Below are 142,620 nucleotides of genomic sequence, written 5' to 3'. Positions count from 1 at the left end.
TTTTGCATGGATGAATTTCTGGGATCAGGGCTCGCGCTAAGCAGTGCTTGCTGTGTGAACCCTGACCCCTACCATCCGATTGCGCAGTTCCAAGTCGATGGCAGAATTTTGTGGCGAAAGTTTAGCGTGCCATAATGGTTGGCGCGGTCCGTCCCGCCCTCTAACGTCACTTGACCTTTGACGCTGGCGCTGCCGCTGATCGCAGGTCATACCTGTTAAGGCCAAATAACGACTCAAAGCGACCCTAAAGCGACCCAAGCCCCATTCGGCCGCGGGTGGGTAGATCGAAGGCAGGCGACTGAGCCAACCTGAGCCATCGGGACGGACAGGCAATGAACAGAAAGCGCACGCAGCATTGCGGGCCTGTACTTGTTTGGCTGCTAAAGCTTTGCGAAAACGTAGCGGCAGAAGTGGTGATACAAACTGGACGTTATTGACGGGGCGCGCGAAAATTACAGTGGTACCTGGGAAATTGAGGATATTGCATTTCAGCGGGTGCCCTACAATTTAAAGCTAGCTTTCATCTTAAACTTTTAAAACGTGTTCACTATTTATTGACTGCACGCACGTGATTGTCCAATGACCTCCCAATCCGCTCCTGATCTCCAGGTTCAGAAAACATTGAATATGCTTGGGCAGTATGGGGGAATATCACCGAGCGGTCTGTTGAAGCCCTAGTAACACTGTACTAGCTAATGAAATATTATTTTTGTATTTATTTCATTGTAGCACGTTCACTGTGATCTGATGTATGTTTTTACGTCTCCCTTTAAAGCATGCCTAATATCCATAAGATGCAGGCACATGACCTGCTCACCTCCTAGTCCGACTTTGATCACTAGGCATGGAAGCCATTGAGTGTGCTCGGCTATTAAAGAGGAACATCGCCGAGCGGCCTTTTGGAGGTCTAGCAGGATCGCACTAGATTTCTGGCAATGTAATCCTACCGATGTGAGGTAACTTCATTGTGGTAAACATTGGAATATGAGACCATGCGTGAAAATATTTGTGAAGAATGTTTTTTGCCCTGCGAGAAGGTCGATGGGACAGGGGGATTGTCCCCAAATCTGACGATAAAGCGGAACGCCCCCCACTTAAGGCCGCCCCCGTTTATCACTGAGGCACAAGTCCCTGAAGCAGACAGTGATCAAATAGGACAAAAAGCGTCACTGTTTAGGACAATGGGGACATCGAGCTCGACCACGCGTGTCGTGCGCAGCCATGTCAATGCGTGGTTACGACTGTCCCCCAAATATGCACCAAAATTGGATATGTCGTGTACAACGTACTTGGTGTGTCCTTGCCACGAAAAAAAGAAAAAGTTGATGCTCTCACATTTGTGAGAGCATTCTCACAAATGTTCTCACAACAAAAAATAAATCTCACATTCTCACAACAAAAAATAAAAATGTTATTGCTGAAATGTGTATGACCTGTCCACGCGCTTGGGCACGACAAATGACAATCTCAAGCATGGCTTCATGGCACACATCGTAACTGCAATGTACGCCCTATCGAATGATGACGTATGGAGACGATGGGAGAGGTAAGTTCTGAGATATGATCTGCCTGCAAGCAAGAGCTTTGAAATTTGTGAAAGTTGATGCCTTTTCATTGATTTAGGGCCAACAATTATTTGACTGCAGGTGGCAGTCAGGTACGGCGCATCCAAAAGTGAAGGTTTCGCAGCGATCGGTCCCGTGGGTCCTTAGAAATGAGTTGTTTGCAAGCAATAACTTTGGAATTGGTGAAATCTGATGACTCTTGACTTGATCTAGAATCACCCGATTTTCACCTGCAAGAGCATATCAGGTTTATTGCATCCGATAGTGAAGTTTTCAAAGGATCGTTGTAATAGGTTTGGCAGTGCGTGTACACCCTCCAGAACAGCTGGCAGTTACGCACCGGGCTTATGCACCCTCCAAAACGGAGGGTGGTTACGCACCGGGCTTATACACCCTCTAGAACAGAGGGCGGTTACGCACCGGGCTTATACACCCTCTATGACAGAGGGCGGCTGCGCGCCGGGCTTATACACCCTCCAAAAATATTTCAGATGGTTGCACGTGTCAAGCATACGCGGATTGACAGCCATGGAAGCAAGGAAAAGCAAAAATGCAGAATCCCGTGCAAAAAGTCGGTTCTAAGCGTGATAGACATCAAACGACCACTGTGGTATTGTAGCGCAGCGAATTACGGCAGTGTTTCAACATGTTTCGCTGCGCCGTTTGGAAATATAACCAACTCACGAGTCGACTGCGACGCGCCAAGCGACGTGTATCGCGTTGCGCCTGAAATCCTGCCCAGCGAATAAACTCCTATCGTTCTGCACTGAGCGTGTATGCAGCTAGATTGGCGACGAGGATATTAATTTTGATATGCTGTTTTCACGCTCAATTGCCCGCCAAAGATGTTAAATCCCGCCTGAAAAGTGATGGCATTGCCGACGCTGGAACTGCCGCAGTTTGATGTGACGCACCCCGATCATTGGCCTAAATGGCTCTCTCGGGGTGCCGGTAGTGTAGTGGTTAGCGCGTCTGCGTTAACCACTGCGAGTCTGGAAAACCAGAGGTACGGGGTTCGATTCCCCGCGGTGCCCGCCCTTCCTGCCAGGGTGAGAGGTAGGCGACACCATATAGCCTCAGCAGCTGAGTGCGTCGTAGAGTCCCAATTACACACACGTCTAAATGGCTCCGTCGACTGGAAAACATGTGTCTGGCGATGGGAGTAGAAGATCCTGCCCGGAAAAAGCCTACTTGCTCCATTTTGCTGGCCCTGGAGTGTTTGATCTGCGAGAAACGCTGCCACAGCCCCGCCTGTCGCGTGAGAGGATGCAGATGGTGTCTACAAAAAGATGTGCAGGCAGCTCGGGTCATATTTTGTTGACCAGAAAAATAATGACGAGTGCGATGTGCCCCACCAGACAATGCAAATGGAAGGTGAGTTCACTGACGCGTTTGTGACTCGCCTCAGGCACCTCGCCAGCACTTGTGATTTCACCGATTCCGCCCGGGAAATCCGCCAACAGATGACCATGGGAGTCAGAGATCCCAGGGTGAGGGAAAAGGCCCTGCAACAGAAAATGACACTCGAGGAATTGCACTCGTTTGCAAGGGGCTTGCAGCAAGCCAGAGCCCAAGCCAGTGTCATTGAAGCGCGCCACTCAAACAGATTTGTCTCCAGGCACGAAGCGTAGTGCAAAAACAAAAGCCCGCCCCAAACATGGTGCAGAAGAAAATGCACCAAAGCAACCAGCCCAGTCACAGAATGTCAAACACATAAAGATAAACAAGATGCAACAGCCCGAAACATGGCCAGTGGGAGTGCCCCTTTAAAAAGCAGGACTGCTTTCACTGTGTAAAATGGGGTCACGCTTAAACAGCATGCCGCAACAAAGGCCAGCATGGTTAACCAGAGTAAAACAGATGGACCAAGCACACAATCTGCAAGCTCAGCATGAAAGCCCACCTGGGGAGTACCTCCTGAGGATAAACAAGTCTACACAGGAGACAACAGCAAGTGAGAACCATCTGATCAAGACAACAGTGCAAGTGGATGGAAAGCCAGTGCAGTGGGAAGTCGATACTGGTTTTAGCAGTGTCAGTGATTTCGGAACAGCTCTTCCGCAAGCTGTGGCCAAACAGGAAATTGGAGGAATCCAGACAGAGACTGAAAACCTACTCAGGTGAGCCCATCTCTGTAGCGGGGGAAGTCAATGTGATTGTGCACGAAAGAGGCACAAGAGTCCAGCTACCCCTGGTCATAGTGCATGGATCCAGCAAGTCCCTACTGGGTATACATTGGCTCTCCAGGGGAAACACAACTGGCATGCAATCTTCCACGTGATGGCCTCACTGGAGGAAACAGCACAAGAGATGCTGAAAAAGTTCCCAAATCTGACGAAACACGAGTTGGGGAAAGCCAACACTGAAGCCCACCTGGAGATAAATCCGAACGTCAAACCGGTGTTCTGCAAACCGCGATCAGTGCCCCTGGCTCCGCGACCACTGGTGGAAGAGGAGCTGGGTCGTCAAATTGTAGCTGGAATCCTGATCCCTGCAAGTCAGGACAGTGGGCTGCACCCTTGGTGACAGTGTTGAAGCCGGATGGCACAGTGAGACTCTGCGGTAGCTACAACCTAACCGTAAACAGCGCCAGTCACTTGGACCAATGTACACTGCCCAAAGTGGAGGAGCTTCTCACCCAACTTGCTGGGGTCACAAGTTCACCACAATCGGCCTGGAACAGGGGTACTTGCATATTCCGTTGTCTGAGTCAAGCCAAGACTACACAGTGGTCAACACGCACAAAGGTCTTTCTAAAGCGACCAGGCTGATGTATGGAGTTAGTAGCGGTCCTGCTGTCTTCCAGCGCCGCATCGAAACCCGGCTAGCTGGCATCTCAAACAGCATGGTGTTTCTTGATGATATTTGTGTCACAGGCCCGAGCGACGCTGTACATCTCGCTAACTTGGAGGAAGCACTGAGGCGACTGGATCAGGAGAACCTGAGAATTAACCAAAGAGAGTGCCGGTGGTTCCTGCCAGAGGTCTCCTACCTCGGGCTGCGGATCGACAAGGAATGTCTGCACCCAACAGAACAAAAGGTGGCAGCTGTGCGAGACGCCCCAGATCCTGAAAACGTCGGACAACTGAGGACGTATCTCGGCATGCTGAACCACTACAACCGCTTCTGCCCGAAGCTGAGTGCGGTTGCTGCACCGTTGTATACACTCCTGAGGAAGGACGTGGAGTGGCGATGGGGCGCAGAGCAGCGGGACGCCTTCAGGGCAACGGAGGTTCTTTTCTCAGAGGCTCCCTGTCTCGCACACTTCGACAGTAATGCACCAGTCATCGTGTCAGCAGATGCCAACTCCTATGGCCTAAGAGCTGTGTTGTCTCAGATGACACCAGAAGGAGGACGCCCAATCGCCTTTGCCTCCCGCACTCTGAACCAAGCTGAAAAGAACTAAAGTCAGATTGACCGTGAAGGTCGAAGGACTGGCTCTGGTCTTCGCCGTCAAGCGGTTCCACAGCTTCGTGTATGGAAGACCTTTCACGCTCAGAACTGACCACAAGCCGCTCCTGGGGCTCCTCGCGAAAACCAAGAACCTGCCAGAAGTCGTCCCACCACGCATGATGAGATGGAAGGTCACGCTGGACGCCTACCAACACCACCTGGTACACGTCCCCGGCACTGCAGGGCAGCATGCAGCAGCAGACGCCCTCAGCCGCCTGCCAACCTCGGAAACGGTGGCAGAGGCTGCAGTAGCTCCGCTCATGGAAGTCATCCGGATGCATGAAGCTGTTGATGGACTGGTAACTGTGGACGCTGTTCGAGAATGGACCAGAAGAGATGCCGTTCTCTTTGAAGTTCTGCACCACACCCGGTACTGATGGCCCAAGTCATCAGAGGTGTCGCCAGCTCTCCTGCCGTACCAGTGCCGAAATGCCGAACTGAGTATCCAGGACGGTTGCTTGCTCTGGGGATGCCGAGTGGTGATGCCACCACGGTGCCGCCAAAAGGCACTCGAAGCTCCTTCGTGAAGGGCATCCCGGCATTTGCTCCAGGAAACGTCGTGCCCGCAGTCAGATCTGGTGGCCTGGGATGGACTCAGACATTGCCGAGCTCACCAAAGTTTGTGATGCGTGCGAGCTACACCAGAAAGCAGCGTCTAAAGTGCCCTCTCAACCATGGAGATACCCAGACGCTCCGTAGGACAGAGCACATGTTGACTTCGCTGGCCCTGTAGAAGGCGAGATGCTTCTGATTGTGGCGAATGCGTACAGCAAGTGGCCAGACGTCTGGACAACCAACTACGTCAGCACGAGATCAACCGTAAACCACCTACGGGTTGCCTTCGCCACGCATGGAATCCCCACAGTGATCGTGAGCGACGACAGTGGCTGCTTCACTAGTAAAGAGTTGAGCGACTCCACAAGCGCCAACGGCATCCGCCATGTCTTAACCCCTCCGCTTCACCCTGAGTCTAATGGTCAAGCGGAAAACATGGTGAAGCTCGTGAAAACCGGAATCAAGAAGCAACACCCCGCTCCTCTGCTCACGAAGCTTCGGAGCTGGTTGTTCCAGTACAGGAATGCGCCACATGCAGCAACAGGGAAAGCCCGAGCAGAGATGCTGTTCAAACGCGCTCCAGAAACGCACCTGACGCTGCTCCACCCGTCGGAGGAGAGGCAGTACCGCAGCAGCACAGCGAGTGGTTCTGTCAACAGATCGTTCCGTACGGGAGACCCAGCCTTCATCACAGAAGTGACTGGCTCGGCCTATAAGTGGCTCCCAGGAACCGTGCTGGATGTCTGCGGACCGTCTTGCCAGGTTCTGTTGCAAGATGGCCGTCAGTTCCGTCGTCACTTCGATCACATCCGTCCCCGTTATACGTCTGGAGAGGATGGACTGCTCGAAACAGAGAAGCACTTCGCGCCTGGTAGCCTAACTTCGCAGCCGTTCGTGCCTGTGCCCAGGAACGTGACGGCACCACAGCAGACTGACAGCAAGCCAGCGACGTTCGCTCCGTCCGCGGAAGCTGTCAACCAGCCAGCGACGTCCGCTCATCCGCGGAAGCTGAAACAAGCCTCCCGCAGCCCAGTGGCGCGCGAACGACGGAAACAGCCGATCAGGTTCCGCCGCCTGCTCGTCCGGTACGCAACCAGCGCTCGCCAAGGCGCATGGACTTATACAATGTACCGCTAAGCTAGTTTTTGCCAAGAAGGGAGGAGTTGTGGTACTTTGGCGCAGCGAAGTACGGCAGTGTTTCAGCATCTTTCGCTGCGCTGTTTGGAAATATAACGAACTCACGAGTGGATTGTGATGCGCCAAGCCACGTGTACTGCATTGTGCCTAAAAGCCTGTCCAGCCAATAAACTCCCATCGTTCTGCACTGAGCGTATATACAACAATCACGAAATCCATCTTCTCACTCCGAACCATTTCGATCCTAATCATAAACTTTCGGCCGCCGGGCTCGCATCTCCAGTGGATGTATGGTTAGCGTGCTGGTCTCTCACGCGGTAAGCCCGGGTTCCAATGTTCATGACGCCCGCTGTTAAGTGGGCGGCTTCATTGTCTATCGGCGTGACATAAGGATACCAACTCGTTCCACTTCTAAGCGGAATGAATTCTAGATAGGACTTCACACCAGACAGCGCCGTAGTTTCTAATGCTAGGGCGAGGGAGTCCACACCCAACAGAGATATTGAGGATCTCGTGAAGGTTGGCCGTAAATTTAACTGAGTGTGACACACTGAACAGTCAGTGGAAATGACGCATACGACGGCGGAGGCATGAATAATTACGTTCGGCCGTTGCGCGTAAAAATTCATCGGCGCGTATTCGACTGCTGTTCAAAGGCGAAGGCACCAAGGCCAATGGGAACCTAAGCGGTCATGGGTGCCGCAGGAGACCAACACAGTGGCTCCCGTCAACAAGTATAGGGTCCTCAGAGCGAGCAAAAAGAACTCAAGACCAACGTGGTGGGCCCCTAAACGATCGATGGTGCCTCGACAGGCTGACCTATGAAGCCCCGGTCAGAGCAAAGGACCCTCCGAACAAAGAGAAATTATTCAAGTCTATAAATTAATACACCTGTGCAATCAAGAGAACACGGGCAGGTTAACAACACGAGTCTCGATGGGAGTAAAAAGTCAGCCGCAAATAAGACCAAAGGGAGAGAGCCCTCGATCAAAGTAGAGGGCCCCTGACCATCGAGCGTCTCCGTGCCTTACCGTGCAAGAGCCCTAGCAACGGCATAAGGCCCTTCAAGCAAGTAGAAAGTACCTGAGATTTATATGAAGGACCTCTGAGCATCTGAATGTACTCTGGAGTATGCGGCCCCGGAAAATTGTACGTAGCCTTTCGGGCGAATGGGAAGAATCCGTGGAGGAAAACCTGATTGATCAACAGTGCTCAAGAATGAAGGCAGATAGCGTCCCAACAGCATATTGGGCGCTACGAAAAGAATGGGAAGAGATCAAGGGTAGCGTGAAAAGCTCCTTAGCGATCAAATTGACGCAGCAAGTGGACATATGGGGACCAACATATAGGCAACAACAACAAGTGGACATATAGGCAACCAGCAGCGTAATACCTCTAGACAGCGTAATGAGCCCCAAAATTTCCCCTAATCAACACTCTTTCAATCAGCGAAGAATGAACTTTGTTTACTTATGAACTTGGTACTTTTGCTAGCGATGGTTCTTGGTCATCTGTAGGCCCAAATGGATTCAATTTTGTTGTGCGTTTGTTGTAAGGAAACTGCGTCCGTCCAGCCGGTTATGGGCCCCTTCGGAGCCTTTAGGTTCCCTCGGCATGGTCCATGGGACATGGTCCTGTGCTTCCCCCCCCCCCCCTCACCCTCTGCATCGGCCACCGTCCCGAGCAGCTGAATAAATGGGGCCCGCTAAAACATACGGCCATCCACTCAAATAAGAAATGCTCACGACGCAATGTGTAGGGTTTTGAACGATCGAGTACGCCAGAACAGGTTAACATATAGGGCCCCCGTCAGGAGCTTGTGGTCCTCCATTCAAATAGGAATTATTCAATACCCAATGTAGAGGGCCTCCGAATGATCGAGTGTGCCCGAGCAGGTTAACAAATAGGGCTTCCAACAAGAGCGTAAGGCCCTCCATTTGAATGGGAAGCGCTGAAGATCCTGAGTAAATGACTCCAGAATGATGTGATGTGCCCAAGTAGCGTATCAGAAGGGGCCCGACAAGATCTTAGAGCCCTCCATCCAAATAAGAAGTACTCAAAACCCAGTGCGGAGAGCCCCCGAAAGATGGAGTATACCCGAGCAGATTATCAGATGACCCAGACAGGAGTGTAGGGCCCTAAATTCAAACACCAAGACCCAATATATAGGGCCCGGAACAATCCAATGTGGCCGAAGCGGCGAACAGATGGGGTCCCCGACAAATGTGTAGGTCTCTCCATTCAGATAGGAAGTACCCAAGAAACAATGTGAAGGGCCCCCGGATATTCGAGTGCGCCGCAGTTGGCTAACAGACGGGGCTCCGCCAGGAGTGTAGGGTCTTCCGTTGAAATGTGAATTACCCACGGCACGATGTAGAAGGCCCCGAATAACCGAGTGCGCCAGAGAATGTTAAGAGATAGGGCCCCCGAAAGAGCGGAGGACACTCCTTTAAAGAAAGAAGTACCCAAAACCAGACGTGGAGGTCCCCCACGATCGAATGGGCCCAAGCATCTTATCAGATGGGGCCCCGACAGGAGCTTAAGGCCTTCCATTCAAATAATATTTATATAAAACCCCATGCAGAAGGCCCCGAAAGATGGAGTGTACCTAAACAGGTTATCAGATGACCCCAATACGGGCAGAGGGCCCTAAATTCAAACACTGAGAACCAATGTGCAGGGCCCGCCAGCAATCCAGCGTGGGCGAGGAGGCGAACAGAGCGGGCCCCAGACAAGTGCGTAGGGTCCCATTCAAACAGCACGTGTCTAAGGCCCAATATAGAGGGCTCCCCGGACGATCGAATGTGCCCGATCAGGTTATCACATAGCCCCCCCCCCCCGCGCACAGAAGCGTAGACTCCCCATTCAGAAAAGAAGTACCAAAACCTAATGTAGACGGTCCCCGAACGGCTGAGTGTGCCCAAGCAGGCCATTAGATGGGCCCTCGACAAGAGTGTAGGGCCCTAAGCAAGTGACAGAGAACTGGAAACGCCCTACGTAGAGGCCCATGGACATATCGCAAGTGTGTCGGTAGGTTCACCGATACCCCCGTAAAGGGCCCCTGAGCAGCCGAGAGTACCCCGGCAGATTAAGGCATGGGACTCTGGCTACCGCTCACAGAGCCTTTCTGGCGAATGGAGATAACCCGTGGAAGGGCCCGTGATTGACAAAAGTTCCTCGGCACGCTAACAGAAAGGGCCCCAACAACAGCTCAGGGCCCTCTGAGCAAATGCAAAGAAATAAGGGACAACGTGGGATGCTCCTAAACGACCGAAATGAACCTACAAGGGACATATAGGTCCCCTGGAAACAGCATGGGCCCCTAGACGGTGTAATGGGGCTTAAAATTTCCAGTTCACAACTTTTCCAATTATTGAAAAAATTGAGTAATTTTTGGGACTTCTCATAGGCCCATCACTTTCACTTGCAGCTGTTCTTGATGGCCTTAAAGTCCAATATACCCAGTTTTGTTGCGTTTTGTGTTTTAAAAAAACTGCATCTGTTCGGCCGGCTACCGGCCCCCCGGAGCAAGTGGGTCCCTTCGGAGTCCAAGGGGGGGGGGGGGTGCACGCCCCGTGGCCCCCTCTCTAGATCCGCCCCTGCTTGTTACCGTACGTTTTGAGGATACTTTTGTTATTTTCCACTTGTTTGCCCCTCCCCCGAACTCAGTTTGCCCTTGACGTCGGACTGCCGAGAGGAGAGAGCGATTGATTCTAAGCCTGAAGTGTCATTCATGTGACCACGACGAAATCTCAAATGGGAGCACCGTAAATCCGATATGAGACCCGAAGGACTGGCTAAAGATCATTGAGGGCGCGCGCGTCGGACCCTCAAATACCAGCCAGAGGGCCCGTTGCTCCGATTGGGCCCCGACCTGGGCCTGGTAACCCATTTCCCAAGCAGGGACAAGGTCAGGACCCGCGATTTGCATTGGTCAGTGCACCCCGAGCCAATGAGGGGCCCCTGTGTCGGCCAGGGGCACACAGCTCCTAGCGGGAGGTCCGGTGTTGACAAGGGCCTCCGAGTTGGTCAGGGAGTGTACGAGGGTGCCTGAAGGTGGACCGATGTGCCCTTCAAGACTTACGATAAACGGGCCGATGGGAAGGCTGAATGGCCGTAAGGGTCGAAAGGCTGCAGGTCATCCAGGCCCGTATGGCTGTGATCTCAAATGTCAGCCAATATGTCTCTTTCGCCAAGTTTAGACCCCTGGGACAGTGCGGGCACCTATTTCGGCCGGAGATTACTATACCGAATAGTTGGCTGGGTGTTGTTCTGAGCCCTGGCGCCCTATTTCTCTAGCAGGAACGAGACCGAGGCCCGCGATTTGCGTTGGTCGGAGTCCCTACAACAGTGAGTGGTCTTTTGACGGTCAGGCTTCCAGAGTGTTCAACAGCGGGTCCTGTGACGGAAGAAGTCCCTGAGTCGGCCAGAGGTGACCCGGGGCCCTTGTGGGGCCCTTCACCCCGTTTTAGGCAAGGGTCTGTTGGCCAAACATGGGTCTCTGTGCCAGTAATTGGATCACCTGCGGTTATCAGAGATCTTGTTGCCCCAGTGAGGGCTCTTGCGCCTATTCCGGGTAAAATGCCCCGGCCAGAAGCCGCCAAAGGGCCTTTTGCGCCAGGGAGAGCATCAATGCAGGATGTACATCTGTGAGGGCCTCCGGAAGAATCCATCAGGCGAACCCGCATCCACGTCGCCAGAATGGCAGCTGGTAGACAACCCGGGCTGGGACGGAATGACCTTTAAGCGATTGCCCGGAAGGGTCGTGAGCACCTAACTTTTCACTAATGCTTGCGCATTTTACATATTACCTTACACATCATGTATACACATTACACGTTTTCAATTAATGTTTACTCAAGTTGCTGGCTTCATTTAGACTTACGGTCAACCTTCACGGCATGCTCAATACCTCTGTAGGGTGTGGACTCCCTCTCGTAGAGGAAGGGAGTCCTCTTGATATTTAACCCTCCCTCTTGCATTAGAAACTGCGCTGCTGTCCGGTATGAAAAGCCCAAATGAGAATTCACTCCGCCTAGAATTGAAGCAAATTGGCATCATCAAGCTACACCGATAGACCATGAAGCCACCCACTTAACATCGGCCGTCGTCGAGATTCGAGCCTGAGCTTACCGCGTGCGAGACCAGCACGCTGAGCATCCATCCACTTGAAATGCGGGCGCAGCCGCCGAAAATTCGCCATCAAAATTTGCCATTAACATATTTCGTGATCGTTTGATGCCTATCACGCGTAGAGCCGACTTTTCGCACGGGATTCTGCATATTTGCACTTGCTTCCCTCTAAGACTGGCGATCCGCGTATGCTTGACACGCACAACCATCTGAAATATTTTTTGATGGTGTATAAGCCCGGTGCGTAGCCACCCTCCATTTTGGAGGGTGTATAAGCCCGGTGCGTAACCGCCCTCCGTTTTGGAGGGTGTATACGCGCAGTCAATAGGTTTCCATATCTTAGCTGTTTGCTTTTGTATGTAAAATTTGCCCTTTGCGTTTTTGGAGTGCTTGACGCAAGGTCAGGTCTCAATACTGCCAACCTCTCACTTACAATTGTGCTGAATCCATTGGCGTACGTTTCAACGCAATCGAAATGCAAATTTTGGAGAACGAGCGCGTCTGCTTCATTGGCTGTTTTTTAGACCATGCGCCGTTTCTGGCGCTCTGCCGACGAGGGGCCAGTTCATTGCTCTCCACGTATCCCTCACGCACTGTCGCGATCTGTGCGTGTTGTATATCATGCGCGGCTGTGCTGTTAATGCGATTCATTTCAGAGGTTGAATATTAGTTGGGTATGGGAGGCCATTTCCGCTATACAAAGTGGGACCCTGTGCTGATAATAAGTCAAATTGTTTGCTTGCAAGCATTGTATTATGTTACGTTGGGCGTCTGCCTTGTTTTCCTTAACATGCTTACTGGCGGCTTACTTTCCCTTGACAGCATTTTCAACTTTGAGGTGAGTCATCAACACATAACCCCATTGTCAAAATTGGCTATGTTTGGTTTTCAAACTTGTTGCCCATCCATGTGCATAACATGTCCTGGAGTTGTGTGTTTTTTTCAGTTTTAGGGATGCTCCAGTGTTACTTGTAAAGCTGATTAATCAAAGTTTCACCATGCATAATTGAAAGCTTGAACCTACCATATCAGTCATAGCTAGAGTGAAGGGTTGAAATTGCATAAAATAGAAACAACTTGGTCAAATCTATTCCAATTGTGCATTTGAGTCTATGAGAAAGTTGTGTGATGCAAGGTTTTGTTACAGTGATTGATACAATGGTTTTGCATCTAATTTTATGATTCTTGGGTAGTGTCAGTAGGTAGTGTTAGCAGGTACTTAAGATTTGTTAACATTCAACCAGCAGTTTTTTATTTGAGTGCTCATAGACCCTGACAATTTGGTTGGATACTTAATGTTCTAAGTCTGAATGGTGTGTCTAACCGTTGCACCATAATCTTACCATTTAATATAACGATGTCCATTTTTTATAGATTAAGTGACTTCAGTCAGTCTTTTTGTCAGTGAAACTTGTGGTAAAATGTGTTTTGGATAATTGTGATTTGACCTCTGCAGCATGATGCCTGCCAGAGCAGCATAGTTTATAAAAGTGTAAGCAGAATAACTACATATGTGCATTAGCAGCTATCTAGGTTGCATATTACATTAATAAGCTGACAATATTCTGGCAAATGGCTCCTGTGTCCTCTCAGTTTATGAGGATTAGTTTGGATAATGATATTTTGTCAAAGTTATTATGTGTTCAAGCTTATACTGTTATGATGTTAAGTCTAGATTCCAAGCTTCACAAGTTGCATGAAATGATGCTGTGTGTGTTGATTCTGTAGATATCTACAAAAAATAGAATAGCCTTTGTATTAGTGTAGCAGTGCACCTTGCAGCTTTCAAGCCTACTATCTCAGGATCAAAAACAATAAGCCTGGCTTTTGAGTAGAGGATTTTAGCCTTTGAAATCCTCATGTGGCTACTAAGCATGCTCCCAAGCATGTATTCTGGCTCAACCAGAGGCTATCTCCCAGGTGGTGTGTTGCATCATCATAATAATATGTTTGTGTTCAGCTGTTGCTACTTAGCAGCATTTAGTGGTTCTTGATAAGTGAAATCACTGCCATTTTTGCATGCTCACCAGGTGTTCCTGTGTTCCCAGGTTCTGAATCTATCTGAGGGCCATGGCAGGGTGGTTGCCATTGCATTTGTGCTGAATGCAGGATTCAGGTAATATTTCACTTAGTTTTGTTACTAGTTTTGCTTCCAACCTGTATATCATCATTTATATATGCTATGCTAATGGCCTATCTCTGCCAAGATGATTGATTACCTCTGCTGTGATAATATCTTATTTCTGCTATGGTGATGGCTTATTTCTTCCATGATAATGGCTCATCTCTGTCATGCTGGCAGTTTGTTTCTGCCATTAATGTCGGACAGTATATGTGATGTGTGGTTTGAAGGGCATATCATGCTTTTGTGGGTGCCAGAGTCATTGCCATGAGACCATATGTGATAATTATAACAATTGTGGCGGGTGTAATAATTGCAGTTGAACTGTGGTATTCCTTGATTCATAGCTGCAAACCAGCAGGACCCCTCGCACAATGGGGGACAAGCAGGGTGATAACAAATACAGATGTTGTCAGAGGTTAGCATGTAGATAGTGCCCAAAACCAAGTGATGGAGTCTCATTCCCTTTGGCAACCAGTACCAATGTCTTGAATCAGTGCATTGGAAAGTTCACCTTCTTCGAAAAAGGACAGGTGCAGGTTCATTGACATAGTATTTGCCTGCCAATGCACAAACAACATCTTGACAAACAGCTGACTGCAAACAAGTCTGCTTAGGCTTGGCCCTCGTAGTTTGCAATGTGGGTTAATTTAACGATGTAAAATTTTCCAACTGCAGCGAAAGTATTTTGAAAACCGCACTTTGGATGTTGATAAAAAGAAACGGGTCTTTGTGCCTGTGTAGTGGTTATGGACCAATATCTCAGCTGTGGCGCGGAGTTTGGTTTTCGAGGTCGGTTGCAGCATTGTTTGATTTTCGAGGTCGGCTTCGGCTAACGTGCTACTGGCTGCCTTACGATCGATTACTGGTATACTCAAGGGAGAGGTAGTTTTTTACCCTTTAGTGAGTTATAAATGGGACGTTCGTCTACGTCGTGCAATTAGTCTCTATCTGCTCTGGTTGCTGAGGTTTGACATCAGTCCTCACCAACGTTCCTAAACGGCGAATCAGTGGTTTGCGTGCGAGTGCGCGTGATGACTACATTGATCGACTGTGGTCAACGTGATGATCCTTCGCCCTCGCTCCGTCAGAATCTGTTAGTCTCGCGCTTCTTCTGGAATCTGTTAGTCGTAGTCCAGTGCCGCTCACTGCCACCATTCTATGCATTCGTTTAGACACTTGCGTGCAACGCAGCTATCCGATCATTCTGCGCCTCACTGCCGCTTAGAAATTGACGCGTGGCGTTGTGTATGCTGTGATCATCCGGCGTTGGCACAGCTCTGCTGACCTGACCCCGTGCCGTGCCGACAGCGCGCTGTCGCTCTGGTGGGTGGTGCAGCGGACCAAGCTGTGCCTCGACTTCTCATGCACCACGCTGGGCTACCACCTGCTCTTCTGCTGGCTGCACGGCGGCCGGGCGCCGAGCAGCGCCGCCTGGTGGCTGGTGCAGCTGGCCTGTCTCAGCCTGGCCTGTGTGTGCGGCGAGTTCCTCTGCATGCGCACCGAGCTGGCCGCCATCCCCGTGAACCTGGGCGGCCGCGCCGACTTGTGACGCCGGGCCCACTGAGCGCGCCGACCGACGGCGACTATCCTGGCGGCGGCGGCGGCCGAGTCCGCCAACGGCGCCGCGGAGCTCGGTGGCGCCCCCTGCTGACTCGGGAGGGGGGAGGGGGGGGGGGGGGGCGCTCTGCCGACGGAGCGGCGCCGACGGCCGCCCCTGGGGTCGGGCTTTGGCTCTGGTACCGCCGTCCTCCGCCGCTGCGGCCGGCGGAGGCCGCGCCATTGGCTGGTGTCGAGACGACCGGACGAGTCGACTCGTGGCAGGGGGAAGGGACTCTGTGACGCTGAGCCCCCTGTTTCGGCGTTGGACTGTCGCCACCGTCAGCGGTGGCCTCCCGCCACTGGGGGCCGGCCTGACTACTTCCCTCGTGTGGATCTTGGCTGCTTCCACGTGATGGTTGACGGCGGGACTTATGAACGGCGTCGATGACTGTGGCCAGCGCTTAAAGACGCGGGTCCTATCGCACGTGCTCGCCACGAGGGATCGGCTCCGGTGGCCGACTACGCTGAAATGTGCTTTATGTTGTGTACCTGATAAGATGAGGCGTGGATGTTCTTCGTCCTGGTTTCTCGCCGCGTAATGCGCGTGTATCGTCATGGCTCGATCACGGATGCCGGCGATGCGTTGAACAATATTTTGACTTCGCGTTGCAAGCCTACTTCGGTTTCACAGATCTGACGCGCCCTTTATTTTGATGGCAGTGAGTCCATTGCACGAATTCATTTTCAACGCTCCTGTGCCGGCAGATTATCTGGTTGTTTGTATAATACGATGCGATTTTTGCCGGTGGCCACTGGCCAGGACATGTTCGGTGCTCCCAAAGTTTGAAATTTTTGAAGTAGGGTTCAGATGACGCCTAGCTATCTGCTTCCGTCACAAGCAGTCAGATTCCCGTGAATGCAAACGGAGACGAACCAAAGCGCATTACAGATCATCCCGGGCGCTGGACATAGGTCGGCAGCAGCGGTCTCTACTTCACATCAGTGGTGCGATCACGAGTCTGCCGCGGCTCACCCCGTGCGTCCGCACGCGCCGGGCCCTTCTGTCACGCGCGTGCGTCGCGTCCCTTACGTCACGTACGGCGACTGGGACAGTTTTAGACCGCGTGGTCGCTCGCTTCTCGCTGACGTAGTATTCATGTATTTATGGACTGTTCTGCATAATCATGCGTTAGTGACGGGTGCCACGTGCTTCGCGTCAGGCAGTGCGAAATGTGCGAGCGTGTGGGGCGCCGCTGGCCGCGGTCGCCTCCCCGCCACGCCTCGCGCAGAGGCGGGCGCGTGGTTCACGGACGCCGCCATCGGCGCTCAGGGCCCACGTCGGGGAGGGGGGATGACGGCTGGTCAGCTCACAACTGACCCCAGCGCCACTCCGACCGGACCCATGAGCGATTTGTATCAGTGCAATCTGTCGTTGAACGGCCCACACCCGCAGGGCTCCCGCGTGGGAAGTCCAGTTTGTAACGCTCGGCCGCCGTTTCTCTGCGTCTTGCATGTCGTACCGAATACACGGATTTGGTTAAGGTCTTGGTACCGCGCCACAGCTGTGGGACGGTCTCGTGTCATGCAGGTGCTTCGGCGCCCTTTGCCTTGGGATTCGCCCGAAAGTGTGGGTTTCCGAGCATGCTGGCGATCCAATCTCATTCACGGATAAGACTTCAGTCGCGGTGTTGCTGCCCACTGCTGTTCCATTCTCGAGGAACAAACATTGGCTTAGTGTGGGGAACTTTGGTTGGGCGCTTTAAAGTGGCCAGCTATGCAGGGCAAGCTACGACTATGCTCACAGGGCCGTCGAGAGCCTGTACAGCGCTTAAAAAGCTCCGTTCTCCTCGCCTGGTCCCGTTTCCACCGCGCCGGATTGGGAGACAAACTCACAGTCTTAAACGGTGCCGACGTGCTCCCGTCTTCGTTCGTCCGACGCTGCCGGACCGCACTCCGGCATAGCGAGTGCAGCCTGACAGTGGTATGGCTAAGGGCATGTTTTCGGAATCATGCCCCCAACCCCAATGAGGTAACGGAGATCTCGAGCCCGAAGGCCTCAGTATATTTTGGTCCTCTACGACGGCTGTAGAAATTCTACCAGCCATCGAGGTATCAAGATGGGGTATCGTGCTCGCAAAGGCCGCGCGAGTAGAGAAGCAGGGCCCCTTTAGAACGACGGGATGGGGGGGGGGGCCTCACGTGAAAGGAGTCCCGTCGCCTCGATTAGGCATTCTGGGCAAAATTCAGGCTACACCACTGGTAGTGGCAACAACCACGTATACACTCAGTAGAATCATATTTCTACGACGTGCACTTAACACGCGCTCGGGTGGGGATCAGATTGACCCCCCAAAGATTTTTCCAAAATGGTTTCCAAACGGCGCGCCGCAGCCGCGCCAAATTTTGCATAGCTGTAGACAATGGAATAGCAGATCGTTTAACATCAAACATTTAGATTTACCTTGCAACGTCGCTGACCTATGGCAGGTCAAAGTCAGGCCATGGTTTCAGCGAAGTCTATTTCCTGGGAATCGTTCAATCTAATGCAACAGCGGAGTGCTAGGCGAAGTGAAGTGCTTTCTTAGGCAACAAAAATATTGAATGAGCAATTAGCGTTGACCTGAGGTTAGGTATAAATATCAGGCCAAGGTCAAAAACCAACTTGTTATTTCTGTAGAGCTTGCTGTATGGGATGGACCCTGGTGCCCATGACCTGATCCTGGTCAACTTGACCCTTCTACCCGAGCGAAGGGTGCCTAGCCGGCCACCCGCGCGAGTGTTAACTAAAATGCCTTCGCACAGCTTTGCTGTGCACACTGAGTACCCCAATTTTCTTCGCACGTGATGTTGATTAGAAAGCAACTCTTAGTAACAGTATAATGTATCGATCCGCATATTGATCACTGACGGCCATTCTGATCTTAATCTGGGTCCGGCTGTCAACCCTTCCGAAGCGGGCCGCTGCTGGTGTCTTCACGTGTTTGCGGTCCACTCGGTAGATGGTCTTACAGTTGCTATAATGCCTTGTAGATGGCAGCAGTGCCGCGGGAGCTGGAGCGGCTGGACGCGCTATCGTGGCGACGACGGATGAGCGTCGAGCGTCATGCGACGGATGAGCGTCGCGAATCTCGGCTCCGCCTACGAGGAGAAGGCGGATGCTGCCTTCCCGCGGGCGCACACCACTGGCTCAGAGCATTTGTGTCGTGCTGCAAGCAGCGACCTGCTGGTTTCCTCACCTTGTTGTCCACGCGCTGGGACAACGGCCTTAACACAATGGCAGTTGATCATTTAAGTGATTCCTGTCATCGCCGAAGCCACATTCTGCTATTGTGATTCGCGGCCATCAAGCAGACGCTTTTTAAACGATTAATTGCCTGCATATGCACTGTATATACCGCACTGCAAGTTAATTTCAATCTTACTTCCCTTGAGGTTGAGTGTCGGTTGAGTAGGTGCCTAAAACACTTCACACTCGAACAAAGGATCCTGCGGCTGTGCAAACTGGCGTGTTTGTATTTGTTCTTCGAATCGAGTGCAGTTCAACATCTATGGCCTGTGTCATGGAAACCTGCTGTTTGCATGAGCAATAACAATTAGAAACAATCATACGGACAAAAAACGGGAAGTCGTAACTGCAAGTGATCGTTTTCAACAATTTAAAACCAGGCACATGAGTGAAGTTCCCGGCTCGAAGCTGGCCGGCGACACGCTATTGGAAACCTCCCAGTAATGCCTCCGAACCATGGCTGCTAAGGGGCGCCGCTCACCGCCCTGGTCATTCACCGGTAACGACGCGGACTTAGACCAACGGTGCCCAACGAACGGACCCCGCCGGGCTCCGGGAATCAGCTGATGGAGGTGGCTGTTGTTCCGCTGGGTCCAGGGTGGGCGCCGGCCCACGCTAGGCCGATGCGAAGCGACGGCGACGGATATTGCAGCTTTTGTGGCCGACCATTTAGGTATCGGGCTTCAGAAGAGACTCACAGACTGCTGCTGCTGCTCACAGACAGACTGCTGCTGCTGCGCTGTTTCGCAATCACTCCTGTGTCATGTGTCGCTGTTTGTGTTGCGTAAGTTCTCAAACTCTCCCAAAGATGCCACGGCCGCCTTGACCTTCGGCAGGTCGCATGACCCGCCCCGCCACTGATATGGGCCGCTGTCTGTAACGCCGGCCCACCGAGCCGCCGCCGCAGCACGGAGGTGACGGACCGCCCGTCACCAGTCGTGACGCCGGCGATTGCGGCGTGTGACGGGATTCGTGACAGTCGCCGGCGGCGGCCGTGACGCGCAGACGGCGGCCGTGACGCGCAGGCGGCGGTCGTGACGGACGCCCAACGACACCCCACACTATGAGACGAGATGCTTTCTGGGAAGCGTGGATGTAGCCCGGCGCTGCATGGTGGTGCACCCCAGGGCGTACAGCCGGGCTTTCTGGTTTCTGCCGCAGATTTGTGATGCAAAATTGCAAGTGATTTTTGTGAGTGCTCTAGATGGGCATCAGTTGGTTATGCGTTTTGGCATGCCTTTTTAGAATAGGAAATGCGAATGCGACGCGCGTCGCCGTGCACCTTTTCATGGAGGGCCAGCGACGACAGACGCCATGCTAACGTTGAGGGGGCATAGCTCTACCGGGGTGCAAATCAGGAGGAACCATAACCCCCTCAATCATCTCTCTCTCTCTCTCTCTCCTCTCTCTCTCTCCTCTCTCTCTCTCTCTCTCTCTCTCTCTCTCTCTCTCTCTCTCTCTCTCTCTCTCTCTCTCTCTCTCTCTCTCTCTCTCTCTCTCTCTCCTCTCTCTCTCTCTCTCTCTCTCTCTCCTCTCTCTCTCTCTCTCTCTCTCTCTCTCTCTCTCTCTCTCTCTCTCTCTCTCTCTCTCTCTCTCTCTCTCTCTCCTCTCTCTCTCTCTCTCTCTCTCTCTCTCTCTCTCTCTCTCTCTCTCTCTCTCTCTCTCTCTCTCTCTCTCTTTCGAAGAAATCGCTGGAGAAGCGACCCACATTTGCGGGTCGTGCATGACCGAGTCGTTTACTGGAATAGCAAACAACGGCGCACTTACGATGCCTTCCTGAGGCATTTCATGTACTGCAGGGAAGCTGTCAGAGACAGCGCTCCCTACTCTCACCCGAAAATACCGATTACGCAAGAATTTACACATAAACCAATTCATGTGGCGCCGTACACCATACCTGCGCAACTTCATGAGAATGCCACAGTGCAGGTGGAGTCAAAACCGTCTATGTCAAAGACGACCGGTAAAGCATGTTGACCGCTTTTACATAAGTTGCTGATCGCAGTGTCTGGCACAACTAAGTGATCTAGTGTACTTCCATTTTTTAAAACCACAATGGGAGTTAGAAAGCAAGTTGTCAGTCTCTAAAAAATGACCCTACGCCTCAGTACCCAACACCTATGTCCGGTATTTATCAGCTTATCAAAGAGTTTGCAAGGGTAGGAATTCAGCGAAATGGCACGGTAGTTGAGGATAACTATACCATCTTTGCCAGCCTTCAGAATAGCCACGACTACCGTTTCCCTCCATTGGACCAGAAGCGTATCAGTCTCCCATATAATTAAATAGCAAGTACCCAGCGAGGCACAGCTGGGGCGCCTCAGCATCTAACTTACGATACCATCTGGTCCTGATGCAACACTCCATGTGCTAGTGCAACACTGCTCTCAACTCTTCCATCACAAATTTGGCACTATATGGCTCGTGGTTTCCCGAGCCAAAGTCCACCGGACGGTACTAACACTGCTCCTTACGCCGGAGAAGCCTTAGATCATGGGGGCCCAGACCCCTCCCCCCCCCCCCCACTCTGACAACGCCCGGCCATTCTCGTCAGCCGCTTGTATTGTGTAGGTAACTGGGGAGCTGCCTATGGTTAGTCACGGGTATAGGAGTGGTTGGGCGTTTCCAAGAGTTGCTTTAGACGCGTCTCCATACCTGCGTCCATTGCTTAAAACGGCTGATACTTGTCGCGTAGTCGCGTCATAAACAGCGCTTAGCCTCGCGTCCAATCCGCATCGACCGAGCTCGAGCTTGCTTGAAAAGAATCGGGTTCTCCGCGGTAGACGATAATTCAACACGTCTAAATGCTTTCTTCCTGCTTGAAATGCCTGTCCCACACTGTTTTAACCACCGAGGCACTGGCATGTGCCGTGGTTTTGAAAACGTCATGAAGATCACCACTATAAGAGTCGTAGATTATATTTATCTGCATTTTTATAACAGACGCGTAATGCGATATCCTCAGCACACCAATTTGCGAAAATGCTTATGCGATGAATAACAAGAGAACCTGAAGCCCTCTACTTAGGGAAAAAGATACCCGAATATGAAACAATTCTCACATAAATTTAACGAACTGTTACGCTGTGGCTTTGATCTTTCCCTATAGCTTTAAACACAGCGATTCTGTTCAAAGGGTACTTTGGCTTTGGAAAACATTGTCTTCGTTGACGCCCATTTCGTGCCAATTTGCGTTTATGAAGCAGGTATACACCAGTGACATATCACCTAATCTGGTGACGCGCGTGTTTCGCCAATGCCCTGGGCCAAATATATTCATTTCTCTGAATCTCTGAATGTTTCCTCCGCGCGCTGTACAAAAGAGGACTCCTTCTTATATCATTCATACCACACCAACATGCAAATGGAATATGCATGTTGGTGTGGTTAGCTCCGCAATCATATCAGGTGGAAGCACTATGCAATATAACGAAACATATTTGGCTCTACTATGCCACGAAATATTTCCGTCCTGAGCAAGTCAGCTTTACCTCACATTAACTCACTACCTAATTTGCCAGATCACCATGAACTCACTCCTGCTATCGTGGCAAGCTTTGAAATGGTTTGCTCACTTAAGTAAACTGATTATTTTGCTATGCTGTCCATTCTGTTTTGTAGGTACACAGTGCCAGCATGGCTCATTGCACCAAAAATAGCGCTGGACGATTACAAATACAATTGAGCCACGTGTGGGGAAATTGGAAATTGTGTAATGGATTTACTAAGATGTTCACGATGTTGCACTCAACATACGATGACTGGTTTGCTCAACTGCGGCGTGATAATTACGATAGGCTCAATCAGCTGGTCAAAGGCAACAGCCATAGGTCGTTTTCTAAAGGGAAAGTCTTATATTTGAAGATATTTAGGCATGCATCAGATGGCATGAAATAAGCTTATTTGTAACCGTTGGTACGCTTTAAAATGCAAGAACGGCTCAAGACAGCACAGTTTCACCATTGGGGAAGCGTGCTTGTCAATACATCGTTATTTCATCGCGTAATAGATTATTTGCATAACGTCATAGAGGGGCTGCTAGACTGGTTGTGCGAAATTCCGATCGCAGCGGAAAGACCAATTTACTTGTACTTCTTCAGCTCCTCGAGAGGTGTCGTGGTATAGGTGCGTTATTGGCAGAACCCAAGTATCGCTATGTACGCGTCTTTTGGCCCTTTCTCGTGGGGCTATTGCATATTTATCCGGATTTTGTGTTGTTTACTTGCATTTACATGTTCGGCTATGACGGCATTCTTAAGTAATTTGATTCCCAGCCTTGCCTCCGTCATGAATGGCATCAGCGTCCAACTTCCCGTACTGTGTAGCGCAAAACGTCCTTCGATTGTAAAACTTGCGCTGCATGCATAACATGGCTTAATTGTCAAATAAACTTCGGGGGTGCCAGAAATCGTGCTAATCTACGCCAGGCACGAATAACTCAACGATTGTGTTCATATTGGTCCTGAGCACCACGTGGCGGATGAGATGGCAGTATTTCCGTGACGTCTGTATGGCATCATGCATGCCTGGGTGATTTTGGGATGGCCTGCACGAAATAGTTAGTAGAGCGGTCCAGCACACTATTTTTAGGTGTGCCATGATGGCCAAAGCACAGCATAATGTTACCTCCATGGTGCAGAATGTCTGCTTTTGTTGATTTTGCAGTTGAACCTGTCCAGTTCTGTCATTTTTTTTTTGCCTGCAGAATTTCACAAAACCGCCAGCAGACTTAATGAAAATAGATATTTGATTGGTACCAGTGAGGTATAAGACGTTAAAAACATATTTTTTATTTAGTTATTTAGTAGCATTAGTTTGCTGTTTGAATGCTATCATTGTTTGATGTTGATGTCGAATAACAAGTTTCGAACAGCTGTTTTTTTCCAACTGTTTCAACATGGGGTGCAGATGTTCCGCTAGTGGTATGCAAGATTTTGTTTAAGTAGTGATCACATGTTAATTGGGACATTGTGAAAATATTATTGAATATCCTACGCGATTTCCAGTCTCTGTAAGCATGACTGAAGGGCAGTGGCAATCACGCACCACAATTTTTAGTGTAATGAGTCATACGACATACTGGACTGGCAAAGAAAAGTGGTTAGAGGGGCAAAATGAGTTCCTTTACTCAATTCAGTAAACTGTTTTTAGGTGTGCCATGATGGCAAGAGCATAGCCTAGTGATGTTTTGAATTGCAACACTCATGTCGCTGAATGTATGCTGTTCGTAATGATTTCACCCGGACCTCCCCAATTTTTCACCTGCAGAGTTTAACAAAAACACAGGGCAGAAGTAAGCATTTCGCATTTTATTGGCGCCAATGGGACTTAAGACTTAAAAAACAAAATATGGTATTAATTTACTGCCTGGAGGCCAATAATGGTTCATGTTGATGTTGAATGACAACCTCTGATTGCTGTATTTGATCGGCCGTTCCAACGTCGAGTACAGATGTTGTTCTGCAACTGCTGTGCAATATTTGAAAAACCAGCCACCGCATTTTGAGTGAAACATTGTGAACATCTTGGTAAACATCTGACACAGTTTCCAGCATCCACATTCGTCTCAAGTGCAAGTGCATCAACCAGCACAACTATTGGTGCATTTAGCCATATTCATCCACTGCCTTACAAAGCAAGGTAGATGAAAGGCAACATCAGTGCACATAATTCAATCCAGCAATCCATGTTTTGCTCTGCTATGATGGTCGCGGCACAACATAATGCTCTTTTAAATTCATATACTCATGTTTTACAGCTTCGGCCGCTTATCGTTGCAGCTGCATTTAGCCTGTTTTTCTCTTCCGTAGTTTGTTTTTTTAATAATGGTGCTTTTGACACCTTTTATTGGTGCCAGTGAGGCACAAAGGGCTTAAAATAAAACATCGCATCTCTTCACTCTGTGCGTGCCATGAATGATTGACAAGGGCGTAGTTTTGCAAAATGAGCTCGCTTTTTAGTATACTTACTTACGAACCTGACATATTGTTACGCGGGGGCGCATACAGGATTTCACAGTTGAGCGGGGGGGGGGGGGGGGGGCACAATCAACAAATGACGACCAACTTAAGCGTACCGCAAGCCGATTTTTCGTCTTTGACATTGATAACATGACGTGAGAAGTGACGTCCCTGTAGTGGGGCGTGAATGATCGACGCGCAAAGTTTGACAACGCCGTCAGCTGCAACAGCAACTGCTGAATTTCCGCAGGAGCTAAACAACGCGCCTGATTGCTGTTTACGCAGTACGGGGACTGCAGTCCATAGCAAAAGGATGGATGCAGGCGGCCCCGGACTTGCACAAACACGATTGGTTGCATAAGTGGTCGAGGGGTTCCTGGCCAGTGGCCTTATCGCTGTCGCAGAAGGCTTTTTCCTGCTCCCATGTCCCTGCAAATAAGTGCTGCGTCGCCAAAGAAGGAAACTCAGCCCGGGGTTCCCCGTCTTTATCAATTCGCAAAGCGCGCTGCCGCCCCACCAATCAGCGGGTGGTCCGGTGGCCGGGCACCAATCAGCGCGCTTGCTCGGCCCCGGCCACCGCACGCCAGCGCTGCTCACTCGCTGCCAGGCGCTGGGTGGTGGTGCGGGGTCGCTCTCGCGCTGCGTGTGAGTGGTGCTCCTGCCGCCGAGACGCGGCGACCGGCGCGCCTCGCTGTCGATGGTGACCGCTGCTCGGACCGACGACCATGGCCGGCCCGCAGGCGGTTGACCTCTGTTGGCTGGTGATCATCTCTGTGACCCTGAATGTGACCGGCGCGTGCAGCTGGCTGCTGGAGGCGGTCAGGGACCGCGCCGACCGCTGCAGGTCCGGGGAGACCGCCGAAGCGGCGCCCCCCGCGCGCGACAGGATCAAGATGTACAGGTAAGGTCACGGCGCCGTACCCGGCAGGCGGATCAGCTGGTATTGAAACAGAGCCGCAACACAGCTCAGGCATCGACGAAAGTAATGACGGTCCTCAGTGTCCATGACAAACCCCGAAGTATTTCCCAAACCAATGATATCACAGCGGCGAGATGCACAGGATGATGAGGGATGACATTTGTGGACAGCTTTCAAGCAATTTTATACTCAACTTTTCCCATTCTCTAGAAGAAACGAGAGAAAAAAACGGGATTCGCCACCGGCGCCAGCGCCGCGCGCCGCCGCGTGCTGGGAGCTATCTGCTGTTCACGATCGTGGACAGCCAATGGCTGCAGCGGATGATGGCATCGGCCTGGACATACGGACATACGCCAGCATAGTGGCCCGTAGCAGATCGGCCGTGTGATAAGCCTCAGGACGCGGACGCGATGCATCTGAGCCTGTCGTGAAGGCGCGCGGACCGGCTGCTGCCGTGGCGTCTGCCGGGCTAAGCTGGGGGGCGGGCCCGGACCAGAGGGCTCAGGGACGGGAGGTGTGGAGCCCGGCGGAGCCAGCCTCCGCCCTCGAGCCGCCGCTGCACTGCCGCAAACAGACGGATCGTGTCGGGTGGGTGTGTTCGATTCTCACTTGTGGATTAGCGCTTTGCTGATGCATGCAAATGTCACGTCCCATCAGGATATGGATGCGGCTTGCTTAATTCTTGGAACATGTTAGGCAGTTGCAAGCTTTTCCTAAGAAGGAGCCGAGCCGCCGACCGAGTGGCCTTAATTGAACTTCGGGAAATCCCTACATCAGCGGGTTTGCATGGACCTAGCGTGACAATGCGAAGCTCCTTTTGGGCTGCTATGTTTGTGATTACAGGTATCACCTCAATTTTCTACTCAACGTGAACCATCACCGTCCTTGAAATATACAGCGCTTTCGTTTTGATCCCGAACCCAATGCTCTTTTTACTCGCGTCTCGAGCGAGGATGGTCAGAAAAGTAAGCACTGTTCAGCAATTTCGCTTCTAAATGACATATACCTGCGAAAGAAGAGCAAACGAATGGCTAAGTGCCCATGAAATATTATGATTATAAATATTAAGCCTCAGCTAGTCAGACCAACCAATGGTCTTCCGAGACAGGCACTCCGCAACGCGCTTGACATTACGAAGTACGCTAATACATGTTCCTGCTGTAGAAATCCTTTTGCGGCAAATTGGATACGCATCCCTGGGACGCAATTCAGCATACCACGCTGTCTGGAAACACGATGCGCATACAAACGGATGCGTGGAGGTTCCGCAAATGCAGGGCCCGGGCGTCAGACGAAAAATTGCCAGAACGGCAAGGAGCACCTAATTTCATGTTGTTTACAACGGCACATTATGACGAAACACCATCGCGTTCCAAGGGAAAGTATAGAGCAATGATTAATGGTTTATAATGCCTGCTAGTCCTGCATGCGTGCATTTGCGCTAGAAGCAAACAGAAGCTTTCGAGCTGCATATTTCATCAAGTGAGCGTGTACACAGCGACTGCAGGCGAACAATTGAGAACGGCCTACAAGTAATGTCTCCATTTGACCCTAAATCACCCGGCAAGTCAGACGAAACAGTGTCTGATCCGAGTTACCCGATATATCCCGATACAAAATCTCGGGCAGTGGAGGGTTGCCAACTGCATCAGATTTGGCGGCGCTCCTATTTTCAGTCTTACCAGCTGTTTCCGAGACCAGACGCGGACGCCGGCAGTGTGGCCGCCCTCGTCCCGTCGGTGTGAGTGACGCTGTTACGGATGGCCGGCCCCCTGTTGTGCAAATAAATAACCATCCAAACACCTTCGGCAGGTTTTTATCTGTATACCCATAACTCTCAAAGTGGGAAATTGGATATCTGGCGTCGACGTCGGCAAACAGCTATTTTGACAGAAAGGTTTCCAGTTCCGTCGTCTTACGTGCCTTAAGTACCGATTGTTTTTAATACCCATGTATGGGTTTCTGTGCATAATAGTATGCGCAAATTGTAAATAAGCCAAAGGCGCCAACCCGGTTGAAAATGGTGAGGTACAGTAACAATTTTCAACCACCTTGTGCCTATGGGGGCATAGCGAGTGAGCCACACTTCTACCTTGCCATCAGCTGAGATGTTTCACCGACGACATCTGCCTGCTGGCATCTGCCAACTCCTCGCTGTCGCAAAATCAAGCCATAGGATCGAAAAAAATGCAGCGGCAACCAATGGCAAGGGCCATTTTTCCTAATTCTACGTCATGTTAACCTCTTGTCTCGTGACCGATGACATCCTGGGGTTGTCAAAATCCTGAGAATCAGAAAGCGACGATGGGGCTATGTGGCATGGAAAATTCCGGGACCTCTAGAGGCACACTGAGGCTCGAAGTCGGTGTTCTGCTCCTATTGTTGGACCCAGTGCTGCCGGTGATGGCTTACCCAGTTGCAATCTCTCCAGTTCTGAAGGGGGAGAGATGAGGTGAGAACAGATATGACGAGATTTGCACGCCGGATGACGAATGGGTTGCCGACCACAGAGACGTAGAGGCTCCAAACAGACAGCGATGGTTGCGAACGTTATGGTGTGTCAGATCAAGCTGCTGCGTTCATTATGAACGGACTCCAAGCTGATATTGACCGAGCTATAGTGGCTGAAAAGAGTGAGGTCCTGGAAGATTACAAGATTCGGCGAGCCAGGGATCGCACGAGAACAGAAATAGCGCGGGAGAACGCTGCAGACATCCTACAGGCTTGTGAGTCAGGTCTCACGAGTCTGTGCTTCGATGGGAGAAATGATAAGGCTTGTACCGCTCGCAATGCGGACACAAAGATTGATGAACAGGTGGTTGTAACCTCTTAACCAGGCGACGCCATATGACACGTGTCATCTCTCGGTCAGGCCGAGCCCTGGACCTACTGAACGAGCACGACTGGGCTGGACTGCGATGGGATGGTGATAACGCTGGGGCCAATGGCTGAGTTTGCCGTTTGCCCGAACTTGTCTCCGAAAATGTTGTCCACTGGTGGATTTGCCAGTTTCATGGTGACAAGCTCAATCTTCGACATGTGTTTTCAAACACGTAGTGGGGGCACCTTCGAGGCACACACGTAGGTGAAACGTCGCAAAAAGCATTAAGGGTCGAAATCCATATCTGGTAAGGGTGGGGGGGGGGGGGGGGGGAGCGAGCGGAGCCACGATCAGGCATTCTCTACAGGCTGACTTGGACCGTGTAGAGCGATTCTCTCGCTCCCCGGACCGCTTACATACGGGTGGGCACGCTCCACCACGCCAGGCAAGCGAAATAATGATCGCTGATCAACTTATATGGAACATATTGTAGAAATGGTAACGCTTGTTGAAAAAGGAGCGCGACGCTATCATCACGCTCACTTTTACGAAGCGCCAGCAGCGCTCAGGGTCATGGTACAGCCGGGATTCGAACCCAGGCCCCCACGTGGAAGTTGAAGGCGCTTACCACTCGGCCTCCACGTCTCCAATAGCCAATGGAAGTGCTACAGATGCGCTTATATTCGTACCTACTTTTGCGATTTATAACACAGCTATCGTTTTTACATAGTTCTAAACCTAGTTTGAAACCATCCTGCAGCGAATGTTACCGACTACACCGGTCCCCTGACACTCGATCCTGGTTTGATCATCCTTGATTCCGTACCTCATATGAAATGTGACGCGCACCTACCGTGCGCTCGCTGCTCAGCGAGCTTCGGCCCGCCGCGTGGACGTGACGTGTGTTGGTGCCCGTCTCGCCCGAGCTCAGTGCCGGCTCCAAGCAGCCGCGGACACCTCCTCAGGATGACTGCCGCGTTCGCGCTGGCTGCTGCGAGCATCAGCTCCCATGTTGACTGCGATTGCTGGGAGCTCACCCCTTCTCGAAACGTGTGATCGTTGCGTGGTGTGTTTGGCCGGTTGGATGCCGCCTCTCGACCGGCTGGATGACGCCTCTCGGGCGGTTGGGCGCCGCCTCTCGACCGGCTGGATGACGCCTCTCGGGCGGTGGACGCCGCCTCTCGGCCGGTTGGATGCCGCCTCTCGGCCAGCAGCGATGTCCGCCGATCGCCGAGCTGCCTGGCTGCCTGCCTGCTGCTTGGCTGCTGCCTGCTGCCTGCTGCCTGGCTGCTGCCTGGCCGGGGCCGCTCCGGTGTACTGACTCACGTGCCGGTGTGGCGGGTCGGCTCTGGCAGCCGCGGCCGGGGCGGCGCGCGATATCGCACTATATCGCGCGGGTTCTCGGGGAAAGCCATGGTGTTCCTTTGAGGAGCAGTAGCTCGAGATCCGCGCGGTCCATGCACTGTGCAGACGTGACATTTGTTGAAAAGGTCGGATAAACTTTCCACATGCACGACTCCATTCGTATGTGAAGGAATGAGATGATTGTTGGTCGTTGCTGGAGTCGTGGGCGAAGCCGTTTCTATGAAGATGGGCATTTCACCTGGTGTGCCTTCTTATAATACATCGATTTTGTGCGAAACATAAGCATGAACAAGATTCGCTGCATTGATAGACACCTGTTCATTGATGGGCATTGATAAGCACCTCTACACAAAGGGGCTTCCGTTACATGGTCACAAGACAAAAGTCGAAATCGGTCACATGCGTCGCTTTCTCCATCTCGTCACTGGTGAAAGGCGCATGTAGTCTTCTCAGTACAAACATACAGCTGAGCTTGACTCAGCACTTCCTGCAACTGTAAACGCGAACTTCTCATAACACATCGTTCATCAGGTGCAGTGCTCCTTTCTTCTGCTGGCAGAGTGGCTTTCGTGATGCCTGGAATCCTCTATAAAATAGCACATCTGCATACCCTGGCTACCGCAGGCTGCATCTATGTTCATTGTGTCTGTGCACCGTAAAAAATCCTTCTCATTCTTGCTGCGAAGCAAATGTCCTGATCCAATCTCCTGCAGCATTCACTTCTCAGAAGTCATGGCTTTTAGCCACAGGCTCGTTCGCCTGCAAATTTCGGACCATCGTACAACCATATTGCATTTTTAGTCCAAACTCCAGCAGTGCTCGCCGTCACCCAGCAGCCTCCAGGATGTCTGTGTCAATAACGACAGCCTTGGCTTTCAATATTTTTGTTCGGGACATCCCGGCACGTCGTGAGAGCCCGAACGCGGCAGCAACACAGGCAATTAGCGGCCTTCTGCCACGACGTGCCGCGGGTATATTGCTCTTTCGGCTGGGAGGGCACGTCAGTGATGTTGTCCGCGGCACCTGGAAAAGATCGCTGCTGTTCGATCTGGCTTTGTCTGCCGTGTCGTCTGCGGGATCATCGCCTGCCGCTGGCTGGACTGCGTGCGTGCGGATCTCCTGGGAATGTGGCTGCACTGCTGGTCTGTGATCTACCGGGGATGGGGCTGCACTGCTGGTCTGTGTTCCACCGGGGATGGGGCTGCACTGCTGGTCTGTGATCGCCTGGGGATGGGGCTGCACTGCTGGTCTGTGATCGCCTGGGAGCGTGGCTGCACTGCTGGACCCTGACCTACTGGCCCCGCATGTCAGGTTACGGATTTGTGCGCCTGGGCGGCGTCACTGTGTGGCCGTCCTGTCTGCTGGTCTGTTACTGGTAGAGATGGTAGAATTGTACGCTATTACGGCGGCATGCATTGCTCGGATTGTGATGCTGTTGGCTAAATATATATATATATATATATATATATATATATATATATATATATATATATATATATGTATGCATATATATATGTATGTATATATATATATATATATATATATATATATATATATATATAGCAGTGGGATAGTTGTCGCAGCTATCATTGGCAGACTGAAAGCATTGGTGCGAGGGTAAGAGGAGAGGGAATCATGCAATACACAAGTGCACACAAGCAAATACACATACAACAGGTATCAGCGAACTCAGCCCGAGCGTGCACTGAATCCACCAGCCGTGCTCACAGTACTCGACGTTTCTGTTCGGTAAATGTTAATTAAATTATTTTCGTGGCGTTGAAGGGGGTGAGCCAGTCTTTACCAAACTCTTGTTTGCTGTGTAAGTTGTGTAGGAGTGACGGCTGTGTGACCGTTAGGTCGTGTGAGTGTGGTGTGTATGGTGAGGTATTGTTGGCAAAGAACAATGTGTCATTGTCAGTCTTGTCGGCTAGGTCGTTGAACATAAGGAGCGGCAGCAGAATCGACTTCTGCGGGCATCCAGTGCGCATTGTCCCAGGGGTGCTCAAATTGCTGCGCACCTTAACCATGTGCTTGCGCGCTGAGAGATAAGATTCAACCAATTTGGGAGGGGCCCCGACAAGCCCCAGCAGTTCTTGCACTTGAGGAGGGGTCCTTATGTCATATGTTGCCAAAGTATTTACTGATGTCCAAGTAGATGACTGCAAATTCATTGCCTGGGCTTAAAGGTGCATAAAGATCGCTAATTAAATATGCAAGCTGGATCTGTGTGTTTTGTGGCGGACTACATCCACATTGTTTCTCAGAAAGCGACCCATTCTCAATTAGGTGTTGGTACATACTGTTAAAGAGAATTCTTTCAAGAGTTTTTGGCACACAAGGAAGTAAAGTGACTGGTCTGTAGGCAGAATCCGAGCTTGACCCTTTTTTAGAAATGAGATAAACCTTTTGCTTCTTTCCAGGTGGAAGGAAAAACGCCTTGGCTTAGTGGTATGGTTAAGTTTTTAGTGGGTAAGGTATCAAAATTTACGGTCATTTTCAATATTTTCATGCGAGATATCCATGGGTGCATGAAATGTTTGGATTAAAAGAGTTGAGTGCGTTCAGCACTTCGTCCCCTGCAATGTTAATGCCATCTAACGTGGGTGGTGGATCCGCGAGGCTGTCTCGGGGACAGGTAGGTCGTCAGTTACGAGATGTCTGGCAAAAAAGTCCTCTGGTAGGATAGCTTTATCTAAGTCTTTTGTCAATGGTATTGCATCTGGTCCTACGAGCGGCGGCACTGTCTTCGATTGTATCCGTCTTATTATTTGCCTAAAAACGCAATGGTACTCGTGTGGGCTTAGCTTTGCATGCAAGAGGGTGTTTACTTGATGTTACGAGTGGTTGTTCTCAAGCCGTTTGTTCATGTGTGTGGTCCGATTTCTGTGTTGTCTTCAGCGGTCCCAGTGGTCATCCATCATCAGTCTTATATCTCTGAGCCAGTCTAAAAAGTCTGTAACTTGTCCTCATCTCTTTCTTCAGTGCAGCATTGATCCAAGGTTTGTCACAGTCTTTCATCATGATGATCTTGGCAGGAACGGCTTTAGCAGCAGCTGCAAGCATGGTCTGAGTGATTGTCAAGTGGGAGGAAATATCTGCGGCAGGACAACAATGAGATTTGTCGATCGAATGGAGGAAAGGTACTTTTGCACGCTTACCGCACCTGCCCTACTTATCGTAACTACCCTTCCCCCCCCCCCTCCCCCTCCTCCTCCTACCCCGTTTCCCCGACATAGACTACCACCGATATTTCTTGCGTCATATGACATAAATAACGCTGCAGGACTTGCAGCTTAGCAGGATGACTCGTTCCGCTCACAACTCGCAGCAAAGGGATGCCATTCCTGAAAACTTTTAGGTTGACTTGCACCTGGCCTGATCTGAGCTGGTCCGGAACCATGTGTCTGCGCCGATTTTTTGCTATGCTGCCGCTCTGGTATACGCTAATAACTACGCCTTAAACCGGTTTTTTACTTTGCTCGTCATGTCTTTCTAGACGTTTTTGTAAGTGGAGGTGTCATTCAAATCTTATTTTAGTTTTTTCTCGTATAATGCCTTTTATCTATGACAACGACACCAGATCCTTTGTCTTCGGGTGCACTATTGATCCTGTGCAGCATGTAGCAGAACAGCTTGTTAATGAAGCTGCTATTACTTCGATAAAGGCATGTTGCCGAAACATCAACCCATCTACAACTGCACTCTCCTGGTTTTCTCCGAGTGATAAGGCTATTACCACTGTCTTATCTATGTGAACAATATTCCTCGCAAATGCGCTGAGCAACTTACGTAAAGTTGCCATGCTCTTAATTTGGGCTTGGCTTGACGATTGGTCTGCAGCAAAAGTCACGTCACGTTAATTAGTGACGCTAATTTGGGCTTGGCTTGACGAGTGGTCTACACCAAAAAACTGAACGCGCATACCAGCAGTGCCGAGCATGAAATGCCACAACGTTAGCTAGGGACTGGAGAATCATGTAACTTGAATGGCCATTATTCTGTTGATAAAAATCTTCTCATTCCATGCAACGAATACAGCGATCGCTGGTGCTTAGTAACACTCTGAAACATAATTCACGTTTTTGTTGTAATGGTAAGAGAATGATAATAAGGACATCCCGCTTGTACGTCGGGCACCGGCCAGTCTAGGTGTTGCCAATGCTTTGTTAATGCCGCGGTAAAAACCCTGCAGTAATAGTTATGGATGTTAGAGACTGCAATATTTCGCATCATACATACATGATGTATGATGATGGTATATTGCACGCATACACATAAATGCATAGAACACACTTTTCTCGCGATGTCCGTATGTGCACACCTGTGCTTCCCCGTACGAGACTCGAATGCAAGTCCGACATCAGACGGGTGCACATTTTCCCACGGTGCCCTTTCTCCATCAGTGCAAGGTCTTGGAAGGAATGCCCTCCCTGCTCTGCATTGCCATCACCGAGGTTCGATGGAGAAAAAACCAGATGCAAGTGCATGATATAAATCTTGAGAGACACGTGTCAGCCAAGTAGGTGGAGGTCGTCAAGCAGCTCTTGGATCGGGGACTAGGTGGTGCGGTTAACGCAGATGCGTTAACCACTGCACGTCTGGGAAACCAGAGGTACGGGGCTCGACTCCCCACGGCGCCCGCCCTTCCTGCCAGGGTGGCAGGCAGGCGACGCCATATAGCCTCAGCAGCTGAGTGCGTCGTAAAGCCCCAATGACACACACACGCACACAGCTCTTGGATCGTATTCGCATAGCCATCACCATGATGGCTGATGGCTACCCAGGAAGTTCTTGCATGTTCTCTTGAGTAAGACCCACACCCTCAGCTCATCAGGTTTAAAAGATGCAAAAAGATGAGTGCCATGCAGCAGCTGACGAAGCTGAGGGCCAATGAAAATTCCATCCTTTAGTCTAACGTCGCTGACTTTGGGAGACGTTTTCTTCAGGTGGGCGAAACCCGCCCCATCCATGCGCATAACCTTGACAAAGTTGTCATTGGGCCCAGCTTGATGTGCAAAGGCGGTAGGAAAATGCCGTTTGGTGATTTTGTGGAGCATTGTGAACATGATTTACACCAGTATCATATGAGTCACGGACGGGCTACTCGTGCTAAATGCAATGGCTGTACATATCAGCTGTTGGCCATTGGCAGACGAAACAACAGTATTTGATAGAACCACCTTGTAACACGACCAGCAGATGCTACCTCCAAATCGACCATATCTTTCGCCGAAATTTCCCGTGTGGGTGTACGATCTGGTGGACGGATCGTGCGTTTATTTCATTTCAGCAGTTAAAATTAGAGGCACGCTTGGCAGGGCATGGCCATTATGGAGTAGAGCTGCCGTCAGTCCTGATGTGCCAGAACCAGGGAGGAGCCTCCACTCATCGGCGTCATGCTCCTTTCCTAGCGCACCAAGGAATCGTTCAATGTCACTGAAACCGGGAGGGGAGCCCTATGCTTTGAAATATGCTGCCAAGGAGCCTAGTCGTTCGCCGCCACCGTCACATTGGTGCCTGGGAACAGCCGATTCCACTCACGTAGCTCGAAGCCAAGCAGCTTAGATTGTCTTGAGAATATTGAGGTCACGCGCGAGGTCATTAAAATCATCCTGGGTCAACAACTGTAGCTCCTTAGCTTCAGGTCGTGGCATTCGTATCCTCCATCAGTAGCAGTAGCTGTCTGTTTTGTCTCGTGTCCACTTTAGTCATCATCATCTGAACGCAGAACACCTTTGCATGCTGGTGGGGTTGGGACAGGTACGTGCTTTGTGTGACCCACAGGTCTGATTACGGGTGGAACATCTGGATGCCGCATGCTTGCTTTAATTTTGGACATGAAATCCGTCACGTTTTCATGCAGAAAAAGCAATCTCAAGTGTGGGGGTCCGTTCGGGTCCATGTGGTGGTCCGTTGGCTCCATTGATCTACACCACTGGAGCCGCCAACGGTATCCGTGCTTTCTTGCCTGCAAACCCTTTCAAGATAAATTCGAGCATGTCCTACAGCCTTTGTGAGGCGTCCATTGCTTGTCCTGTGTGCCTTCTTTCGACCCGAAAAGTGAAAAATGTAGTTTTCACCAGCACCAATACGTTGCGTCCCTGCCGTTCTGTAGTTAAACGTTCGCATGTATAGGAAAACAAGTCAGGGTCGTTTATGCAACCACTCGGCATCGTCCCGACCGCCCCGACACAGGACTGCCGCCAAACACATCCAGTTTTCAGAAAAATGAGGCCGACAGGTAGAGGTGCGGTGAGATTGGAATCGGCACCACGGAATTGCCCCAAACCGCCTAACAAAATCTCCAAACGATGGCTATCGTTGCACGAATATTCTCTAGCGGACATCCCTAACATCAAAAGTGCGCAGATGCGTCGTAACTGGCGCCTCAACCAGGAGCTAAAAAGGCTTGTCTGACCAATCCAACAGCCCAGTACTCACCCTGTTAAGCTGTTCAAATCTCTAAGAACTCCTTTACTTGAACATCGCTTGTGCCAATCTGATGATCCCTGACATTGTTCAGGCTCAACGTTTTCCGCGTACCGACGTGATCACCAGCACGTCTACGTTTAAGTTTAGTTTTTAACAAAAAGGGCTCGGCTGAAGTGGCGTTAACATGCGAGTATGCGCGTCTCCTTTGTATTTGCGGTTTTTGCACATTCGTGGCCGTTTTATGTGTACATTTGCTCAGTAATAAGACTTTCCAGAAGTTCATGGCTCGATTACATCATTGCGTGACGGCTGATCACCTTGGTAAGGCATGCCAGCATCATTAAGAGAAGGTTCGCTGACGGGTATGGCCGCTTACGCTTACTTGCGACTATATCTACATGAGTGTTGAGCGCCGCTTCATTTGGAAGCAGCCCGCTGTGTCTGGCCATATGATTCGCTTAAGCATGTTGCCATTCACACTTTCCTAGCGGTATGTAAAATCAGATCCAGCTGATTACGTCAGCCTGAACGAGGAGCCACTGCCTGGTACTGCCGTCAGCAGAGCTGTTCTGGAATTCACGCGCTCTCGCACAACGCCCAGGAGAACCAACCAGGCGCCGTGCCGGTCTCCGAGAACAATTTAGCCGTCGACTTCGGCGGGTCAGCCGACAGCCTTGTATTCTCAGCTGTGGTGGGCATATCCAGCGCGGATTGAGGCAGCCTGGCCTACGGCAGCTCGACAGCGTGACCATTGGCACAGATATCCAGCGATGTCGCGCATATTCACTCACTCAGATGGGCTTGTTCGGCCCCCGTCCTCTCAATTCTTGAGAGAGAGCGGAGAGAGGCGTTCCTCTCTTCTTGCTGACCTGGACCTTTCTTGGGAGAGAGAGCGGAGATCTCGAGAGGAGAGAGAGAGAGAGAGGAGAGAGAGAGAAGAGAGAGCAGCGGAGAGAGAGAGAGAGAGCGCGAGAGAGCGAGAGAGAACTCTCTCTCTTCTCTCTCTCTTAGAATCTAGATCCTCTCCTTCCTCTCTTCTCCTCCTCGAGATCTCTGCGAGAGATCTCTCTCTACCTCCTCTATCTCTTCTCTATCTCTCTCCTCCTCTCTCTCTGTCCTCTCTCTCTCATCCTCGCTCTCTCGCTCTCGTCTCTCTCTCTCCTCTCTCTCTGCTCTTCTCTCTCATCTCTCTCTCTCTTCTCTCCTCTCTCTCTCTCTCTCTCTCTCTCTCTCTCTCTCTCTCTCTATCTCTCTCTCCTCTCTCTCTCTCTCTCTCTCTCTCTCTCTCTCTCTCTTCTCTCTCTCTCTCTCTCTTTCAGCCGGCTTTCTCCACGCGACCATGCGGAGGCTGCGAACAGCCCAGGTCACGTATGCCACGTGGCCACGTGCATTTATCGGGTGCGGACGTGGGACGAGGCGATGCAGGCTCGCGCCCCTGCACCGCGTTTGTCGCAAATGCTCGGCGAGTGTCGTGCTTCCCCGAACTGGCATTTCGCGCCGGGGTGGAAAACTGGGTTTTACCGCCCTAGGTTCGCAAGATAGCGATTTTATGGTGCTCCTTGTCAGTAGTGGCCGCTGGATTTCGGACGACGGACGACTGGCGTCGTGCGTCACGCTCGGACGCTCTGATGTTACGACACCTGATAGCACTCGGAGTGCAGGACGGGAGCAGGGGCAGTTGATACATCCATTATTTTATCCCCCATTATTACATCATGACATCTTTGCGCCTCCAGGGCACTGATATTAATCTATATCTGTCTAATCTATTCAATATGTCTAGCATTTCACATCTTACATGAATTGTGCGTTAATGCATAACAACAGCACTACGAATTCATTTGGCTTGTGACGTTTGTTCAGTGTGGCAAGGGGCAAATTTGTGCATTCCCAAAGCGAACATTACACGCGGGCGTAATGCTTCATGCACCGCATCTCTTGATGATTATTTGGAAAAGCAGATGTCCTCTGGAATGCTATCGTGAATTCGTTAGACCGTACGATAACATCTTGACCGCCATCCCGCCCGCCGCTCGCCCACCGAAAAACAACCGATGCTCTCCGTTCCCGTCCCGCCCCGGCCGCTGTGGAGAGCGTGGTTGACACGAGCTTAGCTGAGATTGCTTACTCTTCAACGTGCCAAGTGTTTGAATTGTCAACGACTGATACCGTCTGGCTATGTTGCCGCGATAGTACTTGATTGACGCGCAGCACCATTCGACCCAGCCCGGCGGGGGTTCCCGCTGCCGCACTTGTGAAGCACCGGCCGGCGTCCTCGGGCATACCGGGCGCGGCACGGGGTCCCACGTGCGCTGCGATGTCCTGCGCCTGCGCTCTGCCCTGCACATTACACAAAGCGCAGTACACCACTGTGCGGTGCATGCCTCGTCTGTTCAGGTCCAACGATCTGGGGCATGGCTCCAGCAGACCAACGCGCTACGAGCAGCATGGCCGGCTCAAACGCCGGGATAGTGCGTCGCTTTGTGCGTCATTGACGCCTTCGTCGGACGGGGTCACGAATTCAGAACTATGTTGCGAGTTGGTCGATCTGATCTAGAGGCAGTTGTCGTGAATTGACACCGGTAGTGAAGACATCGGCTGCGATTTCACTCTACGGTTTACAGTTTTCCGAGTCGTGGGCGTCGGGTGATAGTTGTCCGCTCCAGGCCGCGTGTTGTCTGCACTGTCACATACATCCACCCATTTCTGTGAAGTCTGCTATCTTCCGCCAACGTGCTGTTTGCTCCGACTCAGCCCCGCCTGCCCTGGCACGGGTGTCTGCTGCAGCCCCGCCTGTCCTGGCGCGGATGTCTGCCGCGGCCCGCCTGTCCTGGTGCGGATGTCTGCCGCAGCCTCGCCTGCCTTGGCGCGGATGTCTGCCGCAGCCTCGCTTGCCTTGGCGCGGATGTCTGCCGCAGCCCGCCTGCCTTGGCGCGGATGTCTGCCGCAGCCCGCCTGTCCTGGTGTGGACCGGCGGCTGACCCCACCGGCTGCGCGGGTTCGCTGGACTCGACGCCCAGCAGACGGCTCCCCTCAGGCCGGCCCGCCTCTCTCACCACCGGCAGGCATTCTTCAGCAGGCGCCCGATGTTCCCATGACAATTATAGGTGCCGGCCGTAATTACAGGTGCAGCCCGAGCCGGCCGGGCCGCCGGTCGTGCTCGTGAGACGGCACAGTCTGCACTGATCAGGCCTCGGCGCCCCCCCCAGGCCTCCGCGGCGGCCCCACGGGCGGCGGCGGCGGCGGCGAGCCCCGGACTCACGCGCTGCTGTCACGGACGCGAGCTCAGGCTTGCTCACGGCCACCGGCGTGGACAATGTTGCTGTCACAGGCGCCGTCCCGGCAACCTGCACGGCCACTGCATGGTCGCGGTTACGATCACAGCGATCACGATCACGATCACGGTTACGGTCCCAGTCACGGTCACGGTCACACTCAGCCACAAAGGTGGTCACAGTCGCGGTCATGACTACAATGGCAGCCAGCACCGCTATTCGATGGTGGTCACCGGTCAGCACGATCCAGACTCCGGTCGTAGCTCTGGTCACGGTGACGGGCGCAGTCACGGTCGTGGGCGCTGCGAACAATCACAAATGCTGTCGTCGTGACCGTCATTGCGGTCTCAACTATGGTCACGATGACAGTTACAGTCTCGGTCAGTCATGGCCACCGACGCGGTCCCAGTCATGGATAAAGTGACAATCACACTTACAGTCGGGCTTACGATCAGTCGCAACCGCGGTCACTGCTGCTGATCACCGTCATGGCTCCAGTCATGACCACGCTTATAGCCATGATCACGGGCCGGATCGTTCATTTTTTGTGTTAAACGTCACACACGTGTCCTCTGTTACAGTCAGTCTCAGTGTCGCGATGCGGTCACGGTCACGGACGGAGTCACATTCCCAGGTGCGGTCCGCACCCAGGTTACAGGTGCGGGCGCGGTCACGTCGCAGCTACGTCCCAGTCATAGCCACGGTCACATTCGCAGCCAAAAGTCACCGGCCAGAGTCAGAAACGGGGTTGTTATCATTTACATTCAGCTGCTGAGGCTATGTGGCGTTGCCTGCCTTTCACCCCGGCAGGAAGGGCGGGCACCGCGGGGAATCGAACCCGGTACCTCTGATTTCCCAGACGCGCGGTGGTTAACGCAGGGCAACAGGTTCGGCACAGATTCAGCGTCAGGGTGAGGTTGCGATTGTGAGTTGAAGTTCGTGCTAACAAACCCGTGAGATCATTTTGCCTGGACGCCCAGCCACGTCATGTCGCTGCTGGCCTCTAGGTCTTATGATGGATGCATGTGTCTTGGTGAGAAATGTGCTCGGCACGGACAATGGCAGGTGACAGACAGGTGGTAGGCGAGCGGTGTCGAACCATCGTGCACATTAAGAGAGTTGACGTGACGCTCACCGAAATAACGCAATGTGTTTGGTGGGTCAAGCTATTTTGCCTAGGTCATGCATCTTGATAAGGCTAATTTAGTGTGCTGAGTAGTGAATTGACGCGTGCAGCATGCCTGTGTTTCAATTTACCTATCAGGTTTGTTGCTTTCAGGGTACCTGTTCATGTGTTATCCTGTAGTAAATTATCTTTGATCACGTCCAAATTAGATGCGCACAAAACCTGTTCTACCAAATGAATGGTTCCATGTTTGCATCGTCGCTCGCAAAACAAGCCGGTGTTACGGCAGCGCCTTGACTCGCTCCAACGTCAAACCGAACGTGACTGCACCAGTCAGCCGGATGATAAACATGGCTATCGAATAGGTCGACACCCTGGTCTCTTTGTTTGATCAATGTTTTGGAAAAATGTAACCATCACTGGTAGGCTAATGATCATGTTTTGTTACCTGACAGCCCATTTGCGGCTGAGCGCTGGGCCCATTGTTGTAGTAATTCAAAAGGAAGTGGGAAATTCCTGGCAAAGATACCAAGCCCTATGTTGCTGCGAATCACGACAGAGCCTTGCAAGTTTATCACCGTAATTGACCCAATATAGGACACGGTATCTGGATGCTTGTGGTGGGGTGCTGAGGAAGTGAACGGTAGTTGTGGAGTCCTCGAGGCAAAATGCCTCCATGAGTCGTTATTCGCAGCCACATTAAGGAATATTCTGCGCTGCGGTAAAATTCTCATGATTTGTATAGTCCCATGGACGGGACGCGGCCGGCTTGACTGGGTGTTAAGCATCGCACGCCGCGCTCAGTTAGTCGAGCTATCTCCTTCAGTCGTCGCAATCGGAGATTTTGTCTTCAAGTGGTGCAGCTGTCGTGCTTTCAAGTAAGGTCGTAGGACTGGCATATTTCATTAACCCAATTTAAACACTGCCCTTTGATTAATCAACCACATTAACAGGGATATGAATCTTTGAAGAAATATCTGACTCTTTTTCACGACTTTCCTTATGCTGACTTAGACATTTTGTCGCGAGTTCTTCTTTTTATCGATATATCACTAAGTGTTATCGTGCTTGTACATGGCCGCATTACATTGTTTGCCGGGCCGATGCAGGCGGTCTGCGCCAGGCCCGTGCGGACGTGCGCTCTGGAATCTCGTTAGGCACTCCCTTGCAGCCGTCTCGGCCAGGTTGCCGGGCGGGGCTGCCCCCCCCCCCCCCCTGCGGTATCCGGGACCCCCGCACTCTGGGAGAGCGGCCTCTTGACGCCCGCGGCGGCGCCTGGCGGCATCGGTTTTCATGGTAATAAGTCATTGGGCCCGGACGACTGCACGTGAAGCCAGTCACATGATTTCAATTTACCGGCACAAAGGCAGATGGCAACCGCATTAAGTAACCTCAGACATCCAAGCCGGTCATTTCGAGCGGCCCGCTGGGCCGTGCGGCGCGCGGCGCGTCCAGGCGCCACGCCCGGGGGGCGCGGCCGGCGGCGGCCGCGGCCTGGGCTCGACCGGAGCCGGACACGGCCGCATAGTGCCGCGGCCATGCGAGCCGGCCGAGGGCGGACCGAGGCCGCTGCAGGGGCGCGTCCAGCGGGGGGCGGCGCCGCCGCAGCGTCGTGCCTGGCCGCGCCCCTGCGCCGCACACAGCCAGCCGGGCTCGGGGCGTGAGGGCGGCCGGCGGCGCCGTTCTGGGAACGGCGCTGCATCACCTGCCAATAATGACGGACGGACACGACAGAGGCGGCGGCGGCGGTGTGAACGCACCTTTAACGCGGCGACTGCGGCCCGGCTGCCGCGGCGGCCCGGGTCCGGAGTCGGGGCCGCGGTCAGGACCGGACCCGGAGCTGGCGTCAGGACCGGACCCGGAGGTCGCATCAGGACCGGAGCCGGAGCCGAAGGCGGGCTCGGAGATCAGGTCATTCGCTCATCGGATTGTTTCCATGCAAGTGGAGGCTCCACCGCTCATCGCTGTACGCTTCAGTCACGTGCGTTGGACCGCCTGAAAACAGCATGGCCCATCGCCGGCCGTCGTACTTACGCTGACCGCGGGAGGACGATTACGAACGGGCTTCATCTGTTTGTGAACCCGGGCGCCGAAGTACTCCTGAGCTGCGATAGATGAGTTCTACGTTGGCCGTATGTCATTAAGGCACGCGTTTTGTCCATAACGGCGGTAACAGGCGGCTCTCATTTGATTAATCCCGCCACAGGTCACTGATAGTATCAGCGAAGCCGGGTTGGTGGGCACAGGCCCGCGAAACGGCACTCTCAGGAGGCACTCAAGCATTATAATGCATCGCCTTTGCAGATACTATGCTCGTAGCATTGCAAAATAGGCCATAGTGTCTGGTGCCGCCCCATTTGCTGTAGCCTGAGGGAATGCATTATTTATCCGCCGGAGCTCGCAGTACGGACTACAATTTTCTCGGCATAGAACGATGGATGTGGGAGAGATGAAAGGAATAGTGCTAGTTAGATGCGGGAACTTGCTTATTTTACTCGTAATGACACTGATGATGACGCCAAGACATGGAAAACAGGTAGAAACTGGAAATACAGAGTCAGGCATCTAATCATAGGCTTGGTCCACTGCGCCCAGTTACAAACGTTGGTTTCTGTCCCTTGCAAATGCAATGATCGCCGACGGACGACGGATGAAGTAAGAAAACTGAAGGCTTAGATTTCGTGGTCGGGCTGTTCGTCGTGCACGGACAGTGGAAGAGCTGCACTTAAATCTTCATATGCCAGATGAGCTATGACCCGGCTCGCTTTGACGCAGAAAAACACCGCTGCCTTGTGCATGGCTGCGCGGTGTTGCACCTCTTGCACTTACGCTGCGTGCTTCTGTGACTTCTGTGACTTAGCATGACCTGCGGCGCTCTTCCTACGAACCTCTCACCGTAGATAAATTCGTAAGAACATTGCACAGTGCCATTGTTGGGAAACCTGACTTACTTCGTTCAAGCTTCTGTTCGAAGAGATACACCATCGATGATTAATTTATCGGCGAACCGATCAGACGTTATCTGCGTTCGGCGTACAGGGCGGTCATCGCCTGAACACGTCAGCCGTGTCTTCCGCCTGCGACGCCGGAGGCCGACCCGCGGGAGCGCGTCTGAGCTAACGGGTCACGACGGCTCACGGTGGCGTCTCGATGGGGCACGGCTGGACACGTGGTGAAGGCTTGGTGGGGCGCGGCTGGACACGTGGTGAAGGCTTGGTGGGGCGCGGCTGGACACGTGGTGAAGGCTTGGTGGGGCACGGCTGGACACGTGGTGAAGGCTTGGTGGGGCGCGGCTGGACACGTGGTGAAGGCTTGGTGGGACGGTGCTGGACACGTGGTGACGTCTTGGTGGGGCGCTGCTGGACACATGGTGACGTCTTGGTGGGACAGTCCTGGGCACGTGGCGACGCGTCGGTGGAACAAGCTGGACACGTAATGGCGTCTTGATGGGGCAGTGCTGGACACATGGTGACGTCTTGGTGGGACAGTCCTGGGCACGTGGCGACGCGTCGGTGGAGCAGTGCTGGGCACGTGGTGACGTCTTGGTGGGACAGTGCTGGGCACGTGGCGACGCGTCGGTGGAGCAGTGCCGGACACGTGGTGAGGCATCGGTGGAGCAGTGCTGGACACGTGGTGAAGGCTTGGTGGGGCCGTGCTGGACACGTGGCGACGTCTCGACGCGAGCGTTTATTACGGGCAGGGGCTGCAAGCAATGTGTTAGATTAACTGATTTCTCACGACCTTTGCAATTATCGAAGCGAATATATCAAGCTTCGCTGCAGGGATTTCGCATCTCTTTGATAACCACACCTAAGACTTTGCGCACGTTGGACGGCTGGGTGGACAGAACCCATCGGGACTGCGTATCGACCGGGTACGGTCAATGTCCGAGGGTGGCGGCTGTAGTGGTAAGCAAACCCCTCCCGGTGAGTTGGCACTCCCCATGTCCCGCCCAGCGCCCCTCTGCCGCGGCTTGAAGCCTCGTCGCAGCCCTCTCACAGCCAGGCGAACGACCTCCATGTCATGAGAGCACCGGCTGATGATGATTCGAAATTTTAAGGCGCGTCGACTGCAACTGGTCATCCAGCGCCGATCAGCGTGCCGAGACAGAAGTGAAGAATTGATAAGTAAAAGGGCAGAGAAAGTACGTGAGAGCGCCGTCAACTGCTGAGCACGACGAGTGTGGGTTGAGTTAAGATAGACCCGAGTTAGTGGTACTAATCAAGTCATAATTTTGTGGGCAGGGACAAAGACAGCTTGTGGGAACACAGGGTGAGTTCTGGGTACAGTTTACTCTTTTTTTATTGCCGTTACAAGAAGGGCCAGTATACCTTCTCTCGACAAAACGCTAGTGCTTCTAAAACTCCAGACAATGTGGCAATAGCTATGCTCCTCATCAGGGAGTAGTTTTAACAGTGAAGGCAAAGCAACAGCCCTCTTTCCCACCTTAGGAACACACCAACCATGGCGCGTTTCATAACAAAAGCCAGCGTAAAAAATAGATTTCCCCATTGTCTAAAACGATCAGCCGTAACGGTGATACATGCGTTACGCGACCCAGCATTAAGTACTATTTTCGACGGAGAAGCCGCCTTCGAAGTGCGAGGGAAAACGGCGAACCACGATGCTCAGGTGACAATTGCCGCATTTATGTGCGGCGCGCAATGAAGAAGCCTTCTGGAAATTGTTTCATTTAATGTTTATTTCGGAGGCATCACTTCGTTCTGGAATTCATTCATTCCGGAATGATTGCTTCGGCGGAATCTTTCCATGTGATGATCGTGTTCGTGATGGTGATAGTGAAAGTGTTATTCTAAAGAATGCTGCTTTCGAAGTGTCATTCTATGGAATGATGCTTTCGGATGCATTAATCCACGCAATTATTATTTCGGTAGACTCGTTTCATATAGTGACACTCGATGAAGTAATGAAAAAACGATATCAGCTTGGTTGTCGCGTGACACGTTTTAACTATTGTGGTGGTCGGCACATCGCTAGCAAACTTGTGTGTAGCTGAAGGGCTGATATTTTTGTAATGAGGCTGTGCGTTTCGTATGCACTATCTGGCCTATGCCATCACCCACCCCATAGGGCCGCTTAGTACAGCATGTAATGCGCCAAGCACATCTGCTCGAGCCAGACGCCGCGCCTGCTGACCAGGGCCGGCACACGTGTGCGTCCGGCGCCGGCGGCGGCAACAGCAGACGGACAGGGCGGTCAGGGCGCGCCGCCAGACCGGGACGTGGTCTGCCAGACCGTGGGGAACCGGAGGGGAGGGGAGTTCGCAGAAGCGTGCCTGGTGCTGGTGGACACGGGGCGGGCCCCAGGACCCTCGCGGCCCGGAGCCGATTAGCCGTCGTGACCGCCGGCGGTTCGATGAGTGGCGTACGGCGCGGGCCGCACTCGTCTTCGATCGTCCGCCCCGACAGCCGTCGGTGGGTCTGTCCGCAGGGGCGTAGCGGCGCGCGGTCCACGGGGGTGGCGCGCCGCCGCGTTCGGGGAAGGGCGGCTGCCGCGCGGCGCCGGGGAGGCGGCAGGCCCTTCGCAGAAGCTGGCGGGGACCCCGTTCGAGCGAAGGAGGGACGGCGGGGAATGCGCCCACCAGCAGCGGGCCGTCGCGGCGGAAATGCCTGGCGTCGCCACGTGGAGAAGCGTGAAGCGTGAGAGAGGCCGGGCGCCTGAAACGTGGCGTTACACTACAGAACGGTCCTTCGGAGTTTCCTGCCGTCATTCCGTGTAATTTTCCTCGGACGTGCCACGCGCGGTCTGGGCATTTTTGCACTGGTGCACGCATGCGCCATCGGCGGGGGGGGGGGGGCGACACGGCTGAGGTGAGATGCTGAGAAGGCATGCCATAAATTCATTAACACTTCTCGGAGCTCTCTGTAGCCTTGTTGATTAAAGCACGCTTGCTTCTCGGCTCACAACGTTGATGCGGCATTACAGCGGCTTTTCACGGTGGAAGGGCGAAAAGACTTTGTCTTTTAACCCAAATCGACCTGTAAACTGATCATGTTCGTAATCAAGTGTTCTCCTGTTGAATCTAAACGGTCCACGTAAACGATGCAATTTTCTCAAGCGCGGTGTGGTTAACACCCTAACCGCGTGCCCGTTATATAAAATAGATCTTCATGTTGTCGTGTTATCACTCTCTGGCAGCTAGCTCGTAATCGAGTGAGAGGGACTACCATGGCACACCGCAATGATCTGTCAGCACATTCTGTTGCCGCCGGTCGAGAAAACATCCACTTAGGTGCAAATGCTGTGCAATTACCTGGAGTGAATGACCTTTACAGAGAGCATCCAGTTAAACCCCGGGCATGCACGTCAGCATTACGGGCCGTGTCGAATTTTCTTGGGAAGTGCTCATGAGAACTCATGGCATTTTGTCATTACCTGCCGTGACCAATTCGGGGGCCGAAGTCTTTGGCCGCGCCTGAGGCAGAGTTAGAGCAGAGTGAGGCAGAGGCTATCGCCCGGCGCCAGAGCCGGTACACCCGGTCCCACGGCTGATGCCCGGCGCCAGAGCCGGTACACCCGGCGCCAGGGCTGGCACCCGGGCACCCGGCGCCAGAGCCGGTACACCCGGCGCCAGAGCCGGTACACCCGGCGCCAGGGCCGGTACCCGGCGCCAGGGCTGGCACCCGGCGCCAGAGCCGGTACACCCGGCGCCAGGGCTGGCACCCGGCGCCAGAGCCGGTACACCGGGCGCCAGAGCCGGTACACCCGGCGCCAGGGCTGGCACCCGGGCACCCGGCGCCAGAGCCGGCACACCCGGCGCCAGGGCTGGCACGCGGCGCCAGGGCCGGCACACCCGGCGCCAGGGCTGGCACCCGGCGCCAGAGCCGGTTACACCGGGCGCCAGAGCCGGTACACCCCGGCGCCAGGGCTGGCACCCGGCGCCAGAGCCGGCACACCCGGGCAGGGCTGGCACCCGGCGCCAGGGGCCGGCACCCGGCGCCAGAGCCGGCACACCCGGGGCCAGGGCCGGTACACGGGCCCGGGCGGCGCCGCCGGCGGAGGCCCGGGCCCGGGAGGCGCCCGCCCGGCGGAGGCCCGGGCCCGGAGGCGCCGCCCGGCGGAGGCCCGGGCCCGGGAGGCGCCGCCCGGCGGAGGCCCGGGCCCGGGAGGCGCCGCCCGGCGGAGGCCCGGGCACCGTTGCTGACCTGGCGTGACTGCCGTCCGTCAGCGCGGCCGGCGCCCGCAGTCGGGTCCGACCTTCTCCATAAGCGGCGCCCTTGTCTGGGCTGCGATGACATGACTGCTGGCCGGCCGCCGAGATGGTGGCATTGCATGCTGGCTGCTCGGCCATTGCCAGCCGCCTCGGGCGCCGTTCGGCGGCGGCCTCCCCCCCCCTCCCCCTTTCCCCCTGCTCCCCGCGGGTCCGGCGCCCCGGGCAAGGTGTGTGCCAAGTCGTCGCTGGAGAGAGCGCAGGCGAGGCGCGCGCCGCGGCGCGTCACGCCGTCGCTCACGAGAACGTATCGCTAATGAATTGCTGAGCGGCAAGGCTAATGACTCCGTGGTTTCGCAGAACGCAGTTGGCAGTGATACCGTGGGCTCGGTGCGGAATGTGGGCGAGTGCGGGTCCCGGGGCCGACTCGGGCGCGGCGCTCGCTGGTCTTGTTCTGACTCACCCAAGTCCTTCCAGAACAAAACGACACGCCCTTCTTCCAGGGATGCACCCCGCATTATATGGATTTGTATGGGGTCCCATGCTATCCTAAAGAGTCAAAAAGTAATGTAGCGGTATCAATTGTTTGGAGGCTTGTTCCTGGCCTTTCAGTGGATGTGGTAAGGTGTTGGCTGTAGGCCATGTACATTCATCATTTGGTGAGCGCTGAAACGATGAAAATGCAATCTAATGTATTGTTTTGCCGTGTTTGCCCTATTTCATTGGTTGGTTTTGTTTGCCCTTTTGTTGTTTTCAATGTTTTAGAAGTCTGTTCTCTTAAGATACCGCAAGTGTTTGCAAGAGCCTGTGGCTGCCGTCTGGACGATCATTGCCCACTCACTGGGAAGAGTTGTCTGGTCTCCACTCTGCCCACTTTGCCACTCTTGACTCACACTTTGACCATCTGGACTTCTGTTCTCGTAACTTCTGGCATTTTTCCACTCAGCACGTGGCACCCGTTGATCTTACACACAGTAGGCTGACAGGCCCGCCCAGGTCCCGTCCCACGAGTGTTGTCACCGGCTACAAATCGGATGACCGGTGCAGTCAAGGACCCATTTCTGAGGCATTCACCCGGGCCGGTCAGCAGAACTGCATGGGCCATTGACGAGGGGAGACTCAGAGCCTTCAGCTGGCCGCGTTTTCCAGAAACCGGTGAAACTGGTTGGCATGCCGCTTGGGGTTATAAGCAGCTGATGCGATATTTAGCCGGTTGTAGGGTGACCTTGCTGCCACTGTGTCTTTTGTACCAGCTCCCCGTCATGCCGCCTTTGCAAGATTGCTGTTTTACGGCTGATGGTGATGACTCGTGTTCAGCCCCAGAAGCCGGTGGATTTGTAACAGGACGGTTAGAAATATAAACGTTAGCACAATTCAAGTGATGTGCAATGCGCCCCTTTGCTCTCGGTATTTACGTATTATTTGGTGCAGAATATTTATTATTTCAAGTGTGTCCCTATATGCAACCATTCTATCCCACCTTTCTCTCTCCCTCTCGGTTCCCAGCCCCGTGCTCTTCCGGCCTAGCTGCAAATACGCCCACGCCTGGCTATGACCCGAACGGGGTAGATATCACGGTACGGTAAACATCAGTTCCTATCTGGCGTGTTCGACGCGATTGTGCACACCATGTGGGGCAAACGGTGGAATACCTGGGATATTGGAGCATAAAACGCCTGGTAATGTCCGGAGGCTATCTGGCATCAGACCTTTTCTGAGCCCGCAGCTGTTTGACTTGACCCCTGTTTCTCCCTGGAGCCTTGTTTGACCTGTGCTTGGCATCTGTCTGACACCGAAACCGTCTGCCTTCCAGTCAGCCCCCGCCTCTGCCCGTAGCCATAACACACCCCGTTTTGTTTGACATGCGACTGATCTAGTTTGAATGCCGGCTGACCCCGTCCGTGCACACAGGCCGCCTGCTCCGAACTTGACCCCGTCTGTGTCCTCGGGCTGTCTCACCCGAGTTTGATGGCCTCCTGTGCCGGCAGGCTGGTGGACCTGGTGCTAAGCCAGGCGCTGGCGCTGTACGCGCTGGCGCTGCTGCTCTGGCTGCCGCTGCTGCAGGAGAGCTTCCTGCCGGCCTCCGCCGAGGTGGCCCGCTTCGCCCTGCCCGCCGTCTGCGTCGGCATCGGACGACACGTCTTCTGCTCGTAAGCAACTGGTGTGATTACATTGCCGTTTTCGAGCGGCTTGTTCATGGTCCTGTGCATGTTTACTGTTTTCGCGGATCGTTCGAACAAGTAGCTAATTGCTTGGTTTGGTACAATTGCAACAGAAGCGTGAAAGCAATATTAAAACATGACAACAACGCGACCACATTTGCATGTGACCAACCATCCAGTCGTTCACACAAGCGTCGTTCAAAACAAAGTGAGTAAACAAAATAAAAATCGCCAACGCCTGAACATAACGACAAGCGAACAATGATTGCACAACGGGACCGTCTAAATACTCTTGCCTGGCACGAAACTCATGGCGGGTGCGCTAGGCGGTGATGGTCAGCGGTGATGGTCCTGTCTTCCAGTGCCTTGACGATCTTAGGATTTGTATAAGTGTTATGTGGTGGCGGGGTAACTCAGTCGTGAGATGGTTTGCTCGGCGACCTTGCGCGGAGAGCTGCTGGACTTCAGCCTGGCTCTCTTCAGGAGTTTCGTCATCCTCCGTGGTTATCAGCATGAGGGGGTTCAGACGCAAAATGACCCGAAATCTTAAACGTGGCATGAAAGCCACGAAACTTTCTAGATGTCTGTCAAGGTTAATGCTCTATGACGACCAAATTCAGTATTGATTGTGTAAAAGTGCATGCTTTTACTGGCGCATGGGTCTTCCATGGCTGTTATTGCGACGCGGCCTCTTTCACCCATTGTCTCTGCAGGGGCTGTGAAATGTGCGCTCGTAAGATCTAGGCATGACGAGGCAGCGAGCGCTCGAACCTCAGGCTGGATCTGGCGCGCGTCATTCTTGGTTGCCTTATGGTACTTGGGGGTATCACTGCCCACATATGCTCACCTGTGGGGCTATCCTGCGCTGAAAGGGACCGACTCACCAATGGATATATACGTTTTTTTATCAGTCATTGGCCACAGGGCTGCAGCATTTAAGTAGCATTCCAACTGGTGAAGACACCATGAGGTCATAACACAACGTCCACTTTAAGAGCTCCCTACAGCACATAATGTATTGTTACGCGTTACGGCATACGGTTGCCGCGCTAAGAATACAAAAATGGGGGATAGATGGCAAAATTGTGGTTTTCCTGCGTAACATTGTTAGGGCTGACAACCGTCTTTTTAGAATGTTCGTTTATCTTTGCTCTGCAAGAAGTAAGGGACGGCGTAATCAGTTTAAGCCTAAGTTCCTATTGGTCTGACTCGATCTGGCAACGGTGACGTGGTTTGGAGACGGGACTTTTCATCCCACCAACCCTCCACATGTGACCCGTAGGAACTCGCGGGCTTTTGGCCGGGACATGGGCCAGGCTTGGTGGGTTTTTATGGGTTAATTATTTTTGCAAGCAAAGTAATGGAATTTTGTCATTGCTTAAGTTCCAAACCACGAAAAGTCTAAGAGTGCCGCTCAACACAATACAATGATAAAAGGTATTTTGATCTTTCTAGCGAGATCCTCAGTGTCAGAAATCCATTGCGGACTTGATACACCAGCACACCAGGCTGTCAAATGTGATTGCTATCATTGCTGGTACGTAGCATCACAAACAGTTCGGCGATGAATGTGGAATCCATCTCAGGACAACAGACACCGCATCAGAGCCTGCGTTTGGCTATTAAATGCCGGACTATGACATTGCGCTGCGTCGCGTCGCGTTGCGTCACGTTGCTGCGAAAGAGATACAAGGTTAAAATCTTTGGTGCATTTTTGTCATGGCTATTTTGACTCCCCCGCCCTTCCTTCTTAGTTGTAGTTAGAAGATGGCGTCGCAGTGATCAACTTCTATCTTGGCACAATCGAAATCCCATAGTCCTGGTGTTTTAATCACTGCTGGCTAAGCAACATCGCAGTTGCTAGCCAAAAATGTCGTGCATTAGATGACTGACGTGACATTTATTGCACACTTGATGGATGTCTGTGGCCAAAGCTGAGCAGAAACGAGAGCAGATTACAATTATGCCAGTACTTGCGGGTTACCGTTGGATCAGCATTGTAGCAAAACGGGTGTTTGCGGGCTGGATCTCTATCTGGCCGGACGGAGGCTGACATTTTGGAAAAAGTAGCGTCTCTAACGCGGTATCTTTAGTCAGGTCGCGCAAATATCCTAGGTACGATAAGGCCGTGATAAGGCTGGTAATGAACGCATTCGCATTCTACACCCGACACGCGCTATGTTACGGATACCGCAATGCTACACCTCGCACGCGGTCCGCGAACACCTGCGCCTAGCTGGCCCGTGATCAAAGCTGACGCAACAGAGCCGGCGCGTCCGGCCAGTCTTACGCCCAGCCATGCCGCTGCCGGCCCGGCGCTGCTGACAGTCGCCCAGGCGCCGTCACCAGCCGGCGGCCGCTGCTGCTCCGTCGTCCGCCGCCCTGACGCCGCGCAAGAAAGCTGGGGTCGCGCCGGATGCGCGGCCGGCCGCCGCTCGGCGTCGGCGGCGACGCAAGTTCGTATTGAGCCGTCGGATGGCCCCGGGCGCTGGGAGATCCCCGCCGCGCGGTTTTGACCGCCGTCGGCCAGGCGCGGCGCTCGGCTCCACCGGGCGATGGCGACCGGTGTGCGCCCAGGCAGCGCGAGACAGGGCAGCAGGTTAGAAGGCGGAGGTGTGTAGGATTGCCTCCGGTTGGCAAGTGCGGCTCGGTCAAAGCATAACCATCCGAAAGAGATGAAACTCGGAGACAAATGTGCTGGTGAGGTGCGTAGAGGCCCCCCCCCCCCCCCCCCCCCATAGCATGCACTTCAGCTTCTTCTCTTGGCTCTGCTTTTGATAGTAGCGCGCGACAACGTTTGCGTTCTGCTCACTTCGGCCGTCTCACTGTTGGCGTGGGATCGGCGTGCCGGGTCGGCCGCGCCGTGTCATGTGACTGTGACCGGACCGGACTGTGACTGTGGCTGTGACTGCGACCGGGCCGGGTCAAGTGACTGTGACCGGGCCGGACTGTGACTGTGTGACTGCGACCGGGCCGGGTCATGTGACTGTGACCGGACCGGACTGTGACTGTGACTGTGACTGCGACCGGGCCGGGTCATGTGACTGTGACCGGGCCGGACTGTGACTGTAACTGTGACTGCGACCGGGCCGGGTCATGTGACTGTGACCGGACCGGACTGTGACTGTGACTGTGACTGCGACCGGGCCGGGCCATGTGACTGTGACCGGGCCGGACTGTGACTGTGACTGTGACTGCGACCGGGCCGGGTCATGTGACTGTGACCGGGCCGGGTCATGTGACTGCGACCGGGCCGGGTCATGTGACGGTGACCGGACCGGACTGTGACTGTAACTGTGACTGCGACCGGGCGGGGTCATGTGACTGTGACAGGACCGGATTGTGACTGTGACTGTGACCGGGCCGGGTCATGTGACTGTGACCGGGCCGGACTGTGACTGTAACTGTGACTGTGACTGTGACCGGGCCGGGTCATGTGACTGCGCCATGCGGGCTATCGGCTCGTCATGGCGGCCGTTTGCATGCGTGTTTGCATTGTTCCGGAAAACCATGTTTGAGGCGGGTATCAGTGGACCGAACGGCTTGACCGACTGCGCGGCAGGCCCGTAGCCAGCCATGCCATTAAGGGGGTGGCTGGCATCGACCCTTCGCGATACTCGGTGTGAGCGTGGGACGAAAGAAGCGTCGTTCTGTTATTTCGACCACCAGCTATGTGGCAAGTAGTCAGTTTGTCAAAATATTTTCAGTGCTTTTCTGATAAGCACACGACCTTACACGCCTTTTGACGAAGTTTGCTTCACAATTTGGCATACCAATTAGCACAAAATATATGTGTTTGATTAATTCTGTTCGGTAAACCCGGCACATCCATGTGTTTTCCCATATGTTTTCCGTGCGTTTTGTGTTGCAGCTGTGTTAGAGCGTGCCGAACATGCACCTAGAACATCTGTGCCTACAGGAGCCTTACCTCGCCCCGTTAGTGTGTGGTACCTGATTGGCAATCACTCCGTGCGCATTGGATTAGAAAAATCCCAGGTGGGAGTCAGCCTGCCTTGGAAGATCACCAGACCTAGAAAACTCCCACTCTCAGACCAAGAAGCGGAGGTGTGGAATTTCCACGTCCAAGCATTCACTGAACGTGGGTGGGGCACGCTATGATCATTCCGGTATCATGAATGAAAAATCGAAACAGTTATATGTAAGTGATATACGCTTCCAGTTTTCGCACCGCTTGCACACTTCATTATGCAGCCATACTTTATGTTGGTTATACAGCAGGCGTAGGCAAACACAGGCGCGATTGTGCAAGCACAACACACGCTTCGTTCGGAAGATAAGGCGCGCTGTAAGCAAAGAACGGACATGATCATGATATGTATGACTTCAATGTTGTCGCGACAGGCTCTGATTTTTTCGATGCTTCTTTTTTCCGGCACTCATTTCCCAGAACGGGTTGTTATCGAGGCCTTTGTCGCTGTCCAGAGAAGGCTTGTATCGTTTCCAGCCCAATTAACTCACACATACAAAATTTTGTTCGAAGAATGACGCGGTCCGACAACTTATGGAGAAGCTGTATGCCTTTCTACTATAACCACTAAAAAAAGGTAGGAAAACGTCATCTTGGCGCTATGCCTTCCATTTTGAGGCATTGATTTTAAAGAATTAGATAAATCGTATATTTCGCGCACTTTGACTGCATGGTATTCCTCTAAGCGTGCCGCCGCAAGGCCACAGAGGTACGTTTGGGAAGTAATGTATGGTAGGCAGGACAATTTCTGCAACTTGTGACTGACATCCGCGTTTCCTGTATTTCTGGAAAATTGTAAATCGTGAGTCTTAAAAGCTTGCAGTTTAAGGCTTCGGTCTTCATTGCGACAGGTATACTTTGGTTGCACCGGAGCATATCCTTCTAAGATGCCAGTATTGCGCTCTTAATGGTTTGGAACGTTAACACACGCCCAGGCGGCCGGCTGAATGCCTTTCGCTTAGCTGGGGGTCGATTTGACAGCACCTTCTAAGATCTCAAAAACTAAGATGGCGGGAGACACCAAAGACACAAGCTGAATTGACATGGACTTGAACTCGCCTCAAAATTTTAGTTTCTTAGGTCACAACCTTGGGGTCAAGTAAGGTCGAACAATTCCAAACTCCAGATTGGTGTTTCAAGCGCCCCCAGAACTCCTCATGCAACCGCCGTGAAGCGAGATACCTGTTCTTATAAAAGAATCAATGAGGCCAGTGACCTTTTTTGATCTTTCTAAGGTCGAGGTGACCAAATATCGACGCGATTGCTACTATTTTGCCATTCCAATAAGCGTCGGAGATTACGCTAGGTGGTCTTATCGTAAAAACAAAATGTTGACCTGGATCATTTTAGGTCAGTCATCCTCTCTGACCTTTAAAACGTCCATGGAGGATGTTAGCTCGAGTAAAAAAGCTCAAGCTCGAGTAAAAAAGCAGATTAGGTTCCGACCCCATTCTGACCTTCACCCCTGACTCCAGGTCAATGGGATTGGTTGCAATTATGCAATCAATTAGTTTCTTGCTTGAGAAACTTTTTCCGACATGTATGGGCTCGTCTAACACTCCTTTGTTGCATCACCTTGAACGATTTCCCAGAATTGTCCGTCTCTGACAGCCATGATCTGATTTTGACCTGCTATAGGTCGGCAATTTTGTAAGGTACATCCATTTTTTGATCAAAAGATCCACTTTTCAACTTTTGACAGCTACGCAAAGTCTGGCGTGGCTACGCCGTGACGTTCGGAAATCATTCTAGAAAAATACTCGGCGGCCAATTTGACCCCTCACGCGAGCGCATGCTAGAAAATAGATTCTTGGATCCGGACGTCTCTGTTTCGACTTGCGGGAAATAAGTACTTTTTCGTAATGAAACAAACACACAGCGCTCGGAAAACTGATGCAAACTCATCTCCATGGTCACACTGGTGCATCTTCGTGCTGCTGATTGGAAAGCGTTGAGGTAGCCTTGCACTACTTATAGCTGCAACTGTAAAGCTTCACACCACTGGTCAGCCGCCCACAACAAAGTCAGTCAGATCGTCCAGCCGCCCAGCTGCAGTCACCGCCGCGCGCCTAGCGAAACCAGCGGACGCAAGGTGGTGCGGGTTTCTGCAGGGCGGGCGAGCCCGCTGCCCTGGGGCGGGCTCGTCTTTGTTGTGATGCCGAGAACTTCGCCGGTCGGGCGGTTTGGCACACAGACGGCGGCGGGGCTTCTGGGGACGGTGACTCAGGTCGGCTGCCCGAGCCCCGCCGCCGCCGCCCCGCCGCCGCCGCCGCGTGCGGCCAACAGGCGCTGCCGGCTTACTCTAAGCGGCTTACCTGCATGGGGCGCCCCGCGACGCTGCCAAGTCGAGAGGGGCCTGGTGGGACCGGCCAGGCAGGCGGCGCGGCGGGTGATCGCTCAGGCTCGAGGCCTCCTGTGATGATCGCTCGGGCTCGAGGCCCCCTGTGGCACCGCCGACTGGGAACGGCACTGGCAGACGCGGTGGCACACAGACGTAAACATGTCTTATCTGCACCGGTGCTGTCACCGCCGAGGCGTGATTCAAGGAACAGAACGCATCGGATCTTCGTTTAGCGCGAGGTTAATGTTACAGAAGTACTTTTGTCTTAAGTAAACCTCTGCTCATGTAGAGCGTTATCCCTATCACCCAACGGATCATATGTAAATGCATTGTATTCTTCCAGGAAACGCCATGCATACCATCAAGATATACTTTGCTTTGAGGGACGACGACTAGTGCCAAAAGATACCAATAATGGTGGCATATATCACATTCAGGATAAGGTTACCTTTCTATGCTTGACTGAATGGCTAAGCAAGGCCTTATGCTACAACAACAGTGAAAATAGCGACAGAGTGCCTTCGGCCGTGCACGTGTCCAAAAAGAGTCAAGATGTACTGGGATGAATCCGAATTACGAGCACATTCGCTACATCATCACCGCCACCATTCATCAAAAGAACTTCCGCTGCGTAGACATGCCGATCATGTAGGTATATAGACCACTCGGCATGTGGACCACTTAGACTGCTGCAGTCAGTTACAGGTGCAAACATGATGCATATGTTATCAACACCCCTGTACTTTTACGTCTTTTATCTCTGTTCATCCGCAAGCAGGAGTTCTCGTAAAAATTTAAGTCAAGGCCTGGCTTTCATACCAAGAGCTTTCACCAAACCGTGAAGGTCGTTCGGTTGCCTGGGCACGGAGAAGAAAATCGTCTTTGCAGTGCGGCCGTCTACAAAAGGTACAGATGACGTGCCGGGGCCCTGTTACGCCGCGGCACTTCAGGCAGACGACAGGAAACCGCATGGTAGAAAGGACCACCGTTTCGTCATAGTTTATTTCACATCCTCCCCTGATTGCATCTCGTCATTCCTGTACCTGGAAAAGGTCTGAGCTGGCGCCCCTTATCGCCAGGTACGCATGGTATCTGCGGGTATCTGTATGTACCTGCCGGTGAGAACAGCCCGTCAGATGTTAGCCATGTCGGAGCTGGATATAGTTAATACACACTAAAGTATGTTTTGTTTGTGCGGATTTAAGGTACGCGTTGTCAATTTCCTCTGTGCAATCCAGTTCTAATGATTCATTTTCCGATTATGGATTGCACTGTTTCAGTCGCGTCTTCTCCAGAAGTGACGTTTGAGCCAGGCCAAAGATGTCTGGTCTTATCTTCGTTAAGATGTTTATTTTCTGTTTGCGCCGCCCTTGACTGACGGCCGTAGGATCCGTGGCTGGCAGAGTGTGCCGCGGGAGTGACGTTTGGCTGAACACATCTGGCCTCGACCTCTCGACACGTCGCGGGCTTCGCGGCCGTCTGGGTGACTCATCTTGCGCCCCGATCTGGCCTGATCTGACCTGACCCTACCTGGCCTGATCCTGCTTGACCCTACCTGGCCTGATCTGACCTGACCCTGACCTGGCCTGATTTGACTTGGCCCGACCTGGCCTGATCTGGCCTGACCCTACCTGGCCTGATCTGACCTGACCCTGACCTGGCCTGATTTGACTTGGCCCGACCTGGCCTGATCTGACTTGACCCGACCTGGCCTGATCTGACCTGACCCGACCTGGCCGTGTTGCGGATGCTTCGGCGGGTGTGGCGGCTGCGGCCGTCTGCCTAACGCACTCCGATCTGATCTGACCTGATCTGACCTGTCCGCCGAGTACAGGCCGCGTGGCGGCCGCGCCGTCTGGGCGACCTGGCCTGACCTGACCTGACCCGCCTCGTTGCAGGTTGCGCGGCTGGCGCAGTGGTCGCAACGCCATGCCGAGTGTGGCGCACGCCGTCTCAGCCGTCTGCCACCTGCTCTTCCTGCAGACGCGTTGCAATCTCGTGTTCGCCGTGCTCGCCATGCTGACTGAGCTGGGCGGCGTGTTCATCCAGGCGACGGCCGTAGTGGGCGAGCGACGCGCTGCCACCGCGCCCAGTTGGGCTGCAGGTGTCGGCGTTATCTTCGCTGTCACCTTCAACGGCCTCGTCTACCTGATCGTGCTGGCGCTGGCGCTGGCGCGCCGCAGCCCGATGACTATGCCGCCGCTCGCCGTCGGCCTCTTCTTCTTCTACATCACCTTCAGCTTTATCATGAACACGTACTCCATCTACCTGGTGATGGCGGCGTTCTTCAACAGCGTGCTGGAGGCGCGCGTGAGCTCGGCCCTGCAGCGCAGCGGTCCGGCCGGGCTGCCCGTGCAGCCCCAGGCCCTGGCCAACATCCGCTCCACGCTGGCCACCATTGAGATCGAGGGTGGCGAGCCGCCGCGCACGCCCGACGGGCTCAAGTTCTCCGACGGTGACCTCCTCATCAAGAACATGGCGTAGGGCGGCGTGGGGAGGTGGACTGTACCCGCGTGCTGTGAGATGTGATAGGAGCACCTCGGCGAGCGCCGGGCGCCGACCGGGAGCCAGGACGCGCGCTGGAATGAGGATCAGGCGACAGTGTCCGCTGCGACATAACGCAAACACCGCTGGAGGCTGTCAGAAGCTTGCGTCGAAGCTGATATCAACTGTGAATACGCCGAACCGTGGGCGGCGGCCGTACTCTGGCAGGCCAGCGGGCTTCTGCGGCGATAGTGCGCCGTGGCTGGCCGGGCCGCGCCGCGCCGCGGTCGTGACTCGTCTCGCCAGGCCGGGCAGGTCTGGGCTGGTGTGTACATAACCGCCGGGTGCCACGCCTTTCTGCCGGCTCGTGCTGAGCACGCCGGCTGTCTCAGTTCTGTGCGGCCTCTTTGCTGCATCAACGCCGTTAGCCTGTTCTGAGCGTTCGTGCGTGCGCCGTGCGCGGTGCGGTGTGTAGCGATCTGCACCAGCGAGGAAGGCGCTAACAGGTGGTTTCGCTGCGACTGGTAGTTTGTTGCCCCCGACGAATCGGTGATTTGTTCGTCCTTCTGGGGGTAGGTCAGGGGCTTCTCCTGCCTTTCCTCTCTCCCGTCGATCTTGATGTGTTCGAGTTTTAACGTGATGCCTGGCGGTGGGTCTGAGAGAAGACGTTGATCTAAGATCCTGCCGTAGCTCCCCCCGTGGGTGTCAGGAGATCCCATTCCGGATAGGAAGTGACGGGAACGGCTCACACACGGCCCTGGAGCGGGGCTCACGCCGTAGTGAAGCCGGCGTGTCTGCTGAACGGACCTGGAGGAAGGTGAGCCACGTGTCTATCTACAGCACTGCCTAGTCACCGCAGACTGCAACCTTTGTCGTGTCTTTCACTCTTCTGTCTGCCGTGACCGACGCGAGGTGGGGATGGGAGGGGGCGGGGCTGTGACACGGAGTCTGTCTACTCATGGAAAGACATCGGGACCTATCGTCAACAGATGGTGTGGGTTGGTCTGAGATGCCCCGTTATTCTCATGTCCGTCAATATTTAAGCAGAAGCACGCTGTCTGTCACGGTTGATCCCTTGGTGGTCGGTCACGTTCCGAGCAAACTGGTTGCCGTGGTGGATGATAGGTTTAAAAAGTCGTTGATGCCTCTCGATCAACCTCATTCCAGGCGACTTCTGATGGGCCATGGACTTCTCAAGTTCACAGACGTCGCGTTTGAATGCCGTTAGCGGCCTTTCTGTTTTTTTTTTCACTTAAGTGTTTGGCACGATAAATGCCTCTTGCTAGAATTTGACCTCACACTGCAGTCACTGTCAATATGCGTATGTGCTGATAGGTGCTCGTTTATACGTACGAACTTAACTGGCTTGTCGAGTTCAAGGCGAGGACTGGGTGCGAGTGCATTCTCATGCTAGATAGAAACATCTGTATTAGTTTTTTGTGTCTCGCTCTGTACGTACCTTACGAAGTGCACGCACGTTTTCTGTATGTACGCCTCTCGCTTTTATGGATAAATGTGACAATTTGACGTATCTGCATGCTTTTCATCCACTTAGACCATTCGTCAGCTACAGCCTCACCCTCAGGCAAAGAGGATCTGCAATGCAATGCCATCGCCTCGCCTTGCAATTTGCATCGACTGTGCAAATCGCAGCCTCAAGCAGGGGCGACGCCGCCATCCATGTTGACAGTCTGTCGTCTCGTTCGGAGAAGGCGGCTTCCTCGAAACGTGGCGAAGTCGCGTCCGGCGCCTTCGTTCCAGCCGCAGCCTCACATAGCCGGCACCGGCGGCTTCAAACGAACCGTCGCGCGGGCTGACTGCCAACAAAGAGGAGCTTGGCTACGCCGTGCATTGTACTGGCGGCGGAAGTCGGCAGCGTCCCACCGCTTCCGGGAATGCCCGCTGCCGGCTGCGTGCAGCGGGCAGGCCGCCCTGGCGGCCATCAGGTCAGGCATCGTCAACAGGCCGCGGTGGCAGCCTCCCCCGCCGGCGCACCCGTACTGCCATCTGTCAGACATTAATGGAACTGTGATATACGGTTGCGCTGGAGGCCGGCAGGCGACTGGCGCTTGAACCTTGAGAGACAGCCGTTGGACTACGTGACACGCAATCCAAGTCGGAGCCGATTTTGAGAATCATGGCGTTTAGGTCACACATTGGGACCCGAAGTGAGGTCGTGCAGACTTAAACCACGGTACTAAACGCGCCTGAGACCTGCTAGCGACAGGCTGTGAGGGATAAGAGGAACCCCCAGGAAGTACCGCGTCAGTCCGCGGAAACGCATTGAGCTCCAACGCTGGCAGGTGGCGATCACTTGAAACGCTGCGCAAACAAAGCAGTCAGCAACCGTCGTTTCCGGTGAAGTCGACGGGCGCGCGGGGGGTATGACGTTCCCTGTTGACTAGTGATACACAAGTTCTTTGATTGGTGATGGTGATACACAAGTTCTTTGATTGGTGATGGTGATGCACGAGTCACCGGACGCACGGTCGGAAGGGGCGTGACATACACAACATGCAGGCAATCGAGAGTTGCACCCGTCCCTCTTGAAATGGTCATTACTGATCGAGAGAGATGTGACCGAGACGAAACCAAACGGCAAGAATCGCTAGTCGAAATAATTTGTGGCTGCGTAATTAATACGCATGCTCTGTCGCCAGTTTTGCAGATATCGTCTCTATGCCAAGCCTCAATAGATGTACGCCTGAGTCTGCTTCATTCTCGCCATTAGTTGCGACCGACGTTCAGTCTTCCAAATTTACTTGCGTTTTTCACGTGACCATGATATTTACGACTGACTGCATTCTCCCGTGTCATCTATTTTCATCTTGCAACGGAATGAGAATGCCGCTCTGCCTTTCCCGACTGGTACTGCCACACTCTTTCTCCACAAACAGAGACGCATTTCTGGAAAACATTTCTCACACTCAGTGCGTCTTTATTTCAACAAGAGCATCAAAAAGCAGTGGGTGACAGGATAACGAGGGACTTTGCCTGCAATTACCGTCCATTCTATGGTCTTAATTGGGAACCATTACAACCGCGTCGTGAAGTAGACACGAATTCATGCAGCCATTTAGTCTAGTGTAATTAACGAGCGTGGTTATGCTTTCAAATTTAGTGCCCAGAACATTCATTTAACGGCTATGAAGCGTCGACCCCGGTTGCATGCCGTCTGGCACTGTCCAGGAGGTCAACTCAAAGCTGGGCTAATCTCGAATGCGACGTATGCGAGCCAGACGCAGCCTGCGACATCACGAACGGATGCTGCGGCTGGCGCGTAGCATAGCTGCGTCGCAGACTAGTGCACGGCGTGAGGTATGTCCAGGACGCATGGGCACTGTGTCCTCGGCCGATAGGCTCCGGGCACCGGAGTCTCGAGCGGCAGCGCTGAATGTGGCTCAGGCTTGATGCGGTATGCGCGCGGCATGTTCTAACGGATTCTTGAAAAAGAGCAACCTTCGATTTAAATGCATTTCTCTGCAAATTTCGAAATGGTATTACGCATTCTTAAGTATTCGGGCTTTTCATGGAAGGAAAGTCTGACAAATCATTGTCCGCTAACAAATTGAGACTGTTATTTTGACCCAGTTTGGCGGATGAGTGCTGTGTTTCAACTGCACTTGAGCTTTACACTGCACCTACTTATCTATTTTAGCCCTCCGCAAAATGCCGAACCCAATTATTTGGAGTCCAGTTATAGCGATCTTACCTGATCTATGCTGTATTGACCTACATTCTTCTTTTCTTGACGTTCATCCCTCAGACATCTTCTCGACTTCTAACCACTGGCTCATTACAGTTGATTTGTTTACAACTACGAGCACAATAAGTTGGCTACTGGTGGAAGTCGCCCACATCAACCTGCAATCCAGGCACTTCTTACAAATACCTGGCCCTCGTGTATCAAAACTATCATACGGCACGCGTGGTTGGGGAAAGCAAACATCCTGGAAGATGGCTACCTCATGGGCGTGGGTTGCAGGAGCTGCCAGGCCTAGTACCCAATGCTCAAAGGGCAGATCCATCATCTGTCGGTACCAGTGGAGCATTTAGAAATTGCTAAACTGCGGCAAAACCAATAGAGAGTGGCGCCAACATTTTAGAGACGTCATTCCGCGGCTGGGACACCATCCCGTTTTTATGTATGCGAAATAATCGTTACAATTTAATCCACAGGCTGTTTTAGCGTATCTTGACTCTCTTAACTTTGGGGTTCACTTACTTTCATGAATCTGTCGTGTTGCGAGCAACCCGCAGTGGCCGAATTTCCGCCTTTGAGCATTTTCTTCTTGTTGAAAATGCGATGTTCCTAACCATCTTTTATTGTAATCGCACACAAAAAGCGAGCTTGGAATCAATAGCGCAGCAGCCCCATTTGGACTAACCACCAGGGTGCAGCAGTTGGTCTGCTGACAGCTGATGGCTGCAGCACCCATCGATGTGGCGGGAATGGGGGGGGGGGGGACCTGACCCCCGATATCTCAAAAACTAAGTGAACTGCTGCCATCAAAATCTGTGGGTAAGTAGAGCTTGATGTAAATTCAACTATGCCAAATTTCAAGATCCCGCATCTTGAAAAGGTCAAACAAGAGTCAAACTCGAGATCGGTGTCCGAAGTGCTCTCAGACCTTCTCACGAAACCAACCTTGGTCTAAATACCAGCATACGAAAAATGTCGATGGTATTGCTTGCAGGTAAATGACTTTTTTACCTTAAGAATGTAAAAATGACCTAACGCCTTCGGGAGTATTGAAATGTTTGAATCTACGATGGACCCCAAATACTATACTAAGCGGCATGTTCCCCAAAGCAAAAGTTTGATCGAGGTCAATTTCGGTCAGTAACCTCCCCTGAGTTTCATGGCGTCAAAATGATACATCTTGTGACTTGTTTGTGACCCAAGAGTCCTAAATGACTGTCGAAGTCAACCTTATAAGTCAAGTTTTCCAGTAACAAAACAGCTTTGTCTTGACATTGATCTGACTTCGTACCTGACCCGAGGTCAATGGAACTGGTCGTAATCCTAATTTCCATAGCCTAACTGCCTTAGAAATCCTCTCAAAATTATATGGCCTCGTCTAACACTGCTTGTTGCATCATGTTGAAATATTTCCTTAGAATTGCCTTCGCTGACAGACATAGCCTGGGTTTGTTCTGCCACAGGCCAGCGGCCATACAAGGTATATCTAATATTCTGCACCGAAACATCGGCTATTTAAATACCTACAGATGTGCCGACTTTGGTGCCGCTTTATCGCGCGGTTTGGATTTTTATAGCAAAAACCTTCGCGGAGGGATTGTTTAACTCCCCTTCCATCCCAGCGCATGTTAAACGACGGGCCAGCATGCTGCATGGGCTGCTAGTTACTGTGCATGCCTTTCATAAGAGGCGCGCTCAGGCGTGTAGTTCCCTTTTCAGCTGAGGTGACACCAACCCCCTCCCTCAATTTTGTGTCGCCCCCCTCCCGCTCAACTTTGAGAAGAGAGTGACCAAAGGCGGAAAAAGGCCGCTTTTTTCGTTTCGTCATTTCGTTTCGTCATCAATTAATTTCGGGATAGGCTGCGTCACTCCCCGGCTTCTTGCGTCACGTCACGTGCTCCTTTGACAATACGACAAAACGATCAGGGGGTATCTGAACGATAACGTCCGATTCTTGCGTTACACTTCCGGGAAGACTCGCGCTGCTTGCTCCTACCTAGAATGTACCTACCTACCTAGAATGTTTGCTCCCACCTGGAATGTACTTACCTACCTAGAATGTTTGCTCCCACCTAGAATGTACCTACCTACCTAGAATGTTTGCTCCTACCTAGAATGTACATGGCATGCACTATGACATGTGCTATGGTGGGGTTTTGGAGCCCAGTGACGGAGGCTGACGCTGACACATGCCTGACTGGACAGCGAAATGCGAACTACCATTCCATCTATTTTCTTTTATATGCGACTTGTTTGCAACAATTGCATAGAACTGTTCTTCATATGCGTATTATCATCACATTTGGCTATTTATTTATTGTGAGAGATGAAAACAAGTCTTATGTACATGCGGCGACATTCATATCCTCGGACCCACGACGTCTCCTTTCACGATTACGAAGCCTAACAATGAAAGCAGCTATACCGGAGATGCCCGAAGTCCTTCAAACTTCCGACATTTCCGCCTACATTCCTTCATAATGAAGTCGGCCATGAGCGGATTTGTCATGACATACTTGGCCCATTATCTACCATACGTCGACGTAATTCTGCAGTAACAGCGCGTTGTTACTGCGGCGACCTCGAGTTATTTTCGCTTCTGCCATTCGGTTACACCCCCAGTGCACTGATGACCACTGCTAGTGCTATGCTTTGGTCTGAAAGACAGAACCATCGAAATATCAGGAAGATAGTGGTATGCCATTGCGTCGCCACCTTCCTCTCTTCCAAGTACTTGCAGCGTCCACTTGGTCAACCAGCTCAGACTATAGGACCGGTGACTGAATGATTCACTGAAGGTCAGCAAATTATGAGAAAAGGTATCTTAATATAATATGTTTTGTTGCATCACCACGCACTAGTCCTCATTAGAGATCGACAAAGATGTGTTCGTATGCAAAGCTTTTCAGTACTGATCTTTCTCTGGCGACGAATTTTGTGGCACAAAATTCTCCTCTGTGGCAAGCTAAGCAAAGGTCTTCAGATAGTATGCTGGTTGTCTTTGTGTCCTTTCCCAACGTCGGACAGCCACCCACGGAAATTCCTATTCGTCGTATTCTTTCACTCCGCTCCGAACCCAGCCCAGTTGTCTTCTGCTGCGTTTTATAAGGGCAAAGTTTGCACAGGCCAGAGAGAAGGCGGCCCCCAGGAGGTGGACGCGCATCTGGCAGCCCTGTAGCTCACGGGACGTTTCGCCATTTGGCCACCACAAGAACCTTAGAAAGTGAACGGCATCTTCTGTAATGCGGGCCATATGAAACACGCTGTGGATGTCAGCCACGATTCCGACGGGCTCCTTGCGGAATCTCAGCAGAATCCCGACCAGGCCGTTCGTCAGACCAGGCCCGTGCAGTAGCTGGTTGTTACAGGGAATGCTCCACATTCGAAGATATCGAAGCAAGCATTAGGGCATGATGAAATTAGCTCACGTATAGATTCTATACTGTATACCTAGAAGTGGAAAAGACTGCTTTGGACACAAATAGATTATTCTTAGTAAATGCATTTCTCAAGACGGCATTGTCTGATTGCGTCATTGTTTGATTGCTACTTTGTTTCATTGCATCATGGAGCATTGGTTTGACGTTGAGGCGCTGCAAATCTGGCCGCACGAAGTTGTTATCCTAGCACTCCCTCGTATTACTCGAATCTCCCGAGAGGTGGCCTTGGCGGTGTTGCAGAACCAAATATCGTTATATGCTCATGTTTCGACCCTTTCTCCTGGCGCTGCTGCACGTTTTTCCGTGAATTTAAGGTGTCTACTTGTATTCACGGACTCGGGTTGTGGCGCTTTTATTAAGTTATTCGATTACAAGTCTTATTTCCGTGATATTTTGGTACTTGGACATGAGTGCAAGAACCTTATCATACCGTGCGGTCCGCGATAACCATGGTCGGTGCCAACAAGGCCTCTGGGACTGACAATATCAGTGCTCGCATAATCACTGAGTACGCGGACGAGTTAGTCGCTCCGCTCACCAATATTTGTAAGCTTGCTGTGAGTTCTGTTGTCTTCCCGAGGCGATAGAAGTAGGCAAGCGTCATCCCGATTTTCAAAAAAAGCGACAAAAAGGAGCCGTCAAATTACAAAAGTACATTCCCACTTCCTGTCTTCGGAAATATATTGGAACGGGGAGCGTATGATGAGCTGTTGCGCCTCGTCTCGCAGGTGTTGCGCCATCAGTAGCATGGTTTTGTTCTTAGGAGATCGTGCAGCACGAACTTATGTGTTTACGTGAGATCGGCCTGGGAGGTCATGTCGGATGGATACCAGGCGGATGCCATTTAAATTGATAACTCGGCTGCTTTTCAGAACAATTATCATGAGCTCCTAATCCACAGCCTGAGACATCCATACCCATTGGCGGAACCTGCAGCACAGGGGTTTGCCTCGTATCTGTCCGGCAGACGTCAGAGGCTATCGTCAACGGGAAATCTCCCGATTGGAAACTGGAGACCTCTGGCGTCCCGGGCAAGTCACCCTTGACTCCCCTCCCTTTTTGATTATTAGCGATCTTCCGTGCGTCATTGCAGCAGGCTGCCTATCATGCCGATGACGCTAAAATTTTCCGTAAAATTGCGTTCCCGGCTGACGGCCTGTCGCTGCAGAATGATCTCTATTATCCGGCAGCGGGGTCGTTTAGGTGGGGGCTGGCCCTCAGCTCTAACATGTGAAACGTTCACGGCGGCCCTCAGGCGTGCTTCCGTACAAACCAAATTCGTTACCGATAGAGCCGAGCTTGAACATGTGTGAAAAATTAGGAACCTTGGTGTAATGCTGGAGACCAAACTTACCTTTACTTCCCGTTTCTGGCATAGTCCATAGGAGCAATCGAGCATTTGGTCTCCTTATTCTGTACTTTTCAGTTGAAACCAGCAGGTCAAAATTCAGCTGAAGCGCTGTGATGGCTGCGTGTTTTGCAAGCGTGTGATCGGTTTCAGAATATTGTAGCGTGGTCTGGACGGTGGCGGCCAATTTCCACACAGTGTGGGTCGATCGAGTGCAACAAAATGTTCCTATTCGGCTACTTACGCGCACATTCTCCGGGCAAACAGCTTCTCTTTCCTATGACAGCCTTCTGCTCCATTTCAAAGTCCCATTCCCAGCAGCACGAAAAGTGTAGCACGATTTACTCTTACTGTGGAACATCCTCCAAGGTAAACTGGCCTCTCAACTCCTGATGAGCTGTTTCCCCCTACTTGTGCCGCCTCCATCGACCCGCACTCGAACTCTGCTCGTTGTGCCTCGCGCTCGCGTGCAGACAGACAGAGAGCGGTCTGTTTTGCAGGCTGCCAGGCGTCCGGAGTACGTTAAGAGAGCACATGTATTGTATTTTATGTAAACGATCTCGCCTGGTTGTGGAGCGCCGCTCTGTTTGCGGAAAAAGAAAGTAAACAAATGAGCAAAGGTCTGTATCGTCTGGGTTTTATTCACTTCTATGTCCGTTATGCTGTTGAGATGATTTGTTTAAATGAAAGAAACAAACTAACAATAGAAAGGAGACTAAATGTGTGAACAACCACTTTTATGGGAGGGGAGGCTATGAGGCCCACGCCTCCCCCTAGTCACGCATAGCATTGACACTCTGTTCATTATGCCGTCTCCAGACAAACTTCATTGGTTTTCGCCATCAACGTAAGCTGCGAATAAGGCAGTCTGTCTGCTTTCACAGCTTTCACTTAATATATGCAACGATCGTATGCAGGGTTCCATCAGGATAAATTTTCATTTTAATATTGGCAACAACTCAAATGAAATATGTATCACATTTGCATCCATGCAAATGTCATGTTCACAGCTGCAAAGAAAATATGCATATGAATGCGCACTGCAGAATGACTCACTTGCAGATGTTTCCTGTTACAGTCGAGGTGTGATCATCAGCAGACAGCCAACATTGTCCTCAGAGAGAATCAAATGCCATTCTTTAACTGAATACCTATGATAATTGGGCCACGATGGTACCACAATTCCTATGGCAATGGGACCACAAACCTCCCACTTTTTAAAGTAAGGCTCTTGGTAAACGGGGAGATGACAATGAAACCTGTTTGTTCCCCCCCTCTCTCCTCATTGCCTCCTCACTCCTCACTTCTCATTGCCTTGGCATTGCTTACATCATTGGCTATTATATAAATTTCCAGCAACAAAGATAAATAGTAACGAAAGGTTGTACTGGGCATAACTGTTATGCTGATAAAACGTTCATGAAATGTTTGCATTTTAAGCAGGAGCATAGTTATTGAAGATAGATGGGGGAATAATCAACGAATGATTGTGCAATCTACCACCACGATATGGCTTTCCCCCAGAATAGCGCACATCTCCACAAACTTGGGGTGGGGGGGGGGGGTCTGGAGAACTGAACCGAATAGGAAATGAGACGCAACCCTGACATGAACATCTATGCAACTGGGAGCCATCCCCAATCAGGAAAAAAGCGAAGCATGGCATTGATTGGCACTGCAGAGCCATTCGCACATCCTCTCATTCCCTTTCACGAGGAATGCCATGAGCCTTTAACACCGAGCCCACGGTTCTTTTCAAAGGAAGGAAGGCCAGTCGCTTGCGAGGTTACGGTGAGCCCATTCAAGAGTCTGCCCGCTATATGCTCCTTTGTACGATCCTGCAGCGGTTTAGTTGCATAGCCACGGGTGGTGCTGTGACGCTGCGGGTGAGGCCAAGGCCACGACCGCAGTGGTGACACCCTGACCCTGCCTGCGGGCGTTTGTGTCGGCGCAGCTGTGCTGTATAATATAGCGTCTTCTCATGTGATAGCGCTATCGATACCAATCGGTCCGATAAAGGGCTTTACAATTTGTGGCAGCGGTGGGCGGTCCGCCATGGCGTCCCAGTTAGCGCCCGCTTCATCAGCGTTACGGTAGCCATGTGGACTGGAGCCTCGCCACCGCTGGCATGCCCCTGTGGCACGTTGCCTTCGCAAACATTTGAAGCATTCAGACATTCAAGCAAGCATCAAGCAGCAGTGGCAACATTTTGGTTTCGTTGGTGTCAGCAGCCGTGGCCGATAATGAACACGGCACGGATGATGGAGCAGCGGTGTCAGCATCTCTGCACCTCCGGGCTCCTCGCGTCGCCAGCTGACCGGCTGACCTTGACCGCCCTTGGACTCGTCTGGAGAGCCGCGCGGATCTGTCGCCGACGGTCGTCCGTCTCCCGGGCGACTTTGGAGCCTGGACTTCGGTCTTCTTTCGCAGGATTCTGTGCGCCGTTCGTGATGATTGTTGATGACTGATGCTACTGTAAGGCGTGGCATTGAGTGTAAAACTGAACTAGCATTGGCTTATACGGCACCTGCTTACAGCATGACTTCGTTTAACTTTCAAGTGTCTCGGTTCAGTGCAGGTGGCCAGTCGTTATCGTCGTTTCTGCGTGATTTTCGTTTGTTTTCAGCTGTTCAGAATAAGGTCTTCAAAGTCTCTGAAAACGTCTTTGTCGGGCCAATTGGTATCAACAACGCCACCACATGAAGTCAGAAATAAGGTCTCTCTCGCCAAGCATGAAGAAATGAAGTCTCTGTAAAGGCCTTTGTCGGACCTTTGGCCTTTGGTATCAATAACACCATCACATGCAGAGGCACTGTGCTCTACAGCACAGCTGCGCCGACACAACCTCCCGTAGCCAGGATCCGGGCGTCACTCCTGCGACCGCGGCCTTCACCTCACCCGCAGCGTCACAGCGCCACTTGCAGCTTAGCAATAAAGTGCTACAGTAGCGTGCAAAGGAGCGTACAGTTACAGCCCTTACATCCTCAGTCTTTCCTGTGTCTTGGAAAGGCGGTCTGGAGAATCACAGGGTAATCTCTACCTCGATCGCTGACTTACCCTGAACTGCCAATGATTCTCGTCGCAGAAGATAAAATGATGAACCGCGACGTCGCTAATTAAGTCAACGAGGCCCAAACATTAAACTTGAGGTAGATATCAATAATGCTGCGGTGCGAATTTTACTTTCACAGTTGCGCTGCATTGGGTCACCGCCCACCTCATATCAGTCGCGTCGCAACTACTGAAACATGTCCTTGCGGTCAAATGACTGCCCACATCTGGATCTTTTTGAGCGTTTTATACTGGGACACTGAGAGTCGGCTGGTAAAAACGGCCGATCGGCTGACCGGGAAGGCCATGGGAAATACAATGATTTGTCGCCGATTTGCCACCGAGTCAAACTAAAATAGTGACTAACCAACGAGACCGACTACAATGGGAGATATTTGCCGTTGAGCTGGTATAAAACCTAAAACAGATGCCATGGTGCCGTAGGGAACGGTAAGACACTTTATGGATGCTTATGTTGTGTGACGAAATGTATTGCCATGGAGGCATGTCATCGATATATGGGCTCCTCCTGTTAGGTGGTGCCGTGTGTGTTGCATTATTTGTGTTGGCGGTCACCAAAATTTGCGGTCAAAAACGTTTGTGGCACCAATCTTTGCGTAAAAATATGCATTTTGTCGCCGGCATTATCAACCAAATCGGCACGTTTTACCACCCCTGAACAGGACTTTTGGTAGCCGATAACTGCCAACTAATCAGATATGCGATTCCGTGATTCTAACAGCATGTAACCAGGATTTATTGCGCATCATACTGAAGTTGCAGGGAAATCACAGGGATCGGCAATTATCGAAAATTTATATCAGTTGATCTGAAAAGTTATCGATATTCTGCTCTCTCACCCTGGCTTTAGTGAAGTTCTATTTTTAATGATCTTGTTTTGGGTTGTAGAATTCCTTAAAAAATTGCATGTATCCCTCCGGTAGACAGATATTGAAATATTAAGCTTAAGTATAAGCATCTGAATACATGAGTTTTAGTCATGCTAAACTTTCGCCGAAATCAAAAGGCTGGTGGTAATGATCGAAAACTTAAAACGTCTGATCTGAGATTTTATCGATAGGTATTTTATCATATCTTGTCTTTGTTTATAAACTGTTCTCTAAAGATATGGTTTTGGTTTTAAATGAGTTATTCTCCCTATTTCTCAAAATGTAGCTCTACGGCAACGAAAACTTCAATAATTAATTACCTACACAGAATCATAGATATAACTCCATGGTTCTGACAGTTCGTAACCAGAAAGTACATTACACTTAACATGCGCCCGGGTAGCCGGCTAGATGCCCTTCGCTCTGGTGGGGGGCTAATTTGACCCCCCGGAGATCTCGAGCACTAAAAAAGCTGGAGACACCAAATTTACAGGGTGTGTTGATCTGTACGTGAACTCACTTAGGTCAAAGTTTCAGGTTCCTAGGTCATGACCTTGGGTCAAAAAGGTTAAACAAGGTCAAGTTCCAGGTTGGTCTTCAAAGTGACCCCAGAACCTAGATAGCTGTTTCTAAGCAAAAGATGACATGCTCATTCAAGGTCAGTGACCTTATTTGACCTTTTGAAGGTCGAGGTGACCAAAATCATACAATATTGCTTTGAGTTTTGCATTTGACTAAGCAGCTAAGATTACGCTAGCCAGTGTGTTCCTAAAACAAAATGTTGACTCTAAAACAAAATGTTGAAAATGAGATTAGACCAGTGACCTATTCTGACCTCTAAGAAGTGCATGAAAGATGCATGATGCGGTTCCTGCTACCAGTAAATTCGAAATGAGCACCACAAACTGTCCCATACAGCAAGCCCTAGGGTAACAGAACAGGTTGGTTTTGACCTTGGTGTGACCTTCATACCTGACCTTAAGTGTAATTTTCTCCTTCAACTGTTGCGTTACCATCTAAAAAAAGCATCTCAGAGATGACTGGCTTCGTCTAACACTCCGTTGTTGGCTCAGATGGAAGGATTCCGTAGAAATTGCCTTCCCTGAAACCATGGCCTGACTTTGACCTGCGATAGGTCAGCGACCTTACAAGGTACATCTAAATGATTTATGCCAAACGATCCTCTATTCAATTTTCTATGGCTATGCAGTATTTGGCGCGACTACACCACGCTGTTCGGAAACCACTCTGGAAAAGCCTTAGGGGGGAGGTCAATTAAGCGCGTGTTAAGCGACCACCCGAGCGCGTGTTAAGTTTCAACGAAATCGCAGGGGCTTTTGACATATACACTTATCGATAGCATACACCATTTGGCCTAACATGTTATCGATATGCTTTTATCATACCATGGCTGCGTTCATAGCTTGCTATATTATGTTAAACTTTTGGTAAGAACAGGTCACTAAAAACATTTAACATTGTAACAGCAGGTCATTAGCAAACATTTTTCACATGTAGCTCAATGAGTCATTGGAAATTGGATCGGCTTATCGAGCTTATCGGATGTGCTTGTCCATGATTTTTTTCAGTCTGTGGCCGGGCATAAATTGTACATCACGCTTAAGTTCCAAGGAAAAGGAGAGGCTTGCATTTATCGACAGCTAATATCAGTTGATCAGGAAGGTTATCGATATTTTCTTATGACACCTTGGCTTTGTTAATAAAGTGCTATCGAATGGTCTCGCTTTGAAAACGAAACAAAAACGATTTATCTAAAACAACAATATTAATGCACGTATCCCTACGGCAGATGGGATTTTCAGTAACCAATAGCTGCGGAGGTATAAGATAGGCGACTATGTGATTTTACGTGCATGTGATCGGGCAGCAGCCACACGTTGTACAAAAGCTTCGACAAAGTCTGACGAATCGTCACTCATTGATAACTCATATCGCTTGAGCTGATAGGTTATCAATATCGTCATCACTCTTCAACTTGGTCAATGAAGTGCTATCTGATGGTGCGGCTTCGGTTCGGAAATGAGTCATCTAAAATAAACTATGTTTTACGTGTAGCCCTGTGGCAGATGGGATTTTCGGTAACCGATAACCGCCAAAATATTAGACGTGTGATTTCACGGTTTTACCAGCATGTGACCAGCACTAGTACATTTTATTTAAGTTTCAACAAAATGGAAGGGGCCGGTAGTTATCGATTGTGTCGAATATGCGAACCTCCGAATATTATGCAGACTTAAGCGACGCATGTCCTCCGGTTTTATCAGCATAGTAATCTGGGACGATAAGTGATCGAAATGTGGGAGGTGTCACCCATCCCCAACGGTCAGCGACGATCATAGGCCATTTATGTGCTTCTTAACCCATAATTAAATCAGTGTCGTTACGTTTGGGAAAAATGTGCCTGCATATCACTGGTACGTGACTTGGGGCAGCCGACTTGGCCACGCTGGAGTGACTTCCGGTTTACGATGCGGCATGTGTTCCAGGGGATTCCCATATGGGTGCTTTCAAAGAGATGGTGCCGACATCCCAGCTAGAGGCAAAAGTCTTTGAGCGCTACCACGCTCCGGACGAATGGAAACGCCTCTAAACCCCCCGGTGTTTCCAGTGCAGACATCGCGCGCAATGCGTGTGTAGATAAGAATTATATGTTTACATAATGATACAGATCTATCCAAGGAACATTGCCGCTGGCTTATAGAGCTCCACAAGCATGCTTGTTTATTGTCAGCATTAACGCCGGAGGGCTGCTGACCAGGACGTGTTCTGCGATTTTTATGAACTCACTGGCAATATTCAAAGAAATTTAATGCCTGCCGGTTGTCCACTATGCCCTCCTCACTCTTGATGAAGGAGTGACACGTTGTACAAACGATAAAAAGGCTGATGTCTTTCATTTTGGTGATAACGATGGTTTTGTGTGCCGCACAGAGGGTGAAAGGGACGGTCCTGTTCATTCATTCGCAGATGGCGATTCAAATGTGTTATCAAGATTATATTCCTCATGGGAATGCAGTTCTCACCCTGCCTGTGACTTTCCATTCACGTTAGTTTTTATGATACATGGAAGCTTGCGTACCATGTGCTCTAATACCTCCTGATGAGAATGACTCGCATATCTCTTGATATCAGGCGTGTAGTGTCTGAGGTCGAAGGGTCAGGTCATCACAGTTCAAGCTCTGTCAAAAGCGTTCTTCTTTTGCACGGCATTTATGGCGCTTGCGCTTAAAGCCACGATTTCCCCCCTATCCACCACACTAGTATTTTGACGAACATTGTGATACAAAGCAGGTTATTACCAATAAGCGTAGTCTGTGCTGTGGTTGGTGCAAACTCACCGTACAGGTTCAGATATGGATGGCAATTAATAGAAAAGTAAGCATACTGAACACTAATACATGCAATGAATTGGTGACAGCGTGTTTTTCAACCTACTTTGATTATTCCGACTTGTATGCGAGCGGCAAAGATCTTCCAGAAGCCAAGTAAGGTCATAAACTTAAGTTACTGGTGCCTGCATGCATCATCTTAGTTTCCTGGCATTTGCTTATTACATTCGCAAGACGAGTCCAGTACAGCTTGAGCGCGTGTGGTTAGCCTTGTCATTCACTGCGTAACATCTGCATTTTGACTATCATCGCGCTGCGTTGTAACGCTGCAACCTCACTTAGCCTGGTGCAGGTCTTTCACGTGGTATTCAATTATAAGCAGAGTGTATTTAATCTTGCATTGACATAAGGTCGGATATCTTATTATTATGCATCTTACTTCATCGTAACGTGAGTGGTTCTGATATATATATATATATATATATATATATATATATATATTTAACTATAAGTTGCACTCATAAGTTGTTTAACATTGCCTTTGCAAAATATCAAATGCATACAATCCAAATGATTCCCAACTGAAATATCATAACAAAATTTGGTCACACAATTGATCAATTTGATGTTGTGATCGTGGCACAAATTTCTGCAGTGCAAAGCAATATATAGAATGCTTGATTTCAACGGCCAAGGCTGACCCACAAGGTCACAAATCATCCTAAAAGACAGCGAGTAGTGAAAGGCGGCTTAAATGATTATCATTGCATCAGCCTTCTCCCCTTCATCCCACATACTTCAGCATGGCAGCGCCGTTGGACGGATTGTGTATCATGTACTCCAGTGGCCAGGTCAACTGCGGTGGTGTTTCCGTGACCTTGAGAGGTCCCTCAGAAAACACCGGCCTCAAACCCGGGTCGTCAACAGGACCGGAAGATAGCACAAAACGCGATGATGCTTACAGAAATTGTTTTCGTTGAAGTAAAAAGAAAAACATAAAAAGTTTCAGTCTGGGAATCGTATCGGCGACAGCATCCCGTCTCATTCCTAATAAGGCCTCACTAAGGTCACTACTGGGACCTGGAAGGTCATCTATTGACCTGAAACCCAAAACCTGGATATACCTAAATACCTAAAATCATGTGGATTGCGCCGGATTTATCCTAGTGCTCTACATGTCTTTGTTCAGGGGTTGGAAGTGGTTGTCAGTCCTCCCATCCCGCGAGGGTGTAGTAAGAATGGAGCTATCGGACAAGGGTTGATGAGTATCTCAAACCACATTTACATCCAAGTGGAGATCAAAACACAGCCAACCTTCAAAATACTCGCCCCTTTGTAGAGCTTGAGCACACCTCATCTTTTCGAGCCGCTTTACACTTCAGTCGTTCGTGCTTATGAATATTGGATGCGAATATCCAAGTCGCAGCGAACCACCACATGGGGAACCAGGAAGTATCTAACAATACATCGAACCGCTAAAAGATTTTCAGAAGTTGCTCGTGTCATGTGAAGTCTACTGTAAGGCACCAGCGGTTTGCCAGGAACAAGGGTCGAAGAACTTCAGAAGTCCAGGAAGAGCGTCGGGAAATTTTGCGCAGCAAAGGCTCTTATCGAGCCTCTCCCATGTCAAGTTGGCAACAATGGATACCATTGTTTGAACTGGGAATTTCCGCGTACACCGCATGAATCGGCATATTGTGGCTTGGGAAAGTAATATATGCCGGGAATGATGGGGCCCTGGGTGAGGGGTGTGGGGAGGGGGGGGGGGCAAACTGGACATCCGCGTAGCCACTGGACTTATTGATATTAACCCTATCGCATTGCAAGCCACGTTACGTAAAATTACAATTTTCCCTCGCCAAAACTCATTACAGGGTTCAACGGTGCTGAACCAACCAACCAGTCTAGGCGATTTATCAAATAATGCAGCGTTCGCGACCGAATATAGCTCTCGAAAATGCGCCAGTATTAGTACTGACCGCGCGAAATGTGATCTCTGACATCAACAGCACCACCGGCCACACCCAACCAGGCCCTGGGGAGCCTGAGGCCAAGAAGGCCACCGGCCACACCCAACCAGGCCCTGGGGGTTCTGAGGCCAAACCTGGGGAGCCTGAAGATCCTGGAGCCAACCCTGGGGAGCCTAAGGATCCTGGAGCCAACAGCAGCACCAGGCAGTCTAACGCCGGAGGAGTCCTTTAGTTCAGAGCTCACGCCAAATATCGTTTGGAGTGATAACAAGAACAGAATCTCAAACCCAAGCACACCTCTCTGCCCTCCCTGGATATGCGTTGCGCATGATTGAAACATTATCTCGAAGGTTAATCGAACGTTAGTCGAATTCTAGAAGTCTGCACGCACATGGCGCGGTAACAATTGTATTTGACATGTTTGGGCTTAACCATATTCGAACGGTATGAAATGCAGCGCACATGCTGTGCTCCCGTTATGAAGACACCAAAACTAATGTCTCAAAATTCCCATCTACGCCCTCTGAAATGGTTTCAGAATAAACCAAATCCTCCTCCGCATGGGAAAGACAGCACGACTCTGCCAGGGCGCCACGAAGTCAAAGATCAAACCACTCTGCGCTATTCACTAGCAGTCGAGAATTAATGAGCTCTGCTGAAGGCAATGCCTCGAACACGCGCTCACTGTACGCAGTCTCGGCTGATGCTTTTGTGAAGCACCGATCTCAATGCTCACCTCTTCATTATTACAATGCGATTAAACTAAGACGCCATATCAATGCGGAAGACAATGCCTTTATTAAAACAAGTATAAACAGATATTACATCGACAAAATTATTTTTACATAGCGCCGGTACTTCTGCACATGGCGAGCGCTTAAACCAGTGACATTTTGCGAGTGACAAATGGACATTTCATGGACGCGCAGATGGATCCGACGCTGGAATTAGCTTTGAGGATGATTAAATAATCTACTAACAGAGGGACAGGACAAGAGTTAAGGCCTACACACCTGATTCACGGCTACAATGTATCGTGGACGCTTTCACATCATCACACCCCTTCAAACACACCTGATCAATGATACGAACCGCCCGCGATCATGATGTGGTGCGCGACCAACTGTCACGCGATGATACAAATGACGTCGCGCCGCGCGCACCGGGCGGCCGCCACGCGCACTTTGTTTGCACGCCGCCGCCGACAGATGTCTCTGGCGGCTGGTCGCGGCAGACGGAGGCTATCACAAGGGGGCGCGGCTATCACAGCGGGCCACTCAAGGCCGGTGGAAGCGCGTCAGGTGCCGCGACTCCTCGTGCACGTCCATCTCGGACGACTTGAAGTCGTTCAGCTCCTTGCGAATCATGGCCTTGTCGCGCGGCGTCAGGCGCGTCCAGGGCTTGTCGGCGCGACGGTCGTACTCGTGCGCCTGCGTCACGTCCACGTAGTCGTTGAAGTGGATCACCTGCGAACCAGGCGCCACGACGTCAGCGCACACGACAGCGGCGCGGTCGGCGCCGGCTGCAGTCGGCCGCATCCGAGCACGACCGGCAGCCGGAGATGGAGGTCGGCACGGGCGACGTAGGCCCGGCGCCGCCGCTACCCCGCCCCGCCCACTCGCCCTGTCTGCCGGCAGCAAAACAATCCAGCCGGCGCGCTGTCGGCCGAAATAGACTGCCGGATCGGCTGGCCGCCTATTCTCGGCCGGACACGGACGGCTTCCGCTGCGGCTGCCGTCTAAGGTCAGGGGTCACGGCGGTCAGCCCAGGGTCAGGGGTCACGGGGTCCGCTCGCAGTGAGGGGTCAGGGGGCCCCCCAGGGCCAGAGCGGGCATAGGGATCAGCAGGGGCTGTTCGGAACGCAGACAGGTTGATCACGACCGGCACGACATACACGAGAGCACAAGGGCAGAGAGAGCGCGTTGGATAGCGGTAGAACGGAAAGCTAACAAGCCTCATCAAGTCACGAGACGACGCCCCGAGAGCGGGATGACAGCCGAGCGAACTGAGCGCGAGCAAACAGACACGGATGGTTGTCAACACGGATCCATCTTCATCACGTGACAATTTGGGTTTCACGGCGCGAGCGCAGACCAGGTGAGCAACAAACTTCTGACACCGGTACCGGCCGCGTTATGTCTGTCTGTTATGTCACCGTATGGAGGTACGGCGCCAACACGCTGTCAGACAGCGGTGCTCAAAGCGCGGTGGAACTGGAGCAGACTCCGGCAAAAGCTAAAAGCATGTTCAGTCAAGGTGGAAAATATTCCGTCGAAAATTATGTGGCGCAAAAATCACAGCTGAGTCGACCGAATTTACTGAAATCACCCGAGTTCACGGCTAGATATGTGGAGGAAATTTTAGAGCAGATGTACCAACAAATATGTGAGCTGTGCCTCCTGGGACATCACTAACAAAACAAAGACATTCGCGGTTGTACGAAAACATTTTACTCTCCATGCTTTCGTGACGCACCCGGACCGGAGTATCCCCCCTCCCCCCAACGCCGGATCAGTTGGCAGAGTGCCGGAGGTGATCCGTTACCGGACCAACTCTCTCGGCATCGCTTCCGGAAATGAGGCGGATCCACTGAGCGAGTCCAGAGCTGGCTCGAACCGCGGCTTAATGCTCGGGAGTCGACGGAATGAAGCGCATGCCGGACCTTAGGACGTTACGCCATCCATGCCAACCACGGCCCCCCACCTCCCCCCGCCTCCGGGCGGCACACATTCGCCGGCCGCCCCGAACGCCTCCGGGCGACACACAGCCGCCGGCCGCCCCGAACGCCTCCGGCGACACACAGTCGTCGGCCGCCCCGAACGCCTCCGGGCGACACACAGTCGCTGGCCGCCCCGAACGCCTCCGGACGACACACAGTCGCCGGCCGCCCCGAACGCCTCCGGACGACACACAGTCGCCGACCGCACCTTGCGCTGTTTGAGCTCCTCCACCGTCGGACGGAAGCTGAGCTTTCGCAGCAGGGTCGCCTTCTTGTTCTCCATGTCACGCTGCGACTCCTCCTGAGACATCTCTGGCGGAACACAGACATTCGCCGTTGGGGCTTTTCGATGAGGACGAGCGCGGGTCGCCTCACTGGCAACGTTGTATCAGCGCCTCGCGCTGCGCCTTGCGGGCGCGCGAGGAACTGAGGAGTCCGGAGAACCAGCCCAGACGCCTCAGAACCGTTTGTCGGATCCTTCTGGCGACTGGGCTTGTTGCAACGCTCATCACACGATGGCGAAAACATCGTTTGCCGAGATGTAACTGATAAAAAGGCAGAAGTGAAATCCGATGTGATGACTGATTAGACAGGAATCACCGCAAGAAAGGGAACACAGGGGTCATTTGAGCACAACTGGACAAAATACCAAACAGCGAAAGTTTCAAAAGCCCATGATTTATTAGGGCCCACCAGTCACCCATCTGCGCGGCACTGTCCGGAAGGATCTTTAATACGGGGCTAGTTTACAGCCACATAACTTTTGACTTGCCAACAAAGGCCGCCAGATCAGCGTCATCGTAAAGCCAGCGGAGACTGAAGTAGCTCCTATCTTGTTTGGCCGTATGTGCAGCAGTGCGAGATGGCCCAAACACCAGCTCCACGCACGGCAATCGCCCGCCCCACTCCCCCCGTTCCTATTGGGACTCAAAACGTTAGGAACAGTTTCCCTGCAATAATGTCCGAGGATGTCAACCACTCACCTCTTTTCAGCGCAACTGGCCTTATTGAGTATGCACTTTCATAACCCAGGCTACCATCTGAGCACCCTGCACGACGCAAAATGACCCCGGGAGTCTCATACGCCTTCATTACCACCGGCCCCCACCTCTAACGAACGCCACCAACAGCTCCCACTGTGGGCCCTCTCCTCCCTGCCCTGCCCGCTCTCTGGCGCCGGACACCAGCCCACGGGGCGTGCGGGGGGAAGGGGGAGGGGGGACGCTCACTCTTGAGGATGTTACGCTCTTCCAGCTCCTCGGCGGTAGGCCGCAGGCTGAGGCGCCGGTTCAGCTTAGCGCTGAGCTCGCTGCGCCAGTCGGTGCGGTCCTGCTCCGTCTGCACGTGGATGATGTTGCGGTCGATCAGCTCCTGGCGGCCGGGCCGCAGCGCCAGCTTCACGGCCAGGCTGTCGGTGCGCTGCACGCGCGAGCCGAGCCGCGTCAGCACGCCGCTCTCGCCGGCCTCCTCGTCGTCGTCGCGGTACGGGATGGGCCCGTCACTGTCGTCGCTGTCCTCGGCGGCAGCGGCGGCGGCGGCGGCCGCCGCAGCCGCTGCCGCCGCCGCCGACGGCTGGTTCTCCTTGTTCGCCTGCCGGTCGCCGCCGCCGAAGCGGAATGACCTGAGGCAGACGGCGGCGCTGAGAGCGAGAGAATGAGGCGGCGGTGAGTCAGGGTCGGTACAGGGCAGCGCAGGTTTTGCCAAACACAGGAGGGAAGATGGCGGACACTCAGCGTGCGCACCCACAGCTGCAGCGCCTCTGCACCCATCCGAGATGAGATCAATCGACAGCAGCGGGACTCGGGCTGCACAGGAATACCACCCGTTATCGGTTACGCCTACATTGCTGAACTTCGAGCAACACGTTGGGCATGTGACCAGAAACTAAAACCCAACACAGCCGTCACCAACAGCAAAGCACGGTCAACATGCACAGCAAACGCATCTACAAATGGCGCCATGTTGGTCGACGGCCATAACGCGGCCCCGAGACCACCATTTGACGTTTCACATGCTCGACAAGAGGCCGCCCGTCATGGCGCGGATAGCTTTCAGGCGAATACGGTCATGAAGCACGCCCGAGAACGCGGCATTCGCGTGACTTATGGACACCACACATCAGCGGCAGCATACGATAAAAGGCACGTGCACGCATAGCGCCCACATGGCGCGGCCTGGACAAGAAGCGGCGCCGCTCGCCGCGGGCCCGCCGCATGCGCCGGCTGCCCGGGGCGGCGCCACGGTCCGCGGCGGCACCCCGCACGCCGCGTCGCGCGCAGCCACACTGTCGATGCTCAACATCCGGGCGGCCACGGCCGGCGGCGCGGTATGGAGCGCGTCACGGAGCCCGGCCGCCACGGACCAGCCGCCGCCACAGCCGGCCTCGGCCGAGACGCGCGTCACGGCCACGTAACGTGACGACGCCATGTCCCGGATGCGGAGAGCAGGTCGTCGAAAACATCCGGGAAAGGGCTCGGCTCAGCGGGCGGACCGAGCGCCGGACAACAGCTGGGACAGAGCTCGGCGGGCGGACCGAGCGCCAGACAGCAGCTGGTAGAAAGCTCGGCACACAGACCGAGCGCCGGACAACTGAAAGGGCTCGGCGGGCAGACCGAGCGCCGGACAACTGAAAGGGCTCGGCGGGCGGACCGAGCGCCAGACAGCAGCTGGTAGAAAGCTCGGCAGACAGACCGAGCACCGGACAACTGAAAGGGCTCGGCGGGCAGACCGAGCGCCGGACAACTGAAAGGGCTCAGCGGGCGGACCGAGCGCCGGACAACTGAAAGGGCTCGGCGGGCGGACGAGCGCCCGACAACTGAAAGGGCTCAGCGGGCGGACCGAGCGCCGGACAACTGAAAGGGCTCAGCGGGCGGACCGAGCGTCAGACAGCAGCTGGTGGAGAGCTCGGCAGACAGACCGAGCGCCGGACAACTGAAAGGGCTCGGCGGGCTCAGCCGGATCAGACGGGCCCAGCAGACACGCAGACGGGTGTACAGGCAGACAAGCAGGCAGACAGGCAGACAAGTGTACAGACAGACAAGCAGGCAGGCAGGCAGGCAGGCAGGCAGGCAGGCAGGCAGGCAGGCAGGCAGGCAGGCAGGCAGGCAGGCAGGCAGGCAGGCAGGCAGGCAGGCAGGCAGGCAGGCAGGCAGGCAGGCAGGCAGGCAGACAGGCAGACGGGCAGGCAGGCGGGCAGACAAGACGGGCAGACGAGAACGCGGGCGGGCAGGCGCGCGGACGGAGAAGGCATGGGCAGCAAACGCACGACACAGACAAGCGGAGGGCAAAGTGGAAGGAGGAGAGGAAAGGAAGGCGAAGAACAACGGAGAGAGGCGAACAAGACGGTACGCACGGGCAGGTGGAGCAAGCAACAGACGGTCGGACGGGAGGCGGCAGGCGGCAAAGGTAGGCGGGGGCGGCCGGTGCCGAGGGCCGGCGAGGGTGGGAGGCCGGGAACACCGACAGCGGCGGCAGGCGGAGGAGACCGGTGCCGAGGGCCGGCGAGGGTAGGAGGCCGGGAACACCGACAGCGGCGGCAGGCGGAGGAGACCGGTGCCGAGGGCCGGCGAGGGTGGGAGGCCCGGAACACCGACAGCGGCGGCAGGCGGAGGAGACCGGCCGAGCGGCGACGTGCGGCCGGCAGCCGAGCCGGCGAGCGCCGGGGCGGTAGGCGAGCGTTACCTGAACCTGAGCCTGGGCAGGCCGGGCAAGCGACGCGTCCTGTCCGAGGGCGGCCAGGCACAGGCGGACGCGTCAGACCACACAGGGGCGTTCGGCGCCACACACGAGCATCGGTGGGAGGTGGGCACCTGTCTCCACACGCGCAGGAAGGGCGCCACACACACACACACAACACATACGGGGAAAACACCGCACACCACACACGGGGGAGGACCCCCGCAGCTCAACACCACACGCAAGGGAGGGGTGCTGGTCTCCGCACGCGAAAAAGGGGCACCAAACGCAGGGGAGAAGCACCGCACGCCACACGAAGGGGGAAAGGGGCACCGCAGCCAGGTACTGAGAATGTGATGGAGGACGGTGGCCGCGGAGGACAGCGATATTAGCACAAGCTCAAGGGGATAAAACCTTCAGACGGCGCGCTGGGAAGAGCATAAATTGAAACGGGTGTTGCTAGTGGAAAGTCTATACGAAGCGTATTTCTTCAGACTCTATACGAGGTCTCATTCACCGCCAACGTATTAGTCTCAATAAACTACGAACAAAGTCCATGCGGCGATGCTGGGAACAACATAAGGGCCATCGACACCGGGCTTCGGCGTGCTCCGCCGCAGCCCGCAGTCAGCCCCGGCGCCCCGCTGCCGGGACGGACCGAGCCTGCGGTGGGCGGCGGGGGACGGAGAAGCCAGGCTCAGCACCGCCGGCCATAATGACGGCTGGCAGCCTGACTCGGTGAGCCAGGCTTGGCGCGATGAGCCATCATCGCGCCACGCCGCTCGGAAAAGGTCGCGAGGCGCCGACTAGAGGTCACGGGCATCGACGGGCAGAGGGCAACACGGGTAGGAGTGTGAGGTCACGTGTCTTGTGACCTGATCATGTTGTGTTCTATACACTTCGTGACCCACTGCGTCGCTTCGCACCATGACCAAATGCTTCCTGCTCCAACATTTGAACTTCTCCCACTCGTCTTCAAACATGATCTGACACCATGGCCAGACGCCCTGCCCTCCAACACGTGCGCCCTGAACCACTGGCGGTGCAGTAACCTCGCCGGCACCCGCCTCCCCATCCAAATCACCACCTCTCCCCGCAACCCACCATCCGTATCCCACCGTCTCACATCTGTTCACCACCACCACCGACGCAGCGCGGACTGCCCTGCACACCCTCACTAACCACCAACACCACTCAGCGCCTTCCCGGCCACTCCCGAGACGTCCCCGGCGGCGCGGGCGACACGCCCCGCCGAAAGCCCCAGCCGGCCCTCGCCAGCGGCGCGCGCCACTCACGGTGCTGTCTCCTGACGCACGGTGAGAGGCCGCGCTGGGCTCTGGGCGCCTGCCGCCGGCGGCGGCGGCGGCGGCTCCGGCGCCGCAGCGCGCGGCTTCTTCAGCGCCGACTTGAGCGGCTTGAGGTCGAGCCGCGGCTCGCGCGGCGGCGGCTCGTCGCCACGACCCGACGCGCCGGACGCCATCGGGTAGTACTCGTCGTCGTCGTCGTCGTAATCGCCGCACACCACCTGCCGGCAGACGCGTCAGTGGCTTTGTGATAGGTGTAAACCGTTGTTGGACATAGCGGAGGTCCAGCTGTGTTGGTCCAAACAACGCGTGAAAGGCAGCGGTGCGAGTTGACACGGCGTTGTTTGAACAACCGCGCTGATTGCGCCGTCTCCTCACCAACAGCAAAGCCTCGGGGCACAACAATGAACCGTGAAAGGCAGCGAGCTAACGAGAGCACCCTCACCAGCACAAGGCTCGCAGTCGAGCCTCACAACGGACCGCCACAGTCGGCCCGCCGCCCGAACATCAGCGGCCAGCGACAGGCGGCCTCTGCGGACCCCGTCCCCGCCCCGGCGGGACCGGCGGCCACCTCACCTCCTCCTCCTCGAGGTCGTCGTAGCGCGGGTCGCTGAGGTCGAGCGGCACGGCCGTGCTGACCGAGGCCCCGGCCGCCGCGCCGGCCGGCGGCGGCGGCGGCACCAGCGGCGCCGGCGCCCCGTTCGAGAACATGGGCGGCGGCGGGATGGGTCCGATGTCTGTGACGGCGATCGGCGGCTCGGGCAGGCGCGACAGCGAGAACCGCTGCTCGGCCGGCAGCGGCGGGGGCGCGCCGTACTCGGCCCGGCCGACCGGCGGCGCTGCTGTGGAGCGAGCGGCCGGGTCAGCGCGCGGCGGCGCCGTGTACGGGAGCGGGGAGGGAGCGGGTATAAGCAGCCAATGCCAGTGAGAGTGTGCAGTTGGTGTGGAGGATCAGAAGAGAGGTGATGTATGGTGTCATGGCGGGTGTCAGGATGTCATGGCGGGTGTCAGGGTGTCATGGCGGGTGTCAGGATGTCATGGCGGGTGTCAGGATGGTGTCCGAGGCATCAGCCAAGGCCACGCAGGCCGACATGGCGCCCAACATAGAATTAACGAGGTGACCTTGACTCATATCGTACGTGAGCGTCGTATTTAGAAATAAAATGAGTCAAATGTGAAACGACCTCTGAACTGAAGATCAGAATAGTGCAGCATGGGCTAAAACAGACAGCGAGACAGGACCGTCACAGGACCAGTGGAAGGCACAGGACAATATGGTGTTGCCCGTGTTGGCCCTGGGCTAGGGAGCATGTATGTAGAACTATCACACTACACAAATAACGTCGCGGGCATGCACAACGCACAACATTATAACACATGTGACATAGTTGGTGAATGACTGTTAATAACCGCTGATGCAACACCAAGCTTGGCACTAAACGGCATCAAACATGTCACGATAGCGTAAGTTACATCATGATAAATGGCCAAAATATAAGGACCAGCTATATCCCAGATAGTGGGAAATCACCCGAAAATGCGCAGGAAGATTGAAAGAAGCAAATAGTTTGCGCATTGCAAGACCTACGATAACTAAACGAAAAATTGCGCCAGATAACAATACATTCCGAAGGAACGCAGGCAGATTCATGAGAACGCATGCGCAGATCCAGCGCTACGCTAGAAGAACTAGGGATGCACACCTGGGAAGACAGAAAGAAGACCAAAGAAATCAGCCGACATCGAACGCATCGAAAGTAGCTGATACATCACATTCACAGCTAGGCAAACCCGAAGGCTTCTAAAACCTAGACGATCACACCTGAGAAACCATCCACATCCGGAGTAACGTCCATGCGGCTGACGTCACGAACAAACGGTGCGATCACTCGGTGAGACACAGACGAAAACGGTGCCAAGAGCAGCCAGCTTAATGACGGGCGTGGCTGCTGCTCGTCAGCAGCTGACACGGCACCGGCATCCAGTGACGTCATCGTGCGCAGTCCAGCCAGCCGGAGCGAGGCGTGCAGACCGGAGGGCGAGTCCTGGGAGAGCCACCTGGACAGGGGGCGCGCGTGCAGCGTTCGTCGGGACGGCTCCAGGCAGAGGCGGGGCACCGGCGGCCGGCGACGCACGCCATGCGCAGGCGCGTGCGGCCGGCCGGTCGGCGGTCGGTCGGCCCGACACCACGGGCTTCAGACAGCTAGAGAAGACGGACGCACGGGCGGGCTGGGAGCCGCGCTGGCGGCAGGCACGGGCGGGCGCTCGGCCCGGCGGCCGCCTCGCGTCGGCGGCCACACTCACCGGACGCGTGACGGTAGAGCGGCGTGGGCAGGCTGACCGGCCGCTGGGCCGAGGAGACGGCGGCGTAGGCCGGCGGCGCGGCCGGCGCCAGCGGCGGCGACGGCGTGAGCGGCGCGCCGGCGCCCGACGCCGCCGGCGCGCTGCTCGACTGGTAGCAGAGCAGCCACCGCGAGTGGCGGCCGGCAGACTTACCCAGACTGGCCGGCCGCTCTGGCCGCGGCGGCGGCGCCGGCCCGGCAGCAGCAGCCGCCGCCGCCGCCGCCCCGGCCGATGCCTCCGGGGCTGGCGGCGGCGGCGCCGCGCTGTACGGCGGAGCCTGGTGCTGCGCCTGCGGCGACGACTTGACCGTGCCGTTCAGGTGGTCCCGCTCCTTCAGCAGGTCTGCCGCACAAACGGACCGGTTAGGTGGGCGGAGATAGTGGCGGCTGTTTCGGGGACACTTCGAGCGCGCGACATATTGTTCGCACTAGCAACGCGGGTGTACTGATGTAACATGGTGGGCCAGTCCTGAGCCACAAGTCCACAGTTAACCTTAGAAAGAGATAGCGAGAAGTGACATGGAGTCAAAGCATCGTAAGCCCTCAGATTCCTGGCTAGTTACGTTATACACATCGATGACTACTGGACACCAGCTGGATACAAGCACTCACGGGGACTGGCTAACGATAGCCAGCAGCCGTCCACCAGTCCCAGACACCGGATGAGCCTGGTAACAGCACCCGCAATACACCGGTATTCGACTTGGAACGCCCCGGGGGCAAAAACGTAATGAGCAACGCCGTGTGGCAGCAGCCAAGAACAACACCGGCAAAAAGCCGATCAATGGTCACAAGAGGTAGAAGCCAGACGCGCGAGCTGGCGGCCGGTGATCGACCTCGATACAACGGCCGGCTGCCCCCCCCCCCCTCCCCACCCCAGGCATCGGACGGCACGCACGTGCCGCGCCCAGACCGCGCGGCCGCAGGCGACCGCTGACGCCGCGCGGCGCCCCAAAAACCAAAAACCGCACACTCAGGTGTCCGTGACGTCACGGATGTAACGGAGGGCGCCGGTCGGGCCGCTCGGCTGCGGACGGTGCTGGGCCTGTCATTCCCTGAGGATTCCTATGGCCCTGGCTTCCAAAACAGCCGACAGTAGCGTCGCCAGTACCATAGGCATCAAAACGAAAGAATCTTGCCTGTGTGGGAATCATAAATGGTGAGCATTGAGTGGTGCCCCTTTTCCACGTCGGGCTAAAAGGCGACGTAATCTCCTGAAAATCTGAACACACTTTCAGGTGTTAAATCCAATGTAAAGTCGACCCAGACACGTATGGCTTCAAACTTCAAATGGCTTCTTCCACTAACAGATTTCAATGAGAAAATCCAGGTCGCCATTTCCCAAGCCGGGCTAGAAAACGACAGAAGCTCTCGCGGATCTCAAGACGCATTCTGGCATCTGAAGCCGTACAGGGTCGACCCGAACCCGACGGATGGAGAGCGACGCTCGAATCAACGTCACAGCCCTGGCGGCAGGCTTCCCTTCCAGAGCGGCCAGCGACGGGCGTCAGCCAGAGCCGCAGCGTGCTAGCCGGGGCTTCCCTGTCGGAGCGGCGCCAGCCGCGGCCGCAGCCTGCTAGCCGCGGCTGGTCTGGCATCACCAGAAGGCGGCTGCTCGCAGCGGCTTGTGGGCCCCGCTCCCGGTCTGCCGGGCTCGGCTCGCCGGGCGTCTGGGCCCCGCTCCCGGTCTGCCGAGCTCGGCTCGCCGGGCCTCTGGGCCCCCGCTCCTGATCTGCCGAGCTCGGCTCGCAGGGCCTCTGGTCCCCGCTTCCGGTCTGCCGAACCCGGCTCGCAGGGCCTCTGGTCCCCGCTGCCGGTCTGCCGAGCTCGGCTCGCAGGGCCTCTGGTCCCCGCTCCCGGTCTGCCGAGCTCGGCTCGCCGGGCCTCTGGGCCCCCGCTCCTGGTCTGCCGAGCTCGGCTCGCAGGGCCTCTGGTCCCCGCTTCCGGTCTGCCGAGCTCGGCTCGCAGGGCCTCTGGGCCCCGCTCCCGGTCTGCCGAGCTCGGCTCGCAGGGCCTCTGTCTGCCGAAGCTCGGCTCGCAGGGCCTCTGGGCCCCGCTCCCGGTCTGCCGGGCTCGGCCGGACGTGCAAGGCTCCATCCCATCAATGGGGTCCTGGGCAATTCGTTTCAGGCAGACTCATTCGAGGCGATCTAATTGAAAACCAATTTGCCGCGGGCTCCCATGAATGACGAACATCGGCGAGGGACCGAACACAAAGCATGAAGTCCACCACACATGAGCTACGGTCAGGTTCACACGGTACAGCTATATTCTGTATATCCTGGTCCCAACACCCAGCTCTCTTCTAAAACCAGCTTCTAAAGGAGAGCCACCAGATGGTGTCGCATTTCTGTCGATAATAAACAGCAATTTCAACACATTTCATGACCGAATCTATGGCTGCGCAAAGCAACCAGCTATCGCCACGAACCCGACTGACAAACGGCGAAAATTCACTTAGAGACTTGCAACCCCTCCCCCTTCCCCCCCCCCCCCCCCGCTTCCCAGAACCAGCCTTCAGCATCAGGTCTCCTGTTTGTTTGTCCGGTGGCCAAGCGCACTGCAGTCCACCGCCACAGCGTGCTGCGGCGACATTAGCCAGCAGGGCATGCCATGCCAGTGCGGGGAACAATGCCGCCTTATTGCCCGCCCAGCAATCAGTGGCGCCGGCGACGAGTGGGGCTCGGCCTCCTGTGGCGCTGGCAACAGCCCACCGGTATCTACTTCAATTCACAGCTCCGCGACCCAGAACGGCCCAGCAGCAGCAGAAACATACATCACGCTATCGGAGAAGATAGACAATCGAGCCAACTAATCAAGACAAAGACAGGCGGGACCGAGCCTCATCGATCGAGTCTCTCGGGTCCGTCGGGTCGGGAGCGGCGTCTCGGCAGTCACCCACGACCGCTTCAAGCAGCGGGTCCGGAGAGCTCCGAGCGGCGCTGTCGCAGGCCAGGCCGCGGTCCGGGACACGGGGGGAGGGAGGGGGAGGGGACACGGCGGCCCGGGCCGGGTCGCCACCGGCATTGATCGTCGGCACGAGGCGGTACATACATCACGGCACCGGCGGCGGAGCGGCCGGCGGCGGCGAGCCGCGGCCGACGTTACGTGAGATCAACGAAACGACCCGGGACGCGCGGCGACACCAGGCCGCCGGCCGTCTGGCTCCCAGAGAGGCCGCGGTCGCCGACCTCGAGCAGGCCGTCAAGCTGTGATGGGAATGACCGCCACGGTAAGCCATAGGCGACTACGTAACCGTTTTGGTTGGGGTCTCGATCTGTTTAAAGCAGTCATGCCCTCCCACACATTGCTTGTCTCGGGTTTGCAATACTGAGCAAAATTGCACAAAATTATGAAAACGCTGCAACCAGCAAACAGAAAACATTATTTTCGTTTTGTGGAAACTCTAATGTTTGCCCTTTCCCCACCATATTTTTGGACGATGCGCCAGGAGTCAGCTGGCGCCCTTCCAGCAACCATGGCTGGATCACAGCCTAGACTGCAACAAACACCAGTGTGCCAACATTCTGACAACGTTGCCGCAGGAAATAGGTCACGGCATACATAAATGCCGCGTGTTCTGGTCATTCCGCCGTCACCCGTAATTCAATCCCCGAAGGACGCCAAACACGGTTCGGTCGTCCACGCGCCGCGGGCGCAGCCCGGCCCTCGGCATACATAAGCCGACGCGTTCTGCACAGCGACACCCTAGTGTACAGCCACACAGAAATGTGGATTCCCGGCGCACACAAAGCCGTGCGGCGCCGCGATCGTCCTCAGGCCTACCCACCGCCGACAATGCGGCAGCCAGCACTCGTCCCCCTCCCCCTCACGCATCCACTTAGACTGCCGGCCATTTTCCCACGGCGGCACGAGCAGCCCTCCGAGCATGGCCGAAATCTGCCGCAAATCTGCCGGCGGAAACACTGCTGACATCGACTGATCGGTCTGAGCGTCGCCTCCGGTGGCAAATGATGAGCAGCTGGATAACGTCTGCCTCGAAACAAACTTGTCCGGCTACACAAGAGGATCTCTGACCTGATCCACCTACTTAAGTGGTTCGAAACGCGTGTACAACCTGTTCTTCTTTACAATGCACTGTGACGGAGGCGATGCGCAAAACACTGAACTGAGGGATGTTATACACATCGCCGCTGCCTTGCCTTTCCAGGGAGTCCTTTCACAGTTGCTCTCTTTCCGAAAGGCTTTTCCGACGTCTCCCGGCCTTCCCAAGACATTCCCACCGTTGTCTGGCCTCTCTACGAAACCCTTCCGCTGTAACCTGGCCTCTCCAGGGGGCCTCCCGCTGTTACATGACCTCTCCAAGGAACCCTCCCGCCGTTACCTGACCTCTCCAGGGAACCCTCCCGCCGTTACCTGACCTCTCCAAGGAACTCTCCCGCCGTTACCTGGCCTCTCCAAGGAACCCTCCCGCCGTTACCTGGCCTCTCCAGGGAACCCTCCCGCCGTTACCTGACCTCTCCAAGGAACCCTCCCGCCGTTACCTGACCTCTCCAGGGAACCCTCCCGCCGTTACCTGACCTCTCCAGGGAACCCTCCCGCCGTTACCTGACCTCTCCAAGGAACCCTCCCGCCGTTACCTGACCTCTCCAGGGAACCCTCCCGCCGTTACCTGGCCTCTCCAGGGAACCCTCCCGCCGTTACCTGGCCTCTCCAGGGAACCCTCCCGCCGCTACCTGACCTCTCCAGGGAACCCTCCCGCCGTTACCTGACCTCTCCAGGGGACACTCCCGCCGTTACCTGACCTCTCCAGGGGACCCTCCCGCCGTTACCTGGCCTCTCAAAGGAACCCTCCCGCCGTTACCTGACCTCTCCAGGGAACTCTCCCGCCGTTACCTGACTTCTCCAGGGGACCCTCCCGCCGTTACCTGGCCTCTCCAGGGAACCCTCCCGCCGTTACCTGACCTCTCCAGGGAACCCTCCCGCCGTTACCTGACCTCTCCAGGTAACCCTCCCGCCGTTACCTGACCTCTCCAGGGGACACTCCCGCCGTTATCTGACCTCTCCAGGGGACCCTCCCGCCGTTACCTGGCCTCTCCAAGGAACCCTCCCGCCGTTACCTGACCTCTCCAGGGAACTCTCCCGCCGTTACCTGACTTCTCCAGGGGACCCTCCCGCCGTTACCTGGCCTCTCCAGGGAACCCTCCCGCCTTTACCTGACCTCTCCAGGGAACCCTCCCGCCGTTACCTGGCCTCTCCAGGGGACACTCCCGCCGTTACCTGGCCTCCCCAGGACACCTTCCCGCCGTTATCTGGCCTCTCCAGGGGACCCTTCCGCCGTTACCTGGCCTCTCCAGAGAGCCGTCACGTGACCCGGAGCCGCTGCGCCGGGTCAGCGTCTTCACGGCCGACATGAGACTGGACCTGCTGGCCCTGTCACACATGGCGCCGGCCGGGCCGCTCCGGCGTCCACGCCCCCGGCACAGGCCACCGCCGGCTACCACCGGGGCTCCGAGAGCTGGCGCTCCGTGCCGGTCACCGCCGGCGGCCGGCGCGTCACGGCACGGAGACGAGTTCGCTTCACGCCCGCACAGAGCGGCGCCGAACCCGACCGGCCAGGACCAGCCCGTCAGAGGCCGTGACAGCTCGCCGCACGGCCCGACCGCGGCGACGTCACCGAGCCGAGCGTCCCGGCACCGCGTCGCTGACGTCGATCCCGAGTCCCCGCGCCGTGCCGCACGCCTCCACGGGTCCGCCAGCGCCGCACCAGGGTCTGGCAGGCCGCCGTCGGACACCGGGCAGGCCACCTGACCGTTGCCCCCGAACCAGCCGGTCCACTGGCGGCGCCCGGCGTCGGCATCGGCGCCGACGGCCGACGGCGCCGGCGCTGCGCGCGCCGCCCGGTCGGTGCGGCACCCGGACGACCGAGCACGACCCGGTCAGGCGACTGAGGCGCGGGAGACGGCCAGCGCGCGGAGGCGCGCTCTCCTCTGCCCCGCACGGTTTTTGCTCGCCACGAGCTGGCGAACGGAATGTACCGGCAAAAAATGCCCGGCAAGAAAGAGACCGAATGAAAAGGTGAAATGACGGACACGCCGAGAGTAACGACGTAATCCATCATAGGCCGGAAACGCGTCAGGCAAGAACGACAGTTAGGTAACAGACAAGGAGAAAAGATATAGCAAGAAGCACGAGCTACAACCGGGAGGCGCCAAATGGGCATCCTCGCCAGCCCTAGTTGCTCAAAGAAGCTGATCGTCGAAACTACGAGACGCCGCGATGAAAACCCGCATCAGCATCCGCCGTCACAACCATTCCTTCTGTGAAGCAGCAACAGGAAGCCGTTCCAAACACCCACACCGCTCCGACTGGCGGCCAAGAATCTGCCAGCGGCGGCGGGGAGCGTGCCCCCCACGCGCGGCCCGGCCGCGGAGGCTGGCTCGAGCCGCGACAGCGTCAGAATCGCTGACGGCCTGAGTCAGCCGGCGACCCGCCCGCTCAAGCCAGCTCCAGCGCCTCCCGACCGGTGGGCGGCCAGCTGGTGCCGCCCCGCACACGGACGGGGAGGAGCTGGGGCAGAGGAGGGGGGGGGGGGGGTTCTGCGCTGACCCCGGCCGGGAGTGGGTGAAGGCCTGGGCCTAGCCGAAAACAAGGCTGCCATGGCTGGTTGGGCTTGCAGGAAACGACCCGATGAGCCACGTATGAATTTGACCAGTTTGTCCAGCTCCGCGTGCATCCCAACACACTGAAGAAAACATTAAAAAAACACAAAAAACACAAAAAACACTTAAGAACATTTTGGCACTTGGGATGGGTTAGTGGCCAGTCAAATACTACCTTCAGCTGTCACTACATTCTATCCGCATCTAATGATCACTGTTTCATCTAAAATGTAAAAAGGCTTGCCTCTGCTGGTCACCTCTTTATCCTATTTGATTATTTCTCAGCTGGGAGTGCAAAGACTGGCCCATTTTGATTTTGTCTTTTGTTTTGTAGTGTTAACGTGTGGCTCTATGGCCGCTGAGCTGTGGGAGGGGCTCTACCGGTTACCTGATCGCAGATGACAGGAAAAGATAGAGGCTGAACGGTACGCCACGCCCATGGAAGGTCTGCCATTCTGCCGGTGATTTGATGACGCACCCCAGTGCCGTGATGATGAGCGCCGCAGTCTCCGCCGATTCCAGCGGGCGAAACCGGAGCCTAGCTGGCGGCGAGCCTCGCACCTGCGACCTCGTGGTCGTCAGGCTGAGCTGTCGCTCGTGCGCCCGGGCGTCTCCCGCACGCACCGGCGCGTCAGCACACACCGCGGAGTCCAGAAGACGGAAGCGGAGGCCAGAAGACGCGCCGGTGCGACGGAAGCCGACCGCGCCCGCGCCCAGCTCACCACATCCGGGCGGACCGCTGACAGGCCTGCTGCGGCAGCGTAATCGAATGCCACGGCCAGAGAAAACAAAGGACGGCCGGGCGGGCTGTCCGGACACCGTCGGCGCGCGTCGCCACCAGCGTCGTCGGCCGACGTTCCGCGGAGCGCCGCCACGACACCATCACGGACCTTCCGGGATCCCAGCTCCGAGGAGCGCGCCCGGGCGGCGGCGCTTTCTCGGAGCTGGTGCGCAGTCGCCCGCCTGTCGGGGCTCTCGCGGCGACAGTGGAGCCGCCCCGGAGCGCACTGTGAGCGCCCGGCACACCCAGCACCGACGAGCAGAGCATTTTCCACCAACGTTCCGACGCGAAATGGAAACAGCGGCTTCCCGCTGCTTCTGGCTGGCTGTGAGCATCAACATTCCAGCCCAATCCCGGATCCGGGAATACGTCTTGATCTCATCCCTAAGCTATGCACGCCGTACCGGGTTACGCTGCGGTCGACGTTCCGACGGGACCCGACACAACCGACGGCCGCAGTGTTGGGAATTTCCACCCAGCTGCTTTTGTCGCCGGCACTGCGCGACGCACGCGGCGCATAGCGGGACGCGACGACCCCTTTCACCCCTGACGGCGGCGGCGGGGACGGTTCGGTCCGCCCCTCCCCTCTGACAGCGGAGAGAGGGGGGGGGGGGGCGGCCGCTAACGAGGTCTTATGGCACACACATACGCACTCGCCGTTCTTAATAAGGCCGGCCATGTCCCGAGGGCCGTGGGCCGGCGGCGTCACAGTCCATCCACGGAGCAGACAGGCGGCCAGCGGGCTCGGGCCCGGGGACGCACGGCACGGCACGGCACGGCACGGCGCGGCGCGGCGCGGCACGGCACGGCACGGCACGGCACGGCACGGCACGGCACGGCACGGAACGGCACGGCACGGCACGGCGCGGCGCGGCACGGCACGGCACGGCACGGCACGGCACGGCACGGCACGGCGCGGCGCGGCGCGGCGCGGCGCGGCGCGGCGCGGCGCGGCGCGGCGCGGCGCGGCACGGCACGGCACGGCACGGCACGGCACGGCGCGGCACGGCACGGCACGGCAGGGCACGGCACGGAACGGCCCAGGCGATGGACCGCGCGAAGCGCAGTGGCGCTACACGTGTTCACGTCAGGGGATGACGCCCTGACGGTAGCTACCGGGCTGCATGAGACCGTGGAGTGAGAAGGTTGGGGGGCCGCTCTCATGTGTATTCATGGTTTTCCAAAAGCAACAGAAAACATTACCGTGCAATAAGCTGAAGCTCACTAGCGTTTGTCTTGACAGCCACCAGGAAGCATAACAAAACTAGTTATCAAAGCCAACAAAATGTCTACACAAGTAACTCAGCCAGTAATCTACAACTTCCCTCCACTAACTAGCGACCGCCAATGTTTTTGTTCCGCTCAGCTGTGGCCCGTCCCTGTGACACGCAGCGCCACCTGCGGCTGACCGCCAGCGCAGTCCGTGACCCTCGCCGGCCGGCCGGCCCCGCCGCCGCCGGCAGCAGCGTCGCGGGCCCTCCGTCAGCGTCCGACCCCGCCGCCGGCGGCCGCCGGGGGAGCGGCGCCATCGCGCCCCGCCGACAGGTCACTGGCCACAGCTCCCCGCTCCACACGCCGCCTCGCACGGCGGCCGGAGTCGGACAGGTCGTGCCTCACGCGCTGAGCGTCGGACGCTCCAGACGCCTCCGTCGCGGGTTCGGCACCCACAACGCCTCCAGCATCACGCCCGGCTGTCGGGTGAGCGTGGCAGCAGCGCCCAGCTCTGGGAGGGCGCGTCAGGTCACGTCCCGGGGCGCCGTCAGCGGCGGTCAGGTCACGTCCAGGGGCGCCGTCAGCGGCGGTCAGGTCACGTCCCGGGGCGCCGTCAGCGGCCGTCAGGTCACGTCCCGGGGCGCCGTCAGCGGCGGTCAGGTCATGTCCAGGGGCGCCGTCAGCGGCGGTCAGGTCAGCGATCCCGACCCTGCCAGGTCAGGGCTCGCCCCAGTCCCAGTCCCCTGACTCGAGGAGCATGCCCAACGTCCAGAGAACAGCGCAATACCAAGCCTCTGACCAGCCTGACCCATACCCCGCTACTTCCCCCTCCCCCAGCGGGCACGTGGCGCCCATTCACAGCGGGAGGGGGCCGGGCCGGCCTGGCCTGCAGCCAGCTCAGGTCCGGCCGACCGCGAGGCGCATACGCGACGACTCAGCATCGCCAGCCAACGAGCCGCGAACAATGTCAGAGGACCCCGACAGTGCACCGAACAATGCCAGAGGGCCACGACAGTGCACCGAACAATGCCAGAGGGCCGCGACAGTGCACCGAACAGTGCCAGAGGGCCACGACAGTGTACCGCACAATGCTAGAGGGCCCCGACAGTGCACCGAACAATGCCAGGGGGTCCCGACAGTGCACCGAACAATGCCAGAGGGCCACGACAGTGCACCGGACAGTGCCAGAGGGCCACGACAGTGCACCGAATGCCACCAGGCAGTTTAACAAAGCAAAACTATGACTTACATTGCTTTTAAACAGGCGGGGAAACGGGGCGGAAAGTGCGCAGCTTCGCTCCTCCGTCTCATTAAATAATGAATGAAACAATATCAAGTGAAACTGAGCCGTTCCTGGCCCACGCGACCGCATGGTGCCATTCACAACACACTTAAGCTGTAGACTCGCTTCATGAAACTGGCTGGCGCCGAAGCCGGATCTTGCCCGATGTCTTTCACAGAGACTGAGCACAGGGGGTCACTTCCCGGACGGAGCAGAAGGGGTCACTTCCCGGACGGAGCAGAAGGGGTCATTTCTCCCACAGAGCACAAGGGGTCACCTCCAAGACGAAACAGAAGGGGTCACTTCCCGGACGGAGAAGAAGGGGTCATTTCTCAGACAGAGCACTAGGGGTCACTTCCAAGACGGAGCATAAGGGGTCACTTCCCAGACGGAGCAGAAGGAGTCATTTCTCAGACAGAGCACAGGGGGGCACTTCTAAGACGGAACACAAGGAGTCACTTCCCAGTCAGGATCCGGTGCGAACTTGAAGCAAATGTCCCAGCCCGGTGCACGAGGACAACAGGTGATTGTGCCGCAATGGCCGTTTGCTTACTTCAGGGATACAAGGCTACAGATTCTTTCTCGACTGGCTAGTTTCCAAACCCTTGTGTCAGCCTATCTGCCGACTTGAGGGACAATTTCTTGTGAGCCGAATGAAAGTACCAGACTCAGCTTCCCGCGCGGCATGAACAGAGCAAGATGCGTTGACTGATAATGCCATTTTGTGTCAGCAGCCAGCAGGAAACCGGCTTGTTCGTGAAATAACTAACAAAAGATTGACCAAGAGCATCGAATACGCTAGCGTCATGTTTCAGACCTTTCTAAGAATGCAGCTAAATCGACATAGATTCATTAACATACAATGCATGAATTCTTTGAATTCTTCAACTGGTATTTACAGGGGCGTAGTTTCCTATTCAGCTGGGGGCTGCAGCCTCGCCAATTTTGAGAAGAGAGTGGGCAAATCCGGACAGAAACCCATTTTCCCCGCTCAGCCTTAGCCTCCGGCATATTTTGCGAAACAAAACCCTTGGACATTTACCGTCGTCTCATGCATGTTGTATGTTTATATGCATACAGGAATCCAAAGCCACCTGACGATGGATCCTAGCACCTCCCAAACGCGCTATGTTGTAAAATGAAAACAAAAGGGCACGTTGGGTTCACGGACCTGTATCAGATTCAGCATGACCCGGTAAGTTCCACTCGTCGCACGGAAATGGAGCACGGCTCACGATCAGCTCAGTGGCAAAGCGCAGCTCCACCAGCGCCCGACAAACCACGCAGAAGACAAGAGCTGATTCATGAACGGATAAGGGAGGGGGAACGCGATCCAATCGAGCTGTGTTCAACTTGAACGAAATGCCTGGCGCAGTGCGGAATGAGCCGCACGCTGGCCATGGCACGCTGAGCCCAACTCGGCGATTTGCCTACACAAACCGTTATTTATATTCTGATGCCGACAGCAACCGACAAGCAGACGGCTTGAGCTTCTCAGCGGCCCGACTCCAATCTGGGCCGAGCGCCGGGGAACACTCGCCAGCGGGCAGACGTCCCGGCGGACGCGAACGGACCGAAATCTCAAAGGCCAGGCAGGTTTATTGCCCTCCAGCCCGGGCGCAATATCGAGCATGGCCGCAATACTGCGAAGCCACGCGCAGCGCGCCCGGTCGGCATGCCATGAAGCCGCGCTGCGCCAGGGCGCCCGCCGCTGCCATGGCAGCATGAAAGGCCTCAGCTGTGAGACCCAATGGCAGCAGCGGCACGTGGCCGTCTGAGGGTTCTCATTTTCTCAGCATTCGCAAACCCGTCGAGCATTCGGCCGCGTGAAGGGGACCTCGATTGATGCAATAAACAAACGTGAGGGCCTCTCGCTGGACGACTGCTTTTTATGATATATGTGACGTACCAAAAATGTATTTTGGGTTTAGTTGCGTGGCCATTCACCTAAACACACACCATCATGCACGGCAAAGGTTTCAGTTTGTCGGCACGCCTTGTGGGACCGTGTTGACCATGCGCTTGTTGTCAGGATGTATGTCATAGGCACGCATGCACGCAGCGGGCCCATCCTGATGTCCCGGGCCCCACCGACAGATGACTCCACGTACATCGGCACGCGCACTAGCACACACTGCGCTACTGATGCGTCTCTAGCTGGCTGGTTCCTTCCATCCAGCTGACCAGGAGACCCTCTCCGGCTGACCGGCGGACCCTCTCCAGCTGAGCGGCAGGCCCTCTTCAGTTGACCGGCAGACCCTCTCCGGCTGACCGACAGACCCTCTCCAGCTGACCGGTAGACCCTCTCCGGCTGACCGAAAGACCCTATCCAGCTCACCAGCAGACCCTCTCCGGCTGACCGGCGGACCCTCTCCAGCTGACCGGCAGGCCCTCTTCAGTTGACCGGCAGACCCTCTCCGGCTGACCGACAGACCCTCTCCAGCTGACCGGTAGACCCTCTCCGGCTGACCGAAAGACCCTATCCAGCTGACCAGCAGACCCTCTCCGGCTGACCGGGAGACCCTCTCCAGATGGCCGGGAGACCCTCTCTAGCTGACCTTCTCCGGCTGACCGACGGACCCTCCCCGGCTGACCGGCAGACCCTCTCCGGCTGACCGACAGACCCTCCCCAGCTGACCGACAGACCCTCTCCGGCTGACCGGTAGACCCTCTCCGGCTGACCGACAGACCCTCTTCAGCTTACTCCAGGTGACCGGCAGACCCTCTCCGGCTGACCGGCAGACCCTCTCCAGCTGACCGACAGACCCTCTCCGGCTGACCGGCAGACCCTCTCCGGCTGACCGGCAGACCCTCTCCGGCTGACCGACAGACCCTCTCCGGCTGGTGGGCGGGCCGCCCTCCAACGTCGCAGCGGCCGCGTGCCGCCGCGCCTGAGTCAGCGGCGCCGGCGGCGGGCCGCCCGGCCGCTGGCTGTCCGGCCAAGCCGGACCGGACCGGGCCGGCGTCACGGTCGGCGCCTGCCAACACACACGGCCCGGGCCGCGTCGCCGCCGGCCAGGCGACGGCGGCCGCGCGCCGCGCCACGGCCCGTTCCGGGACGCACCGGACTCAGCCCGGCTGGCTGCTGGCGTCGCTCCGCTGCCCGGGACGTTTTCGTTCTCAACCGCCCCTGTTGGGCGACGAGGAAGGCTGGGCTGCGGCGGCCTGCCGTGGGCCCGGCACCACCCGCCAGACTTGGTGCCTGGTCTACGGCACACCATCGCCCATCGCCTGTGGCGGACAACGCGGACAGACGAACCAGCGACGACGACACCCTTCCCCTCCCTCACGCCGTTCAGCAGAGGCCAGCCAAGCAGTGCCCGGCGTCAGCTGGGGTATCGAGGTCCTCATTGGCGACCAGGCGCGCATCGATGGACCACAGCCAACGGGTCCACAACACGAAAGAAGTGGCACCGCTACACCAGGTCCCCTGGAGAAACTGTTTTGCCTAGGCCACAAGCGTGACAGCAAGCAGATGCTGGAGGGTGCCTGCAACAAATGCGTCTCTGCAACTTTAGCAGTACGGCACATGTTCAATCGGACTGTCTCCCCACTCCGCCACAAGCTGAACAGCTGCCAGTGACAAGCTAATTGAAACGAGTCGGATTTCCCTGCACTGGATGTTTCCAGTTCCAGAGCCGCACAAAAAAACGTCGAGAAACATTCCCCTTGCGTTGCCTGGTCAAGTTTCTCGCAAAACTAAGACAGCCTGGGATAATCTGTCACCGCATCTGCGAAAACAGCGACCAGAGGTGGCGAGCACGGCGCCGCGCCTGTTCGACACGGCCGGCCACCCCCGCGCGGGCGGGTCCCGTTTTAGCCGTCGGTGACCTTGCGTCCTCCCGCGCGCCGATCGACGGCCATTTATCAGCGTCGCTTTGCTGTGCGCCAAATCAACCTTACTCCACGGGAGGGAGTGTGAAGAAGGCAGGCCTGCGATGCAGGGGATCGCCGCTGCCCGTGTGATTCGCGAGATGAGCCAACAAACGATCTGAGTGCCCGTGGAGTCGGGAAGCTTATCGGTGTTATAGTAGACCCCATGTGTTACGCACAGTTGACAGCCTCGGTCTCAAGTATCGGATGCGACGAACGCAACAGCGAGGCGCCTAGCAAGACTACGCACGGTAGTATGCGAGGAAGGTAACGCTGGGCTTCAAACACTCAAGCTCATTACACTTGAGCTGAACCCTGATCAGCTTGGCTTAAGGCCAGTGGGCAAAACACGCGAATGCGATGATCAGATAGATCCGTGAACAGGCGGGCTATGTGGTAGTACCACCAGCGCTTATGAGTTTGCATGAGATTTTGCTCCCTCAACGCAATCGCCTGAAAATCACTGGAGCTTCTGGGTCCACCGCGCAGTGATATGCAAACGTCAGCTCCCGACTCAACCGCACAATGATAAAATGCTGGCGAACGCCAGTTCCCGTCTCCCCTAGTGCGGTGTTAGGCGGACGCCAGCTCCCGTCTCCCCCCGTGCGGTGTTAGGCGAACGACCTGGCTGTACCAGCCTGGCCTGTTCAATATATCACGCCCATTCAAAGGCCCAAAGCAGCCCTGAACGGAACAACGGTTTTGCCGGCGACGGGCCCTTTTGAAAGCCGCGCCATTTATCACGTTCAGACTTCACCCCAGTCCACCCTCAGATCCGGAACTTCACCCCAGTCCACCCTCAGATCCGGAACTTCACCCCAGTCCACCCTCAGATCGGAATACACCCAGTCCACCCAGAAATCCCCTCCCCCCTCAGATCCGGAAGAACACCAGTCCCCATCAGATCCGGAATTCAGTACTGACCGGTCACAGTCCCTAAGATCCGCTCGCCCAGCCAACCTCAGATCCGGAACTTCACCCCAGTCCACCCTCAGGTTCGCAACACATAATTTCGCTGAACTGTCTGATTACCAGTGGGTTGCGCCGCAGCAGCAGCGTAGACAAATGGACCTCGTCGGCGAGCGTATCATTTGATATGCCTCTCCAACAACCTTGGCGTTCACAGTCAGAAGGGGCGCGCGGCTGACGGTCGGGTCTTTGTTGCGGTCTTTCAGGGCCTTGTCTTGTAATGAGCCTGGTCGCATCATTTTGGCAAGGACCTCCAGCCGCCTGGCTCGATAATGCTTAATGACAGCGCCACGTGCGCCCCTCCCGCCTCCTGCGCCGGCACAAGGCAGTGTCTCCGGCTGCGGCGGCGGCCCACAGACATGGCTGCGGCCGGCTGGTGTCACCAGTCGGCGACGGCCAGCAATATGGTGTCCGCGAGCTGACTACGAGCAGCCGCCGACATGATATTCCCGCCTCCAACCATGACTGGGGCCGGGGCGGTGATCCGCACACGAAAATTCGGGAGGGTGTACAAAAATGCAGGAGGCAAGACAAAAGTGCTTGTTGTAAATGCAAGATAAAACGCTTAAACAGAGGTTACTAGCAACGGAGAACACATGGCCGTTTAGTTGGAAAATTTTTGCAATAACCCAGCTTGATCAACGGCTCAAGTGTGATATCGAATCGAAACATCTTTGGTACAATATACGACCACCACGACCATACACTGCACATAACAGAAATAGCTCCCAGAAGCAATATTTCATTACAGCTGAAACTAGCCTTCCCATCCCTCCAACAACTTTCCAGCGATTAATCACGCAGTTCATAACCAGCAATAGCTCGACAGTCCGAGCCGTCTGCCTCGCCAACCGGCACATCAGCCTTCCGCCACATGGCCGCAGGCGCGGCGGCCGCTCTCAGTCGCGGCGGGCTGGCCGGTTCGCCCGACGGAGCGCGGCCGCGGGATGCCCCCGCCGGTGCCGGACCCCGCAGCGATAACACGGGGTCAATAGTGCGGCTCGGCCTGAGGCTTGGAGAGGCAGTGCGGCACCTCAGTCACGGCGACAGACAGCTGCGGTGCGGAGCGGGCGAGGTGAGCCAGCGCCATCTCTCGGCCACTCGGGCGACTAATAATTCCACGGATGCCGCCAGTGCGATAACTTGAAATGTCTGATGACTTGACCGTGCGCCTCACACGACCGAAGGCCAGATCCCCGCCAGCGCGTCAGCCCGCTCATGGTCACCGCCAGGAGGACAATACAGACTACGCCAGCATCACGCCGCGTAGTGATCTCTTCGACAAGCATCCATCAAATCTCAACCTACGGTCAGCCAGTGTGGATACCACGGTAACCGTTCTCTGTAACAGATGGCGCCCCCATCGATCCGCCGAACGGCGCCACACTGCCAGAAAACCACGAATGGGTGGTGTTACGGAGAGCGACCGTTACCCACCTGACGGGGATTTCTTTTCTCATGGAGAAATGCTAGGTGGGGGAGCACCTCCGCGCTGTACTGGCCGGCAATATTTACGCTGCATCGTAAACCTCGATAGAGCCGCCAAGCACACTCAAATGATCGACGAAAGAACCATTGACTGGTATGAATGGGCCAGTTCTCCCGCTGCCCTCAAGGCGAGCGAAGCGCGAGGGCCGGCCTGCGGCTGACTGACCTGGTGCTTCCCCGACGGGACCGGGCGGCGGCGAGGTAGGCGTGTCCGGCATCAGGATCCCCTTCTGGATCAGATCTTCCCGGTTGGCGCGTACTGAGATCTTGCGCTCCAGCGCTAAAACAGGGTGCGATGAGTCAGCGGCCGGCGCGCCCCCGCTCCGGCGACGAGACACACCGCCGCCTGGACCGGGCGCCCCACCCCGGCCGAGAGCTGACGATGCACCGGGCGCTGCCGCGACGTGCGGACGCAGCGTCTGGGCCTGACAGGCAGGCGACACACAGCCGCCAGTTTGAGCTGGCAGAGGCGCACCCCTGCGCCGGCTGACAGCAGCACGTACACGTGTTTACGACACGGCCCGCGCCGCTCAGGGACCTCCAACAACACAGCGCGGCCAAAGCGCACAACGCTACAGTCACGTGGCGTGCTGAGTGGATCACACATAACAACATGATCACCGGGCGCACGAGCTGGGCATAAACAAACAACTGGTCCATCTGGCTCCAAGTGCAAGAACCTCCACGCCGACAACAGTGGTGCAATGGACACCGGTTTTTGCGCTGTGGCACGGGCTGTGAGCTGCGTTCAGCTCCATCAAACGATGAGCTTTGCCGGTGCGCATATTGAGAACATCTTGGCCCATCTAGAAACAGTCTGAGGAAATGAGAGGCAGAAGGTGGAAACATCGGATGGAATACACAAACATGGCACGCCAGAGCTATCACAATGGCGTATACACTAAGACAAACCACGGGACTTGAGTGAACAAATCGGTCCGCACACTCCAAAGCGGCGCAAGAACTGAACGCCATCAGGCACGGGTCACCGCGCATCAAACAACGCCCGCGAGGCCTCCTGCGACACCACATCCCCATGCCCTCGGCCACAGCTCGGCGCTTCGCCAGCCCATCGCGTGCGTTGCCGCGTGCCGAGCCTGTGGTAAGCTTCATCACCAAAGTTTGCCCGCGCCCCCCCCCCCCCCTCCGCACACCACGGTCCTCCACATGGTCCGGCGCCAGCGCCCGGAGTGCGTCGCACGCAACGGGTCTGGCGAGCGCCCCTCCTGGGTGTGTGCGTCCCGTACGGCCGAGGTCCATGTGCTAACAATGTATCTCTGTAACGAAGTGAGGCGGGCAGCTGCATCCGGCCGCGGCGCTTGGTCGAAATAGGGTGGGTAGGGCAGCTGCGTAGAGTAGGTGGGCAAAACCGTAACCTTCGGAGACCAATCCATTTACAAAATGGGACCACTGGTCTATGCTATATATATCACGCAATGGTCGCTGGCGCAAAGGCGAGGGGGAGGGCGGGGGAGACACAAGCCTCCATGTCACCCTAACCCCCCTCACCCGCCACGTCACGTCACGCCCCTACCGGAAAGCCATCTGTGAAAAATCCGTCGTAATTTGACTGGCGAAGCTTTCAGCGTCCACCAGCCATTAACCGCGCGCGCATTTCAGCGCTGCATGAGTCGCTGGCTCGCTGTAAACCAGGCCACCAGCGGCACCGTGACCACGGCCAGCACGGCCGCCGCCGCCGGCGCGCGGGCCGCCCAGCCTTCGCGGCTGCCTCGGGCAGCGCCCGGCCGCGCGGAGCGTCACACGCGCCCGCGGCCGCCCCGAGGCCATCGCACGCCGCCGACCGTCCCCGATCCGACGCGGCGGGCGAGCCGCGAGGTGTCCGCCTCAGCCGACGGTCTGAGGCGAGGTGGGACGGCCCGCACCGCGGCAGGGGACATGGAGGGACGGAGACGCGGCTGAGCGGGTGGCGGCCGGGCTCTGGTCAACAGTCACCCGGCGACATCACCTAGATCCAGCTCGGTGGACCGAACCCAAGGTCAGGATAGCCCGAGCTGCGTAGACCCCGAGGGGCTAGTGCCCTCAACGCTATGTGCATATAAGGAAGGACATCAACAGTGCGTGAGAGTCCAAATGTGCGGCACGCCGCACATTGCACGCATCAGCGGCCGGCTGGACCGGAGCCGTCACATGCGGACTACCACGCCCGCGGCGGGCGTCAGCGCCCCATCCGGTACGCGCCTGCGACGGCGGACCGCCGGCGTCTGGCTGGGACGCCGCGGCACCGACAGCGGCCGGCCGCAGCCGCGACGAGCGCTGCCGTGCGCCGCCGATCGCCGGCGTCTGGCTGGGATGCCGCGGCACCGACAGCGGCCGGCCGCAGCCGCGACGAGCGCTGCCGTGCGCCGCCGATCGCCGGCGTCTGGCTGGGACGCCGCGGCACCGCCAGCGGTCGGCCGCAGCCGCGATGAGCGCTGCCGTGCGCCGCCGATCGCCGGGGTCTGGCTGCGACACCGCGGCACCGACAGCGGCCGGCCGCAGCCGCGACGAGCGCTGCCGTGCGCCACCGATCGCCGGCGTCGATAGCACGCAGCCGGCTGGGCTTTTTACCGGCGCCACCACGCTCGGCGGCACCGGAACAAAGACGACGGCAGCGGCGTGGCCGCTTTCCCGGGCGGGCACACGGCCGGACGCAGACGGGGGCCATCCTCCGCTGCAGCAGCCGGTCCGGTCCCGTCCCCGGCGCCCGCCGGCTGATGGCCCGCAGTCCCTCTGCAGAGCTGGCCGGCCGCAGCGCGACATCCTCTGCTGCAATGACCGAGTGCCATCCTCTAATGTATTGTTGGGAGACCGAGTGCCTTCCTCCGATGTATTGCTGGGAGGCCATGTGCCATTCTCCACTGACACTAGGTGCGCCTTAGCAGTGGGGATGAAGCCGCAGTTACATCACAGCCAGCTATGGCCGTGGACTGCGGGTTTTAGCCATTGGGCTAGCGGGTGTAGTGCTTATTGCGATAGGCTGTGATCAAGAGCGCTGCCATAGCTGGAGTCAGCGATAGGTTGTGATCAGGAGCGCTGCTACAGCTGGGGTCAGCGATAGGCTGTGATCAGCACTGCCACAGCTGGAGCAAGCGATAGGCTGTGATCAGGGGCACTGCCACAGGTAGAGTCCACAGAGTCCGTACCGCAGCAACTGATCGAATGATAACGCTATGGCTGTAGTTCGGTATTTACAACAGTATCCGCGTAGATTGTTCTCCATTTCCTTTTGATGCGTGGGTACGCCCTTGTGGTGGCAGGAACTCACGTGCAATAGGAGCAAATGGTACTTCGAACTAAAACATTGCTGGCGGATGATTTTCTGCAGTGTGACGTGCAATCCAAAGTGATAATTATGAGTCGGATATGGCTTTTTGACATAACTGACGCGGTGAGAATAATCATAATTAAGATTGTCTCCTCCGCCGTCTCAGACGCCCGGGTGGGATCCGGCCCGGCTGGGATCTGGTCCGAGCTGGGGTCCGGCCCGGCTGGGATCTGGTCCGAGCTGGGGTCCGGCCCGGCTGAGATCAGGTCCGAGCTGGCATCTGGTCCGGGCTGGGATCTGGTCCGAGCTGGGATCAGGTCCGAGCTGGCATCTGGTCCGGGCTGAGATCAGGTCCGAGCTGGGATCAGGTCCGAGCTGGGATCTGGTCCGAGCTGGGGTCCGGCCTGGCTGGGATCTGGTCCGAGCTGGGGTCCGGCCCGGCTGAGATCAGGTCCGAGCTGGGATCTGGTCCGAGCTGGGATCTGGTCCGAGCTGGGGTCCGGCCTGGCTGGGATCTGGTCCGAGCTGGGGTCCGGCCCGGCTGAGATCAGGTCCGAGCTGGGATCTGGTCCGAGCTGGATCAGGTCCCGAGCTGGGATCATGGTCCGAGCTGGGATCTGGTCCGAGCTGGGGTCCGGCCTGGCTGGGATCTGGTCCGAGCTGGGGTCCGGCCCGGCTGAGATCAGGTCCGAGCTGGGATCTGGTCCGGGCTGGGATCTGGTCCGAGCTGGCATCTGTTCCGAGCTGGGATCTAGCCCGGGGCTGTGACCTGGCCCGAACATATGCGGACGCGCGGCCAGGGCACCGAGATGACGCCAGTCCAGGAACGACCGAGCTAAGCGGATCCACGTGACGCTCACAACTTTAAATCTGCCACCAGCACGGCGGGAGTTTGAAAATGCAAACAGACGAGCTCACTCTAGAGCTGTTCTGTGCTATTGTAAGGTTTGTAACGCACGTGGCGCGTCCAATCAAGAAATGGAGCATTTATCATCGGAGGGCGCATCCATGTTTACAGCCAACGCCCATCAGCTCAAACAAAAAACGTGCTGAAGCGATATTCAGTACGACAGATACAAAATTGATCAGTTTAATGGGTGTCGTGGACAGTTGTTTGTTCGCGCAAACATTGTAAATAGAAATTCCAGGGTGTGGTGATAGCGATGGGGCAGCCGCTCCAATACAAAAAGAATGTGTTTATGGACACTTTAGTCGAAAAGTGCATGTTTGCTGTCCAATGTTCAGTTATGAGCAATCGCCTACTCCAGACAACCGATTTCAACCGCAGACATTTTCAAACGAAGACACAACAGAAACAATTCGAAACGCCTGCCCAGCTGACATGTGAGTGCAGCACCTGCCACCATCACTGCCTGGCTGAAATCCCGACAACTAGTTCCGAACTCTGACAGTCAGAGCTCTGACAGCGACAGGCGTCAGGCCTGGCGGGACACTGCTGGCGTCAGGTCTGGCGAGGCGCTACTGAAACAACCGGCGACGAAGCCGCGCGGCTGACGCGTCCCTCCGCCCACTGCAACACCAGGCGGAGCGGCGCCTCCGCGACCGCCACGCGGCCGCCCACTGGTGCTTGGGGAGGGTGTTGATCTCATCTGGAGACATCGAATCTGTCGGAGTTGACGGCCTTGGACGAGGTTTTCACGGGACGCGAGTGACACCACGTATTACTGTCGACATAACATTACCCGTACGTCGATCACCCCTTCCCAAGCGCGTGCACGGACGGGGGGTCTGAACTAGGCGCCGATGCGGGCAGTGACCGTAATGCAAATGACCGTAACGGCACAGCACACCCACACGGAAGCCAAGTACAGAGCCTGACAGGAGAGGACGGCTACATCTGGCTAAAAAAAAAGAAAAAAAGCCAGGCTCCGCTTATCACGTGCATGTACCAGAGCAGGGGCGCAGCCAGTCTTGGTAATGGTGGGGGTTACCAATCATGACAAAAAGCTCTCCCCTCTCAGTAAAAATATCGCAAAAAAACACCGGATTTGGCAACAGTGTTTCAAGGAGGCCCTTTTGTTTTTGTCTTGTGTAATCGTGCCGACGGGCGCGTGCCAAGGGACCCATGGAGACAGGGGCCAATGGACCGGGGAGCGAAAAGCGAGGCTGAGCCATCGACATTCTGAAAAATAAACATTGACCCCACGGGCGTTAACTGGAAAGAAATACCCAAACATGGCTATCCGCCTCTTCCAACATGACAGGACTTCCATCGCCGCTGATTGAAGAACTCCGTAGATTGAACAAGGCCCTTGCCTCTCTCGAACAGGGGTGGGACACTCGGGGGCCATTACCTTTCCTGGTCAGGGGTTGAAGGGCATCTCCCTCTCAGCCCACGGTACCTACTGGCTACCATTCTGACGACACGGGGCCGGGCCGTTTGGTCGATTCGGAGGCCCTCGCAGGGACAGTCGCCATCTGTTCCCCTCCCTGGCGCAGGGGGCCTTCTGACAGTAGTCGACCCAGGATCGACGCTAGACCGTCACTGACGCGAAAAAAATATCATGCCAGCTCGCGGACTCCATATGATTCACGCACGGACCGCATTAGTTTTTCAGGCTCTTGGCCAAAACGGGGTGGGCGCCCACGTGCGACTCCTCCCCTGACCTCCGCTCGGCTCCTCCTCTAACCCTCGTTTGACTCTTCCTCTGTCCCTCGTTCAGCTCTTCCTCTGCCTCTCGTTCGGCTCCTCCTCTGGCCCCAACAGGCCCCTACCCTGGTCCCCACAGGGTCCTCCTTTGGCCCTCGTTCGACTCCTCGCTGCCCTTCGTTTGACTCGTCTAGCCTTCGTTCGACTCCTCCTCTAGCCCCCGTTTGATTTTTCCTCTGGCCCCCGTTCGGCTCCCCCCAGGCCCCCGATCGGCTCCCCCCCAGGCCCCAGATTGGCTCCTCCCCAGGTCCGCGTTCGGCTTTCCCTCTGGGCTCCTCCTCCCTTGCCTGCGCCCCTGTCCCAGGGGAAATGCAACAACGTCTGACACCTAACTTTATACCACCACCCATGCGCTCACGCCTTACCAGACGGCATCTCTGACCTCGGTGATCGCGTCATCGGAAGCCCCGCCCAGACACCCCCCGCATGCCATACCCTCCCCCTTCTCATCCACTCAGTGGCGGCATGTGGCGGCCGAGATACGGCCGCCATAACGTCCGTCTCTCATATCCGCAATTAGGCGGCGACGGCAGCGGCGCCGGCTGCCGCCTGCGATCTGAATATCGCAGCCGGTCGCAAGGGGAGAGCACACGGCCCGGCGACAGACCCACCGCGACCGCCGCCGTTCACACAACCGCAGCCCCAGTCTTACGCACACAAGTGCGTAGCGGGAGTTTCCAGATTATTTCCGGGGCGTGCAGCTCCGATATGAAGATGGTTCGCCGGGTGAACGTCAACACATCAGGACGCGGCGGCATCCGGCCGGCGGCATGGTCCCTTGCTCAGCCGAGAACGGCTGACCAGCAACATGTTCCCTTGTTTAGCCAAGAACGGCCGACCGGCAGCATGTTCCCTTGCTCAGCCAAGAACGGCTGACCAGCGTCATGTTCCCTCGCTCAGCCAAGAACGGCCGATCGGCAGCATGTTCCCTCGCTCAGCCAAGAACGGCCGATCGGCAGCATGTTCCCTCGCTCAGCCACGAACGGTCGACCAGCAACATGTTCCCGTGTTCAGCTAAGAACAGCCGGCCGGCGGCATGTTCGCTTGCTCAGCCAAGAACGACCGGCCGGAGTCATGTTCCCTTGTTCAGCCAAGAACGGCCGACCAACGTCATACCCCCTTGTTCAGCCGCCAAAATCGCTGTCTTCACGCGGGGCTGGGGCGTGACCCCCGCACCGGCAGACGACCGCGAGTCTGACACAGCTGAGACCGGACGCACAGCGCCGAACCAGCGGCAGATCGCGGCGACGCCAGGTGCGCCGGCTGGCGCCGTGGCCGATCGTTGGCCTCTCAGGGTCTTCCTTAGGCTGATCCGGGCCGAGCGGCGTCTCCCGTGCCCCTCATAGGATCGCCACGCGCTCAATCACACCAGCACACAACCAGGAGAAGCAAAAGGCTCCAACGAGGTGCCGGTAGTGTAGTGGTTAACGCGTCTGCGTTAACCACTGCACGTCTGGGAAACCAGAGGTACGGGGTTCGATTCCCCGCGGTACCCACCCCTCCTGCCAGGGTGAGAGGCAGGCGACGCCAAACAGCCTCAGCAGCTGAGTGCGTCGTAAAGCCCCAATGACATGACGTGACAAAAGGCTCGAACTGCCCCGCCACTGGCTCTCCAGGACAGTGCTCCCTCAGAAGGACGACGCTCACCAGGTGGCGGCCGTGTGCTGGAGCCGCGGAGCACGACTCAACACCCACAGAGTTCTACCGACCCGCTTGCAGCACGTTCGGCGGGATTGGAGGCCAAATTCAATTTGGCGCCCAGTCCGATACCCTTTCAAGCCTGTATCGAACTTCTGGGAATGTGGCCAGATTACGCTATTCAGGGGCGGGAGCGACAGGAGTCCACTCCGGGTCTTTGCGCAGCTGTTCAGAGGAAGCCATCTGCCTCATTTGAGTCCTCCTGCTGCGCCCAGCCCCGCAGGTTATCACCGTGCTGGCTTGGCTGCGGACGCGGCAAGTGCGCCAAATTCGCCGCTTTGTTCGACACGTGTGACCAAACAAAGCCCGATTAGCATGACTGACAAACTACTACGCGGCTTTCAGCCCCAGTAATGGGGTGAAGCAGATGCCACATGTTGTCCTACTTCCCGATTACGGAGTGTTCCGTCCCATTTACATTCCGCGTGGCCAGCGCCACCATGCGGACGCCGGACGCCACGGCTCGGCTCCGATCGCGACACGGGCAGTCCAGCGCCACGACACTGGGCAACTGCGCAAGCCCGCGCTGCCGAAATGCAGCCGGTTTCCCTATCTGGGTGGCATCTGGGGCCTCGCCACCATCACACACGGCTGCAGCCCCAAATTTGCAAGACAGGCACGTGTGATACTGTGAGGGCCCCGCGTCGGCAAACCCAGCCTGACATGAGCGATGGAGAACAAGTCTTCCGGGACAGGTTGGCAACCTGAGTTTTATTTTCAGCTCGATAGACCAGGATGCATGAGGCTCGCAGGGACCCACCAACACCCTACGTTGACTTAACGAGATAAATAGCCCAGATTACAGGGACTGCGATAGATGACTGACCCGTCCGCCGGTTGTAAAGTGATTCAACAGCTTGTGAGCAGGGAGCCTAGCCCACACCAACCAGAGTAAACGTTGGATCCACGGTACTTCACCACCCCGTCAGTGCGACAGCGCAAACACGGCCCGCCCCGCCCCAGCCCAACATAGCCCGCCCCGCTATCCCGCCAATCGCCTGCTTACAGCGCTGTGTTTCGGCGAACTTGTCCGATTTCTTTTTCCGCTTCCACTTCCAGGGCTTGAAGAAGCGGCCGAGCGAGGCGAACTTGTGTTTGCGCTCGACGGGCGGCGTGCGGGCCCGCGAGGCCGGCACGCCCCGGCCCATCTCGCCGTTCTGCTTGGCGCCTGCAACAGGAGGGGCTAGTCAGCGGGAGGCAGACGAGCGAGTGAAGCACCCCACCCCGGCCATAGCCGCTGCAGGCGCGGAGTCAGCGGCAGGCAGACGAGCGAGTCCGGCACCCCACCCCGGCCATAGCCGCTGCAGGCGCGGCCAGAGCGTCAGCTAGCAGGACCACAGTGGCTACACGGCATCAGGCAGCATGAGTGAGAGCGGCTGTCGGAGCCGGGAAGCACTGGAGTATTGGTGGGAGGCAGGGGACCATTAGAGGACTGGTGGGAAGTAGACGGGACCGCTGGGGCACCGTCGGAAACCGGGCGACACCAAGAGAGGACCGCTGGATGGCGGGCGGCACCAAGAGAGCACAGTGGATGGCGGACGGCGCCAAGAGAGGACCGCCGGATGCCGGACGGGACCAAGAGAGGACCGCCGGATGCCGGACGGCACCAAGAGAGGGCCGGTGGATGCCGGGCGGCACCAAGAGAGGGCCGGTGGATGCCTGGCGGTACCAAGAGAGGATCGGTGGATGCCGGGCGGGACAGGCGGAGCACCGGTGGGGCGGCCGGGCGGCACCGGCGCGCGGAGCGGCGCGTGGGAGGACGGCGGCCCGTCATTACCGGTCAGGCGTGACCCGGCCCGGTGGGGAGGCGCGCCGTGACGGGGCGCGCCCAAACACACCGAGCACGGCAGCCGGGGCCGGGGGACGCCGCTACCCGCGGCAGGGTCACACGACGACATGAGGTGAACCGGGCGACTTCCAGATACACTTCGTGATCAATGAGTGGATACCCTGCACTTTAACTGGGGGTGTGGCCGCTGAGAAGTCTGAGCAGCTACCAGCGCCATCACGCATCGGCGAACAATCGGGAGGAAGTTTCGGTAGCCGGGGGTCCGTGTCCGGGAGCTGCACGAGGGACATCACGGACTGGTCGACCGAGCGGCTCGAATCCCCTCCCCCCCCCCCCCCCCCCCCCCCCCAGCGTCCTTGGACGATGACAGGCGCGAACGAATCAGTGCGCACAACGGTGCACGTTATCGGAACACCTGACCCTGGTGCCGCCGAGCAGGTCCGCTGTCCGTTCCGCGGCATCAACTTGGGCCATACCATATGCCGTACATGTGATAAATAAGTACAGCAGACATGTGCTACGTGAGCGCCCCGTGTCAGCCCTGTGCTGACAGCTGGGGGTTTGACAACCCTGCGCCGTGTCGCAGTCCGAATTATAACCGACATCAACTCGCTGCCAGCACTCATGCAAAATGGACTCGCCCAAATTATAGCCGACACCAACTCGCTGCCAGCACTCATGTGAAATGGACTCGCCCAGTCCTGCACTGCTGCAATCACATTTACATGCTCGCCGCGCGTAAGCGACACTTCTGCGCCATTACCCGGGACATCGCCGTGAGTCATACGCCAGGCGTCATACACCCCAGTCAGTCAGCGGGAGTCACCGGAGCCGGGCGCACGTCCGCACGTTCACCCAGCACGCCACGGGACCGCCCACGAGCACGCCACGGTGCGGCGGCGCGCGCTCAGCGGACGTTCCGCAGACGACGCAGAAGGCTCACTGCGAGGTCTGGCTGCCGCGTGCCGGCGGCAGGACACTAGACAGCGGCCCGGGGCCGGGGCCGGTGCCGGGGCACGAGCCGAGCGGGCAGCGTCACGGAAATGGGGGAGGCAGTGTCACGGACCGGGGGCAGCACTGCCGTTCAGCGAGGCGTCAGGGTCACGGACAGGGGAGGTGACGTCACGGACCGGAGGAGGCAGCGTCACAGACCGGAGGGAGGCAGCGTCAAGGACCGGGGGGAGGTAGCGTCATAGACTGGAGGAAGGCAGCGTCACGGAGCGGGGGGGGGGAGGGGGGGGGAGGGCGGCAGTGCCGCTCAGTGCAGCGTCAGCACAGGTCGGCCGATTCCCCAAACCCAGAGTACCGAGCAGGGGCTGGCGGCGGCCGCGGTCCAGGCCGCCGGTCAGATTCGACTGCCCGTCGTCCAGCTCAGCCAAGGCCATCACGCTGGCGCCGCGGCCCGCGGACTCGCACCACGACAGCAGACGGACCCGACGGACACCAGCCGCCACCCAACGGTCATCACGCTAATCCGATGGCGAGCAGGCCCGCCCGCTGGCGCCCGACTCTGGTGACAGGCGCCGTGCTCGGCCCGCGACGCCGCGTCCGTCGGACGACACTGACGAACGGCCGGCCCGGCAGTCGCCGTGCCTCGTCCGCCGCGGGTGCGGTCGCGCTGCGTGCCAGCAAGCCCGGCCGCCGGCTCGCGCGTCGCCTGTCCGAGCGCACGCGCCCATCGCAAGGGCCGCCGCGTAATGGATACGCTTTTAGCATAATACAGCGCGCCGAGCGCCAGCCTCGCCGCCGCCGCTGCGCGTGAGGAAGTAATTAGCTTTGCGGGCGATGAGCCCGGCGCGATGAACGGCGCGTGGACGCTCGATTTTGAACTCCCCACACGAACATCCACGTGCGGAGAGCCACGCCGTCCTGACATCTCACGGCCTTTCAGCCCTCACGACCGCTCTCCGCTGCCGCTCCTGTGTCGGCGTGCTGGCGAGCGGGTGCCACGTGCCACGAGCCGAGTCGGTGCCACGTCTCCAGCTTGGCGGGCGGGACGGGCCGACGCCGGCGGCGCGGCCCTGACCGGGCGGCGCCGCCGCGGCCGGCCACAGCTGCGAATCACTGTCCCGGGTCCGGCCGGGCGGCGGCGCCGATCGGCCGGACATCGATTCGGAGCCGGCGACACGGCCGGAACGTACTTCGCAAGCGACGCCCTGCCCAGCCGAGCGGCACGGCCGGCCGCCGCCCGTGCCGCCGCCGGCGGCGGCGGCGGCACGACAAACGCCCCGGGCTGCTCTGCGACCGCCGCCGACACGGCCGCCGCGCAGTGTTTGTACGCGCGCTGGCCGCTGCGGACGTGGCGCCGGTTGTGGCGAGGCAGCGGCGATGTCGGCAGGCGACCAATGCGGCGCGCTCGTCTCTCAACGGCGGCAAGCGTCCTGTGTAATTACACAGCGCTCCCGTGCCCGCTCATTAAATCACGAGCGCGGCAATTGCGCGACGCTAGGTCCGCAATTTCTGCAATGCGACCGGGCAGGACCGCGCATGACGAGGCAGGGAGAGGGGGGGGGGGGCCGTATGTGCGCAGGTACCCCACACCCGGGCCGGTCCAGCCAGTTGAAGGTCGAAGAGAGCCGGCTGGCATGCCGGGGCCGTGTCCTGGCTGCGGGGTTGACGGGCCAGCCGGCTCCAGCGCGCGCCCGACACGAGAGGTGGCGTGCATCGTAGCCGGCGTCGACCGCTTCGACCTGTTGCCGCGGACGTGACAACGGCCGGGCGCCGACGCGGCCGAGCGCCGCCGCGCCGCCACGCAGTCACGACGACGCCCCCGTCACGCGCACGCCGTCGGCGGCTGGCCGCGCCGGCGATCGTGTTGGGCGCGCACGACCAGCGGCCGTCCGACCCCGTGCGCCTGGCGGCGGACACAGCAGCACGCCATCGCCCCCTCCTTGGGACACGCCCAGCGCGCGGCCAGGGCCACCAGCCCGGCAGGGGAGCGTCACGACAGACGCGTGTCAGCAGAGCGAGCGTCACGCCGTCAGCCGCAGTTTCGACAGTCGCACGGGCGCCGCCGGCGGAGCGACATCCGCACCCGTAAAATGCGCACCTCAGCCGGGGCGGCGGCGGTGTGACACCGCCCCAGCGCTGACCGGGCTCACCGCCGGCCGCGTACGCGCCAGGCGAGCCGCTGGCTCACTCTTGAGTGACGACGCCACGGTCGCAGCATTCCCGCAACGACCCACAATCATTCGCAGACTTCCCGAACAGGTACCGCGCAAAAGACACATTCCCACCTGCCCTTCACTCGGCATTTGTAAACAAAGAGCGTGGCGCAGCGCTGTCTGCTGCGGCCGGCGCGGGGTGGCGCTAGCAGCGGCCGGCGACTGGCTGCGTCGCGCCACGCCGGCTCTGCCGGACCGCGCGGCTTCGGTCGCGGCCAGCCGTCCGGCACGGCCCGGCCGACTTCCCGCTGCGTAACTGGGGCACCGAGCAGTGAGTAACGACCTTCACGTCCAGTGAGCAGGCACTCCGGCGACCAACACGCGCTCGCCAGCCGTGAAATCGCCCACAACGGACGGCACGCTCGGCCCGGGCCGCCGCCGCCGTGCCCAGCACGCGCCGGAGCCACGCCCAGCCGTGCTCGGGCGGTGACGGCGCGGCTGAAGTGAGGACGGCTGGCGGATGAGGACGTGCCGTGAGCTCCGTGGGCGGCGGAGTGTCGAAGTGGCGATGGTCGGCCCTGACTGGGCGTGCTCGAGCCGGGGTGGCTGTGGCAGTCGCGGGCCCGTTTGGCCTGAGGATGGAGCGGCGCGATTGGTACGATTTGCACAGCCGCGACAGAAGCGGAGGCGGCGGCTGAGTTGTACCTGCGCTGGGTCTCTGCTGACTCCCCGACAACGGCGAGTCGTCACACATTCACTTCCTGAGCAGAGGCCGACGCTAGGCGGCAGGTCGCCTTGGTGTACCCTAATGGTGCCCACTGGCCGCTGACTACCCAAGAGATGATCGAAGTGGTCCCATGTCGGCTGTAATTCATTGATTAAGTGTTGCGTAGCGTGCGCCACAGAGGGGATGTTGAAGTTCCCGGAACTCCACGCGAATTCGGGCCGAATTCCTGCCTAATCACCGAGTATATATCATAGCCATGTTTGACCAGAGGGCGGGGACACGGCTCCTATAAATCCATTGGTACCACACCTGGCGCTAGGCCCATATTCAGAGTCGCCGCCCGAACGGAATACTGACATTACAGCTCCCCGCGCTGCTCTGGAAGCACGGAGGACGGAAGCCCACATGCCGTCAATGCCGCCTCCACAGAGGAGGGAAACTCACGTGACGCCAATGTCACCTAAACGGTGGAGCGAGGCTCGCATGCCGCCAATGTCACCTACACGGAGGAGTGAAGCCCACATGCCGCCAATGTCACCTACGCGGAGGAGTGAAGCCCACATGCCGCCAATGTCACCTACACGGAGGAGTGAAGCTCACATGCCGCCCATAGCTATACGGAGGAGGGAAGCTCACATGCCGCCCATAGCTACACGGCGGCTCGGTCGCCACACTAACCAAGCAGCCGACAAGTCCGTCACCTTAGCCTATCACAGAGTCACCGGCGGACATTCACCGGGCACCACAGGGCCGTCCAACTGGATGCAATGGCTGAGAGTAGCGCCCAGGTCGGAGCATGGCCAGGGGCCTCGAGACAGCCGACCACCCACGTCAACACAAACAAACACCCACGCAGAATTCACCCGCGAGCAGAGCGGGGAAGCGAAATGAGTAGCCACACGGCGGTTATGCTCAGAGGACCGCAGCAGGTGTGATGGGCCCCGCAGGCTCTGCCCGCTCTGGTTACCGCCGCCCACGGGCCTGCCGGCGGGCGGCGTCCGAACGGCCGCGGCAGCACCGGCCCAGCCGTGGACCACTCGAGCGGAGGCAGGGCCGCGAGGGGGTCCGACGGAGGACCACTCGAGCGACGGCCGGACCCGAGGAGCCGCCCGGCGGGGGGCGGCGGTGCGACGGAGGGAGACCAACGGAGGGGAGGCGGGCTCCGTTTATTCTGGCGGGCAGTAATTACAGAGGCACGCGGCGGGCCTGCCGGCGGCAGAAGGGGCGGCGAGGAGAGGGAGTCGGACCCCAGCGTCCCAGGGCGAGGGCTGGGCCGGGCTGGGCGCCCCGGAGCCCCGAGGCTCCGATCAAGACGGAGTGGGGCGGCTAGACCCGCCCTTCAGGAGCGGCGACCACACCCGCGCCACCCTGAAATATCTGACCGCTGTCGAAAACGGAGTGGGTTGTGACTTGCCCCGGGCACGAGGATGCACACCTCCCGCCCCCGGCCGTAACCCGGCGGTGGGGAGGGTCCGCTGGGGCCTGCGCGGTCCGGACCCCGTAACCTCTGGCAAGGTCGGGCTATTTTGTATTCTGACCAGACAAAACAGCTCAAAGCAGACGGGACCCCAGCAGACGTTAACGTGGATTGCACCCCTGCCTCCACAACACACCGATCAAGACCAGTCAGCCCATACGTGCCCGACTGGCACAAACACGGTCTATCCCGTCACAATACCGCAGCTGATGCATGACAGCGTGCGGCCCGTGACAGGCCACCAACCCACATCGCAACAGCGCCAACAGCACCGCCAAACTCCGCAGCCTGCCAATTAGACGGGCCCGACCGTCGAACCGCCCGAGCAGTGGGGGACGGGAAAGGGTATCGCTCCGAACCCGACCACCCACCGACAAACAGGTACCCGGGCGGCCTGAGGCGGGCTCGCCCTCCCGAGCAGCGGCAGCCGCTGGCCGCGGTACACGGCGGCACACTGCCGAGGGTGCGTCCGGCCTGGGGCGCTGGCCGCGGTACACGGCGGCACACTACCGAGGGTGCGTCCGGCCTGGGGCGGGCTCATCTGGCGGCGCCTGTCTCCAGCCAGTGCAGCCTCTCGTACCAACCGTGAAGTTATTTCCCAGTTGTGCAAGACTTTAAGACAACAAGCGTATGATTAGGGTATGCATATGTATACATTTGACAACCTTTCAACCCTCGTATCTGTCTAGTGCTTTGTTTCGTATTTTACCTCTTAGTACGAAGGTACGTACCTATCAGTACTCAGTACTCAGTACAATACTCCTAGTTTTCCTCTCAGCAAACAGGTACTGACCGGAATCGACAGCAGCCCACAGTGGGGAACGGTTCCTAAAAAAACTCTTCTTTTTCTAAAGCGCGAAACTCTCAACGGTCTGTGTTGCTGAACAGTTGGCTGCGACCGCGCCGCGGTGGAAGCCGTAGTTAACGATGGCCGGTCGTGCAGAAGAGACGGCCGGCCGTCTCTAAACCGTGGGCAGCTCCGATGCGTCGGTAGCTCAAATAGATCCGATGCGTCCGTAGCTCAGATAGCTCCGATGCGTCGGTAGCTCGGATAGCTTCGATGCGTCGGAGGATCGGATAGCTCCGATGCGTCGATAGGTCGGGTAGCTTCGATGCGTCGAAGGATCGGATAGCTCCGATGCGTCCGTAACTCAGATAGCTCCGATGCGTCGGTAGCTCGGATAGCTTCGATGCGTCGGAGGATTGGATAGCTCCGATGCGTCGAAAGATCGGATAGTTCCAATGCGTCGGAGGATCGGATAGCTTCGATGCGTTGGCAGCTCGGGCAGCTCCGATGCGTCGGAAGAATTCCTGGACATCCGTTCTCCACTTCTAAAACACCAGCCCCGCCACAATGGAATCGGCGGCCATGCGAGAATTACAAGCGCACCGATGGGGCGATAGCCATTCACGGGCTAACGACACCACTGACGTCCAACACACTGACAGCTGAGAAGTCAAGGGCAGACGCTCTCTCCGGTATCAGCCGCCGGTCGCACCCCGGCCAGCGCACAGCAATCTCGCGCCGGTACAACTGACGACTTCATTTCAAGGGGCACTTTCCTGTCTGTCAAGACACGAGATAAGCTATATCCTTGTGGCGCTGAAGACGTACAGGTCTTCAAACGCGTGGGGTCAGAAAGGTCACCGACGAAATGATGCAATCTGCGGCAGCTCGAACGCACAGAATCGGCAGATCGCAGGCCGCGATACTTCGCAGCGGAACAAACTCAACATCAAAACCGGCTGTCGGGGCGGCCAAACGCGACCGGCCATCAACGCCAGAGCCGCACCTGACATCAAGGCCTCCGGTCGAGCCACACCCCACGCGCTGCGCCGGTGGCACCGGCCGCATGAGCCGTCTCGCTCTCCTGTCCCCCCCCCCCCCCCCCGACGGGCGGCGACGGAAGCGACCGACAGCCGCTGTCGGTCGCTCTCCAAGAGCCACACCGACGGACCCACCGCCGCCAGGACAGCGCCGCCGGCGACGGACCCACCGCCGCCAGGACAACACCGGGACGTCTGCGGCGTTTTCGGCGCGGAAGAGGCGTTCACCGCACCGAACGTCACACTTTGACTTCGGGTGTGAGGCTGGTATCCTACGCGCCTGAGCTGATAGCAAAGACAGGGGTGCAGTTTGCTATGCAGTTGGAGGATGGAGAGGCCTCCTCCCCCCCAGCTTTGAGAAGAAAGTGAGCCAGATCCAGGTAGAGGCCGGTTTGTTTGCGTGCTTTAAGGGTCAGTGTCGTCATTTTTCACTGTGAATTTGGTGCTTCTAGCTCTTCTAGTTTTTTTGAAATATCGGTGGTCAACTTGACCTCCTGCACCCTACCGAAGGGCATGCGGCCGCCCACCCACGCTGGCGTTACTAAAGCATGCTCCAGTACTGGTTACCAGTGCCGGAGGGCTCCAAGGCCAGTTGATCAGCACACCTCAAGTGGGACGCTTCGCCCAGACCGCGGCTCACGTCCAAACAAACCGTGCAGTAAATTATGGTAACTACGGGGTGTAACAGAGCGCCCTACTCCCGCCCACCCAAACGTCCATTCCTGGTTGACCCCTAACAAGGTGTGTCGAGCCTTTGAACACCAACCATTGTGCGAAATGTCACGCCGCCCACGTCCTCTGCACGCATCAGAGCGCATCCGTGTGAAAAGTAGGCGAGCTGGCGAGAGCAACTATGACACAACCCGCGCTCTTGCCAAAACCGCGTCAGCAGGTGTTCGCGAGCCCCCACCCCCCTCCGTTAGTTACATCACACCCGAGGCCGCTGCTGCGGTCAGCGTGCTCGAACGGCTCCACACAATCTTTTGCAGACTGGAAAGTGAACGGGTACACGGCTCCCACGTGGCTCTCGATAACGACCGTTACCGGAGTCGGCCAGGTGTAGACGATGATTAACCTGGCTTCATCGCGGCGATCGGCCTCAAATGACACCGCTGCGTCTAAAGATAGACGCGGACCCAGGATGCTGCGCCTTTCAGGCAACCACGCCACGAGACAATGCCGCGTCTTTCAGACAGCCGCAGCACGAAAAACCGCAGTGTCTTTCAGACTTCAGCAGCAAGAGACGCTGCTACACCTTTCAGACAACCGCAAGACCAAACGAAGCAGCAATGCGCCGTAGGACAATGCGGCTCACACCACACAGACGTGGCAGCGCCACTCTCAATTTCCGCGCAGGCGGCAGGCGGGTCGGCCAGCGGCAGCGAGGGGCTCCTCCTCCTCCTCCTCCGAGGTCGGAGGTCGGCTCCCACGCCGGGCCGGGCTCGGAGGCGGCGCCGGGGGCCGGCCGACCCTCAGACGCTGCCGGCCGGCCGCCGCCAGCCGGGCCCGACTCGTGCGTCGGTGGCGCGGTCGCAGACCAGCGACCCAGACCCGCTCACGCCGCGAGCAAGCTCACGACGACACCACAAGCTGTGGCCGGCAGCCAACACCACCAGATGCGCTCGAGACCGGCAGCTGGCCCCGGTAGTTAACTCCGCGAGTTGTACCACGCAGCCAGCACAGCGAGTCACGTGTCGCAGTTGACCCAGAGAGCCGCACGCGGCGCAAAAAGTCCCTTCAGTCGGCGACAGTCGCTGAGCGATAACTGCCCATTCAGGAGGCTCTGAAGGCGAACGTGTCGACGCCGTTCGCGTCAGTGGCCGACTGACGGCGGATGGTGGGGGCAGCCGGACAGCGGCGCCTCCTCGTGCGTGACACCCGGCTGTCGCCCGGCAAGACCCAGCTCCTCCGCGGCGACGCGTCAACCGCCGACGCGCCGAGGCCAGACCGACGGCAGGCCGGCAAAAACCGGCCGCGCCCCTAAACGCCGCACCGCTCGGCTTCACGGTCGCTGCTGCCGGTTGATGCCACAAATATGGCGGGAGAGTCGGGAGAGCGATCAATAGATTCGGCGGCGGCTGGCGGCGTGGCGCCCGCTGACCGCGCAGACGTCTCGATCATCATCTCATCGCGGCGCCGATACGCGGCCCGCACGGCGGCTCACGGCGGCGCGGAACCGACCGCGGTCCCGCCGCCGGGCCCGGAGGCCCACCGGGCCACTCCTGCGGCGCCACCACGCCGGCTACCAGCTTCTACAAAACAAGGCGGTGTTGGGTACCAGTGTGTGCGTTTCCTGTGCTGCCATGTCCTGTTTTGTATTTTAGTGGTGGCTGTCCGTACGCTCCGTTGAAAGTCCGGCGTTCCTGGTATTGATCTCGCCATCTTCGCATGGTGTTGCATGGCGACGTAAAAGTGAGCCCGGCTTGCCTGCGGGTGGTGCGGGACGAGCCTCCCGGAGGCGGCGAGGCTCAGTGGGGAGAGAGGGAGCACCCGCTCGCTGACTGTGCTAGGAGGCGGCGGGGTTCATCTGGCTCGCACCCAAGAGCTCCGTCGTCCCCTGCAGCCATTCTCGTGAGCGATAGCGACGTCAAATGGCCTGAGATGCCGACTGCCTCGTCAAACCCCACGAGTATTATTGAGAGCGACTTTCCGAAGATCCCGTTCCGTAACACGCAATAGACGGGTCGGTTCGAGGATTACAGCATTGCAAAACCTGGACCACAGTTCTGTGTTGATGATTGCGTGCAAGCATTAGAAACATTCGGCTGCTTTGCAATTTTTAAACTGAGGATCACATTGCAAAACATTTCAGTTTTAGTGATCCTTTTTCGAACCGCAGTACTGGCTTACCAACAGTTTTCATCGCGTACCTTCCGTCTTTCTTATCCTGAAAAGTGTGCCGATGTGTATCTTATTTTGGTCACCCCATCAATACACTTGTTGAAAGCAACCGCTTTGACTGGTGACCAGAGATGCTCCAATGTTGTGTTTTCGTTTCATTTTGATGAACACGTTTCATTTTATATTAAGGGGTGTTATCTCGGACGCAAATACCTCAAATATCTTAATTCCCTTGCAAATTAGGGGGATTTTAAATAGTGAAAGGTCTATAAGCAGGTATTTCGAGCCTAAGCACCTTTGGGCACGTGGAAACAGGGCATGGAACTAAGAGATCTGCCTCAGATATGTAGTCTTTAGATGACGAAAAAAAACAACTGTCAGCTACCAGCTTCATCAACGTAACATCTCACTTACGATGCCTTGAATGTCAGACACACCGAATAAACCAGAACTGCATCCACGTTTTCATTCATCCGTGCTACCGCGCGCAATTCAAATGAAAGAAGGATAGTATTAACGAGTGATAACCATCTTCCCGAGAGCGGTCGACGGCTGGAGTGCTATCCTCTTCGCAAGGAAAGATAAAGGATTGAATTGAAACCCTTCACAACGAATCCCGCTCGTCGCTCCACAACGCTGAGGCCTAGTCAGCTCCAGCCAAATCATGAGGCAGGACTCTTTACAAGCAACACAGCACGTCTCATTCGCGGACTTGTCGCGCCCCGGCGGGACATTTCCGAGAGTAATACCCACACGCTGTCGCGGGCACGCATAACTAATGCAGCGCGCCCTCGGTGTAAAGTGCAACGGACCTCAACATGACGGACTGGCGCATGGGGCATAGCAGACACATGACCGCCGCAGCAGTGCCTCCGCCCGGACCCAACCGCGGGATTTAAGCCCAAACCATCAGTGATTAATGGCATTCACCGCGGCCTCAGCAGCCCCTTCCGAGTACGCCGCCGCGACGCGCGCGATCAGTGGATTCGGCGAAGCTTCCGCTGATATCGGCCGCGCTTTCGTTCGTGATCATGCAAAAGCGGTTAGCGCTCTGGCGCGCCCGAAAAGCCCATCGGCGCCAAACTTTCGCCGCAGTCGGCCGGCGCGCGCGCGCGGCTGCCCCGGATACGCAATCGTCGATCACGACCGGGACCACGCCCAGGAGCGTGACGTCACACGCGCACGGCCGGCGCGTGGTCCGGCGACAGAGGCGCGCGCGAGGCAGGCAGCGGTGCCCTGGCCCCGCCAGGAAATGACGTCATTGCTTGGTGCTCAGTGGCATCGCGCCACCGAAAAGTGTTCGGAGAGCTGGGTGCCCACTGAGATAACGTTAATGACAGCTGAGCTGCCTGCCGAGAGCGGCGACCAACATGTTCTCGCAAGGGATGGGCATCTCCCGGCTATATTTCAGTGCAGATTGACCAGCTGGATATTTAGGACGCTTTCAATCAACAAATTGGCAGCGGGATCGGCCCTTGATGGACATCGACTGATCCGTCCAGACCTCGGCAAACAGCCGGCCGATCGCCAGCAGGACGTGTTGCCGTCGGGATCCATGGCCTCCCAGTCCGGCAGCAGCCGAGCCACGGACCATGGCAACACCGCACCAGCCTTCGCCGTGTGCCGCCCGTCGTGCTTCTCCTCACACCGGCTGCGGTCAGCGGAGGGGCCAGCTCGGCCGGCCGGAGACACGGGGCCAGCTCTGCCGGCTGGAGACACGGGGCCAGTTCGGCCGGCCGGAGACACGGGGTCAGCTCATCTCCCGCGTGCCCGCCGACGTATCGCTTCCCAGCTCCAGACCCTTGCCACGTGTAGGAACGACGCCACCTTGACCTACGCCCGTTTGGGTTGTTAGCGGTCACCAACAAGAATCCACGTCACAAGGTCAAATAGGCAGCTCCGCAATAAGAGAAATAAGGGCATTTTTATCAGTTTCAGCAGCCTAAAGCGCGCCTCAAGTCCATCAGCATATCACATGAATCCAAGATCCAAAACTAACAAAGACACGAGCATATTCCCTCCGCAAATGAGCAGGAAGTCCCGCTCCCACACATTCCCACAGATCGCTCAGCTGCTTGACCATGCATATCCGTTTCGGTTATTACCTCGCACGCAGTGTGACCGGGCCTTTAAACGCCAACCATTGCGGCCCCTTACGGCCGAGTCCAAGCACGTTTGAAGTGCTCCCTGGTGAGTGACCATCTATTTGGGAGATTCTCGCTACTGTCAAGTGCGCTTAGGAGCGCCCATTTCGCTGCATGAGGGGCCGCAGCCGCACCCCGCCATGCACGTCACAGACCGCACATTTGGACGTGTTTTACCATGCGCTCATAACCGAATTCATGAGAGCGCCAATCCTAGCAATTTACTCAGCGCGCCACAGTGCCCGGCCGGGATCCGCCCGAAATAGAACGGGTCCGAGCGCGTGACGCCGCAACCATGAGCGATCGCGCACAGCGCTGGCCCGACCGCTCAGAGGCGGCGCAAGATGTCCGCCCGGCCAATGCAATCCGAGGCCACCAAATTTCGTTTCCAACTGCAGCACCCGCGCCCGGCCCCTAAATCCTGAGTGTAAGCACCTCGGCGCGAGCGAAACACGCCGTTCCGAGAAAGAATGTTAATCCTCGGGTGATATTGGACGATATTGGAGTTTGGGAGGAAGTAAGCGCTCCAGTTTACGTCCCGCGCGCCGCGACGTCGCTGTGTCGCTGGGGAGACAGAGCGATCGGGCGCGAGGAGACTGAGCGGTCAGGCGCGGGGAGACCAAGCAGCAGGCGCGGTCGGGCGCGGTCGGGGCGGTCGGACGTGGCCGGGCGCGGTAGGTCGGGAGCGGTCGAGCGCGAAGAGGCCGGGCGGTCGAGCGACGGGAGGCTGAGCGACCGGGAAGTGGTCGGGAGCGGTAGGTCGGGGGCGGCCGGTCGGGAGCGGTCGGTCGGGCGCGGTTAGTCGGGAGCGGTCGGTCGGGCGCGGCCGATCGGGCGCAGTCGGTCGGGCTCGGTCGGTCGGGCGCGGCCGGTCGGGAGCGATCGGTCGGGCGCGGTCGGTCGGGCGCGGCCGGTCGGGAGCGGTCGGTCGGGCGCGGTCGGTCGGGCTCGGTCGGTCGGGCTCGGTCGGTCGGGCGCGGCCGGTCGGGAGCGATCGGTCGGGCGCGGTCGGTCGGGCGCGGTCGGTCGGGCGCGGCCGATCGGGAGCGGTCGGTCGGGCGCGGCCGGTCGGGCGCGGTCGGTCGGGAGCGGTCGGTCGGGCGCGGCCGGTCGGGAGCGGTCGATCGGGCGCGGCCGGGCGCATGGGGACCGAGCCGTCACCGGCGACGTGGCTCGAGCGGAGACGTCACCTTCCTCTGGCCCCCCGAGCAGAGGGTACGGAGCGTTTTCCTGCTCCTTGGCGGAAGAACACGAGGAAATTACCAAGCGGTGACATGCTGGATCCAGCCCTGCATGCAACGCTATCAGATCTGAATCCTGGTCCGAGTGTTGCAAACAAGTCATCGCAGCGCGATGGGCACTTTTCACTCCTCACTTTTAATCCTTCATCCTTTTGTCTATACGCGCCGATGATGAACAGGAAATGAGAATTTCCTTGATTCAATCTGACCCAAGGTAATATAGCACTAATCTGAGCAATTTGGCTACGCGAAGTAAACTTTCATTTGCTATCAATGATGCAAACCGGATGTGATCAAAGCATAGGCGTAGGCACATGTGGGCCGGTAAGGTCAAGGGCCATTCACCTTTGCGAAAGTTTAGCCTTAATCTCACAGTGACTCATGTACAGGATCAACTTGAGAAATGTGTTCGACACCACCACTTCGGTCGTTCCTACGCTCCTAAAGCGGAGCCAGATTTTGGCTCTTGGCAAACTTATATAAGGTAGGCGCAGCTCTCCACTCGAGGTAAGTCAGTCTCTATTCTGAATGGTATAGTAACCAAGCCAAAAGCCAAACAAAGCAAACAAGCAAAGAAGCCAACCACCATCCAGTCCTTCTCAGGACTCAGTGACACCTGGCGACGGTCGGGGAGCTAAGTGGTCGAGGCGTCGTGTACACACTGACACGCCTGACGAAGACGATGATGCAAACAGTTAGTCCATCCGTGACATCAAGACTTCGCCTCAGTCCTTCCATAAACTACCGCCACTATGTCTTCGCTCTGACCTCGCGGTAGCCATTCTTCTTAATTGCCACGGCATTTCATATAGCTGTTTGCAACGCTTCACAACCAGCACAGAACGGGTTTGGCCGGAGAACACTTAATTTTCATACTCCTTATTTGGGACGAAACACCTAAGAAGGCCCAGCGAGAACATGGGGCTGCCGTGCGTCTCCCGTATTCCCTCAACATCCGCGTAAAAGCCGAGAAAGGAGAGAGGCGACTACACCCTGGCCCAAGCCGCCGAGAAGATTATACGAGCGTTGTAACGAGCGAACAATGCAAAACACCGGCAACTGTGAAGACTGACGCCATCAGAGGGAGACGCCCACCACTGCCATCAGAGGGAGACGCCCGCCACTGCTGACGACCTCCACACATCCCGGTACACGAGAACGTGGCCCACCCACCGACGCCACAGGCAACCAGGCGCCACCCGGACCTTGAAAGGCCAGCTTCACAGTGCAGACCGCCTACCAACGCCACAGGCAACCAGGCGCCACCCGGACCTTGAAAGGCCAGCTTCACAGTGCAGCCCGCCCACCAACGCCACAGGCAACCAGGCACCACCCAGACCTTAGGAGGCCAGCTCCACAACACGGCCCGCCCACCAACGCCACAGGCAACCAGGCGCCACCCGGACCTTGGGAGCCCAGCTCTACAACGCGGTCCGCGCTAGGAAGGGGCACGCTCAACAATGCAGTTCGTGCCCCAACAGAGTATGGCTGCTGAGGGCAAGCGTGATCAGTGACATTTACAGGGAGCACGACACTGACGTGTGGTCCAGAAACGGACAGGTCAGGATCGCCAATCGCCAACCAGCGACAGCGGCCGCACCGTCACAAGACGGTGCCGGCGGGAGCCGGAGGCGGGCGGACGCGGAGCGCCGGCCGCCGGTGACGTGCCTGCGTCCGGCCTGGCTGACGCGGCGGGCCGTGACGGCCGGCGCCGGACGGCAGCCTCGCTGCCTCTCCTGCCCGGGCGGGGGGCAGCCACCGGGCGAGTGCTGGCCGCGGCTGGCCAGAGCCTCTCACACGGCGCCCTGCTGCAACCACAGCGCCGGGCAGCAGCGAGACCTCTCCTATCCAGCGCCAGACCAAGCACTCAAGACTTTGAGAAAAGAACGTTCAAGCATGACGTATCACTACTTCCAGCTGTAAGATGCAACGCAATCTGTAGCATCCCGATACATCTGGTTTTGACGTTTCATCGATAACAGACCACACATCTAAAGCCACACAGACCACACGTTTAAGGCCACAATAGACCACACGTCTTAAGGTCTTGCCGCCAGCCGCCTAGAGCCCCGCGTTGGCTTCGTTTCGAACGACTTGTCGAATTTCAGCATTGTGGTTCACCCAGTCGCTGTCAGTCAAGCTCCATCAATGCCGGCCTAATGTGCCATCGATACATCACAAGCAACTTTCACCCATAGTGGCTGAAAGACGGTCAATTTGAACACGAGTGTGAAGACAAATCCAAAATGGACGCTCCTATCAACGAACAATAGATTTGGCCTCGTTGAGTACCGCGCCTGTCATGCTTGAGATGGATATCATGGCCGCGCATTCCTGGGTATCCCTCGTCCTATCGGTGTTCGGATATCAGTGGATTAGTGTTTGTCGACCGTCGATAGAACCTTCTCTCATCCCACCCAATCACCACGGAACCCTCCACTTTCGCTCTCGTATGAACCAGTTTCTAAAAGAACCGGTCCGAGCCGCAACTCCATAGCTACTCTACATCCCCGCTAGTGAAACTGTGAAAGTGAAAGCCCACCAGAACCAGCCGAACAGCCTGCCGGCCACCTCCCTCGCATCCCCTCCGCGTCTCGTCCGCCACGTCAAGCTCGGCCCGGCCGACGCCTGTCCGAAATAGTCCCGGCCGTCGCGCGCCCGCATTCCCGGCGGCGGTCGGCCGCGCTGGCAAGGCTCGGCATGCCCCGCCGGCGTCCGCCCCGTCAACACGGCCATACGCGCACGCAGACCCGCGGCCAAGCGGGCCGCCAAAAGGTCGGCGCAGCCCGGCACCGCGGCCAGCACGTGCCAGACTCGGCGGTCCGGTGGCAGAGACCCCCCCCCCCCCCCCGCCCGCCTACGGCGATGTGCCTGTCCGGTCTACATCAGGTGTATTTTGATCCTCGGCCGTCCGATGGCAGACACTCCCTTCCCCCCCCCCCCTCGTCCCGCACGGCGATGTGCCTGTCCGGTCTACATCAGGTGTATTTTGATCCCCGGCGAATTTTGTTTTAGCAGAATATGGATTCAGTATGGAAATACTAACCGAACGAATCACGGTGGGTTCAAAGTAAGGTCCGTGCAATCGGGGAATGTAGAGGACGACAACAGACAAATGTTATATGGTTCTTGTTTGTGACTGAGCAAATAAGATCTGCGAGACCGTGATCAGACCGTGAACAGAAGTTGGTGCGTCGTATTCGCGGCACTCTTGCCAGTCGCAACATATCAGAAAATACAGCCGGAGAGAGAGGAAAAGGGCGCGAGGACAGAGGAGAGACAGCCCACAGGCGACGGAGCAAATACAGCCCGTCCTAGCATCTGTGCAGGGCAGACAGGCATAGAAGGCGTCACAAAGGGAGAGGAAGCTTTCCACAGCGAAGCCGGAAGTCACCGGAAGCTTCACGGAAATGACGTCCACGAGCACACACAGAAAGGCGCGTTGACAAGGCACGGGGGAAATGAGAACACTCACATAAATAACCGTAAAACTACAGACAAAGAATTATGCCACGAAGAACAGAAATTCTCCGAGACCTCGCGCCGTGACAAAGGGACGCGCGAAAAGAAGCCAGGCGAGACACGTCTCACCTTTCGAGCAAGATGCCTGAAGGCACGCCAAACTGGTATAACGGGTCCTAATTCAATTTCATCTTCAAACGGGGCAGCATCACGGATCTTTTGCAGCGAATGATTCACAACGGTCGCCATTCCATAATGCATAAAACATAACTGAAGTGCGTTGACGATGTTATTGTTGAAAGACACATACAACGAGATAACTTCATAAATTATTGTCTTTACTACCAAGAAAGAAGGCGTTTCAGGCTTGCCGTGGACATATTGCGTCGATATCCCACTGACCAATCTCCCCAGCTCCACCAGAAGTTTATACAAAGGTGAAAACTTTCATCCCAGCCGAAAGTCAAGTCCATCGCAGATGAATTTTAGGCGCATATACCAGCCACTGGCTGGGAGGGCCTGCCGCACGGGAGACCCAAGCAACGATTGACGGACTCAACCAACGGCTGACGCTGCTGGCTTGAGTTCGATTCCCGGTGGAGTCGGATCCCACGACGGAATCAACAAAGTGTTTCGTCGGGTTAACAAGGAACAATGTATATTTTGGCAGAGCTCTTAAATGCCCCGGGCATTTCCTGGGCATTCCCTGGGAAACACAAGACGTGCCGCTATTCTGAGCTAAATTGTCTGCGAACATTTTTAGGATGAACAAGAAAATTTTCCGCAAAACTGCTGTCATCACAACAGACTCCATCGAAATCGATTCCGGTATTGCGCAAAACCTCCTTGAGTCGTAACTGACGTCGATTGAAAATCGCGCCGTGCTGCGCAGAATCACCCGGTGTAAAACCGGCGCGCTGTGAGTCAAAGTCTGAGACGGTTTCACCGAAGCGGAACCAAGCGCGAATCCGTGTCGGAGTGAACGGAGGCGGCCCGTGCCCGGCTCCACCCGCGACACCGCCGCCCCGACGTCACGACAGGAGCGGCTGGGCCGCTGTCGAGACAGCTCACCGCGGCGCCGGCGGCGGCGCTGGCCGGCCGCCAGCGGCCCGCTGTCCGTCTGGCCTCCCGTCGGCCGGCGAGACGGCGAGCGACGCGTCAGCGCCGCTTCGGCCCGGCCGGCCCGTCCGACCACGCACGGCGCCGCCGAAAAAACCGCCAGCCGCCGCTTCGTCACCGGTCCAAGTGGCTCTCTTCAGCTCAGAGGCGGCTCTTCCGCGGCGAGAGGGCGGCCCGGACCAGCGTACCAAGCCGCGCGCGCGGCGGGGGCGGGCTGGACTCAGTGACGAACGGCCACCAGCGCTGACCGGGCGCTACCGGCAGGGCCCAGCCGCAGGTCAGGCAGACCCATCCATGGATGTGTCTGCCTGACCACCTCCTCCGGGCGTGGGCGCTCGGTAATCATGGGCACATAGTCCCACGTTTACATGACAGGTATGATATAAGGCATGCTTTTCTCGGAGCCATCTTTTTTCCAGGTAGACATGAAAAAGGTTGAGAAGGAAGGCACATGCAGCCTGTGACTACCTTTTCCCCATCATAGCCACGCTCCCGCGCCTGGCTGCGGCACCCACCATCACATCTCTGCGGACGCCCATGCCAGCGGACCGACGTCCCGCATCGGCAGGTCACGGGGTGGCGACGCCCGTTCCTGAACCGAGAAGCAATGCCGACAGCAAAAACCGACCTCAAAGCCCGAACGGTTCAAAGTCAGGAGCCCGCGGCTCACAAAGCGCCACGTCGCACGCACGTCGCGCCCGCCCGACAGCGCTGCGCACGTCCGCCGCGAGCGCGCCGCTGCGCCGCCCGCGGCGGTCGGCCGCGGGCCGTGGACGTGACCCCTGCGATCCCAGCGGCGCCGGGCGGCGGGTAAAGCGGCGCCGACGTCACTTCCGGGGGTCGGGACGGCGGCGCGCGCGGCCGCGCCGAGAAGCGAGCCATCGGGGCGGGACAGATGGCCCGAAGGACGGCCGGGCGGGTGGACGGGGCGGCGGCGGGACCGGCGCCGCGACTGCTAAACAGCATCGAGATGGGCCGCGAACTGGTTAAGTCAGCGCGACCGTTTCTAGGCGGAGAGCCCTGCTCAACCCCAGCCGGAAATGTAATAAGGGAGCTTACATTTAGTCCAAAGCTCTGCATGAGGAGGAATATGACGGCACTACGGTCAGGCTCACTGGCAAAATTGTAACAAAGCGACGGCGAATGGACAGTTGAGCTCCTGCCCGCAGGCAGACGAGCGGAAGCAAGGGAGAGATCACGTGACGCCGCTAATGAGATAAACCACAGACACAAGGAAACGCCCCATTGTCCGCCTTCATTTTCCTCATCCCAGACAGAGCTCTCATCTCCGAAGATCTGCGCTCGGCTTCCCACAGTCTCGCAGCTCCCGGCACTGTCGCGGCTCTCACCCCCGGCCTCTAACCGACAGGGGGGACATACATTGCTGTTGCCAGTAGCCATGCGGGCAGCTCTGGCAGCACAACTGGGCAGCTCAGCCACGCGGCCAGCTCTGGCGGCACAGCTGGGTAGTTCAGCCGAGTGGCCAGCTCTGTTAGCACAGCTGGCGGCCAGCTCTGGCAGCACAGCTGGGCAGCTCAGCCGCGTGGCCAGCTCTGGCAGCACAGCTGGACAGCTCAGACGCACGGCCAGCTCTGGCAACACAGCTGGGCAGCTCAGCCATGCGGCCAGCTCTGGCACCACAGATGAACAGCTCAGCCACGTGGCCAGCTCTGGCGGCATAGCTGGGCAGCTCAGCCATGCGGCCAGCTCTGGCGGCGCAGATGGACAGCTCAGACGCACTGTCAGCCGTCTGCACAGCCGCCGCCAGCTGACCTCTGGCCGGCCGGGTCAAGGCCACACTCCGACCGGCGTTCTCCGGCGGGACACAGTCTGCTCCCGGCCGACCCGTCTGACGACCGCGCGACGGACCGTCCGGGGTCAAGGGCACGACGTGAGAAAGTCTCGCGCGGACAGGAATGCCAGTCGCGGATCACGGTCGTTCGCTCGGCTCAAGCAATAAATTCTTCAGCAGATGTTTGGTGCTATCACAATTAACTTAAACGGCTCAACAAATCCTGCGTTCGAATTTCGGCGCGATTTGCTCCAAAGCTACGTCATATTTACGGGCCATCACTTACTCACATATTACGTTCGATGTACACGTTAAATCCGACCGACCCGCTTTTGGTAACACCGAGTGGGGAGCGGGAGTGGGAGTGGGAGTGGGAGTGGGAGTGGGAGTGGGAGTGGGAGTAGGAGTGGAGTGGGAGGTGTGGGAGGACTAGCACGCCTGTTGGCCATGTGAGCCGGGGACGACCGCCAGTCGGCGGCCGTCCGCGCCTGGCGGCGGCCGCAGGACACCCGCCTGTTCAGATAACGGCGACGCTGAAGGTCACGACGTCACCTGCGCGCCGCCGGGCAGCACCTGCCCGCGTAGAGCGCCGGCCGCCAGCGGACTGCCCCTTCCCGAGTCCCTGCCGGACCAAAGGCCCGCCGCGTGCACCTCTGAGACAACAAACGGCACCTTTGACCCGGCGCCGCCGCCTGACAACGGCTTCTCAAAAGCGGACCGCCCCCATGCGGCGGCCGACTGCTGATCTGGGCGGCGATACGGCGCCCGGACAGCGCGACCTCTTGAGGCAGCCTGGTGCGGACCGCTGACCTTTGTGCCGCCGGGAATTGTGAGGCCGGCGCTCAGAGACGCAAGTCATGACCCTGCCTCCTCGCCCGCTCCCGGCGCTGACCAAACGAACGCTGGCCATGCGCCACAGCAGTGTTCACGAAGCGTACATTTGTTTTTCATGGAGGACGGCAACAGCACATCAGTTGCCATCAGTTCAGTAGAACACAACGTCCAGGTCTCACCGTTAATTGAGGTAGATGTTTCATTCATGATGCTTGGGGTAGCTCGTCCTCACTTGAAAACGTGGGGGCGCGCGAACACCCGTGTTCCACCTGCGCTGTTCGCAACACTAGCTGGAGCCCAACTACAGACACATTTTGCGTAGAGTCACTCGCATCCGCCTCAATTTGACGCGGCTGAGTCGGCCCAGCAGCACTTAGGCCAGAAAGCGATTCGCGTCGAAATAAACTACCACTGAATGGGCGTTGGCTTTCCCTGGCTGTCACTGTCAGGTCAGGTGGCCACGCAACAGATTCCTCCGGGGGTAGACCTCACTAGACACGCACCCACTGCAATGGCCTAACCGAGCTCTGCCTCGTCCTCACAGATGCATTGGTGGCCACTGGGCAGTCGGACCGATGGCCTGCGATTCACCGAGCGAACACAGATCCGCCAGCCACCTGTGGCCACTGTCACTTGAGTTCACAAATGGTCACCGGCTCACCCGTCCGATGCGGCATATGCTCACTAAATGACCTCCGACGACCGTCGCCAAATCGCCACCAGGCCGCGGTCCGGGCAAGTAACTGGCTGCCCGGCCACTGTCGACAGGCGGTCACTGATCGGTCACTGATCGGTCACGGGGCTGTCACTGGCCGCCACCGAGCGGTCACTGACCATCACCGGGCATTCACCGGGCGATCACTGATCGCTCTCCGGGCGGTCCGGCGGCGGTCCCGGTCAGCGGCGGCCGTCGCGAGCGCGGCAGGTAGGGCGGCGCGGCGCTGCCCGTCCGGCGGCGGGCGGCCGGCCGACTGTCGGACGGACAGCCGGGGGCCGCCCGCCCGCCCGGCTATCTTCAGCGCGGCAAGATTAACGCATACCGCGCTGATAATAGTGCTGGCCGCCGTCTGCGCCGCCGACCCCGCCGACCGACGGACCGACCGGCAGGCATATGCGCGCCGGTGGACGGACGGATCGATGAATGGACGGATGGACGAATGACGAGGAACAGACGGAAAAAAATAATTCACAAACGTGTGGACACTAGGAACACACGGATCAACAAAAGCACTAACTGAAAAATTGACCAATTAAACGATTGAATGGCAGATTGGTTGACAGAAAGTCGGACGAGGAGAGGGATTTGTTTGATTGGAGGAAGGGAAATACACTTGAGAGGAGAAAAAACCTAACGGGACGGGAAACATGCCAACAAACCGGCAGATTCCAAGAGCGGTAAGACAAACAACCAAACGGGCACACCTAAGCACTTAAGGATGGAAAGAACGTCAGATAGGAAACAAGGAATCGGCGGAAGATTCGACGTGGGTGGACGAGATGGCTATCTGATCCGAATCGAAGACCAAAATCCGCAATCAAGCACAATACAAATAAAATATATGACACAAAGATAGCGAGTTGGCAATTTCATGTAGTTGGCATAAATAAAAAAGCGTACCCAAACCAAATTCAGACACACCCATATGCACCGATCCCCGGTTAGAAGCCGGACAAATTTTCACGACGTTAAGTATGCATGTAGAAAAGGTTCTGAGCAGCACGAAAACCTACAAGCGGCAGCCAAAGCTGACGGAACAGCTCGTATTTGCTCAGAAAATTCGCTGGAGATCTGCGAGGCATGGCGGTAGCGGGAACGGTAAGGCATCCTTGAACCATTAAACGCTTGAACACAAACAAGAGGGCAAACACCCGGATCACAATCAGCCAGCCGCGTGCTTTATAAGGGCGTTGACTACCGCACCCACCAAGAGGCAGCCAATACGCGCCCGGTCAGCCGGCAGCACCGGCAGCACCGGCCCGTCCAGGCCCGCCGCGTGACCAGTTCGCATTCCACTTGGGCTGGTTGGCAATAGCTGACACACCAGACACCGGGCCGAACTGCCGGCCTATTTATTTCCCGGCCGGATCGCCTTTCCGCCGGGAAGCCCAGGGCAGGGCAGTGAGAGTGGTCCGCGCTTATGGGTATGGAGTGGGGCCCTGAGGCTCAGCCACATGCTCGTGACAAGGTCAGATTAGACAAGGTCAGGGTGGACACGGTCAGGTTAAACAAGGTCAGAGGAGGCAAGGTCAGAGTAGACAAGGTCAGACTGGACAAGGTTAGACGAGACAAGGTCAGGCTAAACACGATCAGGTTAAACAAGGTCGGATTAGACACGGTCAGGCTATGCAAGATCAGGCTAGACAAGGTCAAACTAAACAAGGCCGGGCTAACCAAGGTCACGCTAGACAAGGTCAAACTAAACGAGGTCAGGTCAGACGGCAGGCTAGTGTCAGAAACGTTTCACTTGGATCCCTATCCGAAATACAACCCTCAGTTGTGCGTGACGTCTGTGGCGTGGCGGTAGAGCCAACCAACCAGAGCGCGGGGAGAAAGAGCTCGGGGCGGGACGCGAGAGCGACGCAATCTCTGAGCCAGCGCGCGGCGGCGCGACAGAAGTCGGGGTTTCCGTCGCGCTCGTTCGCCGCTAATGCCGAGCAATTAGCCCGAGCGTCCGGGGCCGACCGTGTGGCCGGCGCCGGCCAGGCGGCCGTCGAGCGAGCCGCGCGGGGGCGGCGGCCCAGGCCGCGCATCTGCGCTGGCCAGCCGGCCGCCCTGCCACCGTGAGTCACGAGTCGGGCCGCGCCCACACGTGGCCGGGGCTCACGTCACGCCCGCGTCACAGCCGGCTGCGTGACGCCCCAGATTCGGTGACGTTCCGAATGAAAGCCGCGATGTTGCGAACGAGACTGCTGATAGCGCCGCGACGCTGCTGGTGAACGGTGACGTCACAGCATCCCGCAGCCCGACAGGTGTCCCGACATCACCACAGACGCTCCGACATCCTCGCAGACATTTCGACATCACCGCAAATCAACCCAAATCACGGCAGATGTCCCGATACCACTGCAGACGTCTTGAAACCACGGCAGATGTTCCGACATCCCCGCAGTCTCCACCACATACGACGGACGTCACGACATCACCCCAGACGACCCGCCATCGGGTCACGAGACGCCGGGCGCGCCGCGCTGTCGCGCCGGCCCGCTGAGGGCGGCCGCCGCGGCCAGGTCGGCGCCTCGGCCGTCGATGGCCATCTCAGCAGACAGCCAGCCTGTACTGCGCCGCTTCGGAGCTTCGCCTGCCAGATCCGGGGACGATTTGCATATAACCGTACTCGACGGCGACGGCCGTGCGGTTTGAATCGCGCGCATGTATGCACACTGCACAAATGCAGTCGGACGACTCGTTTTTCGGCATCGCGCAATGCATTTACATTGCCGTTTGACTCCGGGACGCATGCCAACGCTGCATACCGGGCCCAGCGGCCGGCAGGTCCCCCGGTGAGAGAATGGGGCAGTAACCGGCCGAATACCCCGCCATCAGACCATGAGAGGCAGTCCTGGCCGGCTTCACGAGGCCAGCCCACAGACGAGCCTGAAGGACGGCCGTAAAACAGCCGACCGAGCGCGCAACCAAAGCCGAGCCGCGCCGCCGCCCCGGAACACGGACGGTGCGCGGAAGGACGGACGGGGCCGCGAAGAGCAGGGCAAAAAACGGTGGGCGGCTGTCGGCCAGTTCGTCTAGAACCAGTGGCCCGACCAGGAAGACCCGGATGCCCTCCGTGCACACTTCACGCGTCTCAGGCCGTTCCTGATCTGCTGCGGAGCACCCCCTGCGGGGCGGGCGGTCCTGCTCGGCTGCCATCGCCGGCTGCGCCGCCATTGCCAGCTCGAGGCTCAGTCTGTCCCCACCCCGAGAAGCATTGCCACGCGCGGGGAGGCTGCATTCAGGGTCGTCGTGGAGAGCTGCAGCCGGTATCCGGGTGAACGGTGCATATCGCATAACTGCGACACCGGACGCGTCGTGGCCGGCGCTGGAGATTTCGCGTTCAACATTCCATTCCCGGGGACGCGGTCTCTCTCGCCGGTGCCCACGCGGCCACGCCCTCGCTTCTTCCCTCGCCGCAAGCTGGCGCGGCGAGCACCGGCACTCATAAACGGGTCACGAGAGGCACCTGCGCGAGACCGGCCGCACTCCCCGTGGCCATCAAACGCGTCCGAATGGTCCATTGTCTCTGTTTCGGAACACTCCAGTTTTTCTGGACGAACTGCTCAGCCGCAGCGACTTCCCAGTGGTTTCAGTAACCGGACGGCCACAGCAGCCGGAGGGCCGGAACGCCCCGGCACCGATACACGCCCTTGCGCCCCGAGCACGGCGTGACGAATGGCATTTCATTTCCGTGTCCGGATGTACAGAGAGCCTATAAACGCGGCCAGGAAAGAGCTGCACTGGCCAACGACAGAGCACTCAACTTCGACCCTTTTTCCGCTCGCCGCCGCGCGAATAGGTGCCGTGGTTGTGACGTACGCATCGGCGCTCTTCGACACCTAACGCACAATCCGTGAGAGCCCCAGCAAACTTCGCCGTAATAGCCGGCGCTCCGCTCGCTAAGCCTGGTGCTGAGAAGCCCCACGCATTAAAGCACTCAACGACAACATCCACCGCGGAATACCAACATTCTAGGCTGCCGCCAAATGCAGTCTGCGCATGCTTCGCCGGCGCTGGTGGTTCAAACTTCGTCCGCGGCGTGTGCTTGGCATAGCGCTTGTCCTGACCGGCTCGGCGCGGACGTCGAGCGTACGAAACTGAGCCGAGTCCGGGGTCGCGCCGCCAGTCACGTATGACGGAGGACCCGTACCCAAGGAGAGCTGCCAGCCAGCCGGGGCGGAAACACCGCCGACACCAGGCAGGCAAGGCCAGCGGCCGACAGCGGCTGGGGACGCCAGACGGCGGGGGGAGGGGGGGGGGGGCAGCGGGCTGTGAGCCAGCCGAGTCCGCCGTGAGAAGCGGGAGGTGGGAGCGGATGTGAGGTGGGAGCGGGCCAGCCGGCTGGCAGGGCCGTCGTGTGCGGGAGCGGGCCGATCAGAGGCACGGCCGGCACCGGGCGGGTGCATGTGAATCCAAGGGCGAAGGAGACTCCGGGGATGGGCATCCGTAGTCAGAAACGATCCTTTCAGGTAAAAATTGACGGCGTACGCGAGCCAGTGACCAAAACGCGTCCGGCTCGCTTCGCCGCCCTCGGATCCCGTCCACTTTGCACGCTCAGCCGGGACTTGCCGCGAAGTTGGTAGCCTCGGACGAAGGCTCCGTCTCCGACTGAATACCAAGTACGCCTACGGGTCTGACCATGCGGAACCCACAAAGTCACCGAAGAGCAGTACAAAGGCGCTGCAATCACCCGCCACGCCGGCGCCGGACCTATTTTTGACGCGGCGCCGGGCCGCGCACAGCGCACGGGCGTGGCCCGCCGTAGGCTCCAGGATCAAACGAAATCAAGCACTAGCACCGTGACACATCGCTTCCGCAGCCGCGGTCAAATAACCGTGCCATCCATTTGCCCTTCCGTTTCGACCGCGGGGATTCGCAGAGCTCGGGGTCTGAGATCGCCGCGCAGGACGTCATCAAGGGCCGGTACCGGCAATAGCGTTAGCTGGATCTTGACGTCAGGGTAGTTCGAGTCAATCCTCGTGGGGCGCCAAACTGGAGCTCAGGGGGCGGGCAAGCTCCGTCGATTTGGGAGATACAAACCGTATATCCGTGTCCGTTTAATAAGCATAAGCGCCTCAGAGAGTGACAGGCAAGCAGCTCCAAGCAGTTCCAAGCAGCCAGCACCGGTGTCCGTACAAACAGCTCACGCCTCCGTTCGATCGGCATCGGTGTGCGAGCGCGTCGCAGCGGTGTTGGTGCGGCCACCGCTACCTCCAGTGTGGCGAGCACCGGTGTCCGCGACAACAGCGCCTCAATCCGACAGTCCGTGTCCCCGGTACCGGTGCGGTCGTCTAGCCGACGGTCGGACACGCACCATCGCCGCCCACTGCCGGCAGATGATCGGAACCGGCGCTGCCGATCCATAACGGCCTGAGCGGACACCACCGGCACCACCGGACACCACCGGCGCCACCTGGGCGGACACCACCGGCACCACCGGACACCACCGGCCGGAGCGCCCGTTCGGGAAACCGGCTCGCGTCACTGGCGACGACCGCTGTCTAACCTGGCCCGTTCCAGGCCTGAGTGAGCGGCCCACCACTCCACGACAGCCGCAGATGCTCCCCGACCGCCGCGCCGCCGGTTGGGGTAGGTCTGTCATCAGCGGCTGGCGGTCTGCGCCGCCGGAACGACCGCATCGTGGGACTGATCGCACGGCGCCGGGCGGGAGCGGCCGGCGACTGCGAGCGGGCGGCCAACGCGTCCCGTCCCATCCCTTCCCGTCCCGTGTCCCATCCCATCCCATCCCGTCCGAAGCCTCCCACACAACACATCACAACACATCAGGGGGGGGGGGGGGGGCGGGAGAACACGGCGAGCCCGAGCGGCGGTAGCTGATCCTGCCGTCAGCAATCGCACCTCAGCCGCCACAGCACCCCACCCACCTTCGCGTTTGGCGCCGTCCGCCGGCTTGCTCTGCGACACGGCGGCGACGACCTTGTGACCCGAGATCAGGTCGCTGAACGAGAGCGAGGACGCAATCATCTGGCGCCGCTGCTGGAAGTCCAGCTGGTCGACGCTGCTGGCCCGCTCGGGTCGCGTCCGCGGTGACGTGTAGTACACACTGTTCACCTGGACGGCCATGGCAGCGGCGCGCCGCGCCGCTCACGCACTGGGGCGCGCCGCCCGTGCGTGCGCTCTCCCCTCCCTCTCTCTCTCTCTTTCCCACTCGCTGCTCTACCGCAGCACGGCGACGCTCGACCGGCGGCTCCGCAGCACCGACACAGCGCGCGCCCCTCCGTCCTGCACAGCCCCGCTACTGCACCGCGGCACGCATTGCGCCCCCGCTCACAGCGTCAGCACCAGCGCGCGCGCGGCCCGCTCCGCTGCCGGCCGGGCGGCGCTCACCTGCCCCCGCTGCCGTTGTGTTCAAACTGGCGGCCGAGCCGCGGACGGCCGGGCCCGGCCCCAGCGTTACCTGGCGGCGGCCGCCGCGCCGGCCGGCTGGAATGCGCCGCGGGCCGCCGCCGCCGGCCGCGCCGCGTACGCAGCGGCCGCAGCGCGCGACGGCCGCCGCTGCGAGCGCGTGGCGCCACCGGTCGGCGGCGGCGGCGCGGCGGGCGGCGGCGCGACGCGGGCTTGGCGGCCGCGGGCGGCGCGGGCCGTCGCCGGCTGTGTTTGCGTCGGCTGACCCTCGCGCCCGCGCCGGCGCCCTGCTCCGAGGCGCGGGCCGCGGCGCCAAGGTCGCGCGACGATTACTGCCGCGATGCGCGCCGGCTGCAGCGCGGCTGCACGGCGGCGCGCGGCGGCCGCCGGCGCTGCACGGCCGGCTGTGATGGCCGGGCGGGGCCGGCCGACGGCGCCGGACAGCGAGACTGGCGCCGCTCCGTCGCCCGCGGCTCTTGCGCGGCCGAAACAGGGCCCGCTGCCGGCGCCGGCGCCGTGTCGCCGCGGGCGCGGCGCACCAGAGCCGGCCCGGAGTGAGCTCCGGCCCGGCCCGCGGCCACGCGGCAGCTCTCGCTGAGCGGTCAGGCCGACGGCAGCACGGCCACCACCGGGCGCGGCGAACGGAGGACAGCCTCAGGCCGGCGCCCTGACTCACGGCCGGGATGGTAGCTGCGCCCTGCATTCAGCCGAGGTCACCGCCCCAAACGACAGCTCACTGGTAAACGCCGGGCACGGGTGAACGCGCCGCGAGGCACAGTGGATCTCTGGTGGCTCCACCGCTGCGCTGCGCTGAGGTCGGCCAACAAAGAGCCGACGTGCACGAAACGCGGCGCAGAACTGAGATCGGGCAGGCCGTATCGCAACACGGCATTATAATCGGTCATGTATTCAAAGCAGCCCAATGAATCCGAACCGATCATAACGACGCACCCCGTTCCATATCGAAGGTCTCTCACGAAGAAAGCGGACGCGTGCCGAGACGCCGATTCCACCGAGAAGCCCCGTCGTCTCATCTTTGATACATCCGGGGATGCAGAGAATGGCATCTCCCGCCTGCCACAGCATGCTGATCCAATGCAGCATAACGCGGCGGGCGTCGCCCTTGGTGCGGTGTGCTGGATGCAGGCCTTTGTGCGCCGCAGCGGCCCCGCAATAATGATCGCATGTGTCAAAAAAAGGCCTATGAACAGCGATGTGGATATGAGCCTCGCGCAAATAACGCTATCAGCTGTATTGCGCCCAACGCTGCCAGGTGAGAGTTGCTCCACTGAGCGATAGGTCTGTCGCAAGGTTCAGCTCTGATCCAAACGGCGCTACATGTGCAATGCTGCACTTGAACCACTGCTCCCTTTTTGGAGCTATACTTGCGCACTTACGCTACACACTGCACTTGACAGTAGAGTGCACATGGGCGGAGGTGTCTGCCAGCGTCGGTCCCTGCATCCGCCCCTGGCGGGCGCGAGCCAATCGGAGCATCTGTCGATCGGACCACGGCCAGTGGGCCCGGATCTCGCCCCTCCCCCCGCCCCCCAACCCCACCAACCCCAATCAAGGCCATAAGGCTCGGAAACGGACTCAATTTTCTACGGCACGGCTCGGTCGGCCATCCGATGACCATTGACAGGAGGCCCGTCAAGGTCTGGCGGCGCTCTGGGCAGCCGGTGTGCCCCTGCGACAACACGGCGCCACGGCTTCGGAGTGTCGCAGAGCTGCGACATGTGCAGCTTTGCAACACTTGAAACCGCGCTTCCTGCTTTGACAGCCGGCGGCAGGGCGCGTGGTCCGGGCGTAGTCCACGTTTCCGCGAACCCGCAGTCTTCCCATTACGACCTGCCTGAACTGTCGCCGGCAGCTGGACACGCGGCGCGACGTGAGTGGCACGCCTGCAACGGCGGCGGCGGCCTCGCCCGGCCCCGGCTAATCTGATGGCAGCGAGCCTTCAGCGGCGGCGAGGACTGGTTCGGGGCGGTGACGTCGCCCCGTCGCGCGGCACCGGTGACACAGAGACCCGCTGACGGCCGGCCGGCCGCGGCGCCACCCGCCAGCTGCTCACCCAATCGGGTTACAGCGCCCACTTGAGAAGTGCAGCCGGCGCTGCAGCGGCGCGGGGCCGGCTCCACGGAGACTGGTTCACCGGACGTGACGGCCGCGCCCCGCCGAGCGCCCGTGACACGGCCGGGTGAGCCGCGCCGCGGCAACCGCGACTCCCAGATCCCGCGTCGCGTGTCCCGTCTCTGTCGCCCACCGGTCAAGGCCAGCTCGTGCGCGACATCTGGCGCTGCCGAGAATAACCCATCCCCGTCCACAGCGGCGACCGCATTCCTTCCGCTCGCCACCGGGAGAGAAACCGCCACCGGCTGTCACCGGCGTCAGCGGCCACCGCGCCGGACCGCCGGACGTCCTCCGCACCATGACTAAACAAGGTCAGGGCGCGCCACGCGGCTCGACGCGCCGCCGGTGCCCCGAATAGACAGCCGGCGGGCCACCAGCTGGCGCGGGCACCGGTAAACCGTGCCGCGCGCGCCGCCCGCACCTAACGGCGAGGCGACGCACGCGGATGGTGGTGTGATCGGCCGCGCCACGGCCGCCACAGCCGGCCCGGCAGTGGCCGCCCACCGACAGCGGCGTGTCGGCCGGGCCACGACCGCCGCAGGCATTGGCCGCTCGCCGACA

At 56.9% G+C, this 142,620-nt stretch overlaps 4 protein-coding genes across 4 annotated transcripts; 2 read left to right on the top strand and 2 right to left on the bottom strand.

Annotated features, from left to right (window-relative positions):
- Positions 1-12,438: 12,438 nt before the first annotated feature.
- On the top strand, positions 12,439-15,578 carry Sys1 (Sys1 golgi trafficking protein). The gene is made up of 3 exons (XM_037230011.1): positions 12,439-12,681; positions 13,892-13,959; positions 15,277-15,578. The coding sequence occupies exons 1-3, from the start codon at positions 12,520-12,522 to the stop codon at positions 15,515-15,517; spliced, it is 471 nt and encodes a 156-aa protein (XP_037085906.1). The 5' UTR covers positions 12,439-12,519; the 3' UTR covers positions 15,518-15,578.
- Positions 15,579-25,368: 9,790 nt separating this feature from the next.
- Positions 25,369-59,059, top strand: LOC119105940 (uncharacterized). The gene is made up of 3 exons (XM_037229509.1): positions 25,369-25,654; positions 49,854-50,015; positions 58,255-59,059. The coding sequence occupies exons 1-3, from the start codon at positions 25,479-25,481 to the stop codon at positions 58,838-58,840; spliced, it is 924 nt and encodes a 307-aa protein (XP_037085404.1). The 5' UTR covers positions 25,369-25,478; the 3' UTR covers positions 58,841-59,059.
- Positions 59,060-77,367: 18,308 nt separating this feature from the next.
- On the bottom strand, positions 77,368-86,795 carry LOC119106454 (phosphatase and actin regulator 2). The gene is made up of 6 exons (XM_037230100.1): positions 86,787-86,795; positions 84,867-85,132; positions 84,282-84,511; positions 80,541-80,932; positions 79,520-79,623; positions 77,368-78,058 (listed from the first exon to the last, which is right to left on the bottom strand). The coding sequence occupies exons 2-6, from the start codon at positions 84,999-85,001 to the stop codon at positions 77,870-77,872; spliced, it is 1,050 nt and encodes a 349-aa protein (XP_037085995.1). The 5' UTR covers positions 85,002-85,132; positions 86,787-86,795; the 3' UTR covers positions 77,368-77,869.
- Positions 86,796-86,874: 79 nt separating this feature from the next.
- Positions 86,875-139,908, bottom strand: LOC119106455 (phosphatase and actin regulator 4; the record flags this gene model as incomplete). The annotated part of the gene is made up of 4 exons (XM_037230101.1): positions 139,446-139,908; positions 111,501-111,662; positions 103,027-103,140; positions 86,875-86,975 (listed from the first exon to the last, which is right to left on the bottom strand). Coding segments are annotated over exons 1-4 (576 nt in total), but the record flags the coding sequence as incomplete, so codon positions are not given.
- Positions 139,909-142,620: the final 2,712 nt, after the last annotated feature.

The sequence above is a fragment of the Pollicipes pollicipes genome, unplaced genomic scaffold (genome assembly GCF_011947565.3).
Source record: "Pollicipes pollicipes isolate AB1234 unplaced genomic scaffold, Ppol_2.1 Scaffold_6138;HRSCAF=7277_pilon_pilon_pilon, whole genome shotgun sequence".
NCBI lineage: Eukaryota > Metazoa > Arthropoda > Thecostraca > Pollicipedomorpha > Pollicipedidae > Pollicipes > Pollicipes pollicipes.
This window is presented reverse-complemented; position numbering and strand designations above follow the sequence as displayed.

What these genes read in the sequence shown, in the direction of transcription:
- LOC119106454 (XM_037230100.1), bottom strand. Translation starts at nt 85,001, where the DNA reads ATGTTCTCGAACGGGGCGCCGGCGCCGCTGGTGCCGCCGCCGCCGCCG. An exon ending in GTGCGTCAGGAGACAGCACC is followed by an intron (nt 80,933 to 84,281) that starts GTGAGTGGCGCG and finishes CGTCTGCCTCAG; the next exon opens with GTCATTCCGCTTCGGCGGCG. An exon ending in AGGAGCTCAAACAGCGCAAG is followed by an intron (nt 78,059 to 79,519) that starts GTGCGGTCGGCG and finishes CCTGGTTCGCAG; the next exon opens with GTGATCCACTTCAACGACTA.
- Sys1 (XM_037230011.1), top strand. Translation starts at nt 12,520, where the DNA reads ATGGGAGGCCATTTCCGCTATACAAAGTGGGACCCTGTGCTGATAATA. An exon ending in ACAGCATTTTCAACTTTGAG is followed by an intron (nt 12,682 to 13,891) that starts GTGAGTCATCAA and finishes CTGTGTTCCCAG; the next exon opens with GTTCTGAATCTATCTGAGGG. An exon ending in GTGCTGAATGCAGGATTCAG is followed by an intron (nt 13,960 to 15,276) that starts GTAATATTTCAC and finishes CCGTGCCGACAG; the next exon opens with CGCGCTGTCGCTCTGGTGGG.
- LOC119105940 (XM_037229509.1), top strand. Translation starts at nt 25,479, where the DNA reads ATGGCCGGCCCGCAGGCGGTTGACCTCTGTTGGCTGGTGATCATCTCT. An exon ending in GACAGGATCAAGATGTACAG is followed by an intron (nt 25,655 to 49,853) that starts GTAAGGTCACGG and finishes CTGTGCCGGCAG; the next exon opens with GCTGGTGGACCTGGTGCTAA. An exon ending in GGACGACACGTCTTCTGCTC is followed by an intron (nt 50,016 to 58,254) that starts GTAAGCAACTGG and finishes GCCTCGTTGCAG; the next exon opens with GTTGCGCGGCTGGCGCAGTG.